Raw genomic sequence first — 130,677 nt, 5'->3', positions numbered from 1 at the left:
ATTTTACAGTGACACTGACATAAATCTATGATCTTTCCATAATAAATAACAAAAGCATATCTTATTTTTGTCAACAAAAGGCAGATCTTAGTTGCTAACGGGCTGCTTGCTACATTTAGGCTGATGATCGAAGCACTCACAGTATTGAAACATATACAGTACATCCTAAAGCTGTGAGGCATTTTGCATTCTCCATTTATCTGCATGTTTAACATAGAGCTCTTCAGTTACATATGAATAATGATCAATATTCATTGTATTCATTACTATCTAAATGGTTTTTGGGAGATTTGTTATTTGTAACATGGCTATATGGAAATAAAAAAGTGTTTTGGAGTGAACTCCCAGTCATTGTCTTTATACAATTCCAGATTTGACAAAGAAACATTTTGTAAAAAAGGTTATTGTAATTTTAATAGAATTTTAAAAAGTAACTATAAATATATAGACACAAAGCTAAAATAAGAAACACTTGATTAATAGTACAACCTGAACCAGATTCAATATTTCAATATTTAATGTAAGTAAACACATAATATTTGGCAGATTTATATACACTTCATAGCTTCACATAAATAATGCATTTATTTCGTGAGCTTGGTATAAAAGTAAGAGAAGCAAAGCGACGAAAGCATTTCCGGGAGTTCTGTAAGTCCTGAAAACTGTGGTGGAAGGGGAAGTGTAGAATCTCATAATGAGGAGTCACATATCCATGTGAAAGCTGAAAAAAACAGTAACTCCAAACCTGGATCAGGAAGAAACACTGAGAATCTGCAAGGCATCAGGATTAATCAAACCACATCTGGCTCTTTGAGTACGTGAACTGCTTTTCATTCAAGGTCACCGAACATATAAAGGCCAGGTCGCAGGGGCAGCAGGCTAAGCAGGGCATTCTAGTTACCCCTCTCAATATCAATGTTTTCCAGTTCTTCCTGGGGAACCCCAATGCCAGACGAGATATATAATCTCTTCAGAGTGTCCTGGGTCTACTCCGGGACCTCTTACCAGTTGGGTGTGCCCAAGAGGCCTCCTGGTCAGATGCCTGAGTTTTTCTACCTATGTCTAAGGCTGAGCCCAGCCATTCTACGAAGATAAAAACTAATTTTGGCATTTTGCATCTCATCTTCAATCAAGCCAGTATGTAAGCCTCTCCTGCTCACCCACTATGTGCTAGATTGTACTTCGACAAATGTACGTGCGTCTGATTCCCCATCCTCTGCCCGTCCTACTTGGAATTTTGTATTTACCCTGTGCTGATTATCTGTCCTGGCTGTACCTGCCACACTTTGACATTACACATCATTATCAGTTGTACCTGGTTTCCTGTGTGCTGCATTTGGCTCCAAACATGTTCGGTGACAAATTCAAATGTTGTGGCAAATTTTTGTTCACGATTTTTCCGGGCAAGTTGCTAGAACTCCTTTCTGGACGATTGTAGGGTCAGTGAGTTTCTCTTGGTCCTTACCCTGGGACAACTTTGCCTGGAAGACCCTACCAAGAGCTATTGTCCCCGACAACCAGCTCCCAGGGTCATGCAAACCCCTCCAACACTTTAAGGTGGCTATTCTTGATTTTAGTGCATATTTCTAATGAACTTCACTCACTCAAGTGTCGGTGAATATTCATCAGATCATCAGAGCAGCCAACCATGAAATGAAACATGCAATTTTCTGTTGATGTAAAAATGCAACTTGCAGTGACAAGTGACAATGCAATTACAGAACCTTATTTTTATAGCACTTTTCATATAAACAGTGCAGCTCAAATGCTTTACATTAAATTGTATCGAAAAATAAAAACATTTAAACAAATTAATTATTTAAAAGGTAAAATATAAAACAAGGTAGAATTATAAAATTACATTTGATAAGTATACCGTAGACTGAAGAAGGAGTCCTTCCGGGTTATGTTATCCGGGAGGACTCCGGAAACAGTTGCAGGGTACCGAAGGACTAGAAGGGCGGCAGCCTCTGCCGTGTCAGAGGCAAAGCAGCGGGTGTGGGAGAAGTTCGGACAAGCTATGGAGAAGGACTTTCGGTCGGCACCAAGGTGCTTCTGGAAAACTATCCGGCACCTCAGGAGGGGGAAGCGGGGAACCATCCAAGCTGTGTACAGCAAGGGTGGGACCCTGCTGACTTTGACTGATATGGTTATCGGGCGGTGGAAGAAGCACTTTGAGGAACTCCTGAATCTGACTCTATGGTAGAGGCAGAGCTGAAAGCTGATGGGGGATCATCGTCAATTTCCCTGACAGAAGTCACTGAGGTAGTCAAACAACTCCACAGTGGCAAAGCCGCAGGGGTTGATGAGATCCGTCCAGAAATGCTGAAGGCTTTGGGTGTTGAGGGGCTGTCTTGGTTGACACGCCTCGTCAATATTGCGTGGAAGTCTGGGACAGTGCCTAGGGGGTGGCAGACCGGGGTGGTGGTTCCCCAATTTGGGATGAGGATCAGCACCTCAAAATCTGAGGCCATGGCTCTCAGCAGGAAACCGGTGGAGTGCGTACTCCGGGTAGGGAATGAGCCCTTACCCCAAGTGAAGGAGTTCAAGTACCTCGGGGTCTTGTTCGCGAGTGAGGGGACGATGGAACGAGAGATTGGCCGGAGAATCAGAGCAGCGGGGGCGGTACTGCAGTCGCTTTACCGTACCGTTGTGACGAAAAGAGAGCTGAACCAGAAGGCAAAGCTCTCAATCTACCGGTCGTTCTTCGTTCCTACCCTCACCTATGGTCATGAAGGCTGGGTCATGAGCGAAAGAACGAGATCACGGGTACAAGCGGCCGAAATGGGTTTTCTCAGACGGGTGGCTGGCGTCTCGCTTAGAGATAGGGTGAGAAGCTCAGCCATCCGTGAGAGACTCGGAGTAGAGCTGCTGCTCCTTTACGTTGAAAGGAGCCAGTTGAGGTGGTTCGGGCATCTAGTAAGGATAATAATAATAAAATTATAATAATAATAAAAAGGATGTAATACCATAATGTAAAATAGACTCCATGGTAGCTTTGATGGAAATAAAAGCACTGATGGTTTGTCATACACTTTCAACATCAGTGTGCCAGCTGAGCTCTCTATCAATGCTTTGTCGTCCAGCTCTTTTAAACCTCTTTTTCTGCGTTGTTTTCTTTTCTTGTTCTCTTCACAAATCCAAAGTTGCCTGCTCTCCACATACTGTATATAAACATGTATATTTAAAATATATTCCATGATGTTTTCTGTGTATTTTGTTAAATAAATACATTTTAATAATAAATAATATTTTGTCATTTAGGTTTTAGGAATTATTGCAATGTTTGAGTTTGCAGGTTTTTCTTTATAATTGTTAACACAAATTCCTTTAATGTCACGAGTTTCACTATTAGTTTGTTTTTTATTTTGTTTTACCTTTAATAATGTTTACCTTTACGTCATTCATTCTCTTATCATTTCACCCTCACTGCCTGTAATTAACTCATCCCCCTCACCTGGTTTCCCCAGCCCATCTCCTCGCCTGCTACTCATTCCCTCATTAGTTTTCTCAGAGGATATATACCAGATCACTCCCACTTGTTCCCTGCCAGATTGTCTTGTGTTTTCCTGTCCAGCTCTCCGGCGATCTTCTAGTTTATCTTTTTCCCTAATGTGAAGTAAATAAACTCTTGATTGTATTGTGTCACATTTAATGATTATCACATGTACACATCACTTCAATCAAAATGTATTATTGCACAACATGTATTTCTGCACAAATGTATAATGAGCACTATATTAGTTATGAATGTGAAGCACTGTAGGTTCTCTTCAAAGAGTTTCAGGTCTACCGCCATCTCGTCACAACAAGAATGCCCACCAAGGGGCATAACCGCGCCAACATGGACCAATGAGGGACGACGACACCCTTCTGTAGAGAATATAGCAAAATGTTTATGATGTTTTTGTACCACTTTCACTTGTACCAACAGACAGCTAACTGGCTCTTTATTGATTCGGACTGTGGACTTGGTGTGTGAAAGTGTCCTCGGCTGAGGGTATTTTTGAAATGCTGTCATCATCACTTTAAATAAATAAGTATCTTGATCAACTAGAAGTTTACTGGATTCATTTGAAAGACAATCACAGCACCCTTTGGGCTTCAAAACCCAACACTAACCTGCCGGTTTTGACCCTGCCTGCCTGTTCCTTACTAGAATTGTTTGCCTAACGGACTGATTTGCCGGCTTGGATTACTGAGTAAACTGAACTACATTGTATTCTGCCTGTCTCTGTGTTGTGCTTTTGGGTTCAGGTCTGTCGGTTCCAGCGAACCTTACACTATAGCAGGGGTCGGGAACCTTTTTGGCTGGGAGAGCCATAAAAGCCAAATATTTTTAAATATATTTCCTTGAGCGCCATATATTTAATAAAATTGAGTTTTAAGTATATCACGTCTCCGAGTACTAAAAGCGCTATCAGTGTTTCCCCTACCATTATCTATGCCCCCCCAACGGAACCATGCGCTATCTAATTTATGTTTCGGTGTTTACTGCACGGGTGTCAAACTCAAGGCCACAATTATATCCGGCCCGCGAGAAAATGTCTATCATAACTGGCCCGCCGGTTTTGGTAATTAAATCAATGCATGGCACAACCACAGGAAAAAATTTGAGGAAGTATCTAAATGTGTGAGTGAACTGCCCCGGGACAAACTGACGGGACTGACGACAGATGGAGCGCCTTAGATGCGCAGTGAAAAGAGCGGATTAGTAGGCAGGATGCAGGAGAAGATGCAGCTGGCGGTGTATCACTGCATCACACACCAGGAAGTGATGTGTTGTAAATCTCTGGAAATGGAAGATGTAATAAGTAACACAGATAGGAAACTTGAGGAGATACATTCTGAAAATGGCTGTGCGAGTCGAAGGAAAGTGCTGAAAGCAATTTTTGAAAAGCAGTTTTTGAAAGCAAAGGGAAACACACCACAGATCTCTGGGACCAAAAGTGGCGATGTGAGCTGGCCTTTTTGTGCGACATAACGAAGCATCTCACTGTTAAACCTCCAGCTTCAGGGCCATGTGATCACGGACATGTGTGATGCAGTGAGAGCGTTCCAAGCCGAGCTGCCTGTGAGAAACTCTGATGCAGCAAGGACACTGACAAACCATCTCCACCGCTGTGTTCCCGACTGCGTATTTGCCGACTTTGCAGCAAACTTCATGCCGCTCAGATGCTCTGCATGTTTAGAAGCACATACCTGTGTGAAGCAGCTTTTTTCTGTGATGAAGATGTACAAAAACCCACACAGGAGTCTCATTGATGCACAACTTCACTCACTGAGGGTTTCCACAGAACCCCAAACAAACTGGCAGCTAAGAAAAGATTCCAAACATCTGGCTCTGACTGCATAAAAGGAGAATGTAGCCTACCTAAATATGTTCCATATCTTTTTGCACTTTATCCAGTATGTCTATCCTGTGCAATAAATATTGACCGTGTTTGGCCCTTGACTAGTCCCAGTTTTTAAAGGGCCTACGAAATGATAAACATGAATTTCTACTGATGATAGTAAATGCTATTTGTGTTGTAAAATGATGTGTTATTTATGACACAATGATCGCAGTATTTAACAAATCATGATTTAGTATGTCGACCACCGATGTTTACCTTGCCGCTACCGGAAACACCCAACGCCGCGTTCTGACGTCACAAGTAGAAAATAGTCCACCAGTTGAATACACAGACATACACAGGCAGAAGCGGCAGATGTGGCGATGTCGGATATTTCGACAGAATCGAGTGACAGTGAGTCGTCAATAGAGTTGTTGCACCTTCAAGAAGAGGAGTTTATTGAAGAGGATGCCGGTGTCGTGGATTTAGATCATGCGGGCGAGTTTAACGTGGTAGAAACAGAGCAGCGCGAGACAAGATGGAGACACATACGGGAGCGGACAGGCGGATGAACGTGACGGTGAATCTGGATTTGATGGAGATCCTGTGCAACAACAGAACACAGACAGGTATATATATTTGACTATAGTTCATAGAACTTATCAATATATAGTAAATACATCATAATAAAACGTAACATTATCCTCGATTGTAAATAGATCGATAGCTATCGATAGCTTGCTAGCGAGAATAGTTATGAACCCGACTAGTTGTCCGCAAATTGCTCGATCCCTAAATATTCAATTACTTCTCTACTTGGACACATCGTCTGTATAACTTGATAACTTGATTCTTTCTCGAAGTTTCTACGGTTGAGGTTCTATCCTTGTGTCTGAGGTCAAACGTCATATATTACGAGGCTGTATATAAAGCATTAGCTATTAGCTAACAGACAGACCGGAGGACAGCGCTGCTTTATAAAGTATAGTCTGTATACTGACCGTCTCACCTATAGTGCTTACGAGCCTGTTGTCAAACACAGGCATATAAATAGTATGACATTAAGATGACGTTAATATTGGCCTTTTTTCTGGATATTGCATATTGTGTACATGTCCTTACCACTGTTCTTTTGTACATTTAGGTGTACATGTGAAAACTGTACAATTATGGAAGCAATTGAAGAGCTGCTGCCAAGAAAAGGATGTCATGGAGGAACTCAATGAATATGAGGGACATAGTGCAAACATAACCTGCATAACAGATCACCCAGGATTCAAATCAAGGTGTCTGGATGTTTGGGTGTTGCAGACAGCCTACCAAAGGTATTAGAAGAGGGACAGACAACAAGCAGGTGATCAGCCACGTAATGAGGAAGTTACTTGTGTGCACAAATGTGTAGAGCTCAGAAACTTTGATGTAGTTTTGGGAAGTCGAATGGTCACTCTGGCAAAGTTACAGAATACATAGATAAATAAGCAAATAAGGTTGAAGTGATTACCATTGACATAACCATAACGCGTTATCTATATACATATTTTAATTCTGCTATTATACAATTTTCATTCTGCTATATAATATTTTAATTCTGCTATTTTATCTATTTTAGCTGCTATTTTATACTATTTTAATTCGGCTATTTTTATAATGTTACTTCAGACTCATTTATTACATCCACACCTTGATTATTGCACTGTAAATGCTCTTATTCTGTCCTTGTACTAATTGTTATGTTTTTGCTGTGAAGCACTTTGGGCTGCAATTCTTGTATGAAAGGTGCTATACAAATAAAGCTTATTATTAGTATTATTATGTATTATCTTGTACTTTACAGAATGTATCACTATATGGCATACCGCCAGCTGGTGAGATTCTGCTGGGGAATACTTGGTAAGAACCACAGAATGCCATCATGTGCCATTCAAAAGATCTGTGCTACGTTTCCATCTGACAACTTCACGTTGTTCAAGTATCCAGCACTTTATTAGAGTCAATAACAAAACACAATGTCAGTTCAGTGATTGAATCTGCTTCTATACAGCACAACAGCATCCCTCTTGTTTGGTTCTTCCACCGACTGCTGAGTGGATCTGGGACTTCGAAAGGTTCCTCATCAACATTGTCTTGGCACAAAGCATTGAGTCTCGCTCAAGAGTTCAGTAACATACTCTGCAAAACATATTTTCTATAATCAAGCATTATATATAATATGTATGTATGTATGTATGTATGTATGTATGTATGTATGTATGTATGTATGTATGTGTGTATGTATGTATGTATGTATGTATATATGTGTGTATATATATATATATATATATATATATATATATATATATATATATATATGTATATGTATATGTATATATGTATATGTATGTATATATATCTATAAATAACTTGTAGTCCAGCTGACCTGACACGTGGTCGCGCCTGCATGGACTTGTGGTGTGTCCGTGGAGGGGGATCCGTCTGCACAGCAATTTCTTTCTGACATGTCTGAAATGTACAAAACACAACTTTACTAATAAATCTTTCAAACCAGCTTGAAATTGTATTGCATGTTTATACATGTCTGCGTAAAGAAAATATCTAATAACATTTATAATAAAAGATGTGGTTGAATTGATTGAGAGAGCAATGATATCAAATTAAACAACTATGAATTATGTACATGCATGTGGTGATTGTATTTTTAACACGTCATGTGCAGGTCTACTGGTACTACAACTGTAATGTACAGATGACGTACAGTCTGTGTACTTACTGGTGTACACACAGCTTCCTCCTCAGTGTGGATGTCTAATAGATGGTCGCTGATTATACAGGTATCCTCAGTTCTGTCATTGGCTTCATTCACCAATGTTTCAATACCTATGTAATAATAGGGTGATAGTTAAAAGTTAAATAGACTCAAGCTTTTACTCAAACTACAGAATAAAATGGGGAAGCCTGTTATAAACATTGAATCTATACTTAATTAAGCTAATGAAGTGTAATTAGCTAAAGTTATTAATACTACAAACAATAACACACATATATAGGCTAGGGCCTGGTGTAGATAGATAGATAGATAGATACTTTATTCATCCCGAGGGAAATTTAGGAAACATTTACATTACAGTTTACATTTGTATGTAAACTCGTTACATACAGTAGGCCTAGACCGATTATGGCTTTATGCTTGAAACAATAAATACAGTAAACAAGTAGTACGGCTTACCTTTGCTCTCTCCCTTTTGGCGAATGCATTTCGTCGTCTCTTTGGTGGAGGACTCTGCACCGGCGGACGTGTTTGAGTCGGCGTGCTGGCTTGTACTGGTTGGGGTCTCGGCAGTATTGTAGGCACAGCATCTGCGTTTAGTTTTAAATTCTTTTTGAATCTCATTTCCTTGGTGAGCATAGTTTGTTCGAAACACGATCTCTCAAAGTGCTGCCCACAAATCGTCGGTTTCATCGACACACTTGTCTTGTCCATAAACGTGACATTTTATCATCTTTTGGCCACAGAAAGCTAGATTTGGAGACGGCCACACATCCCCATACAACACATCGCTTCACAATTATCCTTGACTATCGATTGTTGTCCATTCTTTCTCGTAATAATTGACAGCAGTCTTTGCTGGACGCTTCAACGCAGACGAACACTGGCGGCGGCTGTAACGCAGACGAACACTGGCGGCGCCCGAACACTGCCGAAGTGGATGCTCTCGGCGCAGCGACCGATTGTTGTTAGCGGAAGTCCTTTTTATGCTGTTATGATCGTGATTTATTACGAATACATCAATATTAAAAATATATATATGGCACATTTCACAATAGATATGCAACCTCTATCTTATACCAAAGCCAATAACACTGACAAAATATAAGTTCGTAGGCCCTTTAAAGTTGGCCCTCTCTGTGATTCAGTTTGACACCCCTGCTCTCCTGGTTGCTTTGCGCAGTTTCTCCTCTGCTGTTTCGTGAAGGGCGAGGATCCGCCCCCTACACACACACACACACACACACACACACACACACACACACACACACACACACACACACACACAGTCAGAGACTGAGCGGAGAAAAAGAGAGGGGAGAACTAAAACAAAATCCGCTGCTTAATGTTAATCATGTTTATAAATGTCAGCTCAAAATTGTCTGCAAGCCATATTGCATCATCGAAAGAGCCATATATGGTTCCTGACCCCTGCACTATAGGCTACATAATTCACTTTTTCAAATATTTTGAATACAGTTCTCTTCTTCCAGCTGAGGACAGTCAACATTTGTCTCCCATGTCACTCATGACCTTAAAAACACTAGCATTACATTATGTATCACTATTGTCTTTGAAGTAGCTTAAGCTAATGGGTCATATTGCAAAAAGGGTCTGTGTTTATTTACCATGTCCTTGATCTCCCCTGAAATTAGTTCCCTGAGCTTTAATGCTCATCTCCGTATTAGAACCGTCAATCTATCGATCTATTTTGTCATTTAGGTATGAGGACTTGTAGGAATTAGTATATAATTTTAGTACCATGGGGATTCAAAACAGTCGGCTGATATTGATTTATTATAATAATGAAGGAATAAATGCTGACTCATCGGAGTCTGCTGGTCACACTTAACAGAATAATGAGAGACTGAATGGGAGACAGTGTTTAAAGAACATCCATCCATCCTTCATTATCTATACCAGTCTACCCTGTTCAGACTGGAGTCAATCCCAGCATGCACTGGGTTAGCTGCAGATTTTGCCCCTGATGAATTATTGTATTAGTTAGAGAGCTACATATCTGTTTTTAAAACTTAAATCTCTGGGGATTTAAAAAAAACTAAAACAATGGTTGTATAACATTTACTGCAGTCTTGGAGGTTTCGACTATCTGGATAAAAATACTCTGTTATATTAATGATTTTTACCCATTTCTTCCAGTTGCAACTCTATTTCCTAGCTCCAAACAAAGATAACTCTTCACGCATTGTTAATTTTATACAATGCAAATCAAAGATTCCTATCGGGGACGTACCAAGTACCAGTAAGTTTCTTTATTTAGTATTTTCATACCTAATGTCACATTTGCCATTTTCTTGTGAAGTACAAAGGAAACAATGTTATTTAAATATCAACTACACACTTATAAAGTTTTGTAACTGCATCTTGCACAGATGTGACACTATGGAGTTAACAAAACAGACATATTTACACCTGGCAAAGTACTCAAAACCTCCTCTGTGGTATTTCCCTCTGAAGTAGAGTGCATGAGCACAATTTGCCCTGTTGACACACTCACAAGGTGAAAACAATAGCAGTGTCACTGTTGCGGCTGGTAACCACACACTGTCCTCACCTCCGTTGTCATCCTTCTGGATCTTTCTGCTGTGTTTGACACAGTGAACCACCAGATCCTCCTCTACACCCTCCAAGAACTGGGAGTCTCAAGACAGAGAGACACATGGCCTAACAGCATTAACTAAAAAGACTAAATAAATACATGAAGACAACAGAACAAGTAGTCTGCTTTGATCATCCCTTTGACATTGCTGCTTCCGTAATCGGGGAACGCTTCCTATAGGCAGAAAAGGTCACCTAGCTGGAGGTTGGTCTCTGTTACATACGTATATGTTGAAAAGCCAGAAAAAGTGTATTTTGTATGATATATACCTGTGACATGGTTATATTATAGACTAAACAACCATTTGTGAGACTAAAGTATAATTTATTTAGACTGTCAGAGCGTTACACTTTGACTATTGTTGGAATTCTCCAGCAATTCATTACACAATAACCACAATTCTCTAGAATTCCTAACTCATCCTGTGTGCTAGTGGTTCCAAAACTGGGTTCACCAAAGCTTCATGGGGGTTGCGAGGACTTCTTGATTTTAGGGTGTGTGTTTTTCTGGATTTCATTCATTTCTGTTGAGAAAACTAAATGAAATGTATTATTTTTAAAGTTTGGATTATTATTTATTTCTCACAGGATAAGGGCACAGTGAAGTCCTGAACACAATCCCATAGCTTCCTTATCAGATCCATCAGTGGTTTGGGAACAAGGAGTGCTGCTTGTTCAGCAACGCTCTCAATGCAAGCCTCCAGCACATCCTGTCAGGCTGCAAGACTGCGCTTTCTCAAGGGCGCTGCAGGTGGCGCCATGACCAGGTTCTGAGAAAGCTGGCCGAAGTTCTGGAGGAGCGCAGACAGGACATGTTCACCTCCAGTGAAACACCATATCCACTTTGTCAGGGCAGGCGGAAGAGAAACAAGCACCAGGACGAGGAAAATACCAGGAATATTCTCCTCTGACCAGGAACATGAGTCGATCTCAGGCAGCTTCAGTTCCCCATGGAGATTACCAAAAGTCTCTTCGTCCTGACATAGTGTTGTGGTCCACTACGGAAAAAACTGTACACCTCATCGAACTCACTGTTCCATCGGATGATGGGATTGTCAACCTTTCGGCTGCTGATGGTTGCAGGAGTCACGGGAGGAAAACAAAAGAAGGCAATGAAAGAACTAGCAAAGGAGGCGGAAAAGGCTGTGGCCCAGGAGGAAGGACAAATGTTGGGGAAAGAACACTTAATCCAGACACCAGAGACAGGGGGTGGCAGAGAGATGTCCCTGTCCCAGCTACGCCACCAGGAGACGTTATAGGATTAAAGTTGTGGAATGGTGCTTCCTGACTGACGACCCTGCAGCTACCTGCACACTTACTATGATTGTTAAAAAAACATAATATAAACAGAACATTGTATTTAAAGTCACTAAAATAATAGGAAAACTCATCTCTGATGCAATATTCACAGGAAATAATCAGCTCAAAATTCATCCAAATCACTTGTTTTACACAAACTTCCTGCAGTTATTGCGTCACTATGCAGGTTATTTGTACTGTTTATCAGTTGTTCTGCACTGTTATTGTTATGCATTGAATATAAAATATCCATGAAATATGACACTTAACGTTAGTCAGGGGTCATCACTTTACTCAATGATTGAAAAGGGGTCACTGCTCTTCATAGTTCTTCTTGATATTACTCATAAGGGGACAAGAAAACATTTATTTCTGGTGTTTGGCAAAGGCAAACAGGAGTGGGTAAATGATGCTGTTTGCAACAGCTTTGTGATTCATATAGTATATTCATAAGTACAACAGCATGTCAGATCAACACGACAAGCAGTAAACAGATGTGATGATGTGTTTGGAAGGATGCATCTCAGAATTGATGACAGGTGACATGGTGCGCAAGAACCTTTTTATTGTCTGCACTGAAAAAAAAAACGTTTAAAAAAGCACTCACTTTGTACACTCAATGTCTGCAGATAGGGGACATATTGACACTGCCTAATGTCTCTGAACATTAGAAATTCATCAAAACATTCCAGATGAAAGAAATGTACAAAAAAGGTTCCCTCATTACCATAATTAAAAAAAAAGAAAAAAGAAAAAGCTAATTTCTGGATTTAATACTGTGCAAAACTCATCTATAATATTGAAATGGCATTCAGTCAGTCAGTGAAAGAGGAGGAATGATGTGAAAATAATTGATATTTCACAGTCTTTGTGTCCACATTCACATCAAACAGTCCAACAAAAAAACTCAAAGAAAGTTTAGGATTGCATATCTACAAAATCTGCATTTTAACAACCCAGCTATTTACACTGTACAGAGATTTAAACACATATATCTGTTACAAAGAAAAAAGGAGCTGCATGCCCGAGTGGATCTGGCAGATTATAGTACAATACAGTGACGATCTGAAGCAGTCTGATGTGTGTGTCTGTCCTGGAGGCCAGATGGAAACTAAGTCATTAGTGACCTGGAGAAGCGTTTGACTTCTGCCTGGGGACACGGTGAAGATGCTACAAAGTAACAGAAAACATTGGAATGCAGTGCCGCTAAAAATGTGTCTGCTTCACAAAGCTTTTTGGAATAATGGTGTGAAATTAAACAGATCAAAGAAATGGAGGGTTGTCGATTATTTCTGCCAAAGATTTTTGACTCTACAGTGGCAGACAAAATGACTGAAAAAGAGTCGCTGTGGTTGCCAATATACATTTTCAAGATTTCTAGGTTAACATTACTACTTAAGTATCTTGTTATCTGAAGACACATGTTCTCATGATCACATGTTATGATGGCATTTTATCCAGTTGTGGATGAGGTATTCAGATTCTTTACCAAAAAAAGGCTCCATTACAATTAAAAGTCCATAAAACGGAACATATCGTTAATTGAGGCCATGCACTGAAGTCACGCTTTAATTGTTTGGCATCAGCTACTTCATTCATGCTTTACAATAAGTGGCTCATTCACCAGCCATGTGGCTACCAGCTTACTAGTAACATCCAACCATATTCATACAGGTGGCCATTATAACATCACATTTACTATTACTGTACCGATTGCTTCATGCCAACACTGCTGCAACTCCCTCCACCACCCAAATCTCCTCCTTATGTGCTACATTTTGTGTATTGTTGATTTCACTAAGATTTTATGTTCTTGTAATATTTATCCTAGGATAATAGTTTTAAAACCTAAATAAAGATACTGTGTCTTATCTGTAAATATGATTATCAGTTTGTAATCTTGAGAGATCAGTTCTTAAAATACATTAGCAACTATGGCAGCTCTTGGCTTCCGCACGAGAAAACATAAAGCTGGAAGGTCAATGATACATTAAACAGACCTAATGAGATACGATGGCTTGATGGGGGATTCTTTTGGGAAAGGAGCAAGCAAGCACATTCCACATTAAAACAAATAAATGGCTTTTTGAAATGTGGCCAATACATTGTTTCATACTTATTCACCAGTAAGGTCATACTATTTTACAAAGTCTGTACAAGCTTGAAGCACTACAAAGTTTACAAATCCCAGGAGGAAAAAATGATAGTGGCGATTTGTGTATTTATTTTAGAAAGTAGTGGTCCGATGGGCTTCTGTGAAGGAGCAGGGAACCAAACAACCCTTTCACTTACATGATTGTCCCTTCTCTTTTTTCGAATCTTCTGTACCGTATTTGTACATTTCAATCTCTTTTGCATTAGTCCTTCTCATTCACATTCTCTATCCCATTCTTTTCACATTACAAATGACTCCTTATTGGAATAGGAAGGACACTTCTGTTTGTTCTGCACAGCAGGGACTGCTCTGACAACACACTGAGTTTGTTCATGGTAAAACGCAACACTCCCAGAGGATAGTACTTAAAACAGGTGAAATGTGGTTTCAAGGTCATTGTTACAGTCTATGGTTGTAGCTAACATTGCTGACAAAGCATTTCTTCCTCTGATAACCTCTGCTTGTGCATCTCCTTCCATTTGCTCCAATGTTCTGCTCCTTCTGGTCCATTATACATCCCATATCATCCCTGTACTGGTAAATCGATCACACCTCAGTCTGTTGCTGTGAGTCAGTGATGATGGTCACCCCTCGACGAAGCTCGTCCAGACTGTCAAAGTCGCTGCCATGTTCAGAGTCATCCAACCCGCAGGGGGCCGACATGTCCGAGGCTGATGATGCACCAACAGACAGTCGCATATTTAGCGACACAGAGTCATCAGTGTCCCCATTTCCTGGGGTCACCCCACTAATTGAAGTGCTGAAGTCCCCATGGGGGGCCTCCCCAAGGGGAAGCTGGTGGGGAGGAAGGTATTGGCTGGGGTGGAAGTGTGGCCTGGCATGCTGATGCCCAGTGCTGCCAGAGCTCAGGGTGCTCTCCTTGGACACTGGCGGGTTGGTGGGCAGCGGCGTGTAGGGCTCAGGATAGTCCTCACCTGTGGGCAGCGGAGGTGGGAGCTGGTCTTGACTTAAGAACTCTTCTTCGTGGGGAGGGGGGTAGTCGCTGTCAATGTCATAGCCCCCCAGGTAGTAGTCTGACTCAAGTTCACGGGTGCTTCCTCCAAGACGGAGGACTGAGCCTGCTACGTTGCTGCTAGGAGCTGCCTCATAGCCCGGCACCTCTTCAATGTTTGACAGCCTGGCGCTCGGCATCCAGTCTGATGTGTCCCAATGATACGCTGGACATTAGAAGGGGAGATGGTTAGTAACAATCTGGACTGTGAAACAAGACAACACCAAACTAGTCTCCACAATGAAGAGCTTTGCAGCAGACATGCCTTAGTAGGCATCAGGCACATGATACTCAGTAACTTCAAAAATACATAGAGGTGTTAAAGGTCAGGTACACGACAAAGCACAACCTGTACAGAAAACATGTTAGGTCTTTAAGGGTATGTGACATGCATAACAGGAGTCTTTGAGTGTAGGGGTAACAGGTGTCACAGCATGCTGAGCTTCATGAAGATTTGCAGCACTCAAGCCATGTTGACGGGCTCAAAAAACACAGTAACATTGGATTCTGGATGTTCTGGAGAAGGATACATCAAATATCTGACAGATTTTCCTTTTGGTCAATGTAGCAAAGTGATGCAAAAACATGCTTTGTTCAATGGGTTGTTGGCTCTGACGCACCCTGCTACCACTCAAGCGCTCCATGCAAATACTTAAATATGCAGTATAAATACAAAGATTAATTCTGCAACTTATCATCTTATTAGCTATGTTAAACTTCAGCAACCACAGAAAGACAACTAACACTGACGAGGTTAGTTGTCAACCTGAGAAGTGACCTATTGTGTACTTGCAAAGGAAGAAAACCTCTTAGGTGGTTGAGGTGGATGGTTGAGCGTCTAACTATGACACCGGTAACTGCAGACCACAATGTTACCCTAACTTTATCCACGTTGCCTGATCAACTCACCGATCACCAAACTACAACCTTACAGGTGGTAGATAAGAAAACATCTAATTGGTGTCGTTTTTGTGAAGCATTAAATGGATGGATGACCACCAAGACGCAAAAAACTCAAATTAAGTGTGACATGATTTTTCTGATTTTTTAAGTTGATGAAGACTGTACCAATGCAGCATAAAGAATTGACATGCAATCAATTCATTTTGGGATTTTACTGTCTTACATTACAATACATGGATTGTCTCCTCCAAATTCAAGCAAAACCAGGCTGCATTATTGACCACATTTGGAATGGGAGAGACTTGTACACCCGTTAGGAACTGAAGGGGTGGTGATCTGAAATGAGACCTATGCTATAAGGTGTTAGTATTGAGCACTGGAGCCAACAATCTATTGACATAGCATGAATGTTGATTCTCATCACAAAGGTTTGTCTAAACAAAAGGAAAATCTACCAAAAACTCTGGAGATTAATTTAACTGAGAAAGTTTATTTAAAAGCATAAATGGTGAGTGAAGCAATGACAAATCAAACAAAAACACATCCATGCATCAAAGCAGAACACAAACCATGGGAAGACTGAGGCTGTGAAAACGTCATCACGCAACAACTGGTACAGTACCATCACTGGGCTGGAGATACAAATCCAAACTAAGCGACATGGTGGGATGCAGTGAGGTGAGAATGGCAGGCAAATAGTTGTCGGGAGGAAGGTCTGCCCTGGGCTGCTAATTCAGCACAGCACAATGAGGGGCAAACAAGCTGTGGGAGGGGTCGGAAATTTCACATCAAATCACACATAAGCACACAGACCTCCAACTCGGGAAGGGGATGAGCAGAGGAAGTTACCAATGACAAAGTACGGAAATATGAAAGTACAGCTGGGTATACACAGGGAGAAAGATACAGGGGGTAGACAAAATAATTTCAATCAGGATAGAATAGTGTTGATTTTCTGGAGTCAGTGCGAGACTATGGGCCTGACAGATGGATGACAAATTTACCCTCATGACCATCTGCTCGAAGACAGTGTTCTGATTCTACTGGTGGTGGGGCAAGGTGGAGCTTAGATGTTAGCTTCTGGTTCAGAATTAGCTTCCCTGCAGGAGTGTGAGAGGAGCGGTAGCTTCAGCCATTAAGGTTCGCTGCAGAGTTTTGTTCTAAACAAACTGAACACATTGAATGTATCCTTGAGGTGTAGCTTATGTGTTGAATGAGTTTCCTTACTCATGAAACATTTGCCATTATTTTTACATATTGAAACCTGCATTGTTTATATGCATACAGCTACTTCTTCCCAGCCTTTAGCTGGTGCATTACTGCATTTCTCAACACATTACATTCCCCCGTAGACCAGTGGAATAGTGTGAAATAATTGGCAAAAAATGACCTCTAATAAGAATGTGTATCGCATCAACCGCATGTACCTTCGTGTGCGTCCTCATGTGTGCGCACAAGAACAAACTAAATGGGGAGCAATGACTTACTCCCAGGTGTAGTTGGTGAACTAATGTAGACTTGGGAGATAACTGCTAATATGGTAGTGCTACACACTTTAGCTCTGTAAGCAAGTCGGAATATGTCAGCATGTCAAAGTTCATCAAATTCTAATCGTCTCTAATTGTGACCACGCTATTAGGCCTTCAATTACTGCATCATACTCTAGTTGCACTGCAGCTAGCAGAGACAATAATAGACACTCTATCGAATTAGTCAATAAGAAGCAAGACTGTTATCTCTTACTTGGAGCTCAGGGAAGGCTTCACATAGCTGATCTATTTTCATTTTTATTATTTTGGTCTACTTTTAGAATGGCGGTGGGCACAGGTAGGGGAATATGTGTGTGTGTGTGTGTGTGTTTTTAGTGGGGGCATTTCAGTTTATATGGATTTATGATTGAAGGAGCAGGGGAGTCTTCCTGCTTAACTTTCACTCTGGCTAAAGGTTGGTCATAATAAGTTGAATGCTAATTATCAGCATCTGTCAGCTGTAAAGCATGTTTGCAAATAAGCACTTACATTTAATGCAGTCTACAGTTGAATGTTATCTAGTTAGCTATTGAAGTTATTTTTATTTGGTGATTGTTATTTTGTCTACTCGCTGCAGAGAGATAGAGAGAGAGAGATAGAGACCGAGATAGATAGATAGATAGATAGATAGATAGATAGAGAGAGAGAGAGAGATAGATAGATAGATAGATAGAGAGAGAGAGACCGAGATAGATAGATAGATAGAGAGATAGATAGATAGAGAGAGAGAGAGACCGAGAGAGACCGAGATAGATAGATAGATAGATAGATAGATAGAGAGAGAGACAGAGAGAGAGATAGATAGATAGATAGATAGATAGATAGATAAATAGATAGATAGATAGATAGAGAGATAGATAGATAGATAGATAGATAGATAGAGAGATAGATAGATAGATAGATAGAGAGAGAGAGAGAGAGAGAGACCGAGAGAGACCGAGATAGATAGATAGATAGATAGAGAGAGAGACCGAGAGAGAGAGATAGATAGATAGATAGATAGATAGATAGATAGATAGATAGATAGATAGATAGATAGATAGATAGATAGATAGATAGATAGATAGATAGATAGATAGATAGATAGATAGATAGATATAGATAGATAAGATAGATAGAGAGATAGAGAGAGAGATAGATAGATAGAGAGATTGATATAGATAGATAGATAGAGAGATAGAGAGATAGATGAACAGGTAGGGGTGGGGTAAAGGAAGGGGGTCTGGTAGTCACCTCTGTTGTAGGTTTGACCATGGTCCATAACTGACACTGTCAGATGAAAGAGCATAACACAGAAGCCTTTAGCATTGGGTAGTGAGTGTGTCTGCTGTTCTACATGTAATCTTACAGGTGAGAAGATGATTCAGATTGGAGGTTCTGTGGGAGTGCATGTAAGTCTGTCTAATGTGAGTTCTGTGGGAGTGTTTTTGTAATGTTTGGATATTTATTAAGTCAAGTTTTCTAAAAAAGTGCAGTCCTGATTAACAGGGTCCTGATTCTGTTCAAGCTCATATTTCCCTCCAGTTCTCTGTTGATGATTGTGCTATGCTTGTTTTCTACCAATTCCACAACTACGACTCTCATGCGTTCAATAGAAGTTGCAGTTGTTGAAGATACTGTGTGTGTATTTTTATAAAGTCAATTCATAAAGCAGTGGATAAGCATGACATTTTCTGTCAAGTTCAACTTTTTCAACTCAGGTAATCCAGGTTCTCAACCAAAGACTCCACTGGATGATTAAGAATACTTGAGTGTTAAAGGGAGGAACTCATCAGTCAAACACCTACTGAGGTGATCAGTTGAAAAAGCTGTGGATTGTTCTCTGTCAGTCCACTGCTCTATGGAAGAATCTAAGGAGAGCTAACGGGGGAAAAGCTAAACGGGAAGTGGGTTACATAAACTAACCGCTGACTTTGAGAATGTGTGAGAAAGGAGAAAATGAATACTCTGTAAACACGTTGAGAGCTAATCTATGTACAGTAGTGCCCAGGAGGGTCCACTTACTGAAAGATACAGTATGTAGCAAACAGTGGAGCATTTAGCTTGTGTGTATATCTGAACACACCAGACTGGGATAAGAGAAGAGTGAGAGGAGAGACACAAAGGGGATGAGACATGGTACCTTCACTTTCGATTGTGTCGACTGCATCATTGACCAGTCGAATGACGGTCACTATGGAGGCTTGTGGAGGGAAAAAGGAGGAGATAAGTTTTGAAATACAGTCATCCAAAGTGAAAAATGCTCGTTACGGTGTAAGTCAGGGGTCTCCCCCCCACACCTGTGGCATCGCTTATGGCTGCCCACTACTGCCAGTCCTTTGTGCAGAGAGGGCTACCTGCCTCTGGCACAGACAAGACTTCCTGCTCATTTTGATGTTTGGGGGCAATTTGCATACAAAACTGTTCAAATATATGGAAAAAATTAATCAGCAAAGAAAACACTGCCAATCAAAGACAAATGCAAAGAAAGCCATGTGAGAAGAAAACAATATAAAAGCAAAACACCAACAACACTACACTCTTCTGCTTTGTGTCATCTTAGCAAAGCACTTTCTCATGTGGTGACTCCACTTCGCCTCAAACAAGCACAGGAATGAAAATGGCAACAATAATAATATGGCTGAGGCAAAATCACATATTTAATCATTGATGATTAAATCAATAATCATTTAATCATTCAGTGCAACAACACGGACATCTTTGAATTATGCTCATTCTGAAAATTAAATCATGGATTGCAAATAAATTCAGGATGATGTAATGAAAATGAAAGACGAAACCAAAAGCACAGCTCCAGCACAAAGGCCACGGACACCAGCAGCACACTGTGAAGCAGTCGGAGCCCCTCGGCTTCTTCAAGAATGCTTCAAAGGACCCTTTTGTAAAATCATGTACAGATGTGAGAAAGCATTTGTTGAAAGCTTCGGAATGCATTCCTGCATTATTTTGCAGCAATTATAAAATGGATAATACATGCACACATACGTGACTACACGTTTGAAACCTCTCGACGCTTTATTTCATCTCACAATATGTAAAGGTTGCACATGATTGACCACATATTGTCGATTTTGCTAATCTTCGAGTATCACCAGTCGTGGCAATAACAATAAAAACAGTTTGTATGATTTCTTTAGAAAGTCACCTTGATAGTTGACAGCTAGGAGAGATACGAGTGTCACAACAAAGTGTCCTAAATCTTTTATCTTACCTCCATGGGCACATTAAAACATGTCACCATACATTGACGCCTTTTCAATGATGATATGATGAAAATAGGTCCTACATGTTCAGGTTCATGTTATTGGTTGGTAAGTTTGCACAGTGGAAAGTCACATGCAGTATTGTGCTGCACTTCATGCCTCCTTCCCTTTCCTTCAGAGCTTGGCTATGTGTTGTTATGACAGAGATGAACTACTAATGCAGCATTCTCAAAGCAAGTACTGCAGTCATCTGAATCAGTCCTAACTATTAAACGTTTCCTCACAAATATATCACGGCGCAGTCTGAAGGATAGCTCAGGCTTTTGATGAGTAACATTTTCAAACATACAGTGTAACCAAATAATAAACATACAACCAAAGCATTTCAAAATAACCACATTTTAAATATTTTAAACGCTAAGGAACTGGGGTATTCTGATAATCCTGAACCGCTCTTTCTGTGGGCGCAAGGGATGTGTCTTACCGTTATCATCACAGGAGTCCGACTGGAAGGAGCTCAGTGATTGGACCTCTGAGTTACTGCCTTTGTTGCTCCCTGAGAAACACGTCACTTCTTCTGCCATGTCAACCATCTTACCTGCAGGGAGGGGTCAGGGGGTTAGGACGGCCAGATTCCAAATCAGACACAAAAGTAGAAAGAATCCATTTTAAGGAGCTCAGATGTTGCTTTAGTACATTTTGGATTCTTACATATTAGATCTGACTTTTCAGATATAATATGAATATCAAATGGATGTTGTTAATGATCGGCCTTACACAGCATGACGCAAGCAAACAGACATTAGACATTAAAGTGCATGTGAGCACACTGAGTGGATTAGTTCAGTCTGTTCTTTTAGATCAGATCATTAGATGACAGTGGAGTCTTGCAGGCCTCTTTTTCTCTACAACAGGTCAAATGAGCAGCTTGTTGGGACATATTACACTACGATCAATATCATCTTAATCTCCTTAAGTTTAAGACTAGGCGTGACTATGTCCATTCTCATAAGTGCCTTCCTGCTGTACAAACAGGAGCTCTAAGAGAAGGACTACATTTACACACAAGAACAGAAACAACCTTGTTTCAGTTTTCGAGAGTCAAACGCTGTTATTTCTGCAGCTGCAGTTCCTGTTTGGATTGTTTTCCACAGAGGACATTATTATAAATAATAATAATACTACGGTCGCTTTCACTGGATAAAATGACACCAAGTTGGCAGCGGTAGGTCACATCAGCTGCCAATACTTCACGTAAATTCTGTTTGTAACTTGATGGCAGAACAAAATAAACTTTGTCATGGTTTGTGTGCTCTCTGCAGGATGCTGTCTATCTTCTAGCAGATCGTGGGAATTTCACCCTGTTTGGTTAACCTTTCATTCATATATCAATCATTTAAAAGATAAGGTGTTTAGTAATCTGTAATATACAAAACATTTGCCTAAATAGCGTAATTTTCCTAAAATACTGCTACTTCTGTGGTGTTTGCATTTCTAATCTAATGCCTGCAGTGCGCCATATGAGCATATGTATTTGATATTTCAAATATTGCTTTTAGTGTGTTTGAGCCTTAAGGGTCCAAAGACATAGAATGAGATAACAATTTGTACATTTAAAGTAATGAATTCAGTATTTTGTAGCCATCCAAAAACAGAAACACTCCTGTCACTTCAGTTCCTGCTGCACACACACACACACACACACACACACACACACACACACACACACACACACACACACACACACACAAACTCACCCTCATCACTGTCCCATGGGCTCTTGCGCATGGAGTCACAGTCTGAGCGACAGGGTGACACTGGTGGCAGGTTGGGGGCCACGCTGCACACCACCACCCCCCTCCTGGTGGTCCCTGACAGGATCCTTGGAGAGTCCGGGTGAAAGGTGCTCATCTCTGTATGCTCCACGCCGCGCCCATCCACCATCTTCTCCAGCGTAGACCGTGGGTCTCCTTGGAAACAGGGCGTGTATGCCATGGGCCTCACAGGGACCTGTGGAGGTCCCATCATCCCACCCCCTCCCACCACGGTGGGCTCTGAGTACAGGTTGAGAGGGTCTCCTGGTGTGCAGTGTAGGCTCTTAAACTGGACACCGTTGGCCTTGTTCAGGAGTGCTGCGGTGGCCGGGTCCTGGACCAGAGACAGGTTGTTCCGTGAGTAGTTCTTGTGGAAAACCTTCTTGCGGAAAGCGATGAAGAGGATGATGAGGGTGATGATGACAAAAAGCACCACAGCGATTCCAATCAGCTCCTCTTTCCCGACCACAGTGTGACCCGCCTGCATGTCGGGGACGACAACGGGCCGCAGTCCGCAGCGCTGGCCCACGAAGCCCGCGGTGCAGTTACAGTAGAAGGAACCATAAGTGTTGACGCAGACGCCGCCGTTCTCACACTCACCCTCTGGATTGCTGCGGTCACATTCGTTAACATCTTCCTCACAACTGCAGGATGGAGGCAAGAGGAGAAAAGACTGGTGTGAGTTGATAGTGTATACATTTATGGAGTATAAAAACTTCTGATTAATAACCTGCTCGAAGATAGATAGCTTTCCTTTGTACAGTTTGGAGTGCCATTAAGCTTTTAACAAATTCAAAGAGAGTCTAATGTGAGTGGAAATAATTAGAATGTCGATGAACGTTCTTGATCTTAGGAAGGACACTTCTTGCTCATCAATCCAGTTTGTTTAAGGTTCTTAGCGTTTAACATAATTTACACCTCGCTTGGTCAATCATTACAAACTCAACAAAGTCACAAAACTTGATTCTATTAGAGATCCCAAAGTTGATAACAAATCTGAGGAAAATGTGTGTGAAATGATGCATATGATATCTACAGCGTTTCTATTTGATAGCAAGCTGCAGCCTTGAACAAACAACTATACAAAAACAATAAGGCAATGAGCTTCAAATAAGATCTGGAACAAGATGATAAACAAAGTATCAGACATTGTGGAATATAATCATTTTGTTCAACCGTAAAGCTTCTTAAAGGTGAAAACAGGTTTTGTCAAGGTTTCACTGTGCAAGGATTACCAACTGGGTAATCTCTATAAACAGATTTCTGCATATGAATCAACAATCTGTGGGACAAGATTTTGGTTTCCGCCTGTTGTCCGAGCAGTATTGACCAATCAAGTTCCAGCAGGTAAATAGTCCGTGTGGAGAGCAACTCCAACACCAAATATTGAACTGTAATGTAATACTGCCTCCTTGTGGTCAGAAACAGCAACTGCAGTCAATAAAAGTTTTTTATTTTTAAATCTTTTCTTTGAAAATGTCCAATGACATATTGACTGAAAAAAAAAAACTTTCGCATGTTTCTCATTATTAGTTGTATTATTTGTAAACTGTGCTCCTCCTCTTCCTTGCATTGCAGGCGTTCCAGGACAAAAGTGTATACTGACATCACTTTCCAGTGTAAACACCCTGCAGACTTAAAACCTGCCTAGAATTGTATTCATGTTGTATGTATTTCATTGTATTACCTTGGATTATCCACAAACCACAAAGCACACTGTCAGCAGGTTATTTCTTCTGTAGAAAGTAGTTCCAGACTCTGGAAAAAAGTTTTATTAGGGTGGAGGCAATCTCCAAACCTACAACCTATTTGCATGGAGAGCCGGCTAGAGGCGAGTAACACAATAGATTTTTTCAGAATGTGTGTGAATCGACCCATTTTCAGTTCAGGTTTGTGTGTTTGGACTGGAACTCACGTCAGACCCTTGAAGCCTCTCCTGCAGCTGCAGAGGAAGGCGTTTCCGATGGGCTTACATGCGCCACCGTTCTGACACGGGTTGGGAACACATGCTGTTATCTCCATCTCACAGCGCCCTCCGGTGTACTGGGGGTTACAGCTGCATGAGAACCCTGGCAGACAGACAGGGAGGAGGGGACACAGAGAGACACTTCATTAAGAATGCACAGCAGTCAGTGCACTGATACAGCACACCTTTGGGAAATCACATGAGTACATCCTTATAGTATAATGAAGATATATGTACACACACACACATACATCATTTTTTTTTATTGTGGGAACACAATACACACACTAACCTTTCCTCAGTTGTGTATAAATGACAACAGTATGGCTGTGACAATTCCCAGGATGCTTTGCTCATTATGGTGTAAATGAGGAACATGTGGCGTGCGGGAGGTCTCACAGCAGTGTTCAGTGAGGCCTGCTGCTTCTGTAGCCTTGCTATAAACACACACACGCTGCTGACAACAGTGTGCTGACACTGAAGCTGGTGCATTTACTTTACCCACACACTGTGTGGGGATTTCAACCATCAGCGGCTGATCACAACTCCTCCTCAATAATCTCTTGACTACTTGGGACCTTATCTTCCATGGCAGAGGTTGATGGTGATAGATGAGTCTGGATGAATTGACAGCTGGGACTTTAAGTCTGCCATATTCTTTATTTCAACATCACATCCAATTAAAGACCAAAGCCAACAGTGATTGTATCTAACAAATATTGTGCATCAAAGTCTGATACATCTTCTTCCTGTGACCTTTAAAAACACATGACACACTGTTCACTAGTGACATGTTCCTTCATTACCATGAACACACACACTGTATTTATTTGCACTCAATCCCACATAACAGTGTGCTGACACAAATACTCACTAGAGCACTGAACATGGATTCATTCTGTTTGAGTGACATTTCTTAAAAACTAAAGTGACCAGCTCTTTTAGAAAATTAGTGAGCATTTTTAAAAAGCTGTCTCCCTGGGTGACTGTTTGAAATAAGTGTAAACAGAAGCTTGTGGTTCACCACCAACCGCTTTCTGTTTCTAACAGGTTCTCGGCATCCATCCTACTTTGGAAGGAGCGGATCTCATATCTAGTAACATTACAAAGTTTATTAGTGGACCTCATCCATGACAACCCGGAGTTGAGACCAGGAGGCAGAGTTACACACATCTCAGTCACCCACTCAAATCCCCAAAGTGACTGTGTCTGCCCCACGACCACTGAAATGAATCAAATCAATAGTAAACAGAAGAGGAGTTATACATGGAAACCTAATGAAAATTAACACCACCGCTGCAAAAGTGCAACTAAATATAACATTTAAATGTGGACTCTTAAACATCAGATCTTTATCAATGGACTAGTTAATGATTTAATATCAGATAATAAGATTGATTTATTTTGTCTCACTGAAACCTGAGACATGAAGAATATGTCAGTGTAAATGAATCCAAACCTATTAATCAATCCTAAACCTAAACTAACTCCTATGCTAACTTTAGTCCCTCCCAAATTAATCAGTTGTTGATAGCGCTGCAGCCTCACTGCGAATAACACTCGACTCTGTCGCTCCTCTAAAGAAGAAGATCATAAAACAGAAATGTACAAATCCGCAAACTAAAATAAAAGTCGAGAAATCTTCTTAAAACGTATAAGAAGGCTCTCCGTAATGCCAGAGCAGCTTATTACTCTTCCTTAATAGAAGAAAATAAGAACAACCCCAGGTTTCTTTTCAGCACTGTAGCCAGGCTGACAGAGAGCCACAGCTCTACAGAGCCTTCTGTTCCTATATCTCTCAGTAGTGACGACTTCATGAGCTTCTTTAACGATAAAATTATAATTATTAGAGACAAAATTAATCTCCTCCTGACCTCAATTGGTAATGACTTAACTTCAACTGCTGGAATTTTAAAAACATCTGTAACTCCTGAAATATATCTAGACTGTTTTACTCCAATCAACCTTAACCAACTAACTTCAACAATCTCATCGTCTAAGCCATCAACCTGTCTTTTAGACCCGATTCCAACTAAACTGTTTAAAGAAGTTTCACCCTTAATTAACACCTCGTTATTAAATATGATCAACCTGTCTCTATTATCTGGCTACGTACCAAAATCCTTTAAAGTAGCTGTAATAAAACCACTTATTAAAAAGCCTAGTCTTGATCCAGAGGTTTTAGCCAACTATAGGCCGATATCTAACCTTCCCTTTCTCGCTAAGATCCTTGAGAAAGCAGTCGCAAAACAGTTGTGTGACTTTTTACATAATAATAGTTTATTTGAGGTTTTTCAATCTGGATTTAGAGTTCATCATAGCACAGAGACAGCACTGGTGAAAGTTACCAATGACCTTCTATTGCCATCAGACAATGGGAGCCAGAGCCTTCAGCTATCAAGCTCCTCTCCAGTGGAACCAGCTTCCAGTTTGTGTTCGGGAGGCAGACACACTCTCCACATTTAAGAGTTTAATTAATTTGAGTTTAATTTTATATTGAGCTATATAAATACATTTGATTTGATTTGATTGGTGAGCTGTTTAAAGATATATGTCTTCAGTGGGAACTAGGTAGGTAGGTCAGAATGTAGAGACAGATTTCACACATCGTTGGTTTTGCTCTTCTCATGGGATCTCATTAACACCTCATCTTTTAAAATGACATTTGCAGTGCATATTATATCTTGTCTTGTCTGGTTTATTCCCTCAATTAACTTTCATGCATTCCTGTCCCACTTGAAAACACTAACAACTATCTTATATTATTATGGTTGTCAGAAGTGAAGAATATGTAGACTGCTAACAAATCACTAACATCTTTGGTTAAAATGTGGTTAAATAAATGCACCAATAAATATATAAAGTCTTAGAAATGAAGTTATCCATATTAAGTTTGGCATGCTATGAGCGCAAAAAGGGTCATTGCAAGTTAGAGTTTGATAGATATTGTAAATTAAACTCTGACACAACAAATATAATGCATACTGAGTGGTCAAAAAAATAGAAACACCTTCATGATGTAATGCTATCTAATTCAGCAGCACTCTAATAAATAGTAATTGTGTTTTTTAATATTTATTTACATACTGTGTGTACAGACTAACTATTAAAAACACCTTCAATTATAATACAGTCTAATACAAAGCTACTACGAACTACAGCCTCCTCACACAGTGAGAACAACAACTTATTACAGGACTCTTGTACTGGATTTTATCATAATATACAACAGTGGTCACTCAATGTACTTCAATCATAGTATACCAGTGCACACAATAAGACATTGCAGATATGTCAAGTTATTTAATCACTGAATTCAAATTTTATATGATTCAATTTCATGAACATTATTTATGTCCCAAATTATTATTCAACTTATTAAATGGAAGGTACAAAACAATTGCATATCAATTCTTCCCTTTTTGAAGTCTTGAATCATGTAAGGTTTAATTTCAGAGTTTAAATATGTTTAAGATAAGACGGGAACCTCGTATAACTATAATGCTCATAATGCAGAACTAATGCTCAGCTAAAGTGAAAGCTTGTCACTTGATCACATGACATCACAGCAAATCATATGATTCCTAAATAAGAGTGTCTTTTGACATAAAATATTTTCACCACACTAAACACATTTGTTATCACATTTCATTAAATAATCAATCACTTGTACAGGACCTTCAGTGTGAAGCGGCTGTGCTGTAGTTTCTGTTACTCACCACCAGAGGGCAGGCTGGTGCAGGTGGCTCCATTGCGACAGGGCTGCTGCAGGCAGGCGTCAGGATAGAGGATGCAGCCCAGCTTCAGCTCCGTCAGTCCCACCACCTCTGCGTATCGCGAGCGTTTGTTCTGGAGCGGCAGCTCGTTGTTGTTCAGCATGACCGAGTCCAGGCAGCCCTGGAAGCCCTCGAGCACCCGCGGGTCCTTCTGGGAGTCCATGAGGCTGCGAGAGTTGGGGTGCTGCACCTGAGGAGAGAATGATCAGAAATTCATACATGAACTTACAAAGATACCCTGAAGGTGTGAACACACACACACACACACACACACACACACACACACACACACACACACACACACACACACACACACACACACACACTCACACACACACACACTATTTGTGAGAACTCATTCATTTCCTTTAAAATAAATAAATCCTATAGTTTGCAGGAGTCAATAGTTACAATTTCTTCCTAGAACTGGACAGATTTAAAAATGAATCACAAACTACTGCTACAGCTTCTAATATTCAGAAAATTCAGAAGAAAAAATGCTAAATACATATTACAGCCACAGTGTTTGGGTTGATTGAAGGCTGGTTTTACCCACCCTGCTGCACCGTGGCAACAGTAAACAACAATAAATTGCTATCTCACCATTGAGTGTGATCCTCTGTCTCTATTTACGTTGAGATACTAATAAAGCTGAGAGCCGACTCGTAGGGGGCTTTCCGCAATGGCATAGAATTGGTTTCAGGAGTCGGGGTGAGGTACAAATAAATAAATACATTTATAAACACTTCTACTTTCCTCTCTTGGTTTACAAAAAGTTATTTAATCTGTGTTTTTAGTTTTCAGTACATTTAAATCAATCACTCGCCTGGATGACACCCAGGGCCAAATAAGTCTTCAAAGCACTCTGCATGACTCACTGCTGCTCGCTGAGCTTTCTGCTCCAAGCACATACTAACATCAACTCAGATCTTCTCTCTTCTGGACAGTAAGAAAGCAATGTTCAGAGGGACTTTAGTAAGATGATAAAGGTGAGGGGAAAAGATATAGGATAAAATGATGTCACCTATCTGTGCCAAGGGCCCATTGTTGTGTACCCAACATGAACATGACAACTGGGAACAGACTCTGTGTAGTGTGTGCAGGGTAGCCATTCACAGACTTTGATCACACAGCAAAATAATGGGCAGCATAGAAAAACTATATTTACTATTTGACCAATACGTTTTGCCAATTAGGAGTGCTCCATTAATTATATATGTTAAAACAAAAGCTGAGGAGCCCTTACATGGCTGCCACTGTGTTACCATCTAACCCATGTACTGACCAGTGCTCCAAAGTAGATGGTTCTGTCCGGAGCGAGTGGTTGTATGAATGGTGGTCCACGGCGTCGCTCAACATAGCTGTCATCCAGCGCCAGGCTGCTGAAGTTGCGATTCAGCTCCAGTGCCACCGTGTGCCAGCTGCCATCATTGATACGACGGCCGGAGATGCCCAACATGTCGGGACTGTCACCACCTCCACCACCGCCACAGGCCAGCTGGAACCACAGCTTTCCCTCCTCCAACTGCCCACACACAGTACAACCATCATCATCGTCATGTTCGCTTTATGTCTTCTATCAAACTCCCTTGTTAGGATCATTTTCATGGAAAGTGTATGTTTGTTCATTCATTAGCAACATTACACTAGATGCTTCTGCAGCTTCATACATTTTAACGTCATAATTTGCCTTAGTTAGTGTGTTAGTGTTCTGGGAAATAACAGACATGTGTGATTAATATGACACCAAAGTAAAAATTATCATAATATGGCCATTTAACAAAATGACATGCATTTGAAAAAGTATCATTATCTCCAAAGTCTTAGACAAAAACAACTGTTGTCTAATCAAACAAATATAACTAATAATCATGCATAGCCAGTTTTAATGATTCATAATATCTCAGGGCTTATCTACTTAGCCTGGCAATGAAGGAGTTGTCTGAAATATCTGGCAAATATATCTAATAATTACATCCAAAACGTATATTTATAATATCGTAATGACTTATAATAACTGAATGTATATATATATATATATATATATATAATGTTTATATCAATAACAAATATTTATCTTATATATGGTACATTCCAACATATTCAAAGATTATTTAATCCTTAATTTCCTTCACAGTCTGATTGGTCAGATCAGCAATTACCCCTTAAAAATACCAGAGCCTAGAGCAGCACATGTGTGTGTGTGTGTGTGTGTGTGTGTGTGTGTGTGTGTGTGTGTGTGTGTGTGTGTGTGTGCGCGCGTGCGTGTGTGCGTTCGTGTTTGTACCTTGAGCACGGTGCAGGGCTCAGTGTGTGTGTACATAATGATCCCTCTGCTTTGCAGTGTTCTGATCCTGAGGCTGAGTTTCAGCTCCGTCTGCAGCCGGTCAGACAGTCTGTACTTGATGTAGCTGTTACCTGAGAAACTCAGAGACGAATGACCTGAAAAACAAAAAACAAATTCCAGAGCAATGCACAAGTATGTATACATGTTATTGTAAGCATATTATAAATGTTCTTTTCAAACTTTTAAAGTTTTTATTGCATGTTTTATTTTCATACATCAAAAATATTAACACAGACTTGAGTATTTTGTGTGTTTCCTCTCTGACACACACACACACACACCTGCACACTCTCCCAGTTTGCCCGGTGGACACTGGCATGCGTAGCGCCCTCTGGAGGCCTCAACTGAAACACACTGCATGTCTGCTGGACACGGCTGGTCCTCACACTGTTCTGACAGGACAGCACAGCTGGCATCTGTACACACACGAGGGCAGAAACAAAATACACTTACCATACTACCATGAGGAACATGAAGTGACAGCATGACAGCCTTAAAATGTAGTTTGTCCCTTTAGAAAATGATTTAATATTCAGCACTGTGGTAGTGGGGTGTGGTTACAGCGCTGCCTGCTGGTGGAAAGATGTGAGTGTCTCAGCTGGAGGTCAGACAGCTGGACACAATCAGGTAATCAGTCACACACTATCAGGTGGTGGTCACCTGGTTCTGGTCTCTTGCAGTAGGCTGAGACCTGCAGGAGGGACGTGTGCAGCAGAGAACGGCCTGGGGACTTTATGAGAGACTGTTGGAGCGTGGGGTTTTGTTTTCCTGGAAAGGCTGAAGAGCTGCACCATTTACCAAACCTTCTTCTTCCGTTTATCTGGGTGAGAGCAGGAGTGTCTCACAAGCATGTATTCAGAAAATCAGCACTAACAAATGAATGGAATAATGCACTGTGCACACAAAGTAATATTTACGCAAGGTTTAGGTAAAATACTTAATTCAGAATTAAAACTTTATAAATCCGTTTGCAGATTTCCAAATCACTTAAGTTAAACCAGCGTGTTTAATAACGGTTTTATCTGGATTTTACCATAAACAAAATCTGGGACTCACAGTGACAATTGTGTTTTAACTTACTTTGTACAACAAGGACAAAGGGTCTAAAAGTTTAACACAACTCTAACAATTAGGGAAACGCGTTATCTGCTATTTTAATTCAGCTATTTTATTTCTGCTATTTTTATAATGGTACTTCAGACTCATTTACATCAACACTGTGATTATTGTACTGTAAATGCTCTTATTCTGTCTAATCTTGTACTAATCGTTATGTTTTTGCTGTGAAGCACTTTGGGCTGCAATTCTTGTATGAAAGGTGCTATACAAATACAGCTTATTATTATTATATGACCCTTATGGGACCATGAATGAACTACAGAATGTATTTCCTGTTTTATGCACAAAATGTATTTATGCATGTAATGCATGTAAATGTATTTTGTGCCACAACATGTTTCTTGGCAGAACTGTATAATGTGCACTCATGCACCTTGGAGCATTGAATGTGTGAAGTGACATGTTTCTTATCACAACATTCCTTTGTATTACATAATACATATGCATTTGATAATAATTATACTACAACTATAATTAAATCTTTACCATGTCATTACTATTTGCAACACATTATTACATTAGTACACTGGAAAGGAAATGTCATGGCCCTTAAACAGCATTTTATGCATTTCAATGCAATTTCATGACACCTGATAAGCACCGTGTCTCATGAGAGTACACTTGTGACACACGAGGTGCTTTGTGTGTAGAGTACATGCTGACTTTACAATGCATGCACACAATGTCTGCCAAAAGACACTTTAGTGCATTTCATCATTGGTGTAACATTCTAAACAGTAAAATAATGTAATGATGTTGTCAATTAAAAAATATATAAAATTGATTTTCTTCAGTATGTGCTGCTCAATGCCTTCCATGTGCCTCATTGTGCATTATGTGCATGACATGCATCATGCCACTGCTGAAAGCTTTACAGTCACATCTGCCCTGAGGTAACACACAAACACACACACACACACACACACACACACACACACACAATTCAGTCAGAGTTGTAGATTTGTGTTGTCGTGGAGTGAAGCAGAAATACATCTCTACACTAATTGAGCTTGTCTTAGTATGGAACATCCCATCCTACCCACAGTATTCTACTGCTGCAGGAACAGAGATGGCACTACTTTGAAATGAATGAATGAAAAACATAAAAGGATAATGTGAGTTACAGCTGCTGACCTGTCCTGACATCAAACCATGCACAGGAAATGTGGCCCCGCCCTAGTTGACAGCGAGTCGAGTCTCATTTCCCAACGGAGTGGCACTCGGCAGCTTCTCAACGGGTGCCAAACAACTGCCGTCCGCTTTCCACAGTTTGTTGAGCCGAGACGTTAAGGGTTTATGGGAAATGATGTTCCGGCCAGGATTTCCTTACTTTTGGAACAAAACACAGAACTTCTAGTTTCACACCTGGGCACATTTACTAGAAGTTATCACTCACCATTACATGTGCAGCGTGAAGTCCGATGGAAGCGTGGTGAAACGAAGCTGACCCGCGGCGTGCTGTATGTAGCCAGGCTGTGTGAATCCAAGATGATGCTCTGTTCGCACTGCGCGCCGCGACACTCCAGCCCCGAACAGTTCTTATCTAGGATAGCTGAGACTCTGAGGACCTCCTCCAGCTGCCGGCGTGATGCGCTGAGTTTCTGGGTAAGGTAAGCAGCCTTGTAGTACCCGCCCCCTGCTGTTTCCACGGCTACGAGCATGTCCAGTTGTTGTGTTCCGCCGACAGGCTGCAGACTGAGCAGGTGCAGCGAGTCCTGCTGCTGGGAAGCAGCGGCCTTCTGCAGAACTTTCAACACACTCTTCAGGTGCAACGCCACAAAGTCTTGTGGTGCCACGCTCTCAAAGCGCACCGTCACTGCCTCACGCAGCATCTCTGGTGTTGCCTGCTCAACATGCACGCTCACGGGCACAGGCACCGCGAAGCGGCCGTCACTAACGCTGGCGTTGAGGGTATACCTGCCTGCATCCAACCCACCCAGGGCGATGATTTTGCCGTCACGAGGACTGATCTTAAAGAGACTGCGCTGGGCGGGGGGGGCATGGCCAAAGGTCAGCACATCATAAGGGTCAGCGTCAGTGGCGTGCAGCTGGCCAATCACACCACCAGGAAACTCGTCCTCCATAGTGACGATATGGACTTCCAGTGGCAACGCTACTGGCCGATGAAGGCTCTCCTCAATCACCCTGACTGTCAGCATGGAGGAGGAGGACAGACGAGGCTTCCCCGAGTCGGTCACCTGGGAGGAGGAGGTAACACCAAGAAGAGGAAAGCAGATCATGAGGAAAGACAGGAGAACATGCATGGAAAAGAAAAGTAGACAAGGAAATGAATGTATAAGAAGACAGGAGAAATGAGTTGGTAACACCTCTATTTGATGACATCTCTTCTCTACATTCTTCACATCACATTAATGTATTACTGTATCTGTAACCACTTATCCTTTACAAGGTGGGCTGACATTGGGCAACAGGCAGGGAACACTCTGCTGGACAGGTGGTCAGACAACCACAGTGACACATAGAGACAAACATTCACACTCACATTCACACCTACAGGCAATTTTAGAGTCAACAATTAACCTAACATGCATGTGTTCAGACTCGAAAAACACCCTAACAGAAGGGCCCAGGCCAGGTTGTGGGGGGATAATGCTAACCATTGTGCAGCCCTTCACATCACATTCCCAGGTGGGTTGACACGACTTTTACTCCATTAAATGCACTGAAGTAAGTTGTACCTGTAGGAGTAGTACTCTTACTTGGGTAGATTTTTAAAGAAAAAATATAACTATTATTACCCAGTACGTCTCTCCTCCAGCAAGGCCATGACTAAGGTTCAGATGAGACAAAGTATCCTTCTGCTCACTTTTTTTCTCTTTCCACTGCCAGAGTATGGCTATCGAATAGTGCTAGCAGCTAACATTACCAGACGGTCTGAGGTCAGCAGAGAACCATGCTGCCGCTAAACTGACAGAGAACAGTGTGTCTGTTGTGTCAATGCTGATAAGTTTAATGCTAGATACTAAATGATTTATTTGGACATGAGGGATATAACACTTCAACCGCAGGTGGTCTTGCTAAAGTAGAAGTGAAGAAGTGTTTGAGAGTCTCATCATTATCTCCTAATTAGTCTAAATGAGTCGTCTGATATGAGACACTTTCAGGCAGATTAGAGGCTGATTTGGACACTTTTATAATTGGGTTCATTTGGATGGAGTGACTAGATGTGTTGACACTCATTATATTTACTTTTTTGCTAAAAGCCATCATTGTGAAAAGCGTATTTAAATGTGTTGTTATTTACATTACATTACAGTTCAATTACCTGATGCTTTTGTCCAAGTGACTTACAATAAGTTCACAATTGTATTTAGTTGTGACTACAGCAGCTGTGCATGTGTGACTCTACCTGGATCAGAATCACATATTTAGTTGCCAAGTCCCTCCTGAACACTTGGTTGGCCACCAGTGTTCCATCTTTCTCCAGCAAAAACTCTCCGCCTTCGTTTCCTGACAGGATGCGGAAGTCAAAGGGCGGGCCATTGTGGGAGGAGTCCTGATCGATGACGGACAGCTCCAGGATGCTGGTGCTGATTGGCTTGTTTTCCTGGGAGAGGGGACACATCATTAGAAAGCGCCACCTGTTTGTGGTGACGTTATGCATGCTCACAATATGATGTTTGTTTCAGCAAGAGGATTGAATAGTAATTTCATATTTAATACCTTGAAAATACAAAGCCAGAGATTTTAGTGTATAATTGAGTCATTGGTATTGATAACTAACCCTGCCACTCCCTGTGCAGATATATTATTTTAGTCAGACCCCGAGGGAAGTTATTCTTTATGATAAAAATACAAACTTTTGATATCCACTTGATTTGTCTAACTCAGACGATTGAAGCAGGAGTTTGGCTCTCCAGTGTTTTTAAAATTTTCAGGTCATATTGGAGACCTAAAAACTAAAGAGACAGAAGTAACAATCATCTCAACGATGCTAGGTTTTAGTATCAGTTTGACATTCATGTCCTTCTGTCTTGGTAAAGTAAAGATGATGCATATCTCTTTAATATCTTGCAATGAATGCAGAGTTACTTGTGGTTCCTAGAATCTCAAAAGTACAATGGGAGACAGAGACTTCAGCTATCAAGCTCCTCTCCAGTGGAACCAGCTCCCAGTTTGTGTTTGGGAGGCAGACACTCTCTCCAAATTTAAGATCAGGCTAAAGACTTTCCTCTCTGATAAAGCTTATAGTTAGGGCTGGCTCAGGCTTGCCTTGGACCAGCCCCTAGTTATGCTGCTATAGGCTTAGACTCCTCTCCTCCTTCTCTCCCTCTCCACTCCTCTCCCTCTCTATCTGTATGCATTTATGTAAATGTTACTAACTCAGCATTATTTTTTGGAGACACCGGGAAGCCTTTTTGACATTATCCTGGATTCATCCTTTTTTCCTTTTTGATCACACCATCATTTCTGTCACATGGATGTTGTATTTGTACTATGTTGTTTATCCTGTACACACCTCATCTATTACAGTCTGTCCGTCCTGGGAGAGGGATCCCTCCTCAGTCTCTCTCTGAGGTTTCTAACATTTTCCCCCTTTAATTGTCGGGGTTCTTTTGGGAAGTTGTTCCTTGTGCGATGCGAGGATCTAAGGACAGAGGGTGTTGTATGCTGTACAGAAGGGGTCACTAACAGGCGGACTACGGTCCGAGACCGGACCCAGACGCCGACCTATCCGGACCCAGACTTATAATCAATAAATTATTAAGGGATTTTCAATGTTGACGGGGCGCTTCTATTTTAACCGGCGCAGCTTTACTCATTCTGAAGAGTTCTCACTGGTTTAGCGGTTCAGGAAAAGACGGAGAGACGAGAGAGCCACAGACAGGGAGAGAAGATGGAGAGACAAGTGAGCCACAGACAGGGAGAGAAGACGGAGAGACAAGTGAGCCGCAGACAGGGAGAGAAGACGGAGAGACAAGTGAGCCGCAGACAGGGAGAGAAGACGGAGAGACAAGTGAGCCGCAGACAGGGAGAGAAGACGGAGAGACAAGTGAGCCTCAGACAGGGAGAGAAGACGGAGAGACAAGTGAGCCGCAGACATGGAGAGAAGACGGAGAGACAAGTAAGCCGCAGACATGGAGAGAAGACGGAGAGACAAGTGAGCCACAGACAGGGAGAGAAGATGGAGAGACAAGTGAGCCGCAGACAGGGAGAGAAGACGGAGAGACAAGTGAGCCGCAGACAGGGATAGAAGACGGAGAGACAAGTGAGCCGCAGACAGGGAGAGAAGACGGAGAGACAAGTGAGCCGCAGACAGGGAGAGAAGACGGGAAGACAAGTGAGCCGCAGACAGGGAGAGAAGACGGAGAGACAAGTGAGCCGCAGACAGGGATAGAAGACGGAGAGACAAGTGAGCCGCAGACAGGGAGAGAAGACGGAGAGACAAGTGAGCCGCAGACAGGGAGAGAAGACGGGAAGACAAGTGAGCCACAGACAGGGATAGAAGACGGAGAGACAAGTGAGCCGCAGACAGGGAGAGAAGACGGGAAGACAAGTGAGCCACAGACAGGGATAGAAGACGGAGAGACAAGTGAGCCGCAGACAGGGAGAGAAGACGGGAAGACAAGTGAGCCACAGACAGGGATAGAAGACGGAGAGACAAGTGAGCCACAGACAGGGAGAGAAGACGGAGAGACAAGTGAGCCACAGACAGGGAGAGAAGACGGGAAGACAAGTGAGCCACAGACAGGGAGAGAAGACGGAGAGACAAGTGAGCCACAGACAGGGAGAGAAGACGGAGAGACAAGTGAGCCACAGACAGGGAGAGAAGACGGAGAGACAAGTGAGCCACAGACAGGGATAGAAGACGGAGAGACAAGTGAGCCGCAGACAGGGAGAGAAGACGGGAAGACAAGTGAGCCACAGACAGGGAGAGAAGACGGAGAGACAAGTGAGCCGCAGACAGGGATAGAAGACGGAGAGACAAGTGAGCCGCAGACAGGGAGAGAAGACGGAGAGACAAGTGAGCCACAGACAGGGAGAGAAGACGGGAAGACAAGTGAGCCACAGACAGGGATAGAAGACGGAGAGACAAGTGAGCCGCAGACAGGGAGAGAAGACGGAGAGACAAGTGAGCCACAGACAGGGATAGAAGACGGAGAGACAAGTGAGCCACAGACAGGGAGAGAAGACGGGAAGACAAGTGAGCCACAGACAGGGATAGAAGACGGAGAGACAAGTGAGCCACAGACAGGGAGAGAAGACGGAGAGACAAGTGAGCCACAGACAGGGAGAGAAGACGGGAAGACAAGTGAGCCACAGACAGGGAGAGAAGACGGAGAGACAAGTGAGCCACAGACAGGGAGAGAAGACGGAGAGACAAGTGAGCCACAGACAGGGAGAGAAGACGGAGAGACAAGTGAGCCACAGACAGGGAGAGAATACGGAGAGACAAGTGAGCCACAGACAGGGATAGAAGACGGAGAGACAAGTGAGCCACAGACAGGGAGAGAAGACGGGAAGACAAGTGAGCCACAGACAGGGATAGAAGACGGAGAGACAAGTGAGCCACAGACAGGGAGAGAAGACGGAGAGACAAGTGAGCCACAGACAGGGAGAGAAGACGGGAAGACAAGTGAGCCACAGACAGGGAGAGAAGACGGAGAGACAAGTGAGCCACAGACAGGGAGAGAAGACGGAGAGACAAGTGAGCCACAGACAGGGAGAGAAGACGGAGAGACAAGTGAGCCACAGACAGGGAGAGAATACGGAGAGACAAGTGAGCCACAGACAGGGATAGAAGACGGAGAGACAAGTGAGCCACAGACAGGGAGAGAAGACGGAGAGACAAGTGAGCCGCAGACAGGGAGAGAAGACGGAGAGACAAGTGAGCCGCAGACAGGGAGAGAAGACGGAGAGACAAGTGAGCCGCAGACAGGGAGAGAAGACGGAGAGACAAGTGAGCCACAGACAGGGAGAGAAGACGGAGAGACAAGTGAGCCGCAGACATGGAGAGAAGACGGAGAGACAAGTAAGCCGCAGACATGGAGAGAAGACGGAGAGACAAGTGAGCCACAGACAGGGAGAGAAGACGGAGAGACAAGTGAGCCACAGACAGGGAGAGAAGATGGAGAGACAAGTGAGCCGCAGACAGGGAGAGAAGACGGAGAGACAAGTGAGCCGCAGACAGGGATAGAAGACGGAGAGACAAGTGAGCCGCAGACAGGGAGAGAAGACGGAGAGACAAGTGAGCCGCAGACAGGGAGAGAAGACGGGAAGACAAGTGAGCCACAGACAGGGATAGAAGACGGAGAGACAAGTGAGCCGCAGACAGGGAGAGAAGACGGAGAGACAAGTGAGCCACAGACAGGGATAGAAGACGGAGAGACAAGTGAGCCGCAGACAGGGAGAGAAGACGGGAAGACAAGTGAGCCACAGACAGGGATAGAAGACGGAGAGACAAGTGAGCCACAGACAGGGAGAGAAGACGGAGAGACAAGTGAGCCACAGACAGGGAGAGAAGACGGGAAGACAAGTGAGCCACAGACAGGGAGAGAAGACGGAGAGACAAGTGAGCCACAGACAGGGAGAGAAGACGGAGAGACAAGTGAGCCACAGACAGGGAGAGAAGACGGAGAGACAAGTGAGCCACAGACAGGGATAGAAGACGGAGAGACAAGTGAGCCACAGACAGGGATAGAAGACAGAGAGACAAGTGAGCCACAGACAGGGATAGAAGACGGAGAGACAAGTGAGCCACAGACAGGGATAGAAGATGGAGAGACAAGTGAGCCGCAGACAGGGAGAGAAGACGGGAAGACAAGTGAGCCACAGACAGGGAGAGAAGACGGAGAGACAAGTGAGCCGCAGACAGGGATAGAAGACGGAGAGACAAGTGAGCCGCAGACAGGGAGAGAAGACGGAGAGACAAGTGAGCCACAGACAGGGAGAGAAGACGGGAAGACAAGTGAGCCACAGACAGGGATAGAAGACGGAGAGACAAGTGAGCCGCAGACAGGGAGAGAAGACGGAGAGACAAGTGAGCCACAGACAGGGATAGAAGACAGAGAGACAAGTGAGCCACAGACAGGGAGAGAAGACGGAGAGACAAGTGAGCCACAGACAGGGAGAGAATACGGAGAGACAAGTGAGCCACAGACAGGGATAGAAGACGGAGAGACAAGTGAGCCACAGACAGGGAGAGAAGACGGAGAGACAAGTGAGCCACAGACAGGGATAGAAGACAGAGAGACAAGTGAGCCACAGATAGGGATAGAAGACGGAGAGACAAGTGAGCCGCAGACAGGGAGAGAAGACGGAGAGACAAGTGAGCCGCAGACAGGGAGAGAAGACGGAGAGACAAGTGAGCCGCAGACAGGGAGAGAAGACGGAGAGACAAGTGAGCCACAGACAGGGAGAGAAGACGGAGAGACAAGTGAGCCGCAGACATGGAGAGAAGACGGAGAGACAAGTAAGCCGCAGACATGGAGAGAAGACGGAGAGACAAGTGAGCCACAGACAGGGAGAGAAGACGGAGAGACAAGTGAGCCACAGACAGGGAGAGAAGATGGAGAGACAAGTGAGCCGCAGACAGGGAGAGAAGACGGAGAGACAAGTGAGCCGCAGACAGGGATAGAAGACAGAGAGACAAGTGAGCCGCAGACAGGGAGAGAAGACGGAGAGACAAGTGAGCCGCAGACAGGGAGAGAAGACGGGAAGACAAGTGAGCCACAGACAGGGATAGAAGACGGAGAGACAAGTGAGCCGCAGACAGGGAGAGAAGACGGAGAGACAAGTGAGCCACAGACAGGGATAGAAGACGGAGAGACAAGTGAGCCGCAGACAGGGAGAGAAGACGGGAAGACAAGTGAGCCACAGACAGGGATAGAAGACGGAGAGACAAGTGAGCCACAGACAGGGAGAGAAGACGGAGAGACAAGTGAGCCACAGACAGGGAGAGAAGACGGGAAGACAAGTGAGCCACAGACAGGGAGAGAAGACGGAGAGACAAGTGAGCCACAGACAGGGAGAGAAGACGGAGAGACAAGTGAGCCACAGACAGGGAGAGAAGACGGAGAGACAAGTGAGCCACAGACAGGGATAGAAGACGGAGAGACAAGTGAGGCGCAGACAGGGAGAGAAGACGGGAAGACAAGTGAGCCGCAGACAGGGAGAGAAGACGGAGAGACAAGTGAGCCACAGACAGGGATAGAAGACAGAGAGACAAGTGAGCCACAGACAGGGATAGAAGACGGAGAGACAAGTGAGCCACAGACAGGGATAGAAGACGGAGAGACAAGTGAGCCGCAGACAGGGAGAGAAGACGGGAAGACAAGTGAGCCACAGACAGGGAGAGAAGACGGAGAGACAAGTGAGCCGCAGACAGAGATAGAAGACGGAGAGACAAGTGAGCCGCAGACAGGGAGAGAAGACGGAGAGACAAGTGAGCCACAGACAGGGAGAGAAGACGGGAAGACAAGTGAGCCACAGACAGGGATAGAAGACGGAGAGACAAGTGAGCCGCAGACAGGGAGAGAAGACGGAGAGACAAGTGAGCCACAGACAGGGATAGAAGACGGAGAGACAAGTGAGCCACAGACAGGGAGAGAAGACGGGAAGACAAGTGAGCCACAGACAGGGATAGAAGACGGAGAGACAAGTGAGCCACAGACAGGGAGAGAAGACGGAGAGACAAGTGAGCCACAGACAGGGAGAGAAGACGGGAAGACAAGTGAGCCACAGACAGGGAGAGAAGACGGAGAGACAAGTGAGCCACAGACAGGGAGAGAAGACGGAGAGACAAGTGAGCCACAGACAGGGAGAGAAGACGGAGAGACAAGTGAGCCACAGACAGGGAGAGAATACGGAGAGACAAGTGAGCCACAGACAGGGATAGAAGACGGAGAGACAAGTGAGCCACAGACAGGGAGAGAAGACGGAGAGACAAGTGAGCCACAGACAGGGATAGAAGACAGAGAGACAAGTGAGCCACAGACAGGGATAGAAGACGGAGAGACAAGTGAGCCACAGACAGGGAGAGAAGACGGAGAGACAAGTGAGCCACAGACAGGGATAGAAGACGGAGAGACAAGTGAGCCGCAGACAGGGATAGAAGACGGAGAGACAAGTGAGCCGCAGACAGGGAGAGAAGACGGGAAGACAAGTGAGCCACAGACAGGGATAGAAGACGGAGAGACAAGTGAGGCGCAGACAGGGAGAGAAGACGGGAAGACAAGTGAGCCGCAGACAGGGAGAGAAGACGGAGAGACAAGTGAGCCACAGACAGGGATAGAAGACGGAGAGACAAGTGAGCCACAGACAGGGATAGAAGACGGAGAGACAAGTGAGCCACAGACAGGGATAGAAGACGGAGAGACAAGTGAGCCGCAGACAGGGAGAGAAGACGGAGAGACAAGTGAGCCGCAGACATGGAGAGAAGACGGAGAGACAAGTGAGCCGCAGACATGGAGAGAAGACGGAGAGACAAGTGAGCCACAGACAGGGAGAGAAGACGGAGAGACAAGTGAGCCACAGACAGGGAGAGAAGACGGAGAGACAAGTGAGCCACAGACAGGGAGAGAAGATGGAGAGACAAGTGAGCCGCAGACAGGGAGAGAAGACGGAGAGACAAGTGAGCCGCAGACAGGGATAGAAGACGGAGAGACAAGTGAGCCGCAGACAGGGAGAGAAGACGGAGAGACAAGTGAGCCGCAGACAGGGATAGAAGACGGAGAGACAAGTGAGCCGCAGACAGGGAGAGAAGACGGAGAGACAAGTGAGCCGCAGACAGGGATAGAAGACGGAGAGACAAGTGAGCCGCAGACAGGGAGAGAAGACGGAGAGACAAGTGAGCCGCAGACAGGGAGAGAAGACGGAGAGACAAGTGAGCCACAGACAGGGATAGAAGACGGAGAGACAAGTGAGCCACAGACAGGGAGAGAAGACGGAGAGACAAGTGAGCCACAGACAGGGAGAGCAAGAAGGTGAGACAAGTGAGCCACAGACAGGGAGAGAAGACGGAGAGACAAGTGAGCCGCAGACAGGGATAGAAGACGGAGAGACAAGTGAGCCGCAGACAGGGAGAGAAGACGGAGAGACAAGTGAGCCGCAGACAGGGATAGAAGACGGAGAGACAAGTGAGCCGCAGACAGGGAGAGAAGACGGAGAGACAAGTGAGCCGCAGACAGGGAGAGAAGACGGAGAGACAAGTGAGCCACAGACAGGGATAGAAGACGGAGAGACAAGTGAGCCACAGACAGGGAGAGAAGACGGAGAGACAAGTGAGCCGCAGACAGGGATAGAAGACGGAGAGACAAGTGAGCCCATTCAGGGATAGAAGACGGAGAGACAAGTGAGCCACAGACAGGGATAGAAGACAGAGAGACAAGTGAGCCGCAGACAGGGAGAGAAGACGGGAAGACAAGTGAGCCACAGACAGGGAGAGAAGACGGAGAGACAAGTGAGCCACAGACAGGGATAGAAGACGGAGAGACAAGTGAGGCGCAGACAGGGAGAGAAGACGGGAAGACAAGTGAGCAGCAGACAGGGATAGAAGACGGAGAGACAAGTGAGCCACAGACAGGGATAGAAGACGGAGAGACAAGTGAGCCGCAGACAGGGAGAGAAGACGGGAAGACAAGTGAGCCACAGACAGGGAGAGAAGACGGAGAGACAAGTGAGCCGCAGACAGGGAGAGAAGACGGGAAGACAAGTGAGCCACAGACAGGGATAGAAGACGGAGAGACAAGTGAGACGCAGACAGGGAGAGAAGACGGGAAGACAAGTGAGCCGCAGACAGGGAGAGAAGACGGAGAGACAAGTGAGCCACAGACAGGGATAGAAGACGGAGAGACAAGTGAGCCGCAGACAGGGAGAGAAGACGGAGAGACAAGTGAGCCACAGATAGGGATAGAAGACGGAGAGACAAGTGAGCCACAGACAGGGAGAGAAGACGGAGAGACAAGTGAGCCACAGACAGGGAGAGAAGACGGAGAGACAAGTGAGCCACAGACAGGGAGAGCAAGAAGGTGAGACAAGTGAGCCACAGACAGGGAGAGAAGACGGAGAGACAAGTGAGCCGCAGACATGGAGAGAAGACGGAGAGACAAGTGAGCCGCAGACATGGAGAGAAGACGGAGAGACAAGTGAGCCACAGACAGGGAGAGAAGACGGAGAGACAAGTGAGCCACAGACAGGGAGAGAAGATGGAGAGACAAGTGAGCCACAGACAGGGAGAGAAGATGGAGAGACAAGTGAGCCGCAGACAGGGAGAGAAGACGGAGAGACAAGTGAGCCGCAGACAGGGATAGAAGACGGAGAGACAAGTGAGCCGCAGACAGGGAGAGAAGACGGAGAGACAAGTGAGCCGCAGACAGGGAGAGAAGACGGGAAGACAAGTGAGCCACAGACAGGGATAGAAGACGGAGAGACAAGTGAGCCGCAGACAGGGAGAGAAGACGGAGAGACAAGTGAGCCACAGACAGGGATAGAAGACGGAGAGACAAGTGAGCCACAGACAGGGAGAGAAGACGGGAAGACAAGTGAGCCACAGACAGGGATAGAAGACGGAGAGACAAGTGAGCCACAGACAGGGAGAGAAGACGGAGAGACAAGTGAGCCACAGACAGGGAGAGAAGACGGGAAGACAAGTGAGCCACAGACAGGGAGAGAAGACGGAGAGACAAGTGAGCCACAGACAGGGAGAGAAGACGGAGAGACAAGTGAGCCACAGACAGGGAGAGAAGACGGAGAGACAAGTGAGCCACAGACAGGGAGAGAATACGGAGAGACAAGTGAGCCACAGACAGGGAGAGCAAGAAGGTGAGACAAGTGAGCCGCAGACAGGGAGAGAAGATGGAGAGACAAGTGAGCCGCAGACAGGGAGAGAAGATGGAGAGACAAGTGAGCCACAGACAGGGAGAGAAGATGGAGAGACAAGTGAGCCGCAGACAGGGAGAGAAGACGCAGAGACAAGTGAGCCGCAGACAGGGATAGAAGACGGAGAGACAAGTGAGCCGCAGACAGGGAGAGAAGACGGGAAGACAAGTGAGCCACAGACAGGGAGAGAAGACGGAGAGACAAGTGAGCCGCAGACAGGGAGAGAAGACGGGAAGACAAGTGAGCCACAGACAGGGATAGAAGACGGAGAGACAAGTGAGCCGCAGACAGGGAGAGAAGACGGAGAGACAAGTGAGCCACAGACAGGGATAGAAGACGGAGAGACAAGTGAGCCACAGACAGGGAGAGAAGACGGAGAGACAAGTGAGCCACAGACAGGGATAGAAGACGGAGAGACAAGTGAGCCACAGACAGGGATAGAAGACGGAGAGACAAGTGAGCCACAGACAGGGAGAGAAGATGGAGAGACAAGTGAGCCACAGACAGGGATAGAAGACGGAGAGACAAGTGAGCCGCAGACAGGGATAGAAGACGGAGAGACAAGTGAGCCCATTCAGGGATAGAAGACGGAGAGACAAGTGAGCCACAGACAGGGATAGAAGACGGAGAGACAAGTGAGCCGCAGACAGGGAGAGAAGACGGGAAGACAAGTGAGCCACAGACAGGGAGAGAAGACGGAGAGACAAGTGAGCCACAGACAGGGATAGAAGACGGAGAGACAAGTGAGGCGCAGACAGGGAGAGAAGACGGGAAGACAAGTGAGCAGCAGACAGGGAGAGAAGACGGAGAGACAAGTGAGCCACAGACAGGGATAGAAGACGGAGAGACAAGTGAGCCGCAGACAGGGAGAGAAGACGGAGAGACAAGTGAGCCACAGACAGGGAGAGAAGACGGAGAGACAAGTGAGCCACAGACAGGGAGAGCAAGAAGGTGAGACAAGTGAGCCACAGACAGGGAGAGAAGACGGAGAGACAAGTGAGCCGCAGACAGGGAGAGAAGACGGAGAGACAAGTGAGCCGCAGACAGGGATAGAAGACGGAGAGACAAGTGAGCCGCAGACAGGGAGAGAAGACGGAGAGACAAGTGAGCCACAGACAGGGAGAGAAGACGGAGAGACAAGTGAGCCGCAGACAGGGAGAGAAGACGGGAAGACAAGTGAGCCACAGACAGGGATAGAAGACGGAGAGACAAGTGAGGCGCAGACAGGGAGAGAAGACGGGAAGACAAGTGAGCCGCAGACAGGGAGAGAAGACGGAGAGACAAGTGAGCCACAGACAGGGATAGAAGACGGAGAGACAAGTGAGCCACAGACAGGGTGAGAAGACGGAGAGACGAGTGAGCCTATTTTATTCATTTTCTCTTTTATTTTTAAATGCAGCCCGAGAAGAACATTATACATATCTACAGTATTATATATCTGTATAGTTAAATGTTAAGTGACAATAAATATTGTCTAAATGTTTTTGAATTTTACTTTCTTTATTTTATTTCACAGTCAGTTGTTGATTACGTGCAGACGTTGATACAGCTGCTATGCTACTTCAATATACTTCAATTTTATCTATACACATTATGATGTTCCGGACCTTTGTTTGCAGAAATTTTCTCTCACTGGACCTCTTTGAATTTTAGTTGAATACCCCTGCTGTACAGTCTGTAAAGCCCACTGAGACAAATGTGTCATTTGTGATGTTGGGTTATATAAATACATTTGATTTGATTTGCTGGCAGCAAGTAAAAAGGCCATTACAGAATACTGTCTTCAGTTCCACTGCTGGCCTCTTTGTCAACATTGTTAAACACCTACATCTTATAGACCACATGACCAACTCCATACAAAATGTTTATAGATAATAATAATTTGAACTCATTGTGAAAGCACTTTATAACTAGTAGCGATGTGTGTGTTCATCTGTTGAGGCGTGACAGTGGATACATGAGAGGGGAAGGGGGCCGACTGAGCTTATGTACAGAGCCCAGGTTTCTGTTCTTACTGAGCAATAAGAGCCACCGATGGCGGAATTTTAGGCGGTCTTTTCTTTCATTAATAAATCACCTTCTTATCTGTATATTTAAGTGAATATCAGGTCAGTCATGAGGTTTACCTGTATGACAGTAGTGAGGTTGGCGGGGGAGAAGGTGGGCGGGTTGTCATTGATGTCAGAGATGTCTATGTTGACCATCACAGTGGACGACATGGGTGGGATTCCACTATCCAGAGCTCTGATGGCCAACGAGTAGCTGGGAACCTAGAAGCACAGACACAATGGCAGATATCTAAGAACATTATAATATCATGAACTGTTGTGGAAAATGATACTAACACAGACATCCTACATTAAAAAAAACAAAAAAAAACCAACAGGATGATTTTATATTCTTATAGCCTTTCCTTGTGCAGAAACTTTGTCCTGAGGGTGGCAGTAGATGATAGGAAAAGTGTATTCAAATCTAAAGGTATAAATGTGCTCATGACATCTTCCTATAGTCTTCCTTTTAAATTTATCTTGTGGATAAATGGGCTGATGGATTTCTTTGACTGAAAATTCTCAACCATTGGCTTTGCCTGAGCCAGAAGCCTGGGCTTAATTTAAGCCCTTTGAAATTCTGTCCAAACTGGATTTTCCAAATAGTCTCTCTGTTGCTTTGATAGGACAATTCCAGCACAACTTGGGTCTTATTTTCATTGTTTTGGCAATTAACATGTTTTGTAACATTGTACAAGCCAATAGCTCTGCGATGTGGTTAGCTTGTTTCCTCTTCTGAATCTGTTTGTCTAACCTGGAGATTTGTTTCTAACCGGCCTGATAAGATTGTGACAGTGTTCCAGTGACCAAACCTTCAAATTAGCTTGAATTTGTGATCATATGTGATCTAGGATAATAGGATACACAATTCACATATTTACACATTGACAAAATCACACATTAAGCAATAATAACAGATGCTAATCAAGTTGGGCTTTTCATTGCCTGTCTACAATCACTTGGATAAGTGTCAAACTAAACAGCTCTGCGAGGCAGAGAAAAAGCTTCCTGATTGCTTTGGGGCCTTTGATCCTTCGAAACCGCTCTGACATTACTCACTGGATCAAAGCTTCATTTTATAGAAAAAAGTGCACACGCACACGCACACGTACACGTGTACACACACACACACACACACACACACACACACACACACACACACACACACACACACACACACACACACACCTTGTTCCCCTGGCTTGCTGCTCAGTCTTCCCTAGACCTGCAGCAGGATATTTATTTCTGTTTTTCCATATTGCTTTATAATAAAGAGCTAATGCAGCATGATGAGGAGAAATGCAAAAGCAGCAACTAAACAATATTCTGCTGCCTGAGACATGTGAAAAAACAAAGCTCAGTAGTAAACAAGTATGACCTGCTTAGCAAAGAGACAGTGGGGGGAGAAAATAGAAGAGCCAGCATGGAAATAAGAGGAGGAATTACAGTACATATAAACACACACACACACACACACACACACACACACACACACACACACAGTATTAATGCATAAGGACGGACACATCAGTATTGCACACACTTGACACACAGGGAAAGCTGCTGCTCTCTGTGTGATAACCCCAAACACACTTTCATCAGCCACAAGCTTTGATCCCCACACCCTGCACCCTCTTTCTGAGCACGCTCAGATGCCTCATCGACCGCACTCTTGAATACTTTATGATAGAAATATGAACATTTCTGAAGTTTTCAAGCACAGCGTAGGAGAAGGAAGCAAAGAAGAAGCAGAAGATGAAGGAAAAAGAAGAAGGGGGAGAAAGAGCTCAGAGGAGGGGGGAGGCAGGGAGGGGTGTTCATGCCTTCCATCCTTTTTCCTGATGAAAATTAAAGAGCTCATATTCAGAGCTGCTTTGTGCATGTGTTTCCTGTTCAAGTGTGATTAGTTGCCATCTGGTCAGGGATCCTTCTTCACAGCAAACAATCTCCCAGTGAGCTCATCAGCTGCCAACAGCCTCCTTCTTTACATCAAAGACAGCAACTATGAGAGCTCACACTGCAGGTATTCACTCACTACAGCAGCTCATTTCCTACTCTGCTCTGCAAGGAGACGGTCAACTCATAACACCAGGACTGTACTAATAACCCAGAAACATGAGGCATGAGGTAATAATCTGCTGAATAAAACACAAAGTAAGAAGATCAAATTTGAGTTGATGTTTAGTTTGCATTTCATGAAAAATGGGATCATTAATCGTAGACTGCTGCAATTACTTCCATATAACTTCAGAGTTGGTTTCTGCTGGTTTTAGTTCCAGGTTGATAAAATATACCCATTCAAAAAGGCTAGCATATATTTCTTCTTTTTTTAAATCCCTTGTCTGCTGCCAGCTGCTAATTATAGCAATTGTAACTAATAAACGTTATTACTGTAAGAAACTTGCAAAAAGGTCAAAATGAAACTCAGCTGGTAACTAGTTACCTGCTGAAAAACACTTTCAGTTTGATATTTTACAATAAATATACATCAACATTCATGCTAATAATGTGTGTGTGTGTGTGTGTGTGTGTGTGTGTGTGTGTGCGTGTGCGTGTCCTCACTGTCTCACGGTCCAGTGGCTTGTTGACCTTGATGACCCCATGGAGTTGGTCAATAAAGAACTGGTTGTCTCGGTCTCCGCTGATGATGGAGTAGAGGATGGCTCCATTCAGCTGACTGTCAACGTCCTCTGCTACCAGCTGAAAACACACAAACACACACGCAAGGTGAGAAAAATGGACAGTCAGACATTTTGTTCATTTTTCCTGTCATCAATTATGAGCCTTCTCCGTTTCAAATGTCTCCTCTGCCAACCTTTTTACCAACCCAACCTCTCACTTGAGGTGATGAGATGAGTCTGTGTGCTCAATACACTCTGGCAACAGGATTTCTTTGTCTATAAATGTCATTTTTAAACTGTAAAACAGACTAAGAGTGTATATATTCTTAAATAAGACTAAACAGAAAACAGCTGCACGTGCAACATTCAGAGAGGGATGCTGTGAGACTAACAATCTGAGGATAGATGTGTACCTGCTGCTCCGCTTTGGTATATAGCTTTACTAACATGGAGTAAGCACTGCATTATGATGATTTCTATTACAATTCACCACTAAATACATTTCACAGATGTTACAATATATTTCAGTGCCTGTTGATGCTGTAACATTAATTATGGATGATTTAACCCATTTTCTGAAAATACCGTGTTCCTTCCATCACTGCTGGACATTTTCCAAAGCATGCTGTACTGTTGGCTTTGACAGTGATTTTCCTTCAGTACCATAATGTGAGAACATTATGAAGAGCAAGTGACAGGAAATTGAAACATGTTAAAGATAAGTGATCCGTTGTGCCGCCTTTATTCGTTTGACAATGCTACATTATCAGTAGTAGTAAAGTTAATAGATTTTTAAAGTGTGCATTACCACACAAGGATAAGGTGTGACACACATATAAGCAGATGTATCTGAATGTTGGGAAAATACATAGAAAATGTTAAACACTGTTTTGCATTGGAACATGGTCAGCAGTGATGTTCTGAAGCACGTAAAAACACAGAAATGGTCCTTTTATTTTACAACTGCTACAACTGTAAGTGTTGCCCATATCTCAAAGAAATTACATAAAACATGAAACCTGTATTTCTGCATTCTGAATTCAAATCATTTATATTTGCTCACAATTCCTTCCGCCTTGCACCAAATGTGCGTAAAATGAGTTTGGATACATTTGACGGTATCAGTCACACAAAATAGGTTTAACTTAAACATCAGACGTAACAATTTAAATAACAAAAACAACACATTTTCAAATTCTTCTAAGTTATTACATTATGAAGGAGCATTATTATGAAAGAAAGCGGTTTTTAACTGGTTAGTTTAACTGCTTATTACTTATCACCATATCAGTTAACATAACACTTGCTTTCCAAATAGAACATTTTGTTAGGTGATGTCAGCAGCACGCTCTATAGTCAACTTTCATTTAGACATTAAGGTTATTTTAGACCAGTCTTTCTCTATTCCAGTGATAAGAGAAAAAACGTGCCCAGTACTTTATTCACATAGACTATTATTGCTATTTTATAGATACAAGCAAATAAGCAAACCCACATGTCTTTAAAAATGTGAGTGTATTAATTAAACAGGTGACAATGGCCTCAGGGCTGCCTGGATACTCACCTGTTCTCTCTGTGAAGCTCACCAAATAAACCACTAAACCACTAAATCCTATCAAACCCTGGGAGACCAGTTAACGTCAGAAACTCAATAATTGCCAACATCTAGGTGGTGAAGCTGATGAAAGCACCACACACAGCCATTACTTTACTGTCAGAGGGAACAATCTTGAAGTGCATGACATCCACCCTGATACACTGTATACCTCTATCTACTGAAACAGCATCAGTATAAACAAGTGCGCTCACACACAAACACATTCACTTTCAAGTCTTGCCACATATTTCAAGGCACTGAACAGAGCAATTTCACTGAGACAAGCCACATGTCTCACCATATCTCTTCTCAAAGAAAAACACAAAGTAGCATATAAAGAGAGAATAACTAACACTGACAGAAAGCTCTAAATCTCCTAGAACAAACAACATAACTACGATTTTGCTAGAGCCTTCTTAAGGGTATCTTGTGAGTAAAGTTTGCCTAAGGCACTAAAGGAATGCTCATGGGGTGTCCAATATGATTACATTAGATTTGAATTTTTCTAGTTTAAAAGGGAACATTTGTGGTGCTAAAGAAAAGGTCAGAAGGTCGACCCTCCTGAATATACAGGGCACATTTTACTGAAATACAGCCATTAAGAAAGTGTTGGTGAAGGGGATTTTTACACCATCGTGGTGCGACAGAAAAAGTCATGGGTCCATCAAACATATTAAGAAATCATCGTTTTTGGACCATATACATCCATCAGATCATATGTTCATGAAGATATAGCGAGTAAGTGTAAAACATATCTTGATGAAAGACCACCTCACATGCAGGACTGGAACCTACCTGGACGACAGACTCTCCAGTGGTGGCATCTTCTGACACCACTGCAGTGTAGAGGTCACGGCTAAACATGGGGGCGTTGTCATTGATATCTGTCAGATTTATGTTTACTGTCGTAATGGCACTCAGCGGTGGTGTGCCCCCATCACGAGCCTCCACTGTCAGAAAGTAGTCCCTGCAGGTCTCATAGTCCAGAGGCTGGGCAACTAAAATGGCACCTGAGCAGGGGGAGGAGAGAGAGGGAACAGAAATGTGCATTTGAATAAATGTAAAGAGCAGAACGTAAATCAAAATAGCATGTGGACGTGGAATGAAAATGTTCTCGCCCACACAAGTCTACTGTCAAATGAAAAACACATCGCTTGGCTGTTTGTGGCGTTTAAGGAGTAAAAGGTCTATGTATCTGACAGCTGTAACTACCAAAGCTGACACACCTTATTTATCACAAGATATTTGATCCAAATACTGAAGTGTTAAGTAGAGATCATAATAAAATGGATAATGGCTAGTTCAAAGGTGGGTGTGGTCCGAGCAAGGGGGCCGGAAGAAGGGGGGTAAGAACAGGGGTGGGCACATTTGCTAGTGTATATATACTATATATTAACACTATATTATAAATGAATACATTATGTCAAATATTTCCCTGACTTTCGCATCAGATTTCAGGACATTTAAACCAGCCAGTGTTGAATATGGTTAGAATGTTCCCTGAGATACCTTTGTATGTTTCTACTTTGCGATGGGAATGGAGCTCATTTGTCACTAACTATTACACTTAATCCCCAAATGGACAGCTTGCAGTGTTCATGTGTGTTACAATACAAAAGTGAAGGGGGGAAGGTGAAAAGGAACATGTTATAATGTACTGTATGTATTAGGTGTGAATAAAATGAGCGATGACTAGTGCAGGGATGTGGTTAGCACACTCACCGGTCAGTGGGTGGATGTGGAACTTTCCATGCTCGTTGCCTGATCGGATACTGTAAGTGATCTCAGCGTTGGTCCCAATGTCTTTGCTTGCAGCATAAATTCTCAGAACCTCAGTGCCTACTCCCACGTCCTCCGGCACTGTCGCTAGCTGATCCCGGCGCTCAAACACAGGCGGGTTGTCATTGATGTCCAGCACAGTGATAGTTACGTTGACCAGTGAGTAGAGGGGCAGAGGTGAACCCTGGTCAGACGCATGGACTGTTATCTGATAAGCCGGTTGGACCTCACGGTCAAGAATGCGTTCCAGGACCACGATGCCTGAGGACTTATCGATAGAGAAGGAACCGCCTGCAGAGTCGGACAGGGAGTAGACCACCATGCGGCCCAGACCTGCTGCAAAGCCAGAAGAGAAGTGTCAGTACGCATGAGAGGTTTAAAGGCCTCAGCGTGCCTGAAACAAAGTGCTTGCCGGATTGTGTTCCTACGTCTCCAATGACTGCTGCTTCTGAGTTTTTGAAACAGACAATCCCACCTAATTATGTAGTGAGTGGCCAGGTGTGCGGAGGTGTTAAAGCCGGCTGGGTTTTGCACTTCTGTCTTAAGCTTTCTTTTTTCATTCTTCCCACAACTACTTCTGTCACTTTTCATGTGAACAAGTAACAAAGAGAGTAAGTGTGCTCCGTTGTTGACACAGAGTTCTAATTTATTTACCGTAATTTCCAGACTATAAACCGCGACTTTTTCCCCATTTTTCGACCCTGCGGCTTATATAACGGTGCGGCTAATCTATGGATTTTTACAGCTAACGGCCACTAGGGGAATTCCTAAATCTATGGATTTTACAGGTTACAGTCCACCGGATGCCGGAAAAGAGCGCGCAAAAGTAAAAGTGGAACCGCGAGTGGTACGAGAGACAGACGGACATTACGAGAGCGAGACAGTTTGTGAGACACCCTCATTATGGAAAAAAGACGTTCAGTGGGAGGCGTGGATGACTAGTGGCGATAAATCATTCACCAAAACTGGTCGCATGCGAAAAGCAACTTTCGCTCAAGTTTGCGAGTGGATCCTGACAGCGTGGAGGAGTGTTAAAACATCCACGATCACCAACGGGTTCCGAAAGGCTGGAATGCTGCGTGATGAAGAGGAGGACGCCGCCACAGCTGAGGCCTTTCAGAGGCTGTTCGATTCCGACAGTGACGAAGAGGAGTTCGTTGGTTTTGAGAGCGACATCGAAAGAGAGAGGAGAGTGGCTGACGAAGCCACCCTGAGCCTGTTCGTTTCCGACACTGAAGATGAGGACTTTGGTGGTTTTAGTACGCAGGAAGAAGACGAAGATGAGGATTAATGAATCCCCTCTGTGCACGAACCCTTACATATGGTAATTAAATATTAAAAAACCTGCAGCTTATAGTCCAGTGCGGCTTATAGTCCGAAAATTACGGTAACCTTTAATTAGCACCAAAAGTTGGTTTTATTTATTTCTCACTTCACTTACTCATCTGATCTCTTTATGCTTTGTATCTGCCTCTGCTTCTGCTTCCATTCTAAACTACTTTTGAATTGTGTCTTCTGCACTTTTAAATGAATGCACCATGAACTCTTTCTTGTGAACAAAAACATTTGAAGCACTAATTGCAGCAGTGGTAACACCAGTAGCAGTGTCACCTTCATCAGGGTCTATGGCCTGGATGCGGGTGAGCAGGGCTTTGGTGGCGGTGTCTTCGTAGACGCTGGCGGTGTAGTGTGTCAAGGTAAAGATGGGCGGGTTGTCATTCACATCAGTAACTGTCAGCTGCACCTCAGCACGGCACCATCGCCCACCACCATCAGTTGCCTGGGCAACGAGCCGGTAGTAGGGTGTCATCTCATGGTCAAGAATCACAGATGACTTGACCTCACCTGGACAGGTAAGAAACAACTGGTAAAACATACAGAGATGGAGCATTACGGTGTCATGAGAGTGTGTCTCACAAGTGGGTGGGTTTTCAAAGCCACAAAGCATGCATACCGGTGTCCGGGTGAATGCTGAAGTCCTGCGATCCAGGACCATGTAAGGAGTACTGGATCCAGGCACTGACGCCTACATCTGCATCTGTAGCTCCAACCCTCAGCACCACACTGTTGACTGGGAGGTCCTCTGGAATGGAGGCAGTGTACACAGCCTGCAGAGACACACACACACACACACACACACACACACACACACACACACACACACACACACACACAGCAAAGAAAAATGAAATGACATTGCTAGAAGTTGGTGAAGCTTCTAAAATGGTTTCATAAACAGTTAGCTGAGTCAAATAAATGTCGTAGGCCAACAAAGCATTTAAAACTAAATGCCTTGTAATTGCATCTATCATTTAAAAAGAGCAGTTATATTCATACCTGGTCACAGATGGGGTTGTTGTCATTGGTGTCAATGACTGTCACCTCCACTGTTGCCTGGGAAACAAAGAGTCCATCGCTAGCAGTGACATTGATGATGTAGAGGTTGCGTTCCTCCCTGTCCAGTGGCCTCTTCACATACATCTTCCATTCACCCTGAACCAGACCCAGTGCAAACACACCACGATAGTTTCCACCTGGACAACAAACAAACAAACAAACAAGCAGACACAGATACAGGACATTTTAGACATGTAGGCTTAAGTTTGGGACTGATTTCCCCACAAATTGCTGATCACTACACATTACATAAACATAGCTTCAGAGTGGCATACATTTCAACAGAAAGTCATTAAATGACAATGCTTATGTAAGACCACTACTCAGATCAGGAGGCTTTATCAAAGTAGGGCCGTCTGCAGACAAATATTACACAGGCACAATTGTAAGTTACTTTAAAGTGTCATATCAGTTTTCAAATAAGTAGTAATCCATTTGTTTGCAGAGGTGGGACAAAGTGATTGTTTTGCAAGTCACAAGTCTCACGTCTTGGCTATTAGGTCCTGAGTCCCAAGTCTAAACCAACAAGTCCCATGTCAGACCTAAGTCCTGAACGTTGTGTATCCAGTCCTAAACAAGTCATACGCACCCCTCCCCAAATGTATTGCCATTTAAAACATATTTATTTTAATCAGAGTAACATTTAGTATAGTAAATCAAAAGTTGGTAATAACCTTAAAAACTAATCCAGTATGTCTTGGTTTTGATATTACAGTTACAATCATTTGTCATTTGTTAACTGAATGTTTTGCATGTTGCCATCTGTTTTTGTTGACCACAGAAAGGTCTTTTTATTTGAATGTGACCTCCCTCGTTGTGCAACATGCCGTCAGAAAAATTGCTGCGCACTTTTTAATTTTAACCTTATAGGTTGGGGAGAATATCAACAGGCTATGATCCAAGTCAAGATAAAAGTCATTGAGTCAAGAACTGAGATCGAAAGTCATCAGATTCATTCTAGTCTGACTCAAGTCATGGGACCCCAGCCCACACTCCGTTGTATTGTAAGGTGCTTCTCTTATTCTATCAAGCCTTTAGGTAAACTAGGGCAAACAGCTTCACGCACAACACATATTGAAGTGCATACATTTACTATAAAGACAATGTCTTGACCCACTGCACACTTGGAAGTAACTGTTTGATTAAAAAAAAACCTCTATAATTAAACAAGTACTATGAGGGGTGGCTTAATGGGAACAGTATAGGGAAATTAATGTTGCAGTAGTGGATAAAGGTTGGACCATAATACTGAGGATTTATGAGAGCACTGGGTGGCTGCTGACCCAGTTAACTGGACTGTCAAGTGGAAGAAGCACAATCCTGCACCCATCTATCTCCAGCCAGCTCTGTCCTCTCTCACCCACCGATGGGTGGAAGAAAATACAGTGTGAGCAGTGTGAATAAAAGGATGTTTTAGTGAATATATCACAATTACAGTGGCAATTTTAAAGGAAGTTCAACTGAGTGACACATTTAAAACTAGTTTAAAAATCAAAACTTTACATGTTAATTTTTAAATAATATGAGTCCACATACACATTCTCTCTCACATACACACACACACACATACACACTGTATATTTACAAACAAAGACCACGCCACAACAGAGGATTCTTAAAGGTTTAATGAAGTGAGGAGAAAAACTCCTTGTCAGTCTATATGACATCATGTTCATTCCTCTTAGTTTGTTTGTAAGAGGCACATCTGAGCGAACCACACTAGAGCTAAAAGGAACATTTGTTAATTTATTTTCTTTGATCTTGACAAGCACAGGTGTGAAAGACAACCCAAATACAGTGCTTTGTGCAGTTAGTATTTACATAACCCTCTCTGTGGCACGGTATGTTATATCAACACTACATTATTTAGCAATACTATGTACCAGGTGATCAAACGTTCATGTCATCTATGTCTAATAAATATTCACATGCAGTCACACAAATAAATCCTAGAAGCTTAGGAAGTGGCAGAATGTTAGCACCTGGAGTAGGGCTGTAAGGGTTGTGTATTTGTGCCAAACAGTCACGGTACCGGGGTTATGATAGCACCCAGCAGCACGTACATACACGTAATATAGATTGATGCACGTTATGCGGAACCAAAGATAACAAGCTCCCAGTTCTGCAGGGAAACCTTTACCTGTACATCACTAACAACATATGCTGAGGTTAGCACAACACACTGATTGGCGTGCAAGTTAGTCACACTATGGTGAGGGCAAATAAAACAGCTTGAATAAATACCGGCGGGTTTACAGTGAGCTACAACAGCAGCTGAGAGAGTTGTGTATAAGACAAGGATGGTGTGTTGGCGCACCATCATTGTAGGGTGAATGGAGACACATCGAACATGCTAACAAGCCGTGTCATTTTTTATTTCATAGCATAAGTGCTTTTAAGTTTTTAAGTCTATAGTGACCTATTGCTGTTTCGGAAAGTGTTTGTTCAGTGTTTAGAATGTTCCTTGTTTTTACAATGGAAATAGTAACGTTGTACTAAAGTACTACCTCAGTACCCAGCAAAAGGATTTTGTCTGTCAATCACCAAGGAAACTGCTGAGCCAATAATACATCTAGACTAAAATATAATACTGTGAAAAGGTGGTTGCAAAATTCAAATCAAATAATGTCAGGAATATCAATATCACTATAAAATAAACTGAGACAATCTTTTCATAGCAAGAATGTATGTTTCTCTATGTTCTATCTTGATTTGCTATGGAACTTTTATATTGAGTAACATCAAGTGGTTCTGTCTTGAAATGAGAGGTCATATTTGTCAGTAATTTCGACAGCTCATTTGCTTAGTTTTGCTGACATTTTTGTTATCTAAATATTATTTTTTTCTCTGCCTGCACTGTAGCAGTAGCTCATTCCTCCTCGCCTCCTTCCTCTTTAGCTGTCAACTATAAGGTCACATCACTCACATGTCTATCATTCACTCCAGCTGATACTCATTACAATGCCATTAGGGGAAGGATTCCTTCCTATTAAAAGTCCTTCATTAGCTCTCTATCTCCAGTTGGCATAGTAGTCCTTTGTCTTAGTCTCCTGGGAAGGCCTAACTTCATTATTACTGTCTGCCGTGTCTGTCAGTCCTTTGATCACTGTCGATATTATTAATGGTTATTCTATTCAAGGTACAAAATATCAAATTCAATATCAGACATGCTGCAGTCTTTAAAACTATTCTAACTCTATTTACTACTTCATTGACCTCTGAATAACTGTAACTGGATAAATCTCACAGGATGCTAATATGCCATGAACATATCATCACATATCAGTGAAACTAAATGGCTAAATAGCCTGACATGCAGGCACCCATCGTGTACAACTTCTCTTCTCATGTTCATTCATGAATGTAGCAATGGTTAGGAAATTCAGAATACTAACATGTTTGATGACTACTGTATTCTGAGACAGCAAGACACAGAATGCTTTTCAGCCATCTATGATTGCAGACAGTTGAGCCATAATACACAGCCCAGTATCCCTAGGAACTTAGTCTATATTGTACGCTTCCACACCTCATGATGTATGTCCATCACCAAAAAGTAAGTGCCTTTACAGGAAGTCATGTGCCCTCTATGTAGCAAAGCCTCAATTAAGGATGTGGTGGTCATGATGGAGAAGGCAGGAAGGAGATATTTGCCTAACCATAACCAACTGCTTTAGTTGCCCACCCTTAACTTAACTATAGTTTACTTGCAAAAACAACTTTCCCTAATGTTAACTATATCAAAGAGGTCATACAGAGATATTGTGGGAAAAAAAGAAGTATAAAAACTTTGGCATTAGATGGCATACAAATTCAAACAAAAACTTAATTGGACATGATCCAGAGATTTAGAGAATTGTCAAATATCAATGTTCTTGTCTGCTGATACGGTTGCAATGCAATAATTACAATTACAGTGGTACTCACCAGTGATGTGGTAGCTGACTTGACGGTTAACGGCAGAGCTGTCATCATCTCTGGTGTTCAGCACAGCCACCACTTCGCCTGGCGGGTCACTCTCCTGAACTGAACCAAAGTAGCGTTTCTCCAGGAACCTGGGCGGGTTGTCATTGATGTCTGATACCGCTATGGTCACAGTGGTGGTACTGGAAAGAGATAGGGTCTCGCCAAGGTCAGAGGCTATCACTGTGAATGTGTAGGATGGATTTGTCTCATGGTCCAGGTCCTTGCGTGTGGAGATCCAGCCTGTGTTGCTGTCAATACTAAATGTGCCAACTAACATTTCTGAATCTCCTTCTGACTGGATTAATGTCCCAAGACTGTATGTTACCTGGCCATTTGCCCCGGAGTCCGGGTCTAGCGCTTGGACTTGAATGATTCTGATTCCAATTGACATTCCCTCCATAACTGTGGCCTCATATGAGTTGGCTTCAAATGCTGGTTTGTTGTCATTTAGATCCAACACTTTGACTTCAATATCAACAGAAGTCACAGAATCCAGCTTAGCCTGTTGTACAATGGCAGTGACTTTGAAGTGGTATCCTTTTATTGCCTCATGGTCCAAGGGCTTATCAAGCTTGATCACACCTGTATCCTTTTCCACCACGAACATCCCATCTTGGTTATTTTCTCCGATCTCTCCGTTAACCAGGGCAAAGGTAGCAGAGAGTGATGCATATCCAGTGTTGAGGTGCACCGTCCCTATGGCTGAACCTATGGGGGTGTCCTCTGGCATGCTAAATAAGTATTGATGTTGGCTGAAGGAAGGAATGAAGGCATCTGGAGAAAGAACATGGATGTAGACAGACACAAGAGAATGCCGGACTGGATGACCTCCATCCACAGCCTTCACAAAAAAAGATAATACAGAGTTCCTCAAGTGGCTGAAGCTGCCTTTAGTCACCATCCAACCATTGTCTGGGTCTATCTCCAAAATGTCTACCACAGGGACATGTGCCTCACTGTAAAGTGAATATGTCACTTTTGCATTTGTGCCATCATCAGGATCATAAGCCTGAATTTGTGTCACCATAAAACCTTTAGCCACATTGGATTTGACTGAAGCTCGGTACTCTGTGGCATGGAAGCGAGGTACATTGTCATTATCATCCAACAGAGTAACTTGTACTGTACAGTAGGAGACACGTCCACCTGAGTCCTGGGCTGCTACTGTTAGAACAATGTCTTTATTTGCTGGGTCCTCACGATCAAGTTTTTCTACAGTGGAGATCTGACCATTTGCATCAATGCTAAATTGGTCCTTGCCCATATCATTAACAAAGGAATAAGTGATGTGACCAAACACTCCAGGGTCTACATCCGTTGCTTTCACCTGAAAAAAAAGAGTAAGTCAATGCAGACATGAGTATTTTATAATTACAGCACTATATAATCAATGTTTCTTCTGAGACACTATACAAAGGTAAAAAGAAAATTCAATACATTTCAATAGCACTTACTTGTATAACTTTGGTTCCCGCAGCAGAATTCTCTCTTAACTCTGCCTCATACATATTCTGTCCAAATACTGGACTATATAGGTTGGCCCCCAACACCTCAACATGAACCTGTGCAGTGCTGGTGAACACCCCATCTGACACTGAAACATTGAGGCTGTAGGCAGGCTCCATTCTTTGCTTAAGGTGGCTGGACAATGTGATGACTCCTTTCTTTTTGTCCATCACAAAGTTCATTCTTTCATTTCCTGACAAAATGCTGTATTCCAACTTGTCGAAATCCGAGCTATCAGCATCTGAGGCCTGGACACAAGTTACAAAGTGACCCATAGGTGCTAACTCATTCACGTATGCCTCATAGAGTAGCTGATTGAAAACAGGTGGATTGTCATTCATGTCATTAACCACAACTGTGACTGATACTTCACTACTCAATGGGGGGAAGCCATTATCGGTGGCCCTCACAATGAAGTCATACTTCTGGACCAGTTCATGGTCTAGCATACGTGCTGACAGGATTAATCCACTGCTACTGTCAATGTGAAAGTAGTCTGTGCTGTTATGCACATCTGAGAAGATCTGGTAGCGGACATCATTGTTCTTCTCTGAATCTTTGTCAGTGGCAATAACTTGAAGTGCTGGAGTTCCAATCATGGCTGTTTCAGACAAAATTACCCTGTAAGACATTTTCTGGAAGATTGGTGGGTTATCATTTATATCCTGGACAACCACATCTACATCAACTTCAGCACGGGCACCAGTCAGATAGTCCGTGGCTCTGATGGTCAGGTGGTACGATGATGCTGCTTCGTAGTCCAAAGAGTGGATGACACTTATGACTCCAGTATCAAAACCAATGTCAAACTGAAGGGATGGGTCTCCATCAACTATAGTGTAGATGATGCTTTGACCTTCAGGACTAGTGGCATTAATGCCGAGGATAGGTGTGTGCACAGCCACATCCTCATTCACAGAGACGGAATAAAATGGTTTATCGAAGACAGGCATAGCTTTATTGACAACTGTGATGGGGAACTCTATAGTAGATGAGAGAGGTGGATAACCACCATCTCTGGCATATATCACCATCTGATATTCCACATTGGACAAGTCAGACTCAAAATCTCTCTTTAGGTTGAGACCACCTGTATGCCTGTTGATCTCAAAGTGACCATGGTCATCCTTTAGATAGTAAGACACCTCTCCATTAATCCCTTTGTCACCATCTACTGCCATGACCCTGAAAATGTGTGATCCTGGCTCAGCTTCTACTTGAACAGCTGCATAATAAGGAAGTCCAACAAACACAGGGGCATTATCATTTATGTCCTCAACTTGGACTCTAACTATAACTCTGGCCACGTGCAGACGGTCATGCTCCCTTCTCGCCTCGACAACCAGTTCATAGAATTCATGCTCTTCACGGTCAAAGGGTATACCTGTGGTTTGGATCACACCAGAAGTTGGACGGATTCTGAAGCTTGTGCCGGCATTTAACAAGGTGTACTTCAATGGTTCATTGAGACGGTTTCCCACAGCATTGACCACAGCCACTTTGGTGATATTTGATACATTCTCTTGAATAGATGAAGAGTAAAGGCTATGAGAGAAGCTGAGACCAGAGTCCAGAGCTTCTCGGACAAGAATAGTCACCAAAGCTGTGTTGGAAAATTTCCCATCTGAAACTTTGACACTAAAGCGGAAACGTTCTTTGGAGAAGTTGTTGTGTTTGACTGTGATGACTCCACTGGAAGGTTTGATGGCAAAATGTTCCAGTACGCCATCAGTTAGAGAGTAGGTGAGCTCTGAAGGGACATCTTGGTCAGGGTCTATGGCTGAAACCTGCAATGCTTCTACTCCCACATAGGTAGGGAGTAGCAGAACTGTTTCATAGGCATTCTGGGTGAATTGAGGTGGTGAATCATTAGTGTCAATGACTTGTATTCTGACCTCTGTTGGACTGTCTGCTGTCAACTGTGGCCTGCCATTGTCCCTCACATGGACATGAAAGTGGAAGGTGGCAAATGTCTCATGGTCTAGATTAGCAATGGTTCTAATGGAGCCAGTTCCTGAGTCCACAGTGAAGAACATTTTTGCAGTGTCCTCAACAATCTGGTAGACCAATAGAGCATTTTGGTTGCGGTCAGCATCAGTGGCCTTGATTACGAGAGGTGAGTCATCTGAGTTCAAGACCACACTGTTGAGTGGTGCTGCCTCGCTGATGCTGCCATGATAGTGAAGCTGCTGGAAAACTGGTGGGTTATCATTCTCATCCACTACCTGGATTAACAGAGAAGCATTGGAGGCCATCCCAGCCATGTTGGTAGCCTGGACTATCAAGGCATAAAATGCTGTAGTCTCATAGTCTAGAGACTTTTGAGTGGTAATCACTCCACTGTACTGATTTATCTGAAAAACACGATCTGCGTTGCCCTGCTTGATGTCATAAGTGAGGGTTGACTGGCTGACTGCATTGACTGTGGTGACGGAGGTCCCAACCACAGCATTCTCTGTGATTTCAGCCTGGTATTCAGGCTGAGGGAACTTTGGTCCAGCATTGTCAGAGAGGGTGACAGCTATGCGCGCTACAGTAGTGGTGGACAGGGGAGGGGAGCCATTGTCAGTGACTCTGACAGTGAGAACATAATGTCCTATGCTAGACAGGTCCAAGTCACGCGCAACAGTGATGATACCCAGAACTGGTTCAATATGGAATGCATTTCCAGTGTTCCCTGTTGGAAAATCAAAAACAATGATATCAATGTGGTAATTTTTAGGTTGGGCAATTATTTATATAAAACATTTCAACATACAAGAGCAAATATTTAGCTGTCAGAAGTGCCTACCTGCTTCAATAGAGTAGTGTAGCTCTGCATTCTCGCCTTTGTCTTTGTCCAGGGCAGTCACCTGGACCACAGCTGATCCCACTGCTGCTGACTCATAGACTGAGCCTTCGTAAAGCGCACTGGTGAAGATGGGTACATGGTCATTTATATCATCCACTTCTATTAGCACACGAGCCAGGTTCTTTCTGTATGGGAACTCCTGGTCCTTCACCTGTGCAGAAAAAAAAGGAAGAAAAAAGTAATTATTCATGGTCACTACGAAGTAAGTAAAATCTGAATATCATGTAACTTCAAAATCTCAAATTTGCCAAATGACAGAAATGTCCAAAGTATGATAAACACAAAAACAATATGCAAAGTATCATCAGACCAGCACTCTCACTCTTACACTTTCCTTTGTAAAAATATCTATATATTTTTTAATTATAGGTTGTGAAAAGGAGGCAATGTGGCACCTTGTGTACACCACATTGTATCAGGTCCAACAAGAAGTGCTTTAGAACTGGACAAGTAAGGTGTCTAATTGGCTTAATATTTTGTAATAACAATCAAACAATATAACATATTAAGATTAAGAACTGAGTTGTCTTATTGCCCATATTCCACTATTTTTATACTGAGAAAAATAAACATGTAAATGAAAAGGTGTCTTCTGTAATCCTTGTTGTTTGTCTGCTTCACTGAAAACAAAACTGTTAGCCCAACGAGGTACATATCAAGTCGTGAGATTTGTGTACCAACATACCTCTTTTCTTCAGTATAACAATTAATTATAGCTTGCAGCTATAATTGCCTGTTGATCTGACCAGTCTGGATACCATCATCAGGATGAAAGCAAAAGGGACTGAATGACCTCAAGATAAGACTTTAATTCTATTAACACAAGCATGCAGACAAGACTGGAACCCTTCAGTGGAAACTGATGTGTTCAAAGAGTCACAGCTGTTAGCACAAGGTACTAAATATATAAATATAAGTAATTGGAAGAGACAGTGACAAAGACTTACAATGACAGTAAGGATGTGCTGGGCACAGGCCTCGTGGTCCAGCCTCTGAGCAGTGTAGATGGTACCAAGGGAGGGGTGGATGCGGAATAGACGCATGCTACTGGGGTCTATGGAGCTCTGCAGAGAGTAGGTCAGCCGGTGATGCTCATCACGGTCCGACGCCAGAACTTGGACCACCTCAGTGTCAGGTGGCGTGTCTTCAGAAATAGTGACATCATAGGTTGGTTGGGAGAAGATGGGAGCATTGTCGTTGTTGTCCATAACAGTGATGTGAACCTGGAACATGAGGTGCATTGACAAATAGAAACGGAAGAGAGGGATGAGAGAAGACATCATTGACAGAGTTATATTATTCTGCTCTTTCAGAGCTGATATTTTGTAGATATTTTCAGTATGAACATTTTATATTGGTAGGGAACATTTGGCCATGTTGAAAAACATTTCCTCCTCTGTTTAATAAAAATACCTAATTTGGGAATTTAAATTTCCTTCAAAACATATGGACTAATGAAGATTAGTTGCATATGAACTTAATTAGTAGGAAACAGGATTGGGGAATCAGGTCTCAGAGTTTTTCTGTCCTCATTTCTTAACTATTATCATCTCAGCAACAATGATGAGGTCAAATGGATTCAGATATTTCTGTACAGTAACAGGAAACTACAGGATGAAGCTGTCTTCTCGGGTTAGTGCTCTTATTTGGTCTGTCACTACTGTTATAATTGTCCCGTTTGACTTGCTCCTTCTGTATCCCCCCCCTGAGGGCTAAAGTACTTTGTCTCCAGAGGGACATGAAAGGTAGTTTTGCTCAACTAATTTACCCTCTTTAAAATGTTCATACCAGGGACATTTCAGAACAAAATCAATGTATTTTAATGGGATTGTTTCATCAGTGTATTCACTCGCAGAGTCAATGCACATTTCTATGGAGCTTTCATGGACAGATCAACTTTAGCACATAAATTAGTGGTGTTAAGAAATACAAGATGTCTTCAAAACACTACTCATATCACCTTTACTTGACTATCATTCGTGTCATTGAAATAACAATAATGAACAGAGTTGAATGTGTGCCACGGTGCAGATTGCAGAGAAGTCATGCAGTTGCTCTGTGTCATGACTCATGGAAAGTTCCTGAGTCACAGATGACTGATGATGAAACCCAGCTTGAGTCAGGAAAACATAGGAGGAAAGCAGAGACCGACAGGTAGGGAGGCGCACAGAAGAGTCAAAAGGAAATGAAAATGAGAGTAGCTTTAATTTGACCAAACTCGGAGGGGACACTGGGCTGCAGCAGTATGATGAACCTGCCATTTTTATCAAAGGTATTGGAAAAAGTAGTTGCAGCCCAGCTTCAGGACCATCTCAAAGCCAACTGCCTCTTTGAGAAATTCCAGTCCGGTTTCCGTTCCGCCCACAGCACCGAAACAGCTCTGGTCAGGGTCACAAACGACCTGCTGATGGCGGCTGACGCTGGCTCCCCATCTCTTCTCATCCTCCTGTATCTGACTGCAGCGTTCGACATGGTCGACCATCAGATCCTCCTTCAGCGCCTCCACTACATCTTTGGACTCTCTGACTCCGCCCTGAGTTGGTTCCAGTCCTACCTCTCTGGAAGAACAGAATATATATCCTTGGGCGGTGCAAGTTCGCAGATACACCCAGTAACCTGTGGTGTCCCTCAAGGGTTGGTTCTTGGCCCCACTCTGTTTACCCTCTACACTCTGCCCCTTGACCGTGTCATCAGCCAGCATGGAATACCATTCCATTGCTACGCTGATGACACACAGCTATATATAAAAACCGACCTGATGCCACATGCAGCCCCACTGTTGACATCTTCATCATCATTATCATTATCATCATCATCATCATTGAACACCTGCCTTGAGGAGATAAAGGCTTGGATGAAAGACAATTTCCTTCAATTAAATAGCTCAAAAACAGAGGGTATTTTAGTTGGCACACCACACCAGGTCCAGTCTTCCCCCATAAAAGGAACCACACTAAGCTGGTTCAAGTCCTATTTATCTGAGCGATCTCAATTTGTATGTGTTAATGATAAATCCTCCATGACAGCCAAAGTCAGTCTTGGAGTTCCGCAGGGTTTTGTACTTGGACCGATTCTATTCACCTTATATACGCTTCCTTTGGGCAATATTATAAGGAACCACTCTATAAACTTTCATTGTTATGCGGATGGTACCCAATTATATCTATCAATTAAACCAGATGAAACCAATCAATTGGCTAAACTTCAAGCATGCCTTAAGGACATAAAAACTTGGATGTCTAGCAACTTTTTGATGTTAAACACAGACAAAACTGAAGTTATTATACTTGGCCCTAAACGCCTCCGAAACGCATTTTCTAATGACATAGAAGCTCTGGATGGCATTAACTTGGCCTCCAGCACCACTGTAAGGAATCTTGGCGTCATCTTTGATCAAGATCTGTCGTTTAACTCCCACATAAAACAAATCTCAAGGACTGCCTTCTTTCATCTACGTAACATTGCAAAAATAAGACACATCCTGTCTCAAAATGATGCAGAAAAACTAGTCCATGCATTTGTTACTTCAAGGCTGGATTACTGCAACTCATTGTTATCAGGTTGTCCCAAAAAGTTGCTTAAGACTCTTCAGTTGATCCAAAATACAGCGGCACGTGTATTGACAAGAACAAGGAAACAGGATCATATTACTCCTGTATTAGCTGCTCTGCACTGGCTCCCGGTAAAATACAGAATAGAATTCAAAATCCTTCTCCTGACTTACAAAGCAATTAATGGTCAGGCTCCAGCATATCTTAAAGATCTCATAGTACCTTATAAACCAACTAGAGCATTGCACTCCCAGACTGCAGGGTTACTTGTAGTTCCTAGAGTCTCTAAGAGTACAATGGCAGCCAGAGCCTTCAGCTATCAAGCTCCTCTCCAGTGGAACCAGCTTCCAGTTTGTGTTCGGGAGGCAGACACCCTCTCCACATTTAAGAGCAGGCTAAAGACTTTCCTTTTTGATAAAGCTTATAGTTAGGGCTGGCTCAGGTTTGCCCTGGATCAGCCCCTAGTTATGCTGCTATAGGCTTAGACTGCCGGGGGACACCTCCCTGCTCTCTTCCTTCTCTTCCTCTCTCCTCCCCTCCCTCTCTATCTGTATGCATTTATGTAAATGTATGTTACTAACTCATCATCTGGGTTATCATCCAAACTTTACGTCAGGATCATGAATCGTGGCTGCCCCTGAAGCCTTTTTGACATTTTCCTGGATTCATCCAAACTTTCTCTTTTTCAACAAATCATTTCTGTCAAATGTTGTATTTGTACTATGTTGTTCATCCTGTACACATCACATCTATTGCACATCTGTCCGTCCTGGGAGAGGGATCCCTCCTCAGTTGCTCTCCCTGAGGTTTCTTCCATTTTTCCCCCTTTAATTATAGGGTTTCTTTTAGGAAGTTTTTCCTTGTGCAATGCGAGGGTCTAAGGACAGATGGTTTCATAACCTGTACAGTCTGTAAAGCACACTGAGGCAAATGTATAATTTGTGATATTGGGCTATACAAATAAATTTGATTTTGATAACTCTTCTGGTCAAAACATACCCCTATCACCGTCAGTCACCAACCTAGATGTAATATTTGACCCTCATCTGACCTTTGACACCCACATCAAACATCTGTGCAAGACCTCCTTCTACCACCTCAGGAACATTGCAAAACTCCGCCCCACACTCTCCCTGTCAGATGCTGAACAACTCGTCCACGCCTTTGTCTCCTCAAGGTTGGACTACTGCAACGCTCTCCTCATCGGGATTCCAAGCGGGATCCTATAAAAGCTCCAATATATCCAGAACAGCGCCGCTAGGATCCTGATGAGGGTGCGAAAATATAACTACATCACACCCATTCTCCACTCCCTCCATTGGCTTCCTGTCGCATTCAGGATCAAATACAAAATATCCCTACTCACCCATCAGTGCATACATGGAAATGCTCCTCCGTATCTCAAGGAACTCCTCCCCCAACAAACCTCCACATGCAACCTCCGCTCCTCTAAAAAAACTTTGCTCCACCCCCCCAGGACCAAGCTCCGCACCATGGGCGATCGGGCCTTCTGCTCAGCCGCTCCTTACCTGTGGAATTCCCTCCCAGAACACCTGAGGGCTCCACAGGCCACCGAATCCTTCAAGAAGAGCCTAAAAACCTTTCTTTTCACAAAAGCCTTTCCGTAAAATCTTATGTCTGTTGTTGTTGTTTTTGTTGCTGTCCTGCATTTTAGCGCCTTGAGATTGCTTTTAACTTTGAAAGGTGCTTTATAAATACAATTTATTATTATTATTATTATTATTATTATGATGAAGAAAAGAGAAAATAGATGAGAAGATTCATTTCTGAAATATATTAAGCATTTACCTGCCCCATTGTGTGATAATGGCCAAAACATATCACCTGCTAATATTTTGGTTGAAAGGGCTGTACTATAAACAATAATAACACAGACTTGGCTAGGTGCTGAGATTGATTCTCAAAGGTGACATATTATGTTTTTCATGGCTTTTCAACATAAAATGTGTCCCTGGTCTGTCTACAGATTCCAAAAATATGAGAAAAGACCATTCATCTTTTTTTCATGCTGTATGTGTCAGAATACGTGTGTAACAATGAGCTTCGCAGACTTTCTGCTAGATATGACATCCTTGAGGTGTGCCATAGAACCACTTCTTCTTCATGCACTCCCATCATCTGAGGATGTGAAGACTAGTGTTGTGCTAGCTACTGAAAAGAGTTATTCGCTACACTTACTAGTTACCATATTAAAAAATATGTAATGTGTCTATAGCTTTCATTTCAGTACTGTTGTTGCAGTATGGAACAATACAAACACTGTTGATCAACTTTACAGACAGTTTTCATTGGTAATCACATTCACATCACTGCACAGAGATGTAGGCTATACAAACATTAAGCAGTGAGAATTTCCCCACATGAACAGACTTGACCTGACCGCCATCATCATGCATGTCTAAACATGTCCTCTTTCTCAACAAGGACTAGTATAAAGCAGTATTAACTATTACATTTCAAACTTGGAAACAGTAAGTTTTGCGTTTTTTATGTTGTTTTACTGTTTATTTCGCTGGTGCAAAATTTAAGTTAGCATTATCATGTTGCACGTCTAATGTGGCTAGCTTCAATTGAAGGCTCACTTGCTGGTACAATGTTAGAGTATGTAATGTAATCTGTGTGACTGTTTAGCCTCATTTGAAACCAGATAAATAACAACAGAAGTAGGCTGGATGTGGGTAACCGGTTAGTGTGTGCATTGCTGCTGTATTGTGTGTTGCACATTTTTAGGAAAAGATCCAAAACCTCTTTACCAGAAATGTCTAAGCAGTATACCTTCTTATTGTGGAAATGTGTCTGCTGGTTGAGTTAAGGGGCCAGGGCTGAAAGCCAGGGGCAATAGGATACAAGCTGCTGCTACAGTGAGGCGCTAAGCAGGGGAAGAGAGGTCAGGATCTGGTGCAGTCTAGCTGGAGACAGAAATTGGCATGCCAGGAGGGAGAGGAGACAGGTCTCGGCAGGCTGGTGCTAAGAGGGAGAGTCTGAATGACGACTTGTGTTTCTTAACCATCTGAGTTCTTTTTAACGATGTAGTCGTGTTTCAATTCTCAGCAATTAACTTGGTCAGTAAAATATTATTATCACTGTTAGGGATGATGGGAAATCTGTGAAAATAAGACCAACGTTATAATAAATGTTATGTAATAAAATAATTGTCCTCTTAGTCAAGTTTCACTTAATGAGAAAATTACTTATCTGTATTTAACACACTGTTACCATGAGTGGCCTTTTTCAAGTTTCTTCCTCCATGGGCTCCCACAACAGATTTACAAATGAGTTTTTGGACATTTAAGGTAAATCGAGAAAAACTATTTGGCAAACTAAAGTAGATTAGGTGTGATTTATGTCACAGGCTTACACTAACCACAGTCCTTATTTTCTGCATGAATCCAAAACCCTCTTGTAAAGAAAAGCATTGGAAATTTTGAAGGAAGGCATTTCTATAAAGTTCTGAAAATTCAGGGTTTTAGAACTATTGCATCTAGGAGCAGTACTGTACTCCTGGTTCTGGGCACAGTTCTGAGATCATGGTCATGGTAAATGGGCATCAGTATGCTTCAAACAAAGTGCCTGACAGATCGTGTCACATCTGAAACCCTCTATTCTTACGCCCACTGTCCACAGTGATAGGCCAGGTGTACAGAAGTGTCAAAGTAAGGTTTGAACTTCTCTCTCTTAAACTCTGTTTTTTCATTTCTTCAAACAACTAGTTCTTCCGTCACTTTTCTAGTGAACTGCTACACCATAAATGCTCCCGAGGAGAGACAGTCTGTACCTGTGCACCATTATCTGTGTTTGTTCAGTTCATTGTGTCAACACTGCGAAGACATAGAAAGACACAGAGTTCTTGGAAAGACATGAGGGAGGCTGTGTGATGCAGTCAGGAGGAGGCACTATGGCAGTGGCAATATATTTCATGCTTCCTTCAAATCTTGCCATCTGGAACAGGTAGAAATACTTTGACCTTCAGACATGGTTGGAGAGAACGTTTAATGACCTTAATCATAGGACCTATTTTTGAACACTTAGGGGCCCTGATATACTCCAAAACACTGGAAGACCGCAAGGTGGATAGTGGAAGCAGTTCTGTTTACAGTACATCAGGTGTCAGTATATAGGCAGACGTGTTCACCCATGTCCATGCATCACATACAGTCCGCAGTATATTCCACAGTATAGTTCCCTTTGTCCGACATCTATGGCAGCACATAGGCGTCTGGCAAGATGTCTGTATGACATAATTTCATGTGGACTCTTGCAGCTATGTGCACATAAAGTACAATTAGCACTTTATATACCATATAACCTGCTAGTATTTTGCTGTGGGAGAAAACCAACAGAAATATAGGTAGAAAGTTCCAAACCCTTAGAGGAAACAAAAGATTAAGGGCTACATTGAAACCCAGGACCTTCTTACTGTGAGGTGACAGTGTTAACCACTGAGCATCTGTGCTGACTATACCCCTGCCAAAATATACCAACTGAGCTCTGTAAGGATTACAAAGTGCTGTACAAACTCGGACCAGGAGTAGGACTTAATGGGGGAGGAAAGTGCACTACACACACATCCAGAAAAAGGAGTCTGAGATTTGTTCGGATTTCTATCCAGAGAAAACATAAAGAGAAGCAGAGGGAAACGGAGACAGGAGTTGAGTTGAGTGCTGCCAAGCGAGGAGTCTAAATTTAAACCCTGCTGCAGCAGTCGGCCTTCTGTTGCTCAACTGTGGAGACATTCCCTGGCGGCATGTCGCCATGCTGACTCTCCATCTGGGAGCCTTCTTCCTATCTTACAGGTGTGTGTGTGTGTGTGTGTGTCTCTCTCTCTGTAGCTGTATGTGGTTAGAGAGTGTGTGTGATACTGTGAAAAAATATTTGAACGATTATGTGAAGAATATATTCTGTTCAAACAGGATTAAAGGCAAAACTACAAAAGCAGGCAGCTTTCTAACCTGAGAAACTGGTTGAATCTTAGCCCCTCCAGAATATATGTATAAACCCAGTGTTATATATAATACTATATATATATATATTCATATATAGTATTTTATAAAACGGACATGTCAAATCAAGCAATCTGATTGGTTCTTAGCCGTGATATAATGAGCGTATATCACGGGTAGAATTGTGGTTACTTTTCACAACAAGTCAGTATCCCTCCGCGTCTGAGAAAAAGATACAACCGTTACAGCTGTTAAATTACATCTGTTAGGTAATTTATTAAGTACAATTATACACCTAGTACAACCTTACAGACTTGGTACACTGTTCTAAAGAAGTCACCACGCAATACAAGTGTTGATTTACATACCGTCTTGCTTCCATTTGAATTAAATACGCTGTTTGTGTATTCGCTCAGAACAAAGGCGCTGTTTCGCGGGCTTCCGGGAGGGCCGTAAGTAAAGTTACCGTAATGAATCGATATATGCTGTAAAGCGCAGAGTCTCAGCTTTCAGAAACCGTTGAAATCTTTTCGATTGCGCAAACTATGACATAATTACGGTAATCCAAAATGTTGCTTGCAATCGCCGACACTTACAAAGCTTTACTCTGGAGGAGTGGATTGATCAGTGCCTATCTCCAGAGAAAAAAGCCCCTAAAAGACGACATGCAGAGCTACGTGAAGAGCAGGTAGACCAAATAATCGATCAACGTTGTCTGTCTAATATGTTCTCTAGCTGTTAGTGCTTAAATATATAACACTGGGTTTATCTATCTATACAGTATATCTCAAAAGTGAGTACACCCTTTAGATTTTTGCAAATATTCTGTTATATCCTTTCAGGGGATAACATTATCCTACTGAAACTTTGATATAACTTAAAGTAGTCAGTGTGCTGCTTGAATAACAGTATAGATTTATTGTCCTTTGAAAATTACTCAGTACACAGCTGTTAATGTCTAAACAGCTGGCAACAAAAGTGAGTACACCCCATAGTGAACATGTCCTAATTGTGCCCAATGATGTTGTTTTCCCGCCCTGGTGTCATGTGACTCGTTAGTGTTACAAGGATTCAGGTGTAAATGATAAGCAGGGCTGTTAAATTTGGTGTTTTGGGCACAATTCTCTCTGAATGCTGGACAACATGGCACCTCATGGCAAGGAACTCTCTGAGCGGCTGAAAAAAAGGATTATTGCGCTTCACAAAGATGGCCTTGGCTATAAGAAGATTGCCAACACCATGAAAATGAGTTGCAGCACAGTGGCTAAGATCATACAGCGGTTTTCCAGGACAGGTTCCACTCGGAACAGGCCTCGCCAGGGTCGACCAAAGAAGTTGAGTCCACGTGCTCAGCGTCATATCCAGAGGTTGGTTTCCAAAAATAGACGTGCGAGTGCTTCCAGCATTGCTGCAGAGGTTGCAGAAGTGGGATGTCAGCCTGTCAGTGCCCAGACCATACGCCGCACACTGCATCAAATCGGTTTGTATGGCCGTCGCCCCAGACAGAAGCCCCTTCTGAAACCGATGCATAAGAAAGCCCGCAAACAGTTTGCTGAAGACAATGAATCCAAGAACATGAGTTACTGGAACCATGTCCTGTGGTCTGATGAGACCAAAATAAACCTGTTTGGGTCAGATGGTGTCCGGCGTGTGTGGCGGCACCCTGGTGAGGAGTACCAAGACAAATGTGTTTTGCCTACAGTCAAGCATGGTGGTGGCAGCATCATGGTCTGGGGCTGCATGAGTGCTGCCGGCACTGGGGAGCTGCATTTCATTGAGGGACACATGAATTCCAATATATACTGTGACATCCTGCAGCAGAGCATGATCCCCTCTCTTCGGAAACTGGGAAGTAGGGCAGTTTTCCAACATGATAATGACCCTAAACACACCTCCAAGATGACAACGGCCTTGCTGAAGAAGCTGAAGGTTAAGGTGATGGACTGGCCAAGTATGTCTCCAGACCTAAACCCAATTGAGCACATGTGGGGCATCCTCAAGAGGAAGGTGGAGGAGTGCAAGGTGTCCAACATCCGTGCGCTCCGTGATGTCGTCGTGGAGGAGTGGAAGAAGATTCCAGAAGCAACCTGTGCAGCTCTGGTGAATTCCATGCCCAGGAGGGTTAAAGCAGTGCTAGATAACAATGGTGGTCACACAAAATATTGACACTTTGGGCACAATTTAGACATGTTCACTATGGGGTGTACTCACTTTTGTTGCCAGCTGTTTAGACATTAACAGCTGTGTACTGAGTAATTTTCAAAGGACAATAAATCTATACTGTTATTCAAGCAGCACACTGACTACTTTAAGTTATATCAAAGTTTCAGTAGGATAATGTTATCCCCTGAAAGGATATAACAGAATATTTGCAAAAATCTAAAGGGTGTACTCACTTTTGAGATATACTGTATATATATATATATATATATATATATATATATATATATATATATAATATATATATATATATATATATATATATATATATATATATATATATATATATATATAATATATATATATTATATTATATATATATATATATATATATATAACACTGGGTTTATATTTATAAAAAAAAAAGATTTGTAAAAAAACGAAAAAATAACTTTTATTTTTATTAATTGCTTTATCTACAAACAATTTTGCGACCCCCCCCCCCCCCCCCCCCCCCCTGCAGTACCTGCGGTACAAGGACTGTGACGGTTTGGTCTGAGGATGCGAGGAGACCCTCCAGGAGTGTTTCCATGTCACAGACTGGGAATTGTTCCAGGAGGATAACAGATTACATATGTTTCTGTGAGGACAGCATTGTACCCTCCAAAAAGATCATCTGCTTAACAAGTTGATGAAATATATGCTGTACCTGTGCGTATGCAGTGTTGGTGCCGTCTGATGCCTGTACCGTCAAGTTGTAGAAGGAGCACTGCTCAGCATCCAGAGGCTTGGCGATGATGATGGTGCCCACAGCCTTCTCTACGTCAAACACGCTGTCGCTGTTCCCACCTGCTCCACAGGAGGAAGGTCAGACAGGAGGGACACAGTGTCAATCATACAGACATTCTGTGACCACACACAGTTGTGATGAATATGTGAATACACACACCAGACAGTTATATTCATGGACCAATGGTTTTCATTCATGTGCAACCATGTGCTGAAATGTTTTAACATTTATTAAAATATGACATATGCAGGAGTAAAGTTGCTGTTTGGCATACAACCTTAGTCAGACTGAACTGCACGTGACTGGAGACCATTGCTACACACACGCTCTTCATTGATTTGTGTGTGATGGTATAGATGAGAGAGGGATGGCTGCTGACAGGGTTACCCCCCCACCCCAAAACACACACACAAACCAGCTCCACAAACTCTCGCAAACTGACATTTAAAAGCACAAGTTCACAGCAACACAACGAAGCATGAGCACTGGCCATGCAAGCCGCATGAACAACACAGACCCTGTGTGTGTGTGTGTGTGTGTGTGTGTGTGTGTGTGTGTGTGTCTGCACTGTACAACTCTTACATGGATTTGAAACATATGGCACATACATATTCAACTTGTGTGTTCAAACAGTGCGAGTTACCACCATCAAGAAAAGTGATGTGTGGAAACTCACATGCTTTTGAAGCCTTAGAAAGAAACAAAGCGGCATCCATTATAACATGAGTACCTTTAATATGAATAGCATCTGTGTGGGAGCTGTGTTGGAAATGCATCATGTTTAGGTATGGAATGATACAGGATGTTTCTGTGAATTCCCATTATCGTTATAATGGATACCCTCACATGACTGACTTGAAAAGGCTGACAGGGGAAAAGTAGAGCCTGATTTAAACAAATACAGGATTTACCATGAAAGAAAGAACAGACAATGTTGCTATTTCTTCTATCCTTTATTTATGCATGGCGACCTTATGATTCATGATGACCTTATTTCAGATCGTTTGTTTTTCACTAAAAAGGATGTTCACTAAAAAAAGATGTAAGTCCTTTCTGTTATACAATAAAATAATTTGTTTCCCAACACAATGTAAGGTTAGATGATTCCAGTATGTTTCAGTGCCATTTTAATTAAGAGTTTTAAGTATATTTTGATGATTATCGGGATAATATTATTAATGCAATTATCTTGGCTATGATACTCATGACATGGTATTTTAGTTATAGGGATCCATCTTTCTATTAGAATAGAGCTACTTTGTCATAGTAACAGTACTATGGAGGAAGAGGAAAAGCTGTTCTGGAGGTGGAGCTGTGATACTTATCAGGCCTTAATTCTCATCTCACCATCCATATTGAATTAAAAGCTTCATGTAATCTGAGCACGACTGGGTGTCCAGTGCATGTTATAGAAACATAATCTACCACAATCTGCTGTCTACATGCCAAAGTGTGTGTGTGTGTGTGTGTGTGTGTGTGTGTGTGCGCGTGTGTGTGTAGCAGACTCAAAGGGATTCCTCGGTGGCGTCTCAGTCTAATAAATTCATGACCTCAGCCCGCCACCACTCAGCCAAAGCTTACTGTGTGTGTGTGTGTGTGTGCCCTGCAACATGTGCCTTTATGTCCTCTGTTTTCTGTTTGTCGAGTCCGTTTGAAGAAGCCTACAACCCAGCTTCCTCCCTGTTCAGTGATTTTTTTGTCTCTTCTCTTCGATTACAGTAATTGCAGTGAAGCACACACATTACACTGCCACTGCTAACAGATGAAGCGTCTGAATGGTGTTCACTTCGATTGCCAGATCAATGGAGTAGTCTGCACTCATCTATTCGATGTCTGAACAAAATAAATAATCCACTGGACTGAAGTTGTAGACCCATTCAGGAGACTTCTTCAGTTGGTGTGTCAGCAGGAAGATGCATGCTACTACTGTATCTCTATGCAGATGAACATTCACTATATATCATTTTATTGGGTGTGAATACTGTCTTGAATCTGCTTATTGAATCAGTCCTTTAGATTATTGTAGCTTCAGCTTTCAACATGTGTAATTAAGTTATGTTAAAACAAATATGAATCTTTTAGTTAAATTCTGTAACCAGTTTTTGTTGGTTGAACAGGCAGATTTAGCAGCCTGAAATATTTCAACCTAAAATATATTCACAAATAATAAAAGCAAAGTCACAAGATATGATAATGGATTTGTAATCCTTGTAGTTTAAAGTACAAAATATCTGATGGACATGTTTAGCTGTTTAAAATGAAACTTGACAGAAATCAATAACAATCAATCATCTGTTAACCAGCTGTCAACAGTCCTGACCAGATATTGTATTTGTTGTTTGAAAGATTAGGACTGTGTTGCCTAATTATGAACATAGATACAAAGAAGCCTTAGTATTCAAACATAGTATTCAGACATATACAGAAGAGTAAATGTGGCAACGTTGACATGTTGCTGTGTGAACCACAAAATATTAATAACGGGCAGCTTCAAACAGCCATGTCAGCCATCCAGCCTATTCATCCTTATATAGGACATACAGTTGGCAAGAATCTTACTGAGGCCGGAAAAAGCCTCCTTTCTGCTGATGCAAAATTACAGAGAGAAAATGCCAGCACTCTGCAAAATGGGGGAGGCAAAAAACCCTTTGCTCAGTTCTAAAATTAGTTTCCACTGCCTTTCTAAGGCCAAGTTTAAACTCATTGGTTCAACTGGACAGTTTTCTCACCACAGAACATGTTGATGTCTCACCTCATCCTGATCTTCTCTGCACAGAGACAGACAAGTGATAATGTCATGTGATCACAGAGTTAACCTCCACCCTGTTATCCATCGGCTCAGACTAAAGGTCTTTTTTTGTGCCTACATTTGTGAACTTTTTTAAAATCTGCACCATATAAACTGAATTAGGTACTATCAGTCCCTGTTTACACTGTACCCATGGATGACATCTATCAAATTAATTACTTTATTAGTGAAGAACAGGTCTAAATATGATGGTTATGAGGCATGGTCTGAAGTTGTACAAATCATCTATTGTATTTTTATGTCTGGTCTTTTGTCTCTGATGGACTCTGGACTAAGTTGATTACAGCACTTTGTATGCAGTCTGTCTATTTAGTATAGAAGGCGAGTGAGGAAAATCTAAATGGTTTTCTCTCCTGTGTTTATGATTTAACAACAGGTAAAAAACAAAAAACACTTTTAAGTCTAAGATCCTTAATTAGTATTTAGAACATTGGGTAGTGATGGACTTCAGCCTTTTGTGGCCATAATGTGTATTACGGCAATAAACACTTTATTACCTGTTTTCACAGATGGAAAACAGTTAAAAAAGATTATCTTGGCAAAACCTTGTTTCCACCTGTTCTCAATTCATAAACACATCAGGGAAAACCATTTATATCAGATTTAGAAAATGATCACCAGAACGTTTTTATCACACTTGCCTCTTAAGGCCTCCATAGCTAAGAACTTAGTTATTAGTAATTATACACGTTCGTGTTTCTATGTGTGGTTGGTCTGCATGGGTGTATGAGCTTTATTTCTTAGTGTGGGTCTGTCTGTCTGTCTGTTTCAGCCTGCTGGGTGGAGCACAAGCAGCTTCAGCTATAAATGGAGCGCTGGTGTATGTTTAGAAGATGTGGTGTGTGCATGCATATGTTCTCTATTTATTCTGCATTTTACATCGGGGTGTGTGTATATTACTGTGTGTGTATGTGCACTCTTTTCAATCACCCAGATGCTCATCCTTCTCTACTCATCCATCAAACATGCTTGTCTTTTAGGTAAACTGCATAGCATATATTGCTTTCTTCTCTATCTACCCAACCCTAAGAACACCACCAACTTTATGAAGCGTTTTGCAATCCATCACTTATCAGTCTCACAGAAAAGATACGCTTACATTTTTACAAATTTAACAAACCACTCAGAATCTCATTGTCCACACATATCGAGACGCAACCCTCTGCATTTTTATACACGCCACGTCTGGCAGCTCAGCAAAGTGCATGTCCACACATATCGCAGTTGGTGTGGATTAAACGTATGGATAATTCAGCATCATGCCTGCTGACGTTGGTGTTCAGGCACTGTGTGTTTCATGCTTCTGCTGGATGTACGGTGCTGGAGGCTGTGTTGTGCTTCTTCAGTCCAGAAACCTGCAGCCTTTAGTTTAGCTAATGGGTCAGCAGAGAGCGGGAGGTTCGTGTGCCTGTGTGAACCTGCCTTTGAAAAGTGCTGCATGAAGGCAAGCATTAATTCCATAAGGAGTGTGTGTACAGGTGCTGCTAACAGCAGGTCATTAGACAGAGCTGTCACCCAGGTAACCCGGTGGTTGTTGCCATAGAAGCAGATAAAAAGGTTGTGATACCTTTTTACCAGACCTTCATCCCCTCAATGAACCTTGGCTGCAATGTAGTCCATTAATGTCAAACACACACACACACACACACACACACACACACACACACACACACACACACACACACACACACACACACACACACACACACACACACACACACAGGCTGAGCTTCTGTGTGGTTTATTCCCCTCGGCAAACCGCCTCATACCAACCAATCACAAAAATATGTCAGCAGCACCGATGAGAAGCACGGGAGGGATGATGGGCGTCAATGAAAAAGACAAGGAAAAGGAAAAATAAAAGGAAAGGGGGAAAACAAGGAAAAGTAGTAGAGAGAATACAGCTAACAGGGGAAGAGGAAGTAGGAAACGAGATACCTTCTGAGGAACAGTTCCTGCCACAAGCGCTCTGCAGAATATAGAACATCTCACGGAAAGACCTGGGACCTTCCAGGCATGAAGCATTGAGGAGAGAGAGGAGAGAGAAGGTGAGACAGGAGAGACAGACAGGCCCGAGGGAGGAGGACAGGAGGGTGACGTGGTGAGCAGAGGAGATGAGGAGAGACTGATGAAACCAGACAGAGACAGCAACCACTACTCACATTATTGCTACATGGGATGGAGTCTACTGAAAAATAACATTGTAAAGCATGTATTATTAGGAATATTGTCATATAACACAATCTGAAAATGTTGTTCTTGAGGGTTTTTACTACTCAAATGTGTGGTATAAAGTAGCTGACAAACAATATCTAATGGACATTTAACAATTTCTTGCCAAAGGAAAGTGTTTAATATTATTATTATTTTGTCAGGACAGAGTGACCATGGGTACACATTATTTATAAAATGTGCTTTCTTGTTATCACAAGCAAACAATTTTTTTCTGTTTTCAGTGTTTCCTCGGCGGACAGAGGGCTTACCAACGTAAACCCTCTGTCCTTAGCCTTTCGCTGGAAAGGCTAAGTTGGCTCAGCTTGTTTCTCTGAGAACTTAAGATCCAGGTGTCCGATGACTAAAGCCCTTCATCGGGTTAAAATACAGTTAAAACGACCCAAATCTAAAATGTTTATGATTACAATGTGGCTTAAAAATGTGGTTAGAAAGTCAGTTTATTAAGCTTCTGGCAGACAACCACAGCGCTGACGCTGCTCAAAGGGGATACAATGGCATTACAGGAGACCAGAGGAAACACACTCAACATACAGTATATAACATAGGTCGAGTCACTTTTAGATGTTTTAATGCAGAAATGTTACATAATATACGTTTGAGTAATTCTAGTTATATTGATTTTATGCTTTGAGCCTTTTCTCAACACACGCAGCACATGACTGTACTCATGATAAATATCAAACACATTTTTAATGTATGCATGCACACTTGTTCTTCAAACCCTTAACATTACACTTCTATAAATATGCATAAGTAGGCTTTACATTATTTATATATGTGGTATAAAATCACATTTAATTAATCACTTATTAATATGATTGTTTTAATTGACTGTATTTATTATGCATACATACAAAAATATAAATAAATATATATTTCATATTTATACTTACTATGTCACTTTGATGTGCATATTGCATTGTTGCTACTGCACACACGTTTCATGTTGCTGGCCTCTCTGCTCTGTTTCTTGTGCTGCTGTAATGCTACATTTCCCTCCTGAGATGTTTGACAGATATTTAAAGGGTGGATTCATATTGCCTCATTAATACTAGTTATTATAAGGATAAAATGTAGCTGTGATCCCAGAGAAATGCTGTATACACACTGAAAAATCATGAGTGAAGAAGGGAGAAAGAATGTGCACAGAGGGAGAGAGGGATGGTCAGAAACATAATGAGAAAGAGAGAAAGTGAAAGAGAAAGAGAGAGAAGAGATGGGCAGAGCTACGGAGAGCCAGAAGCACGAGCCAGAAGGTATCTCCAGCTGGATACACACTGACTGTCACTGCTCAGTGACAACAAAAGGAAATATGGATGGTGCATTGTGGGAACTGCAGACCTTCCTGGTCACAGTTAATGTGGGCTGATAGAGGTCACAGTGCATGCATCACGGCTGGGGAACTGTCAGCGTACATATTGCATTGAATGGCATAACAAACTAATGGAATTAGAATCAATAGTACTGATTATTAGAATTATTTAATCACTTTTACCACACCAGAATCGTCACCATAGGCTACATAATGCGTAAAAATTGAGCTTAGTGCACTGGGCATGACATAATCTTGTTAAGCCTTTCAAGTGGGTGAAAGTGAACTTTGACGGATTCAAGGGATTTAAGTGCGCCATGTTGGGCATTTCCCATTTAAAGGGGAATGTTACAGTGGCTTTAAAATCTGTCTCAATGTTCTTTACTGAGAGCGAGCCAGTGCCTTCTCTAAGCAGAGACATAATGAAAAGAACTAAGTAAGTCATGAAAAATATACTTATAAATAACACCAAATCCCTTAAAGGGAAAGTCCCTTTAAAAATAAGTCTCAGCATAACTTTAAGATACTTTTGTTTAAATTTGATCCAGATTTCAACCCATATCGTTCTCAATAGACTGCCAACTGCTGTCATTGCTTTAACTCCTACAGGGCAGGCAGACCTGACAGCTGGAGAAGCTGTCACCATGGTGACTGGGATGGGCAGAGCATAACAGATCATGCAGCAAGGCCACATTACCTGAGCTGCACCTCATACACACACTCAACACACACCATGCACCGATCCTGGCCACACCCTACCTCACACTACACACAGCTCTCCACTGGCTAGCAGAGGATCGTCCTCACCTATAGGGAGATTTTTACCTGTGATGTCAAACCACAAGGGGATGGAGTTCTGCTGCAGGGACACCACTCCCACGATCTCTGCAACCTTGTCATTCTCCATGACAGTGAAATTGTAGAACGGCTCATCGAAGAGCACTGGGAGAGTCGAGGGAGGAGGTCGACGAATCCACTCGATGTGCAGGCGAGCTGTGGAGGATTTCTGAGGACGCCCATTGTCTGTCGCTTTGATCTGAAGAGCACAGAAGTGAGATGGTGAAGTGAAGGAGAGTCACTCACACAGAAATAGCATGTAGTAAAACAAAAATACAAAGTTGTATGAATATTTCTGAGTATTGAATTTTCTGTTTGGATGCAATGTGAAGGGAAATTTGGCAACCCATACCCCAAACCACTGTATCGATACTGGGGGATTAAGTACAACCTAATAACAGTTTTGTATTTAATAATGGATGAAGGTTGGCATACGGTCAAGATGTCATAGCTCCCTGCAGTGAAGGCCTTTCGGGAAGATACAACCGCAGTCTTGGGGTCGATGAAGAACTTCCCGTCTTGGTTTCCGTCCACGATGCTGTAGGAGAGGTCGCTGTTGGGACCTTCATCACGGTCGTAGGCGAACACCCGGTAGATGGGCTCGCCCTTCTTTCTACGCTCTCTCTCTGGAAGTTTGACCTGGTAGACCTTCTCAGGAAATGTGGGCTTGTTGTCGTTTTCATCCAGGATCTGAACCATCACCCACACTGTACTCTGCCTGGGACTAGGACCACCATCAGACACCAACACCTGCAGGATCAGTGAGAGATTCAATACAAATGCATACGCAGAAAAAGTGTTTTGATTCAGGGACTGGAGCATGGATCCAAAGACACAAGCCATGAGTGTCCCTTGGAAGATCTGAGGGCCAGGTTGAACCCCAGATTAGGCAGTCTAACCTCACAGAGACACACATAATGGTGCTTTCGGGGCCTGTTCTTCAACTTGTTGAACAGAAAATGATCTTTTGACCATTTAAAGGTAAAAACTAGGTTAGTCAGACATGGTGACATGACAATTCATGACTTTGCGAGTTGATGAGGATCACTTGAAGGCAATGGTTAACATGGCAGGCTTTTCATAGACCAAATGATTCCTCAGGAATATAATCAGCAGATTAATCTATAATAAAAGTTATTGTTAGTTGCAGCCCCACAAATGTGTGTCACAAAAAATGAGCTATAGAATGAAATGACTTTGTAAAAAAGTTTGTATTCAAAAGTAAGCACATCACCTGTCTGTGTTAATTCTATTTGCTGCTAGTTTCTGTCAGTCTCTGACTATTATGGTGAAAGGAAATACTCTGTCTTCCTATGATTTGACATCTACTTCTGTAGCTGCTTCTGTACTTCTGAAATGAAAAAGGTGATCACTGAGAGGTGGAGCTAGCCAATGAAAGCTCCAAATCAGGCTTTTCTTCTTTGTCCTAAATTTATATTAATTTAGCTAGAAGTGCAATTACTTTTCAGCTTGTCACAGATTTACGACTCAGCAGCAGTTAATTTCCCCTTTGCTTACGGCTGGCTTCATTTATGAATACCATCTGTCATTTAAAAAACATGAGGAACTGCAGTGATTGTGAAGAAAGAGTTATCCTTAAACTTGCTTGCAAGCTAGCCGACTATGGAAGGCAAAAGAGGTGGAGAAAACATAATCATCGAAAGTAACAGAGAGGAGGAGGAGTGCGTGGGTGTGTGTGTGCGTGTGTGTGCGTGTGCGTGTGTGTGCGTGTCAATATTCTTGTCTGCCTTTGATGTATTAAAAAAAGCAGACCTTCACTCTGTAAAATGTCTTTTGTGTGTCAGTTCCTTAAGAAAGGAACTTCAGAGATCATGAAAAACCAGAGCCAAAGTTAGATCATTTTTTAAATAATTAATAAATTAAATTCAACACAATAATTGATGGTAACACATTCTTATATGTAGTCCAGTGTCGGCCGATAGAGGAAAATCAATGTTTCATTACACAGCTGAATGCTCAGCCTCTGTCTGAGTTCTCAAGGACAATGAAGTTGATTTATTGATTTATTTTTGACTGACACAAAATAATTGAATTACAACTTTGATCAACCAATTTACATCAAGTTAAAAAATCAACAAATATTTACAAGTTCCAGCTCTGTCTGCTGCATATCATTGTATGAAAATAATCTACTGGCAATAAAAACTAATCACCAGTTTGTTATAAAATCTATTCAAATGATTGAAAAAGACAATGCATAGAGAGTTTTACCCTCTTTTGTCTGAGCTTCTTTACAAAAGTGCCTTTGAAAATATTTGTAAAAAATCTGCTCACAGGAAACTCCAGAGAGGTCAAATGTGCTGTTCCTATAACACCTGGAAGTGTTTTTGTTTTTGTTAAAACAATCTCAGGTCCGTTTGCCTGGTTAAATGGAAATGGGGGATTTAGAAATCTATTTTAATTGTCACACATGTACACTGCACTGCACACACAGTGACATTTAAACTCAGTATTTAACAGAGCCTGGGGAGCAGTGACTTTCTCCTCTAGGCCCAATAGGGGAACTCAGGGACTTGAACCAGCAACCCTTTGGTTCCCAAGCCAAGCCCCTGTGGACTGAGCTACTGCCACCAAGGACAGCTTCACCGAACAACCCAGCTCAGAATGCCAACGCTAAACTACCAATAAATCCCTGCGCTGATCGTGAAATCTGTTCAAGACTTGACCTTATAATTCAGCATGGATATTTTACCTGATTAATAGCTCTAAAGCTATTAAAACTGCTGTGCTTGTATCTGACTCTGTGTACTTTGTTAGTTCATTGAGTCCATTACAAGTGTGTGACAGCAATCCCACAGTAACAAGCTAATACAAGTAGGGTCGGGAACTTTTTTGGCTGGAAGAGCCATAAAAGCCAAATATTTTTAAATGTATTTCCTTGAGAGCCATATATTTAATAAAATTGAATGCAACTTTATGCGTGCATTTTTTTTTAAGTATAACACGTCTCCGAGTACTAACAGCGCTATCAAATAAACTAAACGTTTATGCTATTTATCTAATTTATGTGCACGTTTCAGTGTTTACTGCACGGCAAAAAAATATCATATGTTTATCATAACTGGCCCGCCGGTTTTGGTAATTAAATCAATGCATGGCACAACCACGGTAAAATACATATGAGGAAGTATCTAAATGTGTGAGAAATGAAACTTTCCCGGGACAAACTGACGGGACTGATGACAGATGGAGCGCCTGCGATGTGATGAAAAGAGCGGATTAGTGGGCAGGATGCGGGAGAAGATGCAGCTGACTGTGTATCACTGCATCATACACCAGGAAGCGCTGTGTTGTAAAGCTCTGGAGATGGAACATGTAATAAGCACCGTAACACAGACAGGACACTTTATAAGAGTCCATTTAAGTCTTTTCTGAACATGGCGGTGCGATGGCTGAGTCGAGGGAAAGTGCTGAATAGATTTTTCGAGTTGCGTGAGGAAATCTGCCAGTTTTTGGAAAGCAAAGGGAAACACACCACAGATCTCTGGGACAATGTGAGCGGGTCTGTTTGTGCGACATAACGAAGCATCTCACTGTTAAACCTCCAGCTTCAGGGCCGTGTGATCACGGACATGTATGATGCCGAGCTGCCTGTGGGAGACTCTGATGCAGAAGGAAACTTTGGTCACTACGTGTTTCCAAACACTGACAAACATCTCCACCGCTGTGTTCCCGACAGCATTCTGCTGATCAACTGAGCGCATTTGCCGACTTTGCAGCTCATAAATTTAATTTGAACTGCTCAGCAATCCGTTAGCAGTTGACTTAAATATGTTCCATATCTTTGTGCACTTTATCCAATATGTGTATCCTGTTCAATAAATGTGGACCGTGTTTGGCCCTTGACGTAGTCCCAGTTTTTAATGTTGGCCCTCTCTGTGATTGAGTTTGACCCCCCCGGTCTACTGCTTGCTTTGTGCAGTTTTTTCTCTGCTCGGTTTCGCGAAGGGCGGGGCTTCGCTGCCGACACACACATGTGCAAACACACCTTAACCTACAGCCAGAGACAGAGCGGAGGAAAGGAGAGAACTAAAAACAAATCCGCTGCTAAATGTTTTACTTTAAAATGACACAGTACAATTATTTATTACTTGATTACTAAAAATGTCAGCTCAAAATTGTCTGCTAGCCATATTGTGTCATCGAAAGAGCCATATATAGCTCGCGAGCCATATGCCATAGGTTCCCGACCCCTGGTCTACAAGAAGCCTTATGCGTGTGTTCGTACGCTCCCCGACGTTTGAACAATCATCTGAGTGCCTGCAAAGGGAAGTGTGTACAGACTCTTGTCAATAACATGCAATTGATTTGCAGTCTAATAATGCTAATATATTCTTCATGAGCTCTTTGTGACACCAAATAACATAAATATAGACATCAGAAGCATTACAGTGCTGATTAGACCCCATGTGGGTTCTGATGATGTAGGATGACAATCACCAGAACTGTCTAACCAATGAGTTATCCGTCAGTCTGGATAACTTAATTAAGTTAAAAGTCAGTGTGAACAGGAACCGGACCAGAATGAAGGTGCAACAATGTCACAGCATGCACCAAACAGGCACACACTCTCCACACACTGAGTTCTATGAGTCATGTGAAAGCCAGTGGCACAATTTATCTCCAATCAGGGTAGCGCAGAGTAGAGACAGGTTCCCATTATTGTCTAACAGAGACCAACGCACGTTCACTGCCTTCACTGGCTCTATTACCAAGCTAATGCTCACTGAGGACAGCAAGGAGCAGAGGGGACTGTGTGTGTGTGTGTGTGTGTGTGTGTGTGTGTGTGTGTGTGTGTGTGTGTGTGTGTGTGTGTGTGTTTGTGTGTGTGTGTCTAGAGGAGTACAGAAGAAGATGGGAGAGCCAATTTGTTCTCATCTAAATCGTGGCAGCCTCAGGACTGGAGCACACATTCATGGGTTTAGCACACATTGCGGGGGGGGGGCTAGCCTGGCCATGTAAAGGAGTCCTACTGGGATGTTGTTTTAAGTCTAAGTCGAACCTGCATGTACAAAATCTCAGCAGTTAAACGTTGTCTAGACACAATCAGCAACTACCTGATCAAAGAATAAATAAAGACGACTGCAAGTCTGAGCGACCATTTGATGCCAAATTATTGTCCAACTCAATATATGACATTGTACTGGCCATATTTTGGTCAGTACTACAAATGTATTCTATTGGATATCCAGCCCTAAACACTTGATGTTGTTGAATTTGGTGCTTCAGAGATTCACATCACGTATCAGTAGTTCAAGTATTTTGAACATGAAGAGTCAGCAGAGTTCACAAAGTAGAGCGATACGAGCTTACTATCAAGTCATTACTCATGAATGAAATAGTATCTATACAATAATATATATCTATATAATACTATAGACGCAAAGCCCTACATAGCAGTGTACATCAGCTACCCTCTGCTGCCCCCAGGCACACTGATGTTTTCATTCTCTGTCCTCACCTCACACACACACACACACACACACACACACACACACACACACACACACACACACACACACACACACACACACACACAATGTCCTCACCTCTAATACGTGTTCTGTTTGTTGTTCACGGTCCAGTTTCCTGGAGGTTGTGGTGATCAGACCTGAGACAGAAAACAGCAGAGAAAACAATTAGAAAAGAGACACAATACACACACACACACACACACACACACACACAATACAGTTGTTTGAAGTGACATTTTAGTTAGTTGTAGGTGTCAGACACGATGGTTTGTTGTAATCACATGTAATGAAGGAAGGGGAGAGGAAAAGTGAAGGAGACACAGATGGAGCTATTAGTTACAATAAGTAGTAATTATTTATTTTGAATATCACAACATCCTGTTGTTATTGCCCTGACAGGCTGTTGGGTGGAGGCGGGTATTTGAATTGAACTATAAAAGAGGGATTCAAAAAGGAAGAGGTGAGGTGAAGGGAGAGTTACTGAAAAAAGTGTAATGATGAAGAGTTTCATGCCTGATAACTGAATGAATGTTTCAGATACCATATGAGTCTATGTATGTTAAAAGCAACAGTCCAGGATTTGGGACATGTGCATGTTTGCCATTAAAGTTAGATTTCTGTTCAGTCCAAGGCTGAGATGTGTTTCCCCTCACACTTCAAAATGTGTTGTTCTATTACCATGACTAAAATGCTGCATTAAAGAAATGAGTGCAGTTCTTGTTGGGTTTTGAAATGAGTCTCTGCACACATTTATGGTAGCAACACTACAGTCTACACATCATGGCTGCAAAAGCTCCCATGAAAATGTTATGGCCTCAATAAAGTCAAAGCCCCATTAAATGTCTTCAGACTGGCCGACACACATGGAGAGCTCTTTATTGAACGGGTGGCGCAACATTTTGATCAACACTGCTGATCCGAATAACTTCAAGCACGACACTGAACTCCCTCGGGGCATCAACAACACACGGCAAGCTGGAAATAGATCGGTCCAAGAGTTGACGAGATAATCGAAAATTAGACACGCACACGCACACTTTCATTATACCATGATGATTCAAGGTTTTTCAAGATATGTGGGGACCTTGACATTCTGGTCTGAACCATTAGGTGTGAAAGCTCCCAAAGCCAAACTTCATTGGTCTTAAAATGATTCAATCTGTTTGGTTTTGGTTGGTTGGTTGTCATCAATCACAAGTATAGTTATGGAAACATGCCATGATGAGTCGATGTACAGTAGAAACCTTAACCTTCTGTAATGTAAATGTGTTTTGATAACCTCATGGCTTGCTGTGCATTATCCCTTGGTTATTGAACACAACATAACCTCCACTCCACTCCATGCACATGGTAAACTGCCTGAAAACAGTGGATTTCTCACTGTCCTGAGTAAAGGAGTTGAAGTATCTTATAGCTGAGGTGGTGAGAGCATATTCAGAGACACATTCAACTAGAAGGAGATCCCAGGGCAGACCCAGAACACTGGGGGGATTATCCTGACAGGCCCGGGAACACTTTAGGAATTTCCCAGTAAGAGGAAGAAGGATGCCTGGGATACTTTGTGTACAACACTCAGATAAACAGCAATAAGTGGATTGATGGAATCGAACAAAATCCAAACCCAATGATCCTATTAGTTGTATATCACAGCTCCATTTTAATTAGTTGTAAATACTTCCAGTTAAAACAATTAAGAACCATATTTGCTCTACAAATGAGATGTAGGAAAGCTTTGGGATGTTTTATGGATGTCATATTGTTTCTGAATGACAAATATAGCCACCATTTCAGCAGCTTATTTCCAGTGTTGAGCTCTGACAGGAGTGGGTTTTGTTTTTTGAGGGCATCAAACAGTAAATCAAATATGGAAATGTCATTCTTCGCAGACTGAAAGGAGGACAAGTGATCCGCTCCTTCTTCTTCGGTTACTTAAAATCGACCCTTTCCCAGTGGATAACATCAGAATCAGAATCAGAATCATTTTAATTGCCATGTAGGTTTTCACCTACAAGGAATTTGCTCTGGTAACATTGGTGCATAAGTATAAAAAAATTACAATTAAAATGTACAATTAACAATATATACAAAATATAAACAGCAGGGGTAATGTACAACACACAACACAAGGACAGCCAGCTGAGCAGTACGTTAATGACTGGTGTGGTGTTTCCAGATAGTGCCATGCAATGACAGCTAAGGAAACTCCATTTGCTGTAGAAGGCTGTGCGAAGAAGGTGAAAGCTTTGGAAAATGCTAATAACTTGACCTTGAGAACAGATTATTTTATCTTTTTTTTAAAACTAATACTCCCAATGTGCATCCTTAACCCCATGTTCAAACAATATCCTGTTCCCCCCTCTCTATGATGGCAGGCTTTGAATGCGGCCATTCGGTTCAGGTAAATAATCTATTGCCTTCAGACAAAGTTGGGCAACACGTTACACCTGCTAGTTCTTTTTGTACAATACTTGATCCCTAAAGTAATCTACAGTGGTGTGATACAAATATCCCACTCAGCAGCCAATCACACAGACTTCTAAAATGAGCTGCAGGCTGTGTGGTTAAAAGAGCTCAGAGCTGCAAACAGACAGTTGGTGACTTTTTTCTGCCGTTTGATGAAGTAGCAAACTAAATAATATTTTCATATAATAAATTTAATGGTATTTAGATATTATCATTTTTTATTAAAATGCTTTTAAGAACACTTAATAAAAAATAAAAAAGCTTAGACTAAATCACAAACATAAATATCCAGCATCATTCTTGTAATCCTGCAAATGAAATGATATGTATATTTATTCTCAGTTAACTACACAATTGTTACACGTAGTGTAAGTACAAGTAGTTGAGTAGTAGCAACTGCAAAAAGAAACGCCATTTATTTGAGTGATGCATCTTGCATTTGTAAGCCTCCAAAGAGAATGTGTTCACAGTCAACATGCTTGATGTGAATCCATGCAAGCTTGGTGCTATATAGACCATTCAGGAAAAGGAGTTTTACAACACAACTCTATATACAGCCTTTTTGAGAACATTTAATCTTTCCAGTGCTTTCCTTCTCTGGGGGAAGCAAATGATTTTGCTGACCTCTCAGCTGTCAGAACATTTTCAGTTTGTTAACCTTGACAAGAGGGAGGAGAAATATACAAAGAATGAAGAGAATGACAAGAAAAAAGAGGAGAGGAGTGGAGTGATGAGTGAAGAGATGTGTTGCTGACTGGACAAGACCTGGATGCTAGCAATGGTACCCTGCCCTAGTTTAATCCACCACATTAAAACATAACAATGCATTGGCTGTAACTGCCTGGCACTAAACAACTGTATGATGTCTTCCAGTCAGGCTTTCAACTACACCACAGCACTGAGACTGCTCTTGTTAAGGTCTTCAACAATATCCACTTAAACACACACAGTGGCCAAATCTCAGTCTTTGTATTATTAGATCTCAGTGCTGCATTTGACACAGTCGACCTCAATGTATCACTAGACCGACTTGAAAACTGGGTAGGACTTTCTGGCACAGTACTAAACTGGCATGAATCCTACTTAAAGGACAGGGAATACCTTGTTTTAGGTGATCAATTATACATCTGAGCAGACAAATATGACATGCGGAGTTCCTCAAGGCTCCAGTCTGGGGCCTTTTTTCTTTAACATCTACATGCTTCCACTGGCTCAGATTATGGAAAACAACTAAATAAATTACTGTAACTATGCAGACGACACACACATTTACATAAACATTTCCCCAGAGAACTTCGGTCAAATACAAGCACTGAGTATCAATCATTGAACAAATCAATGATTGGATGTGCCTGACTTTTCTATACTTAAACAAAGATAAAACTGAGGCAATTGTTTTTGGCGCGAAGGAGGAACGATAAAAAGTCAGCGTTACTATCAACTTATATCTCAGCAGGATTTGGAAAAACTTTTCCATGCATTTATCTTCAGTTGACTCGATTACTGTAACAGTGGCTTTAAAGGTCTCACAAAAAAAGATTTGACAGCTGCAGCTGATTTAGAACGCTGCTGCTCGAGTCTTCACTAACACCAAGAAAGTGGATCACATCACTCCACATGTGCCACTGCCACTATACTGTGTATGTGTGTGTGTGCATGTGTGTGTGTGTGTGTGTGTGTGTGTGTGTGTGTGTGTGTGTGTGTGTGTGTGTGTGTGTGTGTGTGTGTGTGTGTGTGTGTGTTAAGAGATGTAGTGGCAACCTGTTCTATTTTCATTTCCAAGTGGAGATGCTACTTTGGAGATTACACTGTGTTTAGCAGTGGTGGGGAGTAACTTTAAGTTTACAAATGACATGCAGAGTCACTTCATTAAGCAGAACAACAATATATGACGATGATGCTTTCAGCCACTATGTTGCGGCTGTGTTTCCTGTGCTGTTGTCCTTCTTCCCTCTCCAGTAGCTCTGCCCAGTGCTGCATCGCTCAACGAGGTGCACAACTAGGTGCTCACTAACATCAAGGAAGTGGATCACATCACTCCAGTTTTGAGGTCTTTACACTGGCTTTCCGTCTGTCAAAGAATTGTCTTCAAAATATTACTGCTGGTTTATAAAACACTTAATGGTTTCGGGCCAAAATACATTTCTGATCTTCTGCTTTATTGCAAACCATCCAAAACTCTCAGGTCGTCAGGAACGGGTCTGCTTTCTGTCCCCTAAGTCAAAACTAAATATGGAGAAGCAGCATTTAGTTTGTATGCTCCATATATCTGGAACAGACTCCCAGAAAACTGCATGTCCACTGCAACTCTCACTTCTTTAAAATCAAGGCTGAAGACTTTTCTGTTTCTGCCTTTTATTAAATCCAATAACTATTCAAATTCATATCTCACACAGCGCTGTAACTTTTATTCACGTGTTTTAGTCCTGTCTTATTCTATTTAAGCTTGGTTTTATTTATGTTCTCTTGGCTCTTTAATGTTTTTAAATGTATTTAAATAATTTTATAAATGTGATTATTTAGCCATATATATTATGTCTTAATGCTTTTAATGTTTTTTGTAAAGCAGTTTAGATTGCCTTGACATATGTTGTATTAATAAGCTTGTCTTGCCTTTTGTATTTGCACTTTCTTTTTTGATTTACCTCCAAATTAGCCTTAGATAGGATGCAGACGAGTACAGCTGGAGAAAATCCAAGTTATAAAATGAGCAAATGTTATGATGATGTTACGTAATGTTCGCAGACACAATAGAAAATCTAATCCAACAGTCCATTACATTATACTCTTTATCTCAAACACATATGATGCAGAAAGTAACATTTGGAGTAAATCTAATATTTTGAATGATTAAAAAAGGAAGGAATGGTGAATGATGCACGTTGCATAAAATAAGCAGTGGCTAGGGGACTGGCCTCCAGCAGTGGGGCACCAAATAAATGTTGCTATGGATCCCAAAAAGGCTCAGGCCCTTGCATCTGTCGTGGTTTAACCTCAAGCGTCATAGCCAGGGTCCAACCTGTTAATAATATTGATCAATACTGACAGCCTCTATACGCACTGCTTAGCTGTGGACTGTTCTAGTCATAAATGTAATCTTAACAATCAGAGAAAAACACTATTGATTAATGAGAACACAACTGATGACTTTTATGCTACATTAGCCAGGCAGACTGACATGCTAACAAGCCAGAAGCAGCTGAATCCAGCTCCTGCATCTGTTGTGTGCCAATTTATTAGCTTTAACAAGGAAGGGAATGTGACAGCACTCAACAACTACACTACACAACGCACACACACACACACACACACACACACACACACACACACACACACACACGCACACGCACGCACACAGCCTATTTACTACTGTCCCTTTACATGTATCCAGCTGTTATGCCACAGCTGACAATACAGTATACACATACAAAAACCCACAACATTACACACATAGAATATTAACACCCGGTAAAAGACACACTAAAAAACACATCAAGCACTTGAGATATAAATGCACATTATTGTAATAACACACTGAGACACACAGACATGCATCACAAAACTAGAGTATGCCCACACACAAGTTCCTTCCTCTCGCCATACACACATACACCAGCTGTTGTAAAATGCCCCCCCTGACAGAAACCTAATAACAAACGGCAACAACATTACGGTATCACCATTGCATGTTTATGTTATAAATGTTTGTGAAGTTATGTGAAGTTAAGTCTCAGCAGCTGCACCGTCTGCATTAGCATTTCATTAACTGGAGTCCTGATCTAATTAGGAGGTCTCACAATAATGAGAGCAATCATGTCAGCATACATACAACTTACATACGTCTCAGTTAACATGTCCATGTGGGCTCCACATAGGATAGTTGGCAGTTGAATATGTATCACTTTTGGCAAAACACATAGGGTATACCAAAGAGTCCCATAAAAAATGTCCAAGTTGGTTGGCAATGGAGTCAAAGTGGGTAGGTTTGAGTTAAAGGACTATTTTGCAGATTTTCAGCCAGCTCTATGTCTGTGCGTGCACATGAACGACCCGAACCCCCCCTATCCCTTTAAGAACATGTTAGCAATCATCTTCAAAATCCTGGGAGAGCAATGCAAATCATTAGCCCTCAAACTGTAAGTGGGCCACCAATGGAGCCCGTGGGGCCAGTTGATGACTGTTGAGTTGCGTCCCCGCCATTACACTCTTGTCTACCAGCCTTGCTCAGCGTTCATTTGCCAATCACCTGATCCTCCTCCAGCCTGCATAGCTGCCCTAACCCACATATACTGTACCTGTAGAATTGAGGAATTCCCCAGATCTGCTACTGTGTATTTTCACTATAGATAGCTCCTCTCTATAGCTCCAGCCATGTAACTGACGGCCTGCTTTTAGTGACTTTCCCTGTTTTATGGAGTTTTCCTGTCTGTTTTATCCCATTTGGGTCTATGCTGAGGGCTACCTGTCGCCGACCTCAGGAATGTCCTATTTCCACAAGCCCCTCCACAATGCCACGCTCCATCTCTGTCAGGCAAGTGGTGTTGTCTCTGGGCCACTCCAGGTCAATAGCAATTTAAACAATAATAAAGTGTATATATATATCAACAGCCAGGGCTTAGGAAGTGCTTAATATAGTTCCAACCCAAACTGTCCACCAGCTGTCTGGCAGTTTTGGTTTATTTATACATTAAATGTGTTTATTTATACATTAAATGAGCATCCTAATACTGGGGTTAAGGAGCAACTGCCCCGACGCCCCAGACTTCCAGGAGCCCTGATTTATTTTTGCCAGTTTGATTATTGGCAAATTTGTCTCAAGGTCAGGCCGCTGGCCTAAACACGCTGCGGTTGTTTAAGGCCACAATTGCTTGGCGGGCGGGGTGGGTGAGATTGTTATAACGCTCAATGTTTTGTTGTTATGTAGCGGCGCCAATTTGTTGAGCCAACTGGTCAATAAGGCTGTGTAAAACATGGCTCCTAAAAGAAAGGTCTGACGCTAAAGGGCAGTAGAAAAACCAATTGGCGATGGTTTACTAATCGGAGGGTACTTGGGCAATATACTGTGAGTGTCCATGTGAATATTATGGCTCCTGATGAGCAGGTGGCACCTTGTATGGTAGCCTCTGCCACCAGTGTGTGAGTGTGTGTGTTAATGGGTGAATGCTGGCTTGTGTTGTAAAACGCTTGGTGGTGCTCTGACTGAAAGAAACTAGTCAATCAGGAACCATGCAGAATAAATAATTAAATTAATTAAACATATTTAAAAATTGTTCATCTTTGGTGCCTCTTCTGTCTATGTGTGCTTCTTGTGGGGATATGCTATATATGATATATAAGTATAAGACTATGGTGAAGGATTTTGCGGAAAAATATTTATTTTTTATGAAGAAATCAAGGCTTAGTGATGGTCATTTATTTAGGATAAGTAACCCTTGTTAACACTGAGAGCCTGTCCCCCCGACAAAAAGCTTTCCTCACGGTAATCCACACACACGCTGTCTCTCCAGAAGCCAAAAGTTTAATTGCTGTTTGATTGAGAAACAGCAATTAGAATGAGAAACAGAATAAGAGACCCGAGGAAAAAATGGGGGAGGTGGACAAATATGCCAAAGATGGAGGACAAGATGTGGGAAGGAGGCTAGAAGATGCTTGCCACCAAGCAATTAAATCACTGTGGAAGGAGTTTAAGTCAGTCATCAGTCAGAGCAACATATTCAGTGTGTTCCTCCACACCCACTGTCACTATGTACATTCAAACATTCCTACAGGATTAACTCATGACAGAGGTACTCTAATCTGCCACAAGAAGATCAACTACAAGGAAATATCTCAATTGCACTGCAGCCAGTCTCTCATTGTAGGAAATAGAAAGCAGACTGACCAGAATTAACTTACTTGCATCAAATACAGCAAGAGTGTGACTGCTTGTTAACTAGCAGCCAACATCTTAACTGTTGTTGTGAGATTGATAGTAATATTGAATGACAAATACAATAGGACAAGAGCATCATTCTACAGTACATGCACACTACTCCAACCTCCACACCCCAACTTCACCTTTCTACATAAATAATAATTTTGGGTTACTGTGCTATTTTGATTAATAGATCAATTGGTTTAGACACACATATTTAAACCTATAAAACTCCTATAATTTATGATTTGCTTGTTTGTTTCACTTTCATTGTATATTCTTCAACCAGTGGACACATCTAAATGTACCAAACAAATCAAGTAAGGTGGAGTAAATTAATATATAATTGTTCCCAACTTCAGTCTGCACGCTGCATGAAGGCCTTCAGTTTCAGTTGATTAACTCATTTTTCAGCCATCTGAAGGCTGCAGGTGTGAGTTCCATCTGCACTCTCTAATCTGACTGACGCATGTTGTCAAAGGGCAATTACACACGGCAGATGCACTGTGGTTACTTTGATTAATTCTTGCATAGTTGCAAAATATCCACAAAAACATGGAAACTAAGAGTAAATCATTAGGATGGTTAAAGGTAGGAGGGTTAAAGACAGTGAAATATTGGGATAGACATAATTCACAAAACTATGTATAGAACACACAAAACCTCCATCCCCTCTATCACTGAAATTCTGACATGTAGTGTCAGGCACAGCTTGCACTAAGTCCACGGCCCTGGAATTGGCGGGGTCCAGGCAAGGGGAGCTAGAAAGCTCACGCCAAGCCTTTCTAGAGCCGGTCACAGAGGACATCCCACGAGGGGAACCTCCCACACCAAGCGCCACTGTTCAGGAAAGGGGTGCGCTTGATTGACACAAGAAACGAAAAATCCAGAAAAATATATATATATATATATATATATAGTATAGTATATATAATATATACTATATATATATATATATATATATATATATACAGTATATATATATATACCACATACTATATATATTATATAGTAGAGAGAGAGACACAGATGACGAGAGAGAGAAGAGGAAGTAGAGAAAGAGATAGGACAGAATAGAGACACAACAGAGAGAGAGAGAGGGAGAGATGAGAGAGAGACACAGAGAGTAGAGCGAGAGAGAATAGATGAGGGAGATATAACAGGGATAGATGAGAGAGAGAGATAGGAAGAAGAGAGGAAGAGAGATAACAGATGAGAGATAGAGAAGATATAGAATACAATAGAGAAGAGAGAGAGAGAAGTGAGAGAGAGATAGAGAATATAATATATATATATATAATATATATATATATATATATATATATATAGTAATATCATATATATTTTATATATATATATATTATATATATATATATATATATATATTATAATATATATTATATATATATATATTAGTATATCTCAAAGTGAGTACACCCTTTAGATTTTTGCAAATATTCTGTATTCCTTCAAGGGATAACCTTATCCTAACTGGGAAACTTTGATATAACTTAAAGTACTGTCAGTGTGCTGCTTGAATAACAGTATAGATTTATTGTCCTTTGAAAATTACTCAGTACACAGCTGTTAATGTCTAAACAGCTGGCAACAAAAGTGAGTACACCCCATAGTGAACATGTCCTAATTGTGCCCAATGATGTTGTTTTCCCGCCCTGGTGTCATGTGACTCGTTAGTGTTACAAGGATTCAGGTGTAAATGATAAGCAGGGCTGTTAAATTTGGTGTTTTGGGCACAATTCTCTCTGAATGCTGGACAACATGGCACCTCATGGCAAGGAACTCTCTGAGCGGCTGAAAAAAAGGATTATTGCGCTTCACAAAGATGGCCTTGGCTATAAGAAGATTGCCAACACCATGAAAATGAGTTGCAGCACAGTGGCTAAGATCATACAGCGGTTTTCCAGGACAGGTTCCACTCGGAACAGGCCTCGCCAGGGTCGACCAAAGAAGTTGAGTCCACGTGCTCAGCGTCATATCCAGAGGTTGGTTTCCAAAAATAGACGTGCGAGTGCTTCCAGCATTGCTGCAGAGGTTGCAGAAGTGGGATGTCAGCCTGTCAGTGCCCAGACCATACGCCGCACACTGCATCAAATCGGTTTGTATGGCCGTCGCCCCAGACAGAAGCCCCTTCTGAAACCGATGCATAAGAAAGCCCGCAAACAGTTTGCTGAAGACAATGAATCCAAGAACATGAGTTACTGGAACCATGTCCTGTGGTCTGATGAGACCAAAATAAACCTGTTTGGGTCAGATGGTGTCCGGCGTGTGTGGCGGCACCCTGGTGAGGAGTACCAAGACAAATGTGTTTTGCCTACAGTCAAGCATGGTGGTGGCAGCATCATGGTCTGGGGCTGCATGAGTGCTGCCGGCACTGGGGAGCTGCATTTCATTGAGGGACACATGAATTCCAATATATACTGTGACATCCTGCAGCAGAGCATGATCCCCTCTCTTCGGAAACTGGGCCGTAGGGCAGTTTTCCAACATGATAATGACCCTAAACACACCTCCAAGATGACAACGGCCTTGCTGAAGAAGCTGAAGGTTAAGGTGATGGACTGGCCAAGTATGTCTCCAGACCTAAACCCAATTGAGCACATGTGGGGCATCCTCAAGAGGAAGGTGGAGGAGTGCAAGGTGTCCAACATCCGTGCGCTCCGTGATGTCGTCGTGGAGGAGTGGAAGAAGATTCCAGAAGCAACCTGTGCAGCTCTGGTGAATTCCATGCCCAGGAGGGTTAAAGCAGTGCTAGATAACAATGGTGGTCACACAAAATATTGACACTTTGGGCACAATTTAGACATGTTCACTATGGGGTGTACTCACTTTTGTTGCCAGCTGTTTAGACATTAACAGCTGTGTACTGAGTAATTTCCAAAGGACAATAAATCTATACTGTTATTCAAGCAGCACACTGACTACTTTAAGTTATATCAAAGTTTCAGTAGGATAATGTTATCCCCTGAAAGGATATAACAGAATATTTGCAAAAATCTAAAGGGTGTACTCACTTTTGAGATATACTGTATATATATATATATATATATATATACCTGAAGAGGATTTTCATAATCATTGGAAGCCAAAATAGTAATTGAAAATAAAATATGTTTATATATATATATATATATATATACATATATATATATATATATATATATATATATATATATATATATATATACATATATAATATAGTATATAGTATATATATCTAGTATATATATATATATATATGTATATATATATATATATGTATATATATATATAGTATATATATATATATATTTATAGTATATATATATATATAGTATATATATATAGTATATATATATATATATATATATATATATATATATATATATATATGAGGCACCTGAAGAAGACTGGTGGGGACAAAGGAAGTGAGTGAGTGAGCGATAGAGAAATGACTAGAGGTAATGAAGTAGGAATACTTAAATACAATGGGAACACAAATCTCACACAATGGAACATATCGGTCAATGTGTGTGTGTGTGTGTGTGTGTGTGTGTGTGTGTGTGTGTGTGTGTGTGTGTGTGTGTGTTGATTACCATATAGATAGGATTACTGAAGCCTGTGTGATGAATGGAGGGTTTAAGGCTTCCACAATACCTACAATGTACTTACAGAGTAAACATGCACAGAAAGAGGAGGCGGGCTGACAGCAGAGGATTATAAAGGTCAATGACACAAAGTGATGGCACAACTGACTCAATTCACATTCTACACTGTCGCTATACAAGGTAATGATGTCTGGGATGTTTGGGATCCACCCTTTAGAAATATATGAGGAAGCTTCCTTTCTTATCTCCTTTAGTTGAGAAATCACAAGTACATCATTTGGGAAATCAGGATATTATGTCCTCACACAGATCTTGGATCTACCAAAGATCAGGCACTCTCTATCTTCTTCAACCAGCTCAGAAATGAAGTGAAGATAAATTCATTAATAAGGGGAATGAAGAATTTCAGCAGGTTGAAGTGAGACGCCAGGTGAGAAAGTTTTAAGTTACTGTTATTCATAAAGTAAATATGAGTCACATCAGTCCATCAGTGTTTCCCCGGCGGACACAGGACGACTGCAAGCTAACTGCTAACGTTTGCTCGGCTTGTTTCTCTGATAACTTAAGACCCAGACATGCGATGACTAAAATCCTTCATCTGATTAATATATATATATAAAGTCAAAACCACCAAGATCTAAAAAGAGTAGGACAAAGATGTGTCTTATAACTGGATAAAAATGACATGTATGACTGATGACGCTGATGCATGCTCAAAGGGGATACAACGGCGTGACAAGAGACCAGAGGACACGCACCGTTACCGTGAATAAAATTACATTTCTCTGTGTTTGAAAATTGTTGGAAACATTTGGAATAATGCAAGTATCTAATTAAAGACAATGTATAAAATAAATCTAGTGGTTTTTAGACATTTTAATGTGGAAATGTTACATATTATACCTTTAATGAGTTACAGTCACTCAATATGCCGTCTTGTTTTATTCACTAAATATCACAAAGAAAGTGCTAAAAGATATTATGTTAATCATTATTATTGTGAAATTATTTGTATTCTTATTTTTTTTATCATTTGTAGCAGCACCTTGTCTAACACCACTGGATCTGTTGCTCCACAGCACTGTTGTGTGCTCACAAGCATTTTAAAGGCACTCATATAACACACAATCATACTTACACATAAGAGGGACAAATAGATTGAAGTCTCAAAGACACTTAAACAGTACAGTTTACAGTAAGATTGTGTTTCCTCTTTCATTTCCAGGGTTGTAAAGGTCACTTTAGTTACCATGATAAAATGGAATCAGTAATGTAATTATTTTACTAACTTCATCAAAGTAATGTAACTTATTACACTTCATTACTTTTTGATTAAATGTCTTACACATGTTTTAACCTGTGAAATAAAGCTGAAAAGTCCTAAAAACATCAATTTAAACCAGGAAGTGTAAACCTCCCAACAGTTTCAGCTAAATAACTTTGGATGTAAATAAATGCTTCAGCTAATTAAGACCCAAGCAAAGATCCCGTGTCTTGTTTGCCAGCTGCTGAGTAAGGTTAACGAGGTTCATACTGAAGTTAGTAACACCCTCGGCCCTGGAGCAGAAAACTAAGTAGGAGCGGTTCACAGCAGTGTGTGACTGAAGACCTGTTGCCGTGTGTGTAGACACTGGCTATATATAACATATCAATAACATATGTGTTTGAAGAATGTGCAAAAGCCTGAGTAAAGCAGACTGTAAGAGTAGCTTCACAGCCAGAGCATGTCAACTACAGCTGTAGTTTCACTGACGCTGAGGGTCTCTATGATGCCACGGAAACAGAAATGAGGTTAGAATTAGAGGAAAAGTGATAAAGGAATAAACAGAGAGCGAAAGAGACAATCATGCAGATGGACAGAGGAAATAAACAACAAACGTGTCAGCTAGAGAGGAAGAGTGCTACAGGCTTATGGATGATCTGCAGTCCCTCATCAAAGTTTCATCATGACAAAATCAAATATTCAACATCCGCCATTGAGACAGAGAGAGGAGATAATAAACATCGTGGCAATACACATTGGAAAACAGCTATGAAGGAGATAGTCGGAGTAAATCAGAGTGCATGACAGGAAGAGAGGACATGATGAGATAAAAGACGACAATATATAAAAGCAAAGTGCAAGAATCTCTTTAATAAAGGCAGAAAGACAGAGAGGAGAAGTTGCTTGAGACAAATGGGTGGAATAGAATCAAATTCAAAGCAAAGGGATCTTGACTAAAGAAAAGATAAATATAGCAACAGCCAATTATATTTCCCCCTCTCTCCACCACGACCACCTCCGCCTTATCTGTAGAACAAACTGTGTGAGGCAGCGTTCAGAGGGATGTGTGTGTTCATGTTCCCAGACGATGTTGCAGCTGTTGTTGTTGTTTCACCCGGCAACCGCCTTCTCTTCCTTCTCTTCACTCCCTCTACTTCATCGCACACATTCTATAGAGATGCTATTATTGTAACACACGGTGCTGCTCTAAGTCCCTCTAATTACATGTATGCACTGTTATCAACTAACTGAATGAGGAAACGTCAAAAACCCAGAAAACTGGAACTGGATCTTCTCTCATCCTGACATCTCTACAACTGTTTGCATTACATGTGCAAATGAGAGGAATAATAACTGTTATAGCTATTATTTTATAATCCTATTCTTTAGGTTAAAGTGTAGAACAACAAGTCCTCCAGCTCTCTCTGTACAGTTTGCAGTTCTGCCCTCATCTCTCTATCTACCTTTAGGTTTGTTGCCTTCATTGGAGTGTACATTGGAAAGACAAACTTTGTATCTCTATAAACAGATATCTGCATATGAATGCACAATCTGTAGGCAACAGGACAACATTTTAGTTCTGGTTTCCATTTGACCAATCACGTTTGATCGGGCGTTGGTTGCCTGCAGATATAAAGTCTGTGTGGAAGACATTGGCCCAAGCAACCCTTCGGCTATCATCTGACCGCTATTTAGCTTCCTATTCGCTTAAAATTAGCTTGTAAAGGACCTACTTGTGAAACAATCCTGTCTTAGACGTCGTCGCATATTAAGTTGCTAATTTGTCTATAAACAATGGCAGTGCACGCAAGAGGATGTCTTGGCCGGATATTCACTGTCTACACCGGAACCCCAGAAATATTGGCCGTTGCCCGAAAAGCTTAACATCTGCTTAACACTGAGAGCCAATAGGTTTCGAGATTTCAAACATATTGATGAATGTCCAATTAATGTTTTGGTATTAGAAGATGCTAGAATGTGGGTTCTTGCAGGAGTTCACAGATGTCTGGTGAAACAACAACACTTCATATCCAAATTGTTAATTACCGACGGCTTGGTCAGTGGCCCTACGCTTCAAACTATGATGCTCTAGGTTTTCCTCTAGTATCCCTTCAGACTTTGTTCACAGAAAACGTACAGTTTCCACTTTAAATGCATATAGTCCTTGCATTGAAATAAGCTTCCAATGTAAGTTTACTTACGCTACAAAACTACTTGCTTAGGTTTAGGCAACAAACATTCTTGGTCAGGCTCAGGAAAAGATAGTAGTTTCAGTTCAAATAACTACATTTGATATGTTAAATGAAAAGGTTTGTAACGTAATGTTGTTTAAGTACATAAGTTAAGGAACAAAAGTAAGGTAAAATATGTCCTGTTCACACGGGACACAAACAGTGATCTGCTGGGTGACACCATTACTCACCAGTGCGAGTGTTGATTGTGAAGAAGTTCTGTGGGTTTCCACTGATGATGCGATAGTTGAGCCTGTCAGCAGCGGCAGGAGGTGTGGCATCAGGGTCCTGGGCCTGGATCTGGATCACAGAAACATCTCGTGGAGAGTTCTCAGGCACTGAGGGCCGGTACAGCGGCTCTGAGGTCAGCGGGGCGTTATCGTTAACATCCTCCACCTGGACGAATACCTCGATAGTTGCGAACTGGGGAACCACGCCGTGGTCGCTGGCATACACCGTTAGCCAATAAGAGTCCTTGGTCTCGCGGTCCAGCATATCAGTAGTGTAGATCACCCCTGGTGGAGAAAGAGACAAAAAGAGTGAATACTTTCTGTTGATTTAACTCCGTTACATTTCTCATTATCCAGATATGGCTTGGAGAGAGTGAAGCACGGGCTGTACTGCACACATAATGCTGTTTCCCACTGCACACTTCAGCAGCACAGCCATTTCCTTCTATTTTCATCCAGAATAAGGAGAGATTTTACTGTGTCATTTCCTTCTAATGTCAACACAACAAGGAGTGAAATAGTGAGGAAAGAGAGAGAAATAGCCTGAAGATGTTATGGTACAAAGACACTGTCCCTGCAATGCACTAATACATCATACGGCCTGTAGTGTATCCACAGTTGTTTCACTATCATCACAATAGTCCTAGACATGTTCAAGAACGACCTGCTTTGACCTGGAAAGGTATATTCTCGTTACTCTGAAAAAGCAACAGTCAGCAGTTTCCATAGGACAATTAATTTGGGACAAAGTCCCATAACATAATAATAATAAAAGGAGTCTTTTAGAAGGAGAGGAATTGATTGCCTTGTCATTATTATTGTTATTATCTTGTATTATCTGCCTATGAATTACCTACTTCTGTCCCCTTTGCGGGCACACATGTGTTTTGCAATGTTTTTAGCTTGTCTCTCTGCATCTCGCTGACTATATATGTTTGTGTGTCTGTATAACTGACCGGCTATGTAATGATCTATGTTTATGGACCTGAATTTAGCATGTTTGCCTTCTTAACTACAACACCAATAAAAAGAGTTTAATTAAAAAAAATGAGGTTGCCTTGTGCAATAACTAATAAAAGTAGAGCCTGTGGAATCTGGATGCTGGGAGCACCTCCTGCTTAAATCCTCAGAACTCACTTCAGCAGCCAATCCCTACATGTGTAGCTCGGCATATAATGCTGGAACTGTGAGCTACAGATTGTTGGTGTCATGCACAAAAGAAGCCCACCTGTCACTGGAAGAGAGGAAGGGAAAAAGCTGAGGTGTATCAGCCAAGATGAGCGGAGAACCCCAACACCAACTGGTGACAGCTGGGTCAACAGTGTTTTGGACAGGACAGTAAGTGAGGGGATAATCCTTTGTGAAATATTATGTTTTTGCCTAGAAGATGATGACATGCCTAACAACAGCTTCAGTATGTTCTATCCATTTGATCTGTCTCCTATGAAGGCCACACTGCAACTAAAGCTTTACTTGGTTGTGAGTGTAACCCTGCCATCATCCCGGATCATCTCTTTGATCATCTCTCTGCTTGTCTTTATAATAATTAATTACCAGTTGCTTTGCCTCTTGCAGCTGCAGCCAGAAGAGTCTAATTGATGTTTCCCATTTGTAGCTGCTTTTTTTTTTTGTATATCACTTAACCGTGACAAATCACAAATACCTAACAATTATTCTGCACAGCAGGAGGTCTCATTCTGGGGTCGCCTCATCTCTTCTGAGACTCTGAATATACAGTTCATTCTTATAACACATGCTCAAACCCACAATGTCTGGAGGTCTAAAGAGGTGGCTTATTGCTGGAGAAGTGAATGTGGTGTTGAGTGATAGCAAACAGCCCACCAGACGTTCGAATAAAGCACTTTATTTCTCTTTAATCCAAACAGACTGGATGATTAAACACCCAGCCCGACCACAGGCTTTCAGACAAGCCTGTAAAACTGTGTGGCCAAAGGCTATCTGTTATAATATAAATAAATGATGTAATCCCATGATGCCTCGCCAGTGGAAAGTCCTGTCAAAATTCCTGTGACCTCTGACCTCACTATGTATATGTTTATCAGCTGTCCTATGGGTTGTCTGAATCGATGTGTGTGGCAGGAAGGGTTTACATGTATGTGGCTGGTCTGTGTGTGTGTGTGTGTGCGTGTGCGTGTGTGTGTGTGTGTACGTGTTGAGTGCCCTTGATTAGCCAACTTCGGCAGTAACATTTACTTGGTGTATTGTCTAAGTGGCTGATTACTCTCATGAAAAGCACTTCTGGAATCCTCATGGGCTTTCAGATGAGTGCTGCAGGCTACACACACACACACACACACACACAGACACAAACACACACACACACACACACACACACACACACACACACACACACACACACACATATCTTTAGCATGTTAGTGCCACTCCATTTGCTCCCATGTTGTATTGGAGAAGCTCATAAGATATTTAGATTCAGAGTGTTGCTGCTGCAGCTTCCAGGATGTGTGTATGTGTGTGTGTGTGTGTGTGTGTGTGTGTGTGTGTGTGTGTGTGTGTGTGTGTGTGTGTGTGTGTGTGTGTGTGTGTGTGGTGTGTGTGTTAAGAGATGTAGTGGCAACCTGTTCTATTTTCATTTCCAAGTGGAGATGCTACTTTGGAGATTACACTGTGTTTAGCAGTGGTGGGGAGTAACTTTAAGTTTACAAATGACATGCAGAGTCACTTCATTAAGCAGAACAACAATATATGACGATGATGCTTTCAGCCACTATGTTGCGGCTGTGTTTCCTGTGCTGTTGTCCTTCTTCCCTCTCCAGTAGCTCTGCCCAGTGCTGCATCGCTCAACAAGGTGCACAACTAAGTGCTCACTAACATCAAGGAAGTGGATGACATCACTCCAGTTTTGAGGTCTTTACACTGGCTTTCTGTCTGTCAAAGAATTGTCTTCAAAATATTACTGCTGGTTTATAAAACACTTAATGGTTTCGGGCCAAAATACATTTCTGATCTTCTGCTTTATTGCAAACCATCCAAAACTCTCAGGTCGTCAGGAACGGGTCTGCTTTCTGTCCCCTAAGTCAAAACTAAATATGGAGAAGCAGCATTTAGTTTGTATGCTCCATATATCTGGAACAGACTCCCAGAAAACTGCATGTCCACTGCAACTCTCACTTCTTTAAAATCAAGGCTGAAGACTTTTCTGTTTCTGCCTTTTATTAAATCCAATAACTATTCATATCTCACACAGCGCTGTAACTTTTATTCACGTGTTTTAGTCCTGTCTTATTCTATTTAAGCTTGGTTTTATTTCTGTTCTCTTGACTCTTTAATTACTTTTTTTATGTATTACATGTCATTTAATAATGTTTCTTTCTTGGTAATGTCTTTATGCTTTTAATGTTTTTTGTAAAGCATTTTGAATTGCCTTGTTGCTGGAACGTGCTCAATAAATCAACTTGCCTTTGTTCCCGTCATAACTACTACAGCCACTAGAGGTCAGCGCCGTTGTATTCGTATCAGTGATCAACCATGTGAATAGATGATAACAGCCTTCTAAATATACTAGTAGGTGTAGCATGTCCCTTCAAACAAATATCTATAAAGCTGATAACCACTGATAACAGCCATCCAATCAGCTGATAACATTGGAAGCGGGTGGTAGAGGAAGGATGCAGGGAGGAAACATCAGCAGTACACACACTGCATTTCTCCATCTCTCAGTGCATGCCCTCACACTGACGTAAACTGCAGAATATGTTAACATGCACGCACAAGCGAGCACACACACACACACACACACACACAAACAGTGCTTCATTGTTTCTGTCCTGTGGGACATTTAAATGTTCAAGGTTAGCTGTAATTAATTCAGAGTTGTCCTGTACTGTGTTCTCTTTGCCTCAGTGTTCATTCATCTCTGCCTCCTTCTGGACCCTCTGCTGCACTACAATTAATAGCTATACACCATGCTACAACATTGCTTCTAATAGCCTAAGCTCCTGCTTACAAGCCTGCTTTCCAATTAAGAGTAAGTGTGGAATTAACTACAAATATCACAGGAGTGCTAGACATAAAGCACATTGGAGAGTAGGGAGTGACAGAGCCGCATCGCTGTCCAATCAGCTTCCTCGCAGCACAGAGCAGAAACAAAGCCGAGCTGCTGCATTGCTGCAGCAAACGACTGAAAGCTGTGTGACACAGAAAGGAAATATGGTGAGTGTGTTACAGTCTGAGCTACGAGCCATGTGATTCATCTCTACACACACAGACTTGGCTGTGGTCTTTAAAGAAGATCTGGTTTCATGTTATTTTTGACTTTGTCTTCTATATACTGTATGTAGTGGACACAACACGCATCACAGTGACTTCCAGTCACTGCATTTGTGATGCAGATATCAGTATCACTATTTTAGAGTATAAATCAGCTGATATTTCTCTTTTTACATAAACACAAAACATTTTTGATAAGAATCCTAGAACATTTGACCACTTATAATAAACTTGCCAAAAATACTAACAGCTAAACAGTAAAGTAAAGCTCTCAGGAAATGCCGTTCGTAATAACTGAACAAATATAATTTAGTAACAAACAGAATAGAAAACAACATAAATACAGCAAAAGTAGAGTAAAGCTGTGAGTTGTGGGCCTGTATTATGAACTAATTAGGTTTCTTTTAATTAGTATTTACTACTTAAATGTCCTGTTACACATTGGTCAACATATGCAGCAACAGGATATATCTGTGATCTATGAAAATGATATTAACTAGTCTATTTTATCATCTATTCAACACAAGCTCTGTCAGAGTCCAACTATTCAATCACACTTTTATTAGACCCTTTCCAGGTTTGAACCTAATATAGCTGCTGCTGCCAGCAGACGAGCAGGAACTCCTCCTGACTGTTACTTTATCGTACAATCTAAATGGATCTAGAAGTGCAGTAATGTACATGAACAGGTTAATGCACTAACCGTGTACTTTTAACACCAACATTTATTCAAGAAATAAGAGTTTTGGTGACCTTAAAGGCAAATAGGAGACAGTGTTACCTATACTATATGGTTATGCGGTTGATTGCATGATGATCATTCTGTTAAATGCCATTCATTTAAATTATTTAAGGTTTAGCTCTACAGTCATTCCTCTTCTTAAAGCTGCTCTGGGGCAAGACTTCTGAAAATCATATTCAAAAACAGTGATATTGCAATGGAATCCCTGAGACATGTGTGCTGCTTTGCATTAGAGATCAAGAAACATCACTTCATACAGTATAGTGAGTCCTTCTGTACATCGAGACCAACACATGAGATGACAGAGATAAAAGAGTAGTTCAGCCCTGGTTCTAGCGGCAGTAAGGTGTGAGACTCTGGAGCCCAACTGGCCTGAGGGCTGCTGTGTAGCTGGGGAAGTGCATTTCAACAAGCCAGACGAAGTGAGTCTAGGGCTTAATTGGGAATTAGGAGAAGATTAATTAAGGCAGTGATTAGCATTTGCAGTAATCCGAGGGAGTGAAGGCCCCTTGGAATTCAATAGACCAGCACTCACTGTCCTTTATTGCTGCCTACTGCATGCCTACTAAAGCTGGAGGAAAATACTGACGTGTGTGAGCAGAATTATTTCTGTAATCAGCTTTTAATAGTTTGAATGAGTCCGACAACATCTAATGTACATTTCTCTTTTTCTCTTCACTATTCCTTTAAAACTGTGCATGTTTTAATGTACATGTGGTGTAGTGATGAGCCCACAAACGTCAATATATCTGGAGTTGTTGAGACAATCAATTGTGTCTATGTTACTATTCAGATAAAACTTGTGGTGGGCTTTTTCTGTATCTAGAAAAAATCACCCACTATCAAATTCACTTTTACTCTTTTACTCTTTTCTCCATGCATATGTTTGCTTATTGTGTCTGGTTTGACACTCACATAAGAAAAACATGAGTATAAATCTAGTGTGCGAGGTGACATTGATAACACATCCAAAACACAATATTATTTTATATTTTGAAAATGAAACTGATTTCGAGTGAATGCATAACCATTATGGACTGCATTTATGTAGCGCTTTTCCAATCTTTGCGATCACTCAAAGCACTTTACAACACGTCAGCAGTCACCAATTCATACAGAGTCAGAGGCTACATACAAAGTGCCACCTGCTCATCAGTAGTGAGCAATTCACACACACACCATTGGCCTTTCCATCAGGAGCAATCTGGTATCAGTAACTTGCCCAAGGACACTTTGACATGTTGGCCACAGGGGCGGGGGATTGAACCACTGACCCTCTGACTGGTGGACAACCACTCAACATCCTGAGCCATAGCCCGCCCCATTATTGTTCTCAGAGGCTTTGTTTAAAGGGTCACATGACTGAAACTGTAGATGATGTTGACAGATCTGAAATTAGCTACTATCCAAACCTTTATAAATGCTCTGAGCACAGTGATGACAGATTATGGGGGAGAAGATGACCCTGCATAACCTGGTTTCATCATTTAGTTTGAGGGCACTGTTTTGATGAGTGGCTCCTCGGGATGTGTTTTTATTGTCACCATTGTTTTTTTTCTCTTGTGCGGGTAGGGTAGGACCATACTGACTTTGACTGATAAGGTTATCGGGCGGTGGAATAAGCACTTTGAAGAAATCCTGAATCTGACTAAAATGCCCTCTATTTGCAGATGATGTGGTCCTGATGGCATCATCAGTCTGTGACCTTCAGCAGTCAGTGGATCGGTTAACAGCAGAGTGTGAAGTGGTTGGGATGAGGATCAGCACCTCGAAATCTGAGGCCATGGCTCTCAGCAGGAAACCGGTGGATTGCCTACTCTGGGTAGTGAAGGAGTTCAAGTACCTCAGGGTCTTGTTCGCGAGTGCGGGGTTGATGGAGTGAGAGATTGGCCGGAGAATCTGAGCAGTGGTGCGGTACCGCACCATTGTGACGAAAAAAGAGCTGAGCCACAAGGCAAAGCTCTCGATCTACTAGTCCATCTTCGTTCCTACCCTCACCTATGGTCATGAAGGCTGGGTCATGACCGAAAGAACGACATTACGCGTACAAGCGGCCGAAATGGGTTTTCTCAAACGGGTGGCTGGCGTCTCCCTTTGAGATAGGGTGAGAAGCTCAGCCATCTGTGAGAGACTCGGAGTAGAGCCGCTGCGTCTTTGAGTTGAAAGGACCAAGTTGAGGTGGTTTGGGAATCTATTAAGGATGCCACCTGGGCGCCTCCCTAGGGAGGTGTTCCAGGCACGTCCAGCTGGGAGGAGACCCCGGGGAAGACCCAGGACTTGGTGGAGAGATTATATCTCCTCACTAGCCTGGGAACGCCTCGGGATCCCCCAGTCGGAGCTGGAGGATGTGGCCCGGAAAAGGAAAGTTTGGGATAAGTGGTAGACAATGGCTGGATGGATGGAGTATTATTGTAAACAATGTGACATAATCCAATCAGATTCACTCAGTGTCTCAGGTGCAATTGATATCCAGTGCCTACTGCCACAGATCTAGCAAATACAAGCTGGAGTAAAGTACAATGCAGAAACACCACCGGTAGAGTTCACTTTACCTACCAGCAAGCAGTATAGTTTAATCAGGTTATTTGATGTTCACCACTCTGTGTAGTACAACAATATACTGCAGTAAAGTTTTCACTGAATAAATCAAAATAAAGACAACACAAACCTTGCCTGATATCTACTCCATCCCTGTTACCAATGCACCCCCATGCATCTCAACAGGGCTAAAGATGACAAGGGAAGACAAAGGTCACAGGAGAATGGTGGTGAAGGCAGGTTCTGAAGAAAGCTTGGGAAAGAGTGGAAACAATAATAATCTAGTTGGATCTTAATCTCTGCTGTCAATACAGAGTGAGCCAAACGGTACTGTCTCAATACCTCCATCAACCTACTGAATCTAACCTTGCACAATACCATTGTATGTGCAGGCATCAGAAACTCTAATTGAAGACTTCATTATGTCATCAAACAAACATGAATGTCTCAAACAGATCCCATTGCAAACATACATATAGATATAGATATCTTGTGTATTTGGCTCTCTTCATATGATCAGCGGCACTGTGAACTCATAGTTCAGCCTGTCTCGACAGTAATGATATACCTTTTTGCTATTGTGTGTTGTGTATACTCAGCAGATGAGTAGTGCAGAAGTACATAAAAGTCATTGAGGGCAAACATTCAGGTTGTAGAGGGATTGGTGCAGCCTATTTCACAGTCAGCTCTTTATATCTGCTACCTAATTCATCATTCAGGAAAGGCCAGAGGAGCGGGGATGCTGAGCAGCTAGAGAGAAAAAGAAAGAAAGGAGCACCACACATCAGCAAAAGTGCAGGCCATGCACCAGTAAAATAGCCACATCCGTCTGTGGAGTTTGGCATGGTAATGGTAGAATCAGGAGTAACTACATGGAGAGGGAGGGCTGTAGGTGTGAGAGGGCAGGAGTGAAGAGGCTATTAGTGAGAAATGAGCAGCAGGAAGCCTTTATCAGAGTCCTGTTGAACTGACCTGTCTGAGGGTTATAATGAGTCCTCAGCTAGCCCTTCAGCTAAGAGCAGGGATTAGTACCTGAGACCCCACAGGTAAAACCCTCATTAGTCAGCTAGCATTAGAGCGATAAAGTGCTGGGGCACAATGTGGGGAGATGAGCAGCCCCTATCAGCATGAGGGAGAGGAACACAGCAGGTGAGTGGCGGTAAAGGTTAGCACATGAAAAAGACTTACTATGCTGCTGGTGCTCTGCAAAAATATTCGATGCAATAACAAAAAAAAGGGCAAAGCGGGTATTGAAAAGGCTTGATTTGTAATAATGTTCCTATAATGACGAGTCGCTCCTGTAAAAAGGTCTGATTTGTTTCGTTTTCAAGATTTTCAGCCTTTACCCCAGTACAATGGAGGCAGAGGGGTCCTGGCACGTATACACAGTGAAAGGCATGAAGCCTCTGGACAGGCTGATTTACCGTATATCTGCCAGAGATACGATCACTGTGCAGTTTACAGAGCGGCTGCAGTCAATCACATTACAATCTTACTTGTAATCTTGTAATGACATTAACTGTGCAGTGGAGACTTTAGCTTTAAAGGCAGTGCCTGCATTCAGGCAGTGTACCGTGCTGGGGAGAAGCATTGTCATCAAATTCGCTCACGTTAGAGTGTGCTGATGTGAAAAACTATTTTGACACACTGGTGCGAGTGACTCTGACACCTAGAATGATAAAATAGCAGTGGTGAAATGTATCCAAGTACATTAACTTAAATGTCAAAAGATACCTGAAATTTGAATTTAAGTATTTTCTTTTAATGCCACTTTCTACTTCTACTCCATTATATTTATCTGACAGCTTTAGGTACTTTACAAATTAAGGTTTTTACACACAAATCATACTGATAGCTAATAAAATTAATCGTCCATTAATCAATTAGTCGATTGACAGAAAATTAATTAGCCACTATTGATAATTGTTTGTCACTTTTTTATGCAAAAACATTTCACGGGTCCAGCTTCACAAATGTGATGATATTCTGATTATCTTTTATCATTTTGTTTAATTATGTAATCATTATTATTTTTTAGTAATTCGATTTGTGTTGGACTGAACACATTGTGGAGCTGTGACTTTGGGATCTGGGGGATTGTGACCACATCTCTCACTATTTACAGAAATCAAGCAATCGATTACTGCTGAAAACAATCATTAGTTAATAGTTAGAAATGAGCTCCACCTGAACCAACTACAACAGTAAAGTCCTGATTTTACATGAGTGTATTAGTAATAATAATCTAATGATATCATATATAATTGTGTAACAGTCACAGGTGTCAGTACTTTTGCTTTTAATACTTTAAGTACATTGTCCTTATATACTTGTTCTGAAATAAAATGTTCAGTGCAGGACATTTACTTGTAACAGAGTATGTTTATAGTGTGGTATTATACCTTTGTGTAATACCTCCACCACGGAAATACACAGATTGGCTATAAACTCAGCTGTGACCTGTTCTGTCTCTGCTTACTCTTGTTAGCACATAGCAGGGTACAAAATATTCAGGTAACAGCTTCTCAATGTTCAGCCGCAGCGGACTTTCACTGTTTAGAATTTCCAATGTTGTACTAACTTTACAAAACGCAAAAATGAAATTTTGCTGTCTAATAGTTATACCCAGTGTGTTCCTCATCACCTGACCTCCACAATCCCCTGCACACCTGCTCCCAATGTCCTCATCAACTCCAATGCCCTTTTGCCATTGTTCTCTGCCACATCGTATATTGTGCCATCCAACCTTGCAGCCTCTTGTATCTTGTTATCCTCCATTGCCTCCCTGTTTGGATTGCTGCCCACCTTCCTGCCTGCTCACACCCCTCTGGACTGTGTTGCCTGCATTGGCCCTATTCTGATCAACAACCAGCACATTGTTCTTTACCTGAGCTGATCTGTCTGCAAGAGTTTGAGTCCTCAAACATTACACGGGAGGACACATATAGAAACTTAATACTAAAAGGAAGAAATTGAAATATAAACAAGCCTAATGCTGCAAAACCCTGATTACGTTCAATGACTGTTTATTTGTTTGTTAAGTTTAGCAGTTGATTAGTGTGGCTGTTCTGCAAGTCAGACTGTTGCTCTTCTCCTCAAAGATACCTTTCGAACAAGCTGCACTCAGATACAATGTGCAGTGAACTTTCACCTCCCTTTATGCAAAATTCACTGATTTAAATAAAGTTATTTTCAGAGATATGGTAGGAGACAAATTTCTAGGCTGTACCTAATAGTACGAAGCTTCATTTATAACGTTGACGTTTGAATTCTAGATGAACATTTGAATGCTGCGGGGCTGTGTAAGATTGCTTCCGACCTGTGAGATCCATCCAATGACTCCAAAGCCCAAAGTCCAAAAGTCAGAACTTATTGAAATAAAAAACATGTAATCATTTCCAAACATGTTTTTATCTTACCAAATGTTCTGCTTCAATCAATAGCCTTTGAAAAACAAGTTGATTTGAATAAAAATTACAAATGAATTTAATCCAATTAATCACTTAATTTAAATTGAGGATTTTGAGAAAATGTCATTAATTACCGCCCTTCATAATTCTAGCCAGTTTTAGAATAATTTACACACGCACGCACATACGCACGCACACACGCACACACACACACACACACACACACACATACACACACAGACACACACCTGCTTTCTGAAGGTAACTGACCTGATTGGTGGCTGCCATGTTAATTACTTGTTGTCATGGTGATTTGTAGTGGATTAAAAGACTGAGCGATAAAATTTAAATGTCAGCCTTTTTTATTCAGACATTAAATGAGGCAACAGATGATTTACAGAGAGCCTGGACAGAGTAGAGTGTGAAGCAGACCGGTGGAGCAGAACAGGCAGTAACAGGGACAAACAGGATAAAGGGCTAAAAGAGGGAATGAAAGGAATGTTTTGGGTCTTTGGGCGGGTTTGTGTGTTCAATGTAGAGCCAAGACAATTTTGCATTGTTAGTCCAAAAGAAAAAGTGTTGGAATTGCTGTGTTAGGAAACAGTAGAAATGTGGGGCATCATGCCCGCAAACAGATGTGTGTTTGTGAAGTAGAATGTGCTTCCTTCTTAATTTAAAGATGCAGCCTGAAGGAGGATTAACAGGCGGATCTATGTACCATGACCTGAAGAGAAGGTAAACACTCCATGACTGAATGGCTTCTATCACAGCCAGGTTACTGGTGTTTTAATGACAAGCCTCCCTGTTTTATGATCTGATCCCATCAACACTTATCATTATAATCAACATTTCCACAGCACTAATTCTCTCAGCACAAGAGTCATACCACTGTGCTGCTCTCACTTTATAAGTTCAACAGAAATATTGTTTCATTTGTTAATAAATTCCAATTCCTTCTCCTTTTCAGATTTTCCTAAAAAAAATTACTACTGGTTGAAACATTATTACCAATGTGAGTGAGTGGTGGTCAAACGCCAACAAATGTGGAAGAAACCAGAATGATCCTTAAAGACTGGTAGCCATTGTTTTAGCTTTCACTTCTCCTCTGCAGACGAGGGAACACACTCAGATAACTGCTGCACTCAATCCGCCCTGCACCTGAGTCCAACCTCTAACTCCACCTGACTGTAGCACTGATAACCTCCTGTACCTCCATGTCTGTCTAATCAGCTCCCCTCTGGGGCTTGCTCCGTATGTTCCCTATTGGTAGGCTGTGATGTTCTCCCACAACACACTGTACTGGCACACCGGGACAAATCCCAGTGTTGTGCCACGGTGGACCTTCAAAAGAATCCAAAACGTTTTTACCACACAGAGTGTGCCTGTTGGGAGTTTACTGCTAATCACAGCTAAGTTAGTTAAATTAACATCATAGGCTCTGACTACTAGTCCTTCGCTGCTGTTGCAGATGTAAAATGACTAATTTCAATTTGGTCCAATAACATTTGGAATGTGGCACAGTTTAATTGTTTTATTCCCATTCGAGTTAGCATTGGGCTTAACCGGAAGTTAGCTTGGCAGGCGTGAGTCTCTGGTTTCATGCCGCAGCAGTGAGGAGGCCAACAAGCCTCAATATTTAGGGAAAACAGAAAGCAGGCATTCAAGGCAGAGGCTTCGGAATGTAGAAATAAAGTGCCATACTGTTTGTGCATCAGCATCCTCAAGTGTGGCCAACAGCAGCAACGCTAATAAGCTACTTAAAAAAAAAAAAATCAGACTGAAGCGATAAGATGGACATTAAATGCATTTTGTATCATGTTTTAAGGTAAATTACACTCCAGAAAGTAAAACAGCACAACTCCTGTAAGGTCTCAGGAGTGACCCAACCTGAGCGATGAGGATAACTCCAGGTCTGAACGTCTTCCCCAGGACAGGCGGACAAAGTCAAACTCACACATTTGAGGAAAAAAGTTAAGAGAAAAGAGTAGCATCAGAATGGATGAGATGAAAGAGGAATGTGGCTGCAGTGTGTGTGTTCACACTGACAGAGATGGAGAGCTACAGGGAGAGCATTTAAGAGGGATGTAGGAGAGAAATGAGCCTTTGTCCTTCATTCGATCCCTCGGCTTTAGAGCACAGATACAAGCGGCTGGGTGCATTGATTATTTGGCGAGCAGAAAATACAAGCCTTTAGGAATTTCCATTAGTGAAATTACAGTTTATCATCTAGGAATATAAGGTTAAACTGCTTTAATTTCCATTTTGATTCTCAGGCTTACTTACAGTAGAAACCATGTCTTTTAGCTAGCTGTGTTTTCACAGGCTAATACCTGGCTACCTTCCAGCTGACCAGCCCCAACCCCTGTGATTCAACCTGACAGACAGCTTTAAATGATGATTACCATCATACACATGTCTATCTGTAGGGTCCTTGGGAGGAAGTGGGAGCTGTAACATATGCCAGAAATGATGACCAAGGCCAACTCAAAGCTTGGTTATAGATCACTTTGTAAAGCAGCATGTTTAACTGTGTAGCTCACAAATACGGATCAAATAGTTTGCTAACTCTCCAGAGTGGTAAAATCTTGTCTCTGAGTATTATAACATGTTGCAGAGTTTTGCTGTCTCATAAGCCTTGAAACTCATTAATGTGTTACTCAGACTGGACTTCCTGGATCAGACTCCATGTCTTACTGATACCTTAAACAAGGACTGCCAGCATTATCCCCTCCTATTGGTGTACGCAGAAGTATGTACCCAACATGTACATTGTCTCCGCTGTTTAAGTACAAGTAAATAACTTTAAATGAAAATCAGCTGCTTTAGCAGAATAAGAGAGGCTGGAATACTGCGTCCTGAGTAAGATGGCCTCACCATGCAGGAAGTGGATTACATGAAAGTCACTGTGCTCGCTTTCTTTTCATCAAACTAATCAATAGGCCGACATTTGTTACAGGATGACCTTAATATGCTACACAGATTCTATAACAAAAAATAAAAAAGGGGAAGTGGACAGATCTGCATGAGTTGTTTTGTGTAGCTTGCAGGTAGTATTACAATACTTCAATAGATCTTACACATAATGAGTTTACATGTCCACAGAGTAAAGGGGGGCTCACATCAGTTTGTTCTTTTATTATGTAACTCCAAACTAGGACACACACACACACACACACACACACACACACACACACACACACACACACACACACACGCACACACACAGTCTCAATCTCACTGATTCATAATACCATACAACAAAGGTTTGTGCCTGATGGCAGGAACACAGTGATGCAATGTGTGTGTGTGTGTGTGTGTGTATTGTTTGTCCTGAGGGTGAAGGGAGGACACAGTATTGTAGGGCAGGACAGTGTTGATTCTACAGTTTGAATGTACCTCCTGTGTGTGTGTGTGTGTGTGTGTGTGTGTGTGTGTGTGTGTGTGTGACCACAGGCTATCATTACCAATGTTATTTTTCTCCACAGCGCAGGAAATCCAGCCTACGTTTGGCACTCTGCAACTGTCTGTGTGTGTGTGTGTGTGTGTGTGTGTGTGTGTGTGTGTGTGTGTGTGTGTGTGCATGCGTGCGTGCGTGCGTGCGTGTGTATGTGTGTGTATGCAGCCACAGGCCCAGCCCTGTTTTCCAACGGCTAGCCACAAGCAGGCCGACCTCAGCCCCAAAGAGGCTCGAGCTGCAGCTAACATATAAAACATTGGTAAAATATATGAAACCACTTCCTGGTTAAATACATATTATTGATATAACTGATATTTCATTGAAATCAAAGCTCAAGTCAAATCTGAAGCCAACAACCTTTTCAGAAATCAAAGTACTTGATGTACTGCCTTCAACTCGTTCTCTGAAGGAGTAACATGCATTACTGCTTGATCTTGTTCCTGGTGATCCGCCCTGGTTATGTAGATCCCAGTATTCATAGGCATTAAATCCATATTGGTTTTTGGATTATGGACTGTAGCTACCTTACACAGATAGTGTCGACACGATGTGTCAGCGCCTTCCAAAACCATTACAAATAACCCCCTGAGGGAGTCCCGATCCGTCACCATCAAAGCTATAGTATGAGTAGTTTTAGGAATAACACAACTACTTGATTAGGGTTCTAGAAAGACTGTGGTTTGGGCTGAAAACCGCTGCTTCTCTAAGGTTAGACAACAATCATCGTCACGGTTAAAAGAAGCCAAAAGGTAACTGTTGGTAAGACACTGGAAATATATAGTGGTCTCCCATGGCAATGTCTTTCTGATATCAATATATATCAGAATGTGGTACATAATCCTGCCAATACAATGGACTGTGTTCCACTGTTATGTATGACATCACACAAACCCTGTAAACTGCAGTTTACTTGGTTTCATTGAAATATATTTATAATTAAAATAATTTTATTGAAATAAACAGGAGTTTTTAAATGATAACACAGTATGATTTATATGATTTCACTGACAGTTTACAAACATTGTCATGGATCTATCATCCAGCAGGCTTGTGATGCTATCCACAAAGTAGCAACATTTTACAATGTTGGATTGTTTTTTCCTAACATTGATTGTATTCAGCGTTAACATATTTTGGTTTGACGCAGAACATTCTATAAGGAAAAGGTCTGTCTGTATAAGTGGGATTTCTTGACTTCTTAAATACTTTTTTTGATATTTATTTTCCATTTGAAACTTGATGTATTCTGGGATGTATAGCTCAGAACAACACTCAGGAACGTCCTGTTCACACTGGACAAGCACTGCAGCCTGATCTGTTGGTCCCTAGAGTAGTTGGGTTTAGAGCTTTGCTAAAGAGCACATCAGAGCTGATAATGAGGGAATGCAAAGTGCTGTTCTTTCACTTGCCACACTTCCCACTTTGTCTATAACACATTTTGACACCAGGTTATTTCCTATTTCTGGGACCAAATTGTTGTCCATTTCTAGGACAACCATGATTCACAAAGCACGACCCACAATCTGCAGTGCTTGCTTTCTGCTATTTGACAAGTCTGTCCCATGGGACCATTTCATCAGGTTTTAACACGACTGTGTGTCAAGCCCATTATATTGCATTAGCATCACGCAGCACCTACCATGGCAAAAGCTTCGCAGAAAGTGTCAGGAGGTTGCCGAGGCACTAATGGTCACTAGATGATGGCATCAAAAAACCTCCATCTTCATCGAAAGTCCATATTTAGTGTGAAACGGAGGTTGTGAATGTGTGTTTGTGGTCATCTTTTTGATATTTTTCTTTACTTAATAACAATCAAATGTTTAGTGAATGAATATTGGCATAACATATTAAAATCAAACACACACACAAACAGGCTCCAGCCATATCCCAGCTGGCACTTCTTCGTAGCAAAGCACTCAAAGAGACACTCATGCTCCTTCTCAGACTGCAATTATGATAAATGCAGCCATTAATTCACTAATGGAAACAGAAGGAGCGCAGCTCTGTGTAATGTGCAGAGTGTGTGATTAGTGTGTGCTGATGGTCAAACATGTAGCTGTGTTTCTTAAAGACACAGGCAGTGGAGGGGCTTCTCTCTCTGACTCACACAGACATTCAGAAAACAAGCTCTGGCAGAAGGCAGGCTGTTTTCACACTTGGCCCAATTACATGAATCTGGAACCAGGTTTGGCTGATTGTGTAACATGCACACATCACTACCATGAATCACATCCGTAAAGTGATTTTCTTCCCCATAAAGACAGAGAACTTAAAAAACGTCCCTTAATTATTATAATGTGGTTACTTTACCACGCAAAAAGCAAAAAGTCATGCCTGAGAGCTCAGCACCTCACAACACAACAGCACCTTCAGGCAAGTTGCATTTTAGGAGTGTTCAGAACAATGCAAATTGAAATCACTAGAGCGATTGCTCCTATTGTAGTGTCTTTTTATTATTTAACTATTTAAACACTGGGCTATTATGTGCAATTTCCTCTTCCTTTATGTACAGTGTATGCATAGTGGCAGACTATGATGCTTTAGGTCAGGGGTCGGGAACCTTTTTGGCTGGGAGAGCCATAAAAGCCAAATATTTTTTTATGTATTTCCTTGAGAGCCATATATTTAATACATTTGAATGCAACTTTATGCGTGCATTTTTGAAGAATAACACGTCTCCGAGTACTAATAGCAGTATCAGTGTTTCATTGATACTAAACGCTTACGTTATTTATCTCATTTATGTGCACGTGTCAGTGTTTACTGCACGGGTGTCAAACTCAAGGCAATTATATCCGGCCCGCGAGAAAATATCATATGTCTGTCATAACTGGCCCTACAGTTTTGGTAATTAAATCAATGCATGGCACAACCACGGGGAAAGACATTTGAGGAAGAATCTAAATGTGTGAATGAAATGAACGTTTTTGGAAGCAAAGGGAAACACACCACAGATCTCTGGGACGATGTGAGCGGGACTGTTTGTGCGACATAATGAAGCATCTCACTGTTAAACCTGCAGCTTCAGGGCCGTGTGATCACGGACATGTATGATGCCGAGCTGCCTGTGGGAGACTCAGATGCAGAAGGAAACTTTGGTCACTACGTGTTTCCAAACACTGACAAACATCTCCACCGCTGTGTTCCCGACAGCATTCTGTTGATGAACTGAATGCATTTGCCGACTTTGCAGCTCAGAACTGCTCAGCAATCCGTTAGCAGTTGACTTAAATATGTTCCATATCTTTGTGCACTTTCTCCAATATGTGTATCCTGTTCAATAAATGTGGACCGTGTTTGGCCCTCGACGTAGTCCCAGTTTTTAATGTTGGCCCTCTCTGTGATTGAGTTTGACCCCCCCGGTCTACTGCTTGCTTTGTGCAGTTTCTCCTCTGCTCGGTTTCGCGAAGGCCGAGGCTCCGCCCCCTACACACACATGTGTGAACACACCTTAACCTACAGCCAGAGACAGAGCGGAGGAAAGGAGAGAACTAAAAACAAATCCGCTGCTAAATGTTTTTACTTTAAAATGACACAGTACAATTATTAATTACTTGTTAGTCATGTTAAAAAGTGTCAGCTCAAAATTGTCTGCGAGCCATATTGTGTTATCGAAAGAGCCATAGGTTCCCGACCCCTGCTCTAGGTGATGGTGTATTGGTGACATGGAGTCAGTGAGTGCACCTTATCTCTCTGTTTCCTAAATGTTTGGTTAATCATGCTGTGGTAGTTTAAAGTAGTTCCTGTTTGTTACCAGTTTGCTGGATTACTTTGATACTGAAGGAAAAGTCTAGACATGAAGATTATTAGGCAACATATGAAGTTATAAGTACCCCACTTTTGAATTATTTGTAAATGGATTTACGGACATTTATTCTCCACAGACATTGATAGCCATTAAGATTATAACAATACATACTACATTTACATTGTGTATGTTCAGCCATACAAGTTTTTCAAACAAAAAAAATACATTGTTCCCAGACATTGTATCTCCACGCTGACCACACAGAAGAAGAACTGTCAAAATTAAAAGAAGCACTGCAAGAAGATCCCCAGATCAGTACCTTTTATATTTGGATTTACCTAACGAGTTTACAGTACAAGTGAACCTGTAATGGCAGTTATTAAGTGTGTGTGTTTGTGTGTCTGTGTGTGTGATTGTGCGTGCATGCATGTGTGTGTGTATGCCCATGTCTGTCTGCCTCTATGTTAACTCCTGGGTGCACATTCAAGGCTCTGCACAATGCTGGTTTTGTTGGAAAACAAAGCTGCGGGCCTCCCTGCCTGTTAGAAATGAATCACTGTAGAACTGGGAGCCATGAATTCTCCTCTACCTCCTTCTCTTTCCATCCTTCTTTCCCAAAACACAGCAGTTCCCAGGGAGAAGTGACACTGTGATTAAGAGTGTTGATGTGAAGAGCTTCCCGCTGAACAGAGTGGGAAGGAGAATGACATGGAAAGGTTAGGCTTTCAAGGTAAGTGTGTGTATGTGTGTGTGGGAAGTAAAGACGGGTGTCTAATGTTAAGCTTATTCAGTTACAGGAGCTACTGGCAGACTACAACACATCTATATTAACACACACAACAACAGCATTAAGCCGCCCACAACCTCATTATTTTAGGTTGCGAAACATCAGAGAAAAAACGCCTACACTGAGACACTACACACTCCGAGAGTGAGAAATACACACTTCAACACCAAATAAAGAGGTTTTCAGCTCAGGGGGAAAACCAGGTGTATCCACAGCAAGAGGATCGATGCAGTTAAACAGTTGGCAGTTAGTTGGAGGCTGACACTGAAATATTTGTTCTGCTGCTGCATACAGAGTTCACTCCCTTTAAATCAATTTGACCATTTTTGACAATGTCCCTGCACATTTTTCATGTCATATTGAACTTGGCTAGCACTGGTACTACTCTTCTACCACTGCTATGCTGATGACACCCAGCTATCCTACATTGCTGAAGAAATGCATCACTGTCTGTCAGGTAGCTCTGACTGGATGTGGCACCACCTTAAGCTCAACTTGGAAAAGACTTAACATGTGTTCTTTCAAGGGAAATACTGAGACCTGTACATCACCATTGACAACTTAAGGTTAGGGAAAGATAGTGGTTACAGTTCATAAAAAGTCAAATGTTAAATGCAGGTCTGTTACCGGACGCTAACTACAGGCTCCTGCATGACAGTCAGAAGTGCTACTTGCCAATCACCAATCTGCACCCAACCTCCATGGAAACACTATGTCCTGCCTCAGCACTGAACGGCAACTGAACGTCAATCAGGAGGTGTGGAATCGTCCAATATGGTAATAGTTCCTAGGGTTACTAGGTTCCCCGCCTGGACTACCTCAACAAGTCCCTGCATCTGCCACCAGACTTCTGCAGCTAGTCCAGAATCCTGCAGATCTGGTGTTTAACATAATTTACACAGAAGATTCACCGCCCATTTTTTCAGGAGGCTGTAAAACACCTTCACACCCCATGTCCCATGACAAAAGTGTAATGTAAAATGTAATAACGTAGCATTTCAAGTTGCTGCAGCAGGGAAATAAAGTTGCTGCTGTAGTGAATATGTGCATTAATAAAAGATGAATTAAGATGTACATTGTAATACAGCCATCTTACACAGAAACATTTATATCTTCTAGCCAGCCAATAAGAACAAGTACATTTTGCAAACCAAGATTGTATATAAACCAGTCAAACCTCACATTGGTATCCATTGGTCCTCAGGAGCACCAAGGAATAATCTGTTTAGTGTTGTGTCTGCTTTGGATTTCAGGCTAATTACACATCCTTAAGTTTTATAATGTGGCTTTCGGTTTTATCTGCTGGACTGAAGGATAACTAATATGCAAGGTCAAATCATTTACAGGAAAATGTGATGTGATTATATTATCCTTGACTGTATTTTAAAAAGGATTATTTCAGGCCTAAACCCTTGTGAGTTTGAGGAGTGTTTGTTTGATTGACAGCTGGCTCAGCCTGTCACAGTCAGCCATTGTGGTTTTCACTATGCTTATTCAAATTAATGTTCAACATTATAGTTTACAGAGCTGGTCAGAGTGTATGTCTCCATGTGTGTGTGTATGTGTCTGTGTTTTTGTGTGTCCGTGTGTGTTTGAGCGTGTGTGTGTGTGTGTGTGTGTGTGTGTGTGTGCGTGTGCGTGCGTGTGTGAAGGCCAGAATAATTCTCTTTAAGTCGTAATTGTGTTTGTAGTGTTTCTCAGCAGTTTGAGGTTGATTTATGGGGCTTGCCAAGGCTCGCCTAACAAGGGCCATAAATCCTCCCCTCCACTCTACTCCTGTTCATCACCTTGGGACAACCACACCAGGTTAACGACTGTGTGTGTGTGAGAGAGACTGTGTGTGTGTGTGTGTGTGTGTGTGTGTGTGTGTGTGTGTGTGTGTGTGTGTGTGTGTGTGTGTGCGTGCGTGTTAGATATATAATAGGTCAAACTTTTCCTTCAGTCCTTCAATCGGGGACAGGTGATGTATTCCGCAGGGGCCAGTAGAGGGGGGGTTGGGGGTCTAGGGGCAGTGTATTTTGTCTTCAGCCAATTGCCCTGAATGAGCCTCAGCGATTCACTTGGTAAGGTTGATGCACAGCTGTATTGCTGCTACAGTGTTTTTCAAATGAAGAATCTGCACTTTAGTCGTTGTAATATAGGTATTATCTTCTTCACTAATTTCATAGGTCTTTATTTTGGTCAACTCAAACTAAATATTTATTAAAGTTAATCAGGCAACATTAAATGTTTGGTGGAATGGTGTATTTATATAGTACAGTTGCCCACCTACTACAGCCTTGACTGTTGTGAGTAGGTTGTTATGCGCCTGACTCACTATATAAAGCCAGTGAAATAAAACATAAAAGCCATGGCGGAGCAGTTTTGTTCTTCTGGGTTAGATTGTCCCACAACATAACTCAATTCAGTGCTTTTGGCAGATGGCTATTAAAAGTCAGGTCTAGTATGTTATCACTTGAACACACCAGCATTACAAGTTTTCAACTTTCTAAGAAATCATTTTACTGTATTTATAGCAATGTCTTTGTAGGCGGAATACAGCATGCTGGTGATTATGTTTTATTATAGAAATATTAGATTAAAGACCACCTTTAGGCTACAAAATAAAGTACAATAACATGTAACAATTCAATGTATACACTAGTGAAAAATCATTTAAGTTTGCCGTCACAACCAACAACCAGATAAAGCTTCACCAAGGCAGCCAACACAGACATGTAAAAACAATACATTTTGCCGCACCGACAGCCCACATACACATACATTAAAGCAAAAAGAGAGCCGACAGTTCTTACACACTGCATACTGCAACACAACGATGTGGGCATCCTCCCCTGTACAGCGAGTTACACACATCCCTTCGTTTCTTGTTTTCACCTGCGTAAACAACATTGTGTCTTGTGCATCGCAAAGTCCTCCTCAATCTGCTGTAGGTTCAAGTTCTCTGCTCAATTATTCTCAGTATATGACGCATAATATGACCAGTCCACTCAGCTCGTCTGTCCCACTGCGCTCCTCAGACCCAACATACATCTGTTGTTTTGCAACATCGTGGATGTGTTTGACTTGGGTTACTTAGCATGCTTGCTGGGTAGTTCACAGTGAGCTTCTTTTTTATGTTATTTTACTTATGCCAGGGGACAGTAATGATTATTTAAACCATAATGACGTTTTATTTTATTGTATTGTTGTGCTTTTTTTGTTCACAAACTGCTAGGCCCAGACGAGGCCGACTGACCCCTCACACTCCATGAACGTATACATTTAGAACATGTCTCTGTAACATAATGTCAGCTCAGTGTCACCGCCCTGGACATGGAGCTCTGCCCTCCTGTGGCCGTAGACACACCGGCAGCTTCTTGCCCCCTTTCTTTTGATTAATTCTCACTCTGTTTATCATGACTTTTTCATATGACCTTTGCTCTTACTCTGTAACTGCAACTTGAATGTCTGTGTACAAGTACAATACATAGGATAAAACATAAGTATAAATAGTACACAAAAATAAGACAACAAGGTAACGAGAGTAAACATAATATGTAAAACATTTTTATTTATTTTTTTAAACATACCTGTCTCTTCATCAATGGCAAACCGTCCAAGCCCACTTCCATCGCGAATGGAGTACTGGATTTCTCCATCTCTGCCAGTGTCATCGTCGTTGGCAATGACTTGGAGTAGGGTAGTTCCAATCCGGGCATTCTCTTTAACTAATCCTGTAAGGGCAAATTGGGAAAAGTATGGAGCGTAGAGATTTTCGTTCACATCTACGACCTCCACCTCCACAGAGGTGACAGAGAGAAGAGAAACAGGCCTCCCCTTGTCTTTGGCCTTCACAGTAAGATTGTAGAACTGCTGGGTCTCGTAGTCTAGCTCTTTTGTCAGCCGAATAGCCCCGCTGGCCCTGTCTACCTCAAACCATCCATTGTAGTCGTTTGCTAGGGAGAAGCGGACCTGGCCTCCCAAACCCAAATCTGGGTCCTGGGTTTCTAACCAGGCCACAACAGTTCCTACTGGAAGATCCTCCAGAGCCCTGGCTTTGTACACATTGGGGATAAATAGTGGGGGACAGTCATTCACATCCTCTAATATTAATTTCAAAGTGGTCACAGAAAATGTCTGGCTCCCTTTCTCTGCCTTGTCCCGGGCCTCAATCTTCAGGTTAAATGCTGAAACAAACTCCCTGTCAAGTTGGCCAGCAACGTACACTATCCCATTAGTGGAGTTGATACCAAACTGGGTGGTGCTGGTCAAAACAGAGTACACAATCTCCCCATTGGGTCCTAGATCTTTGTCAGTGGCCTCAACTTGGATGATGTCTGTACCTATGGCAGTGTTTTCAGGTATGACAATTCTATAGCCTCCTTCTTGCAAAAATAGGGGTGCATTATCATTAGCATCCTCTATGTATACAGTAAGCAAACGCCAGGCAGTTTTCTGTGGCAGGCCAAGGTCATAGATAGTTAGGTTGAGGAGATAACGATCCCTCTTTTCTCTGTCCATAGGTAGGTAGACACTGATAAGTCCAGTCTCCATGTCAATGTTAAAACAGCTGTCAGTGTTTCCATCTGAAATAGAGAATATAATCTGACCATTGAAACCAGTGTCACCATCGTACGCATTAACCTGAAAAACACTCAAGCCAATCTTAAGGTCTTCCCGAACAGCAATATCTGTGGGAAAAGCTTTATCAAACTGTGGTGTTTGCCGATTGACAGAGAAAAGGTCAATAAATCCTTCCTCAATTTTGGGCTTCATGCTAGCTTTGGACTTTTTGAGTAACTTTTCCGCTAACTTTTGGGCTACCCTTGTCTCTTTACAATTGAAACTTTTAGAAGGAGATTTACCATGAGCAACTGAGATGTTAACAAACATAGGATCAGAAAAGTTTTCACCATCTGTGGCAGTTATTTTGAGACTAAAGACACCGTTCTTTGGACTGGCTGTGTCAAGGGAATGTTGCAATGAAAGGACCCCTGAATCCGGGTTGAGGTCGAAGTACCCCCATTCGTTCCCTGAAATGATCTTATATTTTACTAGCTCCAACTCATCTATATCAATCGCAGACATTGTGGTTATCACTTCATCCACTGGGAAATCCCGAGAGATCACCCCCTGGCATGCTACCTTCTCAAACAATGGCCGGTTGTCATTTACATTTTCAAGGTGGATTGTAACATTGACTTCACTCTCTCGCCTGTAAGGCGATCCCCAGTCAGATGCTCTGACAACAAACACAAAGCTCTCTGATGAGGATTCAAAGTCCAACTCTATAGTGGTGCTGATGATACCAGAAAACTGATTGATTTTGAAGGGTAATGGCTGAAGACTGGATATGCTATAAGTAATGTATCCATGTTCTCCTTTATCCTCATCCACTGCAGAAACTGTTAATACATTGGTACCAACTACTACACTTTCATTGACCAAAACCTCATAAGAAGACTGATCAAATGTTGGTGTGTTGTCATTGGCATCCTCAATGTTTACCCGCACTTTAACTTTGAGCTCACTATCTATTTCCAATACCTCAAGATTAAAGACATCCTGGGTCACCTGAGTGAACCAGTGAGTGGTGGAAATGACACCTGTTAGGGTGTTCATTTGAAAAAAGGCTGAATCTGCAGAAGGCGTCAAGATATATTCTGCATCATCAGGCTCTGGCTTGATTTTAACAGCCTCTACAATTGTACCTGGTGGTGAAATTTCATTCAGACTAACATCATACACCTCTCGCTCAAAAGTAGCTTCCGCTGTCTGCTTCCTGACCATTAGGTGGACAACCTTGACAGCAGAGAACTTCTGTGGGGCTCCCTTGTCTTTAGCCTGCAAAGTGAGATTACAGCCATAAGGGTAAGTCTCCCAATTTACTGACTCAGAGGCCTTTATGGCAAACTCGCCTTCCACAGACCTTTCTATCAAAAATTGCTCTGAAGGGTCTCCACCAACAATGACCACTGAGTCTATTTCTCCATTTAAACCTTCATCTAGGTCCTCAACAGTGACCATGGCATACACAGGGTTTTTATCAAGCCAAGAGGGGCTGTGGGTGATCACATTCATGACTGGGGCATGTTCATTCACACGCTCTACATGGACAAAAAGCTTGGCTGTGCTGCTAACCCCATTATTTCCATAGAGCTTCATGCCGCGGTCCACAGCCAGGATTTCTAAGTCGTAACGGTTCTGCTCATCAACATTGAGCTTTCCACTGAGAGAAACCACTCCACTGGTTGGGTGTACAGCAAACAGCTCCATTTTCTCCTTGAAAAAATAGTAAAACTCCCCGTTGGAGCCAATATCTGCATCTGTGGCGGTAACTTGTGCTATGCTAGTCCTGAGAGGGGTGCTCTCCGCTATAGTGACGGAGTAAGTGGTGGGTGAGAACAAGGGTCGCAGGTCATTCATGTCCAAGACCTGGATGCTGACTTTAGTCCAGGTCTCAAGAAGGGCTTCTCCCTTGACAGAGGCCTTTACTGTTAATACATAATTATCCTGAATCTCTCTGTTCAAGATAGCTGCATTGCCACCTTTAGTCCTTATGCGCAGGAAGCAGAAGTCGCCCAGCACATACTCCTCGGCCTTGAAAAACCCTTCGTCATCACCTGAAGTGATTCTGTAGCGAATCTCCCAGGAGCGCTGGGCCAGGTGGATGCCCATTTTAACTTTACTGTTGGCATAGGTGCGTGCTGCTGAGTTTTCGTAAACCATAGCATGGTAGACAGCCTGAGTGAAGCCAAAGTGAGGTCCATCCTGAAGGCCCCCCTGGATGTTCTGGGCGTAGCAGGGTGGTGGCTTGAAGAGCAGCAATGGCAGCAGCAGGGCGAGGCCGAGAAGAGGGGCTCGCATGCCTGCCCACTGGCCCATATTTACATCCATCTCATCATCACTCCATCCTGAACCAGAAAGAGACAGACAGAAACAGGGAGAAAAAGGTTAGCTAGTTAGAGGGATATGCAACATTCACAGGCTACTTATTGTATCCTTATTGTTATGTCCATTGGATTATAGCGATTGATTGGAAGTGGGGAGGGGAGGGGGGTCCACAGTTACCAGGCAACCAAAATGAAGGCTGACATCATCCTTGTGTGGTCTCTGGACACTAAGATCAGTGTCAACAGTCAATTGCTAGTTTCAGAAAAACCAGAGGTGGTTTGAGAAGGAACAAAATAATTGTATAGCTAGGAAGAGAAGTGTAACATCACCAAAACAAACACTAAAGAAAGTAAGTGCAGAGGCCAAAATGATGGGCTGGCGTACCATGACCCTATCATAACCCATTTCCTGAAATACATGAAAACTGCAGCCCTGTGTCTCAAAACCATGTAATATCTTGAGACGCAAACCAGTTATGGTTTTGAAAATGAGAGTGAAGTAGCTGCTGTGTTGAGATTTTGTTCTCTTTTTCAGGAAGAAAAAAAAATGTGTTCTGAAAGTGAGCAGCCACAAATATGTGCCATTCTGGGCTTTGGGAGAAAAGCTTGATCCGGTAAAAGCCATGTTGTGGCCATAGGAGTGCCACAGTGGTCTGCATTTTGATGACTCTGCACTTTCCACCGCAAGGGATGGGGCGGGAAAAGACAGACAGTGTCTGAACACACTGATAATAATACGCTGCTGAAGTGCACAGCTAAATCTACACATTTACAATGCACACAGCTCCTGCAAGAGTTCAAACTTTTTTTTGTTTCAAACAGGAACTGATCCAGTCATAAATTCTAACTGAAAGAAAAAAAAACATTTGGCTTTGCAAGTGTGACCAAAAACCACCTAATCTGAAACAATGCAAACCGATGCCTAAGCCTGCAATTCAACAGTCATTCAGGGAAGAAAAGCTAGAATCCAAACGAATGAACTGCCAAAAACAACACTTTTTGTCTGACCTTAAACTGTCATCTCAGTGTCAACTTCAGTCAATAAGGGTGGATGTGAGGAGTGGGCAGTGCAGGGGTTTTCGAGGACTTTCCTGCTGGATGTGTCTGAGAGCAGTTTCAATCAGCTATACTGGGTCAGTACAACTCTCCTTTGAAAAGCTGATGCCAGCAGGGAGGCACAGTAATGATGCATCAACACTGCATTAACCCTTGGAATCCAATCTGATTTTATTCAGTTTTCACTCTTCACTTACAGACTTATGGCACAGTCACAATATGTCTGGGATCTGAAATTGTTTGTGTAATTAGCCTGTATATCCATGCTGCAAATGATGGTACTTTCTGAGCGTGAGTGCTTTCTTACTTCCATTTGGGTCAGAGATTTCTAACCAGGGGTACTGCTCAGATTTGTGTGGCCTCAAAGCATAAAATGTGTTGCAGAGATTGTGTATTTTCGGAGCAACGGGGCAGGCATTTGCTTTCGGGATAACGGGCTTTCGGGACATTTTTCAGACTATTGGGGTTTGGAATAATGAGTGGTCCTCCTCGATGCAAGAACTTCCCTG

General features: G+C 42.2%; 1 protein-coding gene across 1 annotated transcript; it reads right to left on the bottom strand.

Annotated features, from left to right (window-relative positions):
• Nucleotides 1–12,563: 12,563 nt before the first annotated feature.
• Nucleotides 12,564–129,116, bottom strand: fat3a (FAT atypical cadherin 3a). The gene is made up of 27 exons (XM_029445966.1): nt 125,810–129,116; nt 103,266–103,589; nt 87,673–87,734; nt 82,538–82,852; nt 82,091–82,301; nt 74,829–74,968; nt 64,395–64,670; nt 63,388–63,598; nt 60,545–63,273; nt 59,052–60,417; nt 55,065–55,261; nt 54,682–54,835; nt 54,339–54,572; nt 52,671–53,060; nt 51,744–51,958; nt 49,293–49,430; nt 46,809–46,952; nt 35,213–35,410; nt 33,239–34,040; nt 31,005–31,139; nt 30,664–30,818; nt 29,662–29,901; nt 28,320–28,566; nt 24,550–24,703; nt 22,578–23,278; nt 21,305–21,418; nt 12,564–15,351 (listed from the first exon to the last, which is right to left on the bottom strand). The coding sequence occupies exons 1-27, from the start codon at nt 129,114–129,116 to the stop codon at nt 14,720–14,722; spliced, it is 13,791 nt and encodes a 4,596-aa protein (XP_029301826.1). The 3' UTR covers nt 12,564–14,719.
• Nucleotides 129,117–130,677: the final 1,561 nt, after the last annotated feature.

This window comes from Cottoperca gobio, chromosome 13 (assembly GCF_900634415.1).
Source record: "Cottoperca gobio chromosome 13, fCotGob3.1, whole genome shotgun sequence".
Lineage (NCBI taxonomy): Eukaryota > Metazoa > Chordata > Actinopteri > Perciformes > Bovichtidae > Cottoperca > Cottoperca gobio.
This window is presented reverse-complemented; position numbering and strand designations above follow the sequence as displayed.

Bases quoted from the DNA above. Each gene is read 5' to 3' on its own strand.
- fat3a (XM_029445966.1), bottom strand. From the start codon at position 129,116: ATGGATGTAAATATGGGCCAGTGGGCAGGCATGCGAGCCCCTCTTCTC. The intron at 24,704-28,319 runs GTGAGTAACAGA...TCTGTCTGCCAG, and splicing joins CACCAGCCTGCCCTCTGGTG to GGTTCTCATGCAGCTGTAAC. The intron at 15,352-21,304 runs GTAAGACACATC...TCTAATGTCCAG, and splicing joins GGACTCCTGTGATGATAACG to CGTATCATTGGGACACATCA.